General features: G+C 51.7%; 2 protein-coding genes across 5 annotated transcripts; one reads left to right on the top strand and one right to left on the bottom strand.

Annotated features, from left to right (window-relative positions):
• Window positions 1–16,015: 16,015 nt before the first annotated feature.
• ARRB1 (arrestin beta 1) lies at window positions 16,016–96,539 on the top strand. Of its 4 annotated transcripts, none has more exons than XM_004434004.3 (16): window positions 16,016–16,154; window positions 66,796–66,826; window positions 68,697–68,757; window positions 72,081–72,125; window positions 72,912–73,108; window positions 74,643–74,702; window positions 75,570–75,637; window positions 77,807–77,942; window positions 78,772–78,856; window positions 79,287–79,359; window positions 81,059–81,196; window positions 82,366–82,449; window positions 83,670–83,693; window positions 85,943–86,013; window positions 86,810–86,861; window positions 88,184–96,539. In XM_004434004.3, the coding sequence occupies exons 1-16, from the start codon at window positions 16,135–16,137 to the stop codon at window positions 88,293–88,295; spliced, it is 1,257 nt and encodes a 418-aa protein (XP_004434061.1). In that variant the 5' UTR covers window positions 16,016–16,134; the 3' UTR covers window positions 88,296–96,539. The 4 variants fall into 4 exon arrangements, with proteins under 4 accessions (XP_004434061.1, XP_087289585.1, XP_014645817.1 ...); XM_087433459.1 differs by having other exon boundaries at window positions 16,018–16,154; window positions 72,953–73,108; XM_014790331.2 differs by lacking the exon at window positions 16,016–16,154 and adding an exon at window positions 63,729–63,899.
• Window positions 96,540–106,206: 9,667 nt separating this feature from the next.
• Window positions 106,207–109,247, bottom strand: TPBGL (trophoblast glycoprotein like). Its single transcript, XM_087433458.1, has one exon. It carries the CDS (start codon window positions 108,905–108,907, stop codon window positions 107,738–107,740), a length of 1,170 nt encoding a protein of 389 aa, XP_087289584.1. The 5' UTR covers window positions 108,908–109,247; the 3' UTR covers window positions 106,207–107,737.
• Window positions 109,248–123,316: the final 14,069 nt, after the last annotated feature.

Below are 123,316 nucleotides of genomic sequence, written 5' to 3'. Positions count from 1 at the left end.
ATTCATTCTCACAAGTCTATTTTGCCCCTACACTTGTTTTTTTTTTTTAACTTTATTTATTTATTTTTCCCCCCAAAGCCCCAGTAGATAGTCGTATGTCATAGTTCCACATCCTTCTAGTTGCTGTATGTGGGACTCGGCCTCAGCATGGCCCGAGAAGCGGTGCATCGGCATGCGCCCGAGATCCGAACCCCGGCCGCCAGCAGTGGGGCGCGCGCACCTAACCACTAAGCCACGGGGCCGGCCCCCTACACTTGTCTTTTAGTTTGGCTGGTTCAGGAACATTTTCCCTCAGCACTTGCAGGCCATTATTTCCTAGCTTCTATCTTCAGAGAAGCCCAATGCTAATTTGATCTTTATTCCTTTATAGATGATCTGTTTATTTGTTTTCAGTTTCCAGAAGCTGTTAGGCTTTCTGAAACCTCATGAAGCCCTAGGTATGTATGTTTTTTTCTTTGATTCTGCTCAGCATTCAATGGGCACTTTTAATCTAAAGATTCATTTTTTCGTTGCTTTTGGGAAATTTTCTTCTATTATTTCTCTGATTATTTTCTTGCATCTATTGTCCCTTTTCTCTCTGAAATTCTCATGACACAGATCTCAGGCCTCTTGAATTGATCCTTTATGATTCAATTTTTTTCCCTCATTTAAATTAATTCTTTTTTCTCTCTGTATTCTTGGAGAATTCCATGACTTTTGCTTCTAGACATTTTTAAAGTAAATTTTCTTATTTTGGAATAATTTTAGATTTATAGAGAAGTTGCAAAGATAATGAAGGCAGTTCACATATACCCTTCACACAGTTTTCTCTCACATTAGCATCTTATATAACCACAGGACATCCGAATGAAGAAATGCACATTCATACATTACCATTATCGAAACTCCAGATTTTATTAGAATTTCAACAGTTTTTCCACTAACGTTTCTTTTCTGTTCCAGGACCCACTCCAGTATGCCACATTGTATTTAGTCATCATGTCTCCTGAGTCTACAGTGTGACAGTTTCTCATTCTTTCCTTGTGTTTTGTCTTTTTTTTTTTTTTTTTTTAATCACTGTCAGTTTTGAAGAGTACTAGTCAGGTATTTTGTAGAACATCCCTCAATTTTGATTTTTTTCTCCTGATTAGGGGGTGAGGTGATTTGGGGGAGAACACCACAAAGGTGAAGTGCCCCTCTCATCACATGACATCAGCTGGTGATGGTACCCTTGATCGCTTGAATAAGCAGTGTGTCAGATTTCTCCACTGCCAAGCTACTATTTTTTTCCCTTTCCATACTCTATTCTTTGGAAGTGAGTCACCAAATCCAGCTCACATTCACGGTGGGAGAGCCAATTAAGCTCCATCTGGAAGGGAGAGAAGCTACATATGTTATCTGGAATTCTCTGTAAGGAAGATTTGTTCCTTCTCCCTGTGTATTTATTTATTCAATCGTTTATTTATATCAGCATGGACTTAAGTATATTTATCTTATGCTTTGGGTTTATACTCCAATCCTACACTATTTATTTTGTTGCTCAAATTGTCCCAGCTTTGGCTACTGAGAGCTCTTTCAGGATGGCTCCTGTGTGCCTTTGACACACCCCATCTTGATTTATTTAAGCGCTTCCTTACTTTCTGGTGCTAGCTTCCAGACTTTTAAATGATATTTTTAATTTTCACAATCATAGTTTTTATTTCCCAGAACTCTTTCATGTTTTCTGATTGATCCTTATTCTTAGCATTCCTTTCTTGTTTTATGCACCCAATATAATCTCAAGTTAGAATTTATTTCTAATCACAATATTGTATGTGCTGTTGATTGGATTTAAATGATCAGAATGACTCTCTAGATAAAGCACCAAAGACGTAATTATAGTTACAGAACATACGTAAATATGATAACTCTTGGCAATGTAAAAGTAAGGGTATAGGTGTCTGAGTCGGCAGGCTGGGGTGGAGGAGAGGTGAACTAGAGCGCAGGTGCGGAGCTCTTCATTTTCCAGGGTAGAAACCACGAGATAGAGCTAAAGTGGATGGAACTGGAAATAAAGGTTTTAAGTGATTATTGAGCTTGAAGAAGTAATCAATAGAAGAATGAACTAACACTATAACTAACACAATGTGGAAGGAATTGGAAGATGATCAGTGGTGTAAGTGAGCAGATTTCTTCATTTTTTCATGAAGGGAGTCAATAAATACTAATTCAGTTGCTAAACCAAGCAATGGAAGTATATGCATGTTAATCAGATTTGTGGTGAAAGCCACCACACCTCAAAGCAGAAAAGGTTACTGGTTTCCTCTAGAGAGGGGATATAGGGCCAGGTGGGCTGGGCTGGAGCAAGACTGAGTGTTTCCTTAGTAATGTTCTGTATTGAGAATTTTGAAAAAACAAACAAGTATTACTTTTATAAAAATAATTTAAATGTATGCAAGTGCTGAAGGCAGAAACACATTGGTTGGAGCTTTGACAGAAGGTGCAGGGTGGGAGGGGACATGACGGGGCTAGATGAGGGCAGTGTGTGCAGGGTTGTGGCTGCAGAAAACAGCCCACCTTGGGTAGGTGTGGTCCCAGAGGCACGGCCCCTCTGCTCCTTCAGCATGGCCATTCATCCAACAATTTACCTCACATTTGCTGAGCTTCAGAGCTGTTTTGGGGCTGAGCATATGGATATCTGTCTCTCCTTATACCAGTACCATTCCGTCTTCACGACTGGAGCTTGATATTAAGTTTTGAAATCATGTCGTATGGGTCCTCTGACTTGTCCTCTTTTTTCCCCCAAGATTGATTTAGCTCTTTCCATATAAATTTTATATATATATTTTGTGTGTGTGTGTGTGTGTGTGTGAGAAAGATCAGCCCTGAGCTAACATCCGTGCTAATCCTCCTCTTTTTGCTGAGGAAGACCGGCTCTGAGCTAACATCTATGGCCAATCCTCCTCCTTTTTTTTTCCCAAAGCCCCAGTAGATAGTTGTATGTCATAGGTGCACATCCTTCTAGTTGCTGTATGTGGGATGCGGCCTCAGCATGGCAGGAGAAGCTGTGTGTTGGTGCGCGCCCGGGATCCGGACACAGGCCACCAGTAGCGAAGCGCGCACTTAACCGCTAAGCCACGGGGCTGGCCCTCCATATAAATTTTTCATATAAGTGTCTACTTAAAAAAAAACCTTATTGAGATTTTGATTGGACCTTATTGAGATTTTGATTGGGATTCTATTGAATTTATAGATCAATTTTGGGAAAATAGCCCAATATTGAGTCTTTCAAACCCTGAACTTGGTATATTTCTTCATTTATTTGGATCTCCTTTGATTTCTCTCAACAATGTGTTATGATTTTCAGTGTAAGGGTAAAGGTCTTGCATGTCTTTTGTTAAATTTATTCCTAAGTATTTTATGTTTTTCGATGCTGTTGTAAATAGAATTTTAAATTTAATTTTCAGTTCTGTCATGCTAGAATATAGATATACAATTGATTTTTTATATATTGACTTCATTTATTAGTTCTAGTAGTTGTTTGTACATCCCTTAGTATTTTCCATGTTAACAATCATGTCGTCTGCAAATACAGACAGCTCTACTTCTTTCCTTCCAATCTTTGTGCATTTTATTTCTTTTTATTCCTTAGTGCAATGACTAAGATCTCTGGTATCACGTTAAACAGATGTGGTGAGAACTGAGGTCCTTGCCTTGTTCCTGATCTTAAGGGGAAAGCATTCAGTATTTCAAGTTTAAGTATCACATTAGTTGTAGGCTTTTCATAGTTTCCCTTTATTAAGTTGAGGAGATATCCTTTTATTGCTAATTTGCTGAGTGAGAGTTTTTATCATGAGTGTTGAATTTTGCCAAATGCTTTTTTCTGCATCTATTGGGACGGTCATCTGGCTTTTCTCCTTTAATCTATTAAGGTAGTAAATTAGACTGATTTTAGATTGTTAAGCCAACCTTATAGCCTGAGATAAATCCCACAGGGTCATGACGTACTGTGTCTTTCATCTACAGCTGGATTCAATTTGCTTACGATTTTTTTGCATCTAGATTCGTGTGGAATACTATTTATCTACAGTTTTTTTTTTCTTTTAATATCTTTTTTAGGTGTTGGTATCAGGATTATTCTGGCCACATAAAACAAGTCGGGAAGTGTTCCTTCCTTTATGTTCTGAGCATTTTTGTGTAAGATTGGTATTACTTCTTCCTTAAATGTTTTTTATAATTCACCATTGAAATCTTTTAGACATGGAGTTTCTTTGTGACAAGGTTTTTGATAATGAAATTAGATTTGATTATGAATTCAGATTTTCTATTCTTTTCGTGTCCGTTTTGGTAATTTGTGTCTTTCAAGGAATTTACCCATTTCATCTAAGTTGTTGAATTTATTGGCATAAAGTTGTTCATAATTTCCCTCATCGTCCATATTATGTCTATAGAATCTGTGTGATAATTCTCATTTTCATTCTTGATTTTAGTAACTTGTATTTACTTTAAAAAAAAATCAGTGTTAAAGGGATTTAATAATCTTATTATTTTGTTTTTTACAGTACTAACTTTTGGCTTTGTTGACTTTCTCTATTTTTTTATTTCATTGACTTATCTTCCATATTATTTCCTTTCTTCCACTTGCTCTGGATTTAATCTGCTCTTTGTTTTCTTGATTCTGAAGGTAGAAATTTATTTATTTATTTATGTATTTTTTGTGAGGAAGATCAGCCCTGAGCTAACATCCGTGCTAATCCTCCTCTTTTTGCTGAGGAAGACCAGCTCTGAGCTAACATTTATTGCCAATCCTCCTCCTTTTTTTTCCCCAAAGCCCCAGTAGATAGTTGTATGTCATAGTTGCACATCCTTCTAGTTGCTGTATGTGGGACGCGGCCTCAGCATGGCCGGACAAGCGGTGCGTCGGTGAGCGCTCGTGATAGGAACCCGGGCCTCCAGTAGCGGAGCGCACCCGCTTAACTGCTAAGCCACGAGGCCGGCCCTGAAGGTAGAAATTTAGATGATTGATTCTAAACCTTTCTTCCTTTCTACTGTAAACATAGAAAATACACATTTCCCACAAACCACTGCTTTAACTGCATCCCACAAATGTTTATATGTTGCATTTTCTTTACCATTCATTACAAAATAATTTCGAATTTTCCTTATGATTTCTTCTCTGACTCATAGGCTATTTAGAAGTCTGTTTTTAAATTTCTAAATCTAAATGAAGCCCTAGATGTCTTAATTTTAGTGATTTCTTTTTTTGTGTGTGTGAGGAAGATCAGCCCTGAGCTAACATCTGTGCTAATCCTCCTCTTTTTTGCTAAGGAAGACCGGCTCTGAGCTAACATCTATTGCCAATTCTCCTCCTTTTTTTCCCCAAAGCCCCAGTAGATAGTTGTATGTCATAGCTGCACATCCTTCTAGTTGCTGTGTGTGGGACATGGCCTCAGCGTGGCCGGAGAAGCGGTGCGTCGATGTGCGCCTGGGATCCGAACCTGGGCCGCCAGTAGTGGAGCGTGTGCACTTAACCACTAAGCCACGGGGCCAGCCCAATTTTAATGATTTCTAATTTAATTCCCTTGTGTTCAGAGAATGTAGTCTATAAGATTTCAATCTTTTGACATTTATTTAGGTTTTTTTTTTAATGTATCAGTTCATCTTGGTGAGTATTCTATGTGCACTTGAAAGGAATGTGTATTCTGCAATTGTTGGTTGTATAATTCTACAAATGTCAATTAGGCTAAGATGGTTGACAGTACTGTTCAAATCTTATGCTTATCTAAATATTCTTATTTATGGAGAGAGGAATGTTAAAATCTCCAACATAATTGTGAGTTTGTCTATTTCTCTGTTTAGTTCTGTCAGTTTTTCCTTCATGTTTTTTGAAGTTCTTTTATTAAGTGCATACCCATTTATGGCTGTTATATCTTCCTGATCAATTGACCCTTTTATCATTATGGAATGTCCCTCTTTATCTCAAAGAATAATCTTATCTTGAAGTCTACTTTCTCTGACATTAATATAACTAAATTAGCTTTCTTATGCTCACAGTTTTCATGGTATGTCTTTTCTGATCCCTCTATTTTCTATACATTTGTGTCTTTAAAGTGTTTCTCTTGAAGGCAGCATTTAGCTGAATCTTACTTTTTTATTCTTTTAATTGGAATGTTTATTCCATTTATATTTAATGTAATTTTTTTATATGGTAGGATTTAGGTTTACCATTTTGCTTTTTGTTTTCTTCTTTTGTCCCATGTCTCTTTTGTTCCCGTTTCTCCTTTCCTGTCTTCTTTTGGGTAAATCAAATATTTTGAATACTCCATTTTAATTTTATTTACTTTTTTTTTCTCTGTGAGTATTTATTGACTGAACAAACACAACCACAGCCAGATCTAGACATAGGATGTGTCTACCACTCCAGAAGGATTTCTTGGGCCCCTTGCAGTAAATACTGCCTCCCAAAGAATAACCTTGCTTCTGCCCCATCCCTGTGGTTTCTGCCTGCTTTTGAACTGTGTGTACAAGAGTCATACTGTGCACTCCATGGGATGAGTCAGTTGGTCCTCCAAGAAGCAGATGCTGATACTGAGTTAGAACTGTAAAGGGTGTATTAAGGGTGACAACAGGAAAGATAAAAGTGGAGGGGCAGGATTGGGCAGGGAAAGCATCCAGAACGTAATAAACTGCCACAGCCTGTTTATCACAGCACAAGGTCCTCCCTTCAAAATGATGGCCCAGTTGGTGGAGGTGGAGGCAGTAGTTGAAGTCTCAGAGGCCTCCAGGGCTAATTTATTTACTTTTTAATTTTTAAGTGATTGCTCTAGGGATTATAGTACACATGCTTAATTTATTACAGTCTACTTAGAATACAGTATATGATCCTTGAAACAATATAATTTTATGTATCCTGTCCTCTATGTCCTATTGTTGTCCTATAGTTTACTTCTACATGCATTAAAAACCCTATAATAAAATGTTATTATTTTGGTGTTTAACAGCCGGTTAAAAGTAAAGAAAAAAATGCATTCTATTTTTCCATATATTTACCACTTCTGGTGCTCTTCATTCCTTTCTAAAGATCTAACTTTCCACCTGGTGTCATTTTCCTTCAGCCTGAAGAACTTCCCTTAGCTTTTCTTGTACTGCAGCTCTGCTGGTGATGAATATTCTCTACTTTCATTTATCTGAAGGTAGTATTTATCTTTATTTCATTTTCATTTTTTGAAGGATATTTTTGCCAGATATAGAATTCTGGGTTGACAGTTTATTTGTTTTTCCCTTTTAGCACTTTAAAGATGTTATTCCATTGTCTTCTGGCCTCTGTTGTTTCAGAGAAATCAACCCTCATTTGTATTGCTTCTCTGTATATAGTCTTGTTTGTGATGAGTCTTTTTTCTCTGGCTGCTTTCAAGATTTCCTCTTTATCTTGAGTTTTCAGCAGTTTGATTATGATGTACTTAGATGTTGCTTGTCTGTATTTATCCTACTTGGGTTTTTCTGGGCTCCTTGGATCCATAAGTTGATGTTTTTCATCAAATTTATGAAATTCCTAGTCATTATTTATTCAAAATTTTTTCTGCCCCATTCTCACTTCTTTTAAAAAATTATTATTCTTTAGGATTTTTTTTAGAGAAATTTTAGGTTCACAGCAAAATTGAAAGGAAGGTACAGAGATTTCCCATATACCCCCTACCCCCACACATGCATAGCCTCCCCCACTATCAACGTCCCCCACCAGAGTGACATATTTGTTACAACTAATGAACATACATTGACATATCATAATCACCCAAAGTCTATAGTTTACATTAGGGTTCACTCTGGGTGTTGTACATTCTAAGGATTTGCAATGACATGTATCCACCATTGAAGTATCATACAGAGTATTTTCACTGCCCTAAAAATCGTCTGTGCTCACCTATTCATCCCTCCCCTCTCCCTCAATGCCTAGCAACCACTGGTCTTTTTACTGTCTCCATAGTTTGCCTTTTCCAGAGTGCCATATAGCATGGAATCATATAGTATGTAGCCTTTTCATATTTGCTTCTTTCACTTAGTAATATGCATTTAAGTTTCCTCCATGTCTTGATAGCTCATTTGTTTTTAACACTGAATAATATTCCATTGTCTGGATGTACACCAGTTTATGTATCCATTCACCTACTGGAAGACATCTTGGTTGTTTCCAAGTTTTGGCAATTATGAATAAAGTTGCCATAAACATCTGTATGCAGGTTCTTGTGTGGACAGAAGTTTTCAACTCATTTGGGTAAATACCAAGAAGCACAATTGCTGGATCGTATGGTAAAAGTATGTTTAGTTTTGTAAGAAGCTGTCAAACTGACTTCCAAAGTGACTCTACCATTTTTCATTCTTATCAGCTATGAATGAGAGTTTCTGTTTCTCCACATCCTCACCAGCATTTGGTGTTGTCAGTGTTTCAGATTTTGTCCATTCTAATAGATGTGCAGTAGTATCTCATTGCTGTTTTAATTTGCATTTCCCTGATGACAAATGATGTGGAGCATCTTTTCGTATACTTATTTGCCATCTGTATATCTTCTTTGGTGAGGTGTCACTTCTTTTTCTGGGACTGAAACTACATGATTTTGTCCACAAGTCAGTGAGGCAATCCTTTCTTCTCTTTATTCTTCAAAATGGATGATTTAAACCTATCTTCAAGGTCACTCACTCTTTCTTCTGCTGCTGCCAATCATAAGTAAGCACAATCAGTGAATTTTTCATTTCAAATATTGTGTTTTGAGCTCTAAATTTTCCATTTGGTTCTTTAAATTTTTTTTCCATTTCTGTGCTGAAATTTACCCATCTGTTCACTCATTATGAACATATTTTCCTTTAAGCCCTTGAACATATTTATAATAGCAGGCTTAAAATACTTGTTTGATAATTCCAGCATCTGGGTTATCTTGGATTCTGTTTTTATTGACTGCTTTTTTTGCTTGACTATGTGTTACATTTTTCTGTTTTGTTTGTTTTTCACATGTCTAGTAATTTTTATTTTTATACTGGATGTTATAGATGACACACTGTGGAGACTCTAGACTCTGTCATCTTCCTATGGAGGGTATTGACTTTTGTTCTAAAAGGTGGTTAAATTACTGGCTGATCATCTTGAACTGTGGAAACTTGATTTTATGCTTTGTTAAGGCAGATCTATTTCACTTTTTATTAATTTTTTATCATTAATAGTTTAGAAAAGTTTCTTTCAGCTTAAAAATCTGTCACTGGTAATGTCACATGAAATTTTGAGGTTGTTGTCAAATTTGGTACAAAACAATGTTTCTTTCATATATAAACTGTAAGAAGATTTCAGCTTAAAAAATAATTTAAATTTTTTTTAAATTTTTTAAATTATTTTTTTGTATATGATGACTAATCTTAAATACTCTTTTATTCTTTAACTAGGTTGTCATTGAGCACCTCCCTGTAGTGTCCTGTCATGAGTTTTATATTATCTTCATCAATGTCAGTATTTTATGTCAAATCAGGAAAACATTAAAAAAAATTTCAATGTGTTAGTTTAATTATTCAAACTATTCATTAATTGAATTGCTCCTATTCATTAGGAGGAATTGAATAACTCCTATTCATTAACTGAATTGTTGAGAAATCTAAGAGAACATACATCCCTTCTATTTAAAATTTCTCTCTTCTGGGGCCGGCTCCGTGGCTTAGCGGTTAAGTGCGCACGCTCCGCTACCGGCGGTCCGGGTTCGGATCCCGGGCGCGCACCGTCGCACCGCTTCTCCGGCCATGCTGAGGCCGCATCTCACAGATAGCAAATAGAAGGATGTGCAACTATGACATACAACTATCTACTGGGGCTTTGGGGGGAAAAAAAAAGAAAGGAGGAGGATTGGCAATAGATGTTAGCTCAGAGCCGGTCTTCCTCAGCAAAAAGAGGAGGATTAGCATGGATGTCAGCTCAGGGCTGATCTTCCTCACAAAAAAAAAAATTTCTCTCTTCCTCTTAATTACCCTTTTGGGGATGATCTGAAAAAAATTGTTATAATTCACAATTTGATGTTTAAGTAATTTCTGTTGATTTTATCACTCAGTTTTTGAAGATATAACTTTATTGAGGCATCTTTTACATAGAGGCATATCATATAATTCATAATTTCAAGTGTACAATTCAATGATTCTTTTTAGCAAATTTACCAAGTTTTAGAACATTTCCTTCACCCCAATAAGATTCCTCATGACCATTAACTGTCAATCCCCATTTCCTCCCTTCTCACCTCTGTCCCAGGCAGCTATTAATCTACTTTCCATCTTTATATATTTGCCTTTTCTGGACATTTCATATAAATGGAATCATACAAAATATGATCTTTTGTGTCTGTTTTTTTCCACATAGCATAATGTTTTTGAAGATCATCCACGTCATAACATGTATCAGTATTTAGTTTCTTTTAATTGCTGAATAGTAGCCCTTTATATGGATATACCTCATTTTGTCTATCCAAACAATATAAAACCAGATTTAGATTGTTTCCAATTGTTGGCTATTGGGTCTATTTTATTTTACCTTTAATCTTGGGCCAAAATCCTTACTCTTGGGACACAGTCTTTATTGTTAAGGTATGGCGCTTCTGAGGTTTCAGTGGAAAACCCAAGGTGTTTGCTAAGTTGCTATAACTTGGGGAGACTCAAACCTATCTCCCCTGTGTTAAACATCTGAAATGGAAATGTCCATGTGGTGGGAAACATCTGAAATCTCTGCTCAGTTCCTTCGGCTTTCTAACTACTGCTTTCCCCTGGGAGTCAGCCCTGTGTATATACAGTTAGGAGTCAGCCAAGGACCCAAGGACAGTCTATGCAGATTTAGAATCTTAACCCCTCTATGGCTCCCTCCTTCCCAGGATCCCCACCTTCAATTTCTAGCCATTCTAGCAGCCCCCAAATTCCTTCCTCTAATACCTCAAGCAGCTTTCTGCTCCCTCCAGTTTTCTTCTTGAGTTCTTGAGTTCTAGCTTCCCTACACTGCCCAGACTGAGGAGTGCCCTCAGGGGAAAGCATATAAAAGTAGATTTCACCCAGTGTGGTTCCCATCTTTCAAGAGTGAAGTCCCCTCCAGTTTTGGACTCTTTTTGTTTGCTCTCCAGTGCCTTCAAATCCTTGTTTTTATATTTCATCCAAAGTTTATATTGTTATCTGCAGGAGGGTTAGTCTGATACAAAATACTTCACCATTACTAGAATCAGAACCACTGTATCTCTTTTCTAGAAAGCTAACAATACTAAGACAACCTGGCAAAGGCCTCTCTGTTAGCAAGGGCATCTGTCATCTTCCCGTCATCTCCTGGCTCTGAGCTGTTATTGTAACTCACTTAGCTGCATTTCACAGTTAAGTGGATATTTGTATTTTGTGGCTACACAACCTCTAAACTCCCTTCTTATGTCTGGGGAATCCTCCACCCTATGAATCTTGGAGTAAGTTAAAGCCTGCCTCCCAATATGGAAATCACAAATGCCAACAACACAGTTCCTCAGTGTCCTTGCAGCAAGGGCAAGATCATGTGACTAGGGCAAGGGCACATGACTAGGCTCAGCCAGTCAGATGCAGGGGGGCCTTTGACTCAAAGATGTTGGGTCAGTGAAGAATCCATTCTGGTGACAGAGGTGGCAGTGGCCATATCTAGTTTCTGGGGCCTCAACAGGGCTAGGTTTGGTGCTAGCAACAGTGGGGATGTGAGTTGTGATGTTTGCTATTCAGCAGTAGCAGCTACCTGAATATGCTGCCAATAAATTCTTTGTATGTTTAAGTCAGCCAGAATTGGTTTTGTTGATTACAAATGAGACCCTCGAATTGTCCACCTAGTGATAGTTAAATATGAATAATCCCACCATGACGAAATTTTATTAGGCAAACTGGAGATCTTGTTAGACAAACCTAAAACAGCCCCTGCCATAAAGGGGGGCTGACCTGTCTGTGAGCCTGCTTCCTCAGGATATGGCCTCCATCCTACTTTCCAGCCCTCCCCTGCCCTCTCTGTGCTTTGGCCACAGATCCATCTGAATTCTTCCAAAGTGTCGTGCCCTTTCCTTCTTCCCTGGCTTTGCAGCTGTTGAATGTCCTCTCCCTGGAATGCAATTATCATCTCTTGCCTTAACTGCGACACCGCCTCCTAACTGGCCTCCCCCTCTGCATCCCCTCTGGCCCATGTCCAGTCCATTCTTCAAACAACAGCCAGAGCCATCTTCTCAAAACGCATGTCTGAGCATGTCACTGCTCTGCTTAAAATCTTTTAAAGCTTCTTCATTGATCTTTGGATAAAGACCAAATTCCTTAACACGGCCCTCCAGGCCCAGCATGGTCTGGCTCCTACCTACCTCTCCAGCTTTACTTGGAGACACTTAGGAAGTAGATGTCCTGGACTGGCTTGATTTGGATTGAGTGGGGCAAAGCAGGAGTCAAGGATGACACCCAGATTTCTGGTTGGGGCCGAGGTAGGGAAGCTGCTTAGTTTATTACCCTTTAACATCTCAAAGGCATGCATCAGTCAGCCTCACATCCTTTGTTGAACGGGGAGCTGAAGACTCATCCCCCCGCCACCCAGCCACCCGCGCACTCGCACTGCAGTCTGACATTCAGCTACCCCACCAGCTGGGCAGAGACTTCAGGTTTGAGCCACAGCTCTACATTTTATTTGCTGTGTCCTTGGCTTCGCCACTTTCCCTCTAGAGCCTTTGTTTTCTTATCTATAAAGCAAGAAAAATACTTCCTTTCTCTCTCTGTCTTTTTTGGTACGGAATTATTATTGTGAGTGGTAAATTTCAGGCATGGAACTGGCCCAAGTTGGGACATAGTTGAGGATGACCATCTCCTATGAGCCTCAGTAGTAGAATCTATTTGCCTTTTAGAAAAATCATTCTGATTTTCAGGTGGCGGATGTATTACAAATGAGTTGAGACAGGAAGGAAGGCGCCTCCAGTTCTCGCAACCATCAGTGCCCTTGGAGAAATGTGTGGGGAGGTGACCTGCGTGGAGGGTGGAACAAACAGACCTGCCCCAAACCTCAGAGTAATCCTGGATCCTCCAGTGTCCACAGTTGTGAGCACCGCGTTGGCTCTACCTCCAAATATACATGAACCCCTTTACTTCTCATTTCTGCTGCCACCACCCTAGTCCAAACCACCATCTGCTCTCTCTTGTCTACTGCAATAATGGGATGCCTGTCTCTGCTTTTGTCTCGCTCCAAGACATCTCCATCCAACAGCCAGCGTGACCTTTAAAAATGGAAAGCAGGTACTGTTACTCATCTCCTAAACCCTCCACTGGCTCCCCAAACTCCTCAGCCCCGACCACAAGCCCTGCACGATCTGCACCACTCCTTCCCTGTTCACCCAAACCCAGGCGCCCTGTCCTTGTTCTCGGCTTCAGAAAGGCCCTGCTTCTGTACTTGCTGCTCCTTCACAGGGTCAGCTCCTCCCCTGGCTCTCCCCGCACACCACGTATCACTGGGTCCTCACCTGCAGGTCTCAGCCAGAGGTCATCTCCTGGAAGAGCCTTTGTCTAAGTACTTGTGCCCCCCATCACTCTCTGCTTCATCACTGTTTTATTTCCCTCATAACAATTATTACTGCCTGAAATTAGATTGTTTATATTTATAGAGGTCTCCTCAGCATGACTACTTTTATATTTTTATTAATTTTAATTATACTGGGAATACATAACTACGTTGTCTGAAGAGCCTGACAAGTAAAGCAAAAATATTAACTCCTCTTCCCCCATCCTAGATCCCTCACTGGAATGACAGTTCTGTTTGTCCTATTGATCACTGATTTGTAAGTTCCTGGAACCATGCATGGCACATTCAACAAACAGTTATTGAATGAAGTGAATCAATGGCCAAGTTCTGCCTCTACTATGTATTAGCTTCCCTTTGGGGAGGACCCGAGGAAGGGAGGTCAGAGTCAAGGTCCAGAGGAGGCTACAGATTTGGGCAAACTACTTACCTTCTCTTACTATCAGTTTGCTCATTTATAAAAAAGGGAAAAGAGCATTTATCTCATAGAATTGTGAGCCTCAAGTAGTGCCAGGCACACCATACACCCCCTCATGAAGTTTATAGGCTAGTGGGGATGTACTTGAAATCCCGCATGTTGACTCCACAGCCTACCATCTGCTCAGTGTCCCTAGAATGTTAGAGCCGTGCTTTCCAAACTGGGCTGGGAAGAGCTGTGTGGGGCAGGGGTTACCTGAAACCATCTGATGCATCTTCCTAGACTGTTTGTGTTACTTGGAAGTAATTTACAACATTATGTTTTGTAGTAAACTAAACACAAGTATTTATTGAGCCAAATGAAGAATTTGCTGAATTTTTAAATCCAGGTGCTTTGGGCATCATCACAAGGAAAGCCGCTGGAGATCATGTGGTTGGGTTGAACCTGTGTTTTCTAGGTGGGGAAATTGATGCAGAGAGTGGTGGGACCTGGCCTCTCCATCCTAGTTAGGGTCCTCTCTGGTTCACACAGTGAGCCTCCTGTCATGGTGCAGGACTCTGGTGTGCTCCTCTCAAGACCCCTGACCTCAGCAGAAACAGCAGGTGGCTTCTTCTCCTTCCCCTGTGGGAGTGAGGGTGAAGCGGAGAGGCCAAGACCAGGAGGAAGGTTCTGGGCCCTAATCCACACTCTCCTAATTCCTAACATTGCTCAGAGCCTGGACCACCCTGCTTGCCCGTTGGCACCTCCCCTCCTCCACCACCCGCCCATCTGGACATAATTATGTAATTATACTGAGATATTGTTACCCAACTATATATAACCAGCATAGGTAACTGCTTCTGAGCATAATTACAGGAGATGTTTACAGACCCACAATCACATCAGAGTAAATGATAGCTTCCTTTCCTCCCATTAATATGCCAATATTAGGGACCTATCAGGGCCAATTAGCCAAATCCCAGCAGTGAGGGAGTAGGAAAGACCTCACGCTCTCCCACTATCTGCAAGACAGGAAGGGATCTCAGACAAAGCAGAGTTCCAGGATTTTGAGGACACCAAGAGGGCTGCGGAGGAATGGGCTAACATCTACTGGGTCCCTACTGTGTGTCAGGCACTCAGGGGAGGCCAGCAAACACCTAAGAACAATTCTGCAAGCTGGTGTTAGCATCCCACTTTACTCGTTCGGAGATTGGTTCTGAGAGGGCTGGGGTCCAGGGTCACTTACAGCAGGCGGTGGAGCTGGGCCTTGACACTTCCCCTTTTATGCTACCCGGCCAGGCCAAGACTCCCAGACCGCAGCAGGCCGGCTCTATGCCCCCTTCCTTATCTCTTCTCACTGCTTCCTCTTCCCGGCAGCAACCGCTGCCCCTGCTGGCCTCCGGTCCCCCTCCCACCCTCTCCAGTTCCCCAGCGTTGGCGCTGCCTTCTCATGCCCCCTCCGCCCCTTCTTCCTGTCCCTGTTGGGTTGTTGGGTGTTTTCTCTCCAGAAGGGCGAGCAGTTGGGGCGGGGGAGGGCGACGCACAGGGCGAAGGCCACGCCAGACACCCGGACGGACCCCCACCCCCACCCCACCCCACCCCACCAAGGGCGCCACCAGGAGCTCGGCCTTGGGCGGGCAGACCGTGAGCTTCCACCGTCCCTCACACACAATGGCTGCCTGCCCCCAGCGTGCGTGGGGGAGCAGGCTTGCACACACGCACAACTGCATAAAGACGTGCACACGGCTCATCCACACAAATACACTCCCACCGCACACAAGCCGTGCACACACACCCGCACCGGCACACTCGTGTGCACACACGCGCACGTATGTGTACCCCAGCGTGGCCCTCACGTACACCACACACACACACACACACACACAGCTGGGCACGCGCGCGTGGACCCCCAAATGCCGACCTCCGGGCCCTGACGAGCCCCTCCGCCCTGCCCTCGTGGCTCGCTGGGCGGCGCGCGCACAGACACGCGCGCACACTCCCCGCCCGGCTCCACGCCCCTGGCCCAGCCTGGGCGCTGTGCGGCGCGGCGGGCGGCGGGCGGCGGGCGGCGGGCGGGGACGGGGCGGGGGCGGCGGCGGCGGCCGGAGCTCGGAGGAGGCGGAGCAGGGAGCCGGGAGCCGGCTGGCCCGCGCTCCTCCTGCCGCCCGGGGATTTTCCAGCCCGGGAGCTGACGCCGCGCACCTCCGTGCGGCCGCCGCGGACCATGGGCGACAAAGGGACACGGTGAGTGCGAGCGGCGGCCCGGGCCGGTGCGCGTGGGGGCGACCTGGGCGAGGGCACGGGCGGGGGTTCGAGTCTGCGTCCTGGCTCTGCGTTCACGGTCCCCCCAGGACCGCCAACGCCTGGCTCCGCGGTGCTCAGCTCTCCCGCCCGAGGTCTCCAGGGCGGTCGCTGGCAGGGCCGTGGCGGGGGTACCGAGGGGAGAGGACCGGACCACATCTGGCTTGCGGCTCGTCGCCGCTGCCGCAGAGACCCACTCACACACAGTCGCTCGCTGACACCCAGCACTGGCCAGCAGAAGCAGAGACACACGGGGGCAGGTTGACAGACAATGATACACTTGCTCATGTGGACACATGGGCACACTCATTCATGGAAACGCTCATGCTGGCACATACACTGTTATACAGTGCCACACATTCATCACATACAGTGACACACTGTCGCACACTTACTGGCACACACTCATCAACACAGTCTTGCTGACAGTCTTTTTGGCATATATGTACACAGGTCACACTCCAACACACACCAGTTCTAACACACCTTCATGCCAGCACACACATGTTGGCCTATGCTGATACACACATACGCTGTCACTTGCACTCACTGTAACAAACACTGTTCCTGGCACACACACATTGTCACCCTTCTGTCGTGAACGCTTGTGCTGGTACATATCTCACCAACACAGTGTCCACAAGACCACAGCAACACGGAACCCCGCAAACACACATCAAACTAATGCTGGTGCAGCCTGGAACCCCATGGTCACAAGCCAACAGACCCTGGGGCTGTTGACACACTGAGTCCAGTCCCCACATGGCGAGAAGTGGAAACACACACACATCATGCAGGGTGGGGGGGTCCCCCCTGGAGCCTGGGAAAAATGCATCTCATCCACTCTGTTTCCTTTCCCTCTGACCTCAAGGCCTGGGGGGCCGGCCAGGATCTGTTTGGAGCTAGGGGTGGGGAGAGGGGCTCCTGTCTTCTTAGGAGTCTGCTCTGCCTCAGAGAGGGAGAGGCGATGCCTCTGAAATGGGAAACTGGGACAAAAGGGGGAGGCGGTTGGGGCCCAAGACAAGCCCTGGCCAGGCGCTCAGCTTGGTCTCCCTGCTTCTGCCCCTTCTCTCTGCCCACTTCCTAAGTTCTGATAGAAGCTTCTCCCTCATCTCCTCCCTGCACTCCTTCTGCAACCCCTCTTTTTCATTTTTTTCTTTCTTGACCCTCGTCTATCATTGCTTCCTCCTCTCTTCCCTCTCTCTCCATTTTTCCTCTCTCTCTCCTTGCTTCCAATGACTATTTATTGAACACCTGCTGTGTACTAGGCATAGTGTGAGGATCAAAAATGTGCAATACCCGTTCCCTCCCTGGAGGAGCTAACAGACTAGGGAGAAACAACCCAGTGGTCATCACGTTTCGGGACCACTGACAAAGCAATTTCACACCCACTGCCATCTGACACTCTCTCAACAGCAGGAGAAAGGTCCTCCAGAGATTATTTCCATATTCCAGAAGAAGAAATTGAGGCTCAGAGATAACTTGAGCTTCTGAGATTTACAAACTGCTTCCCAGCCATCCTCCTGACAGTTCTTCAAGGAGGTGAATTTTCCTCTTCTTGTTTTCCAGAAGAGGAACCAGAGCTCAGAGAGGTTATCTGACTTGCTGAAGGTCAAGAGGGGTCAGAGGCAGGGGAGAGGCTGGAGCCCACCTGGTCCGTTTCTCTGCGGCTCGCCCTCAGGCACTGCCAGCCCTGCTCTGTGTGTGCGGGGAGGCCCAGGCTGGTGGGGAAGGCTGCAGAAAATCGGGAGGCGTCTGCCTTCACCGCGATGGCTAGTCCCCATTGAGGCTGGCTGGCCAGCACCGTGACCCAGGTCTGTGTCTTCAGCAGGAGGATGTGTGAGTTTCTCCTCCAACACGTACAGCCGTGTCCCCCAAAGCCAAGATCCTCCTGACTAGTGGGGTTAGACTTTTCTCCCTGCAGAGAGTCAAGAGTCTGTTCCTCTCCTTCGTTCTCCTGTGCTGCTTCGCCATCAGGGTGACTCAGCTCCTCTTGGGCTTTGGTTTGCCTCTGTGTTTTGGGGAGGAGTGTCACTGCTCCCCTGCTGGAATAGGGTGTCAGCAGGATAGGGACACCACGAGCAGCCAGGCAGCTGTTGGGGACCCTATCGTTGGGGCCAGGGCCTTTTCTGTGACTCCCCCTGCTTTGCCTCTAACTCACTGGGGGAACTTCGGGACCTTGGGCATTGTCTTCACCTTTCTGGACCCTAGTTTTCCCACCTCTAAATTGGAGCTATCAATACTAATGAAAATTTGGGGCTGTCTTCGCGTTTACTGAACTCACTGGGCAAGGCAGGAGGTGCTGGCTGAAGCCTGGAGCCCAGGTCTGGCTAAACTCCACTCGATGGTGGCCCTGCTCTCCCTCTCGGTCTCTCCTGTAGCCCCAAAAGGCCTCCCTCTCCCTTCCAGACAGGTTTCCTGAATAATTTGGAAGAGAAGAACAAAATCAATATTGGGCCGTACCTTGCCTTGTTCCGTAAGCCGTGGGGTTTCACTTTATCTCTGACTTAGAAGAGGAAACCGCAGATATCCAGTACTCTGAGGATTGGGAGTCATCGCAAATGTCCCGGTGCCTGGATTTGTACCTGCCATATGAAAGTGACAGTGAGAATTACTCAGAAACTGCCACTGCCCTCTAGGAACTCCCAGAATCAAGGGGGAAAGAGGGGAGGAGATAGAGACCTGGATGGGCCTAGTTACATGGCGGGTAGATGATGAACTCTCCAACAAGGCGCTCTGGGAGCCATCACACATCCAGTCAACAAATGCAGCCTGAGTGCCAGGGGCTGGGGCTTCAGAGGGGAAGAGCTTTCCTGTGTCCCCAGAGGATTTGGAACAGAACAGGTGACTATAATGCAGGGTGACATGTGCTGTGGGAGGCTTAAGGAGGAGTCCCCAACCCAGTCCCAGTGGGGGGCATGGTGAGGGAAGCTTTCTGGGAAGGAGGTGGCATTGGAGCTACTGAGCTTCATCTAGAAGGATGAAGAGGCCAAGGGGATGGGATTGGGGTCGTCATTCCCAGCCGAGGGTACAGAATGTGCGAAGGTTGGAGGCATGAAGCAACACGTGCGGCCTGCGGGTTGGGCTGGGGCGGAGAGGTGAGACTAAGAGGGTAAACCCCGGACAGTCATCCACAGCCTGGCATGTCAAGCTAAGGAGAGGATTTTCTCCTGAAGTCGATGGTGATTCAGAGAGGAGTGCGAGGAAGGGAGAATGGGAGCAGGTTTTCATTTCAGAGGGATGGCTTTGGCAGTGGCAAGGAGGGTGGATGGGAGCAGCAGGCCTGGAAGCAGGGAGACCAATGAGGAGGCTGAGGAGGAGCCTGAGAGAAGGTGAGGTCTGAACTAAGGCTGTGGAGAGGATGGAACTGAGAAATAGGAATACGGAGGTAGAGTCCAGCAGTCTTACTGGTTGGGTGTCTGGAATGTGTCAGGAGATTTACATGCATGATCTCACTTGGTTTTCCCAATGATCCTATTAATGGAGAGATTGTTGTTCCCATTTTACAGATGAGAAGACAGAGTAGGAGAGATTAAGTAATTTGTCCATTGCCATTCAGCCTATGAGCTTCTGGACCCAGGCCTGTCTGCCCACAAAGCCCCTCTGCTGCTCCGTGCATTCCCCCAGAGGGAGGGGGCTTCTCTGGCTCATAGTTGGCCTCTTTGACCTCCCTGGTGGCCCCATCCTCAAACTGTGCATCCCTTCTGGTTCTTGCTGTTTCCATTAACTTAATTGGTAACAGGAAGGATCAGAGTTACATGACAGGAGGGACTTCCTGAGAGGCAGTGGGATGGAATGGACTTTCCTTTCCTACAGATGTTTATGAACTCTTCTTTTTTGACAGGGGAGGCGGGGGGTGTGATGGGGACACGTAATCACCAGCTCTCTGTGAACCTTGGCTGTCGTCTTTCTTGATGGTTAAGCTCTGTGTGACCCATCTTGGCTGGAACATGGGGAAGTCCTGTGGCTTTGGCCAGGGCCGCTTGTGGGGCTTCTGGGAGCAGAAGTGTTGAACCTGACCCACCGTCTCTGATCCTTGATTCGAGGACAGCCTCTGGGCTTCAGACTTCTCTGCAGCTCTCTTCTTCCAACCTCTTGCTTGAGGTTGAAGCCTCCTATTGACATGAGTTCAGGGGTTCTGAGTTGTGGGCTTGACACACCTCGGGGCTGCGGCAATGGAAGAACAATAGGCTGAGTGTCAGCATGCCCTGAGTGGCCTCCTGGCCTCTGTCAGGCCATCCTCCACTGCTACCAGAGTGACCATGCTGACCGTCTCGCTGAGGCCTGCAGTGGGGAGCAGCTTGGCAGGGAGCATACTAGAAATTAAGGAAGATGTAGTGAGACTTCTGCATAGATGGGTCGGGATCTCGGGGTAGGGATGGAGGTGATGAGTCTGCATCTCAGGCTAGGGATGGAGGTGATCGGTGTAGATCTCAGGGTCGGGATGGAGGTGATGGGTGTGGATCTCAGGGTAGGGATGAAGGTGATGGTTGTGGATCTCAGGGTAGGGATGGAGGTGATGGGTGTGGATCTCAGGGTAGGGATGGAGGTGGTGGGTGTGGATCTCAGGGTAGGGATGAAGGTGATGTTTGTGGATTTCAGGGTAGGGATGGAGGTGGTGGGTGTGGATCTCAGGGTAGGGATGAAGGTGATGTTTGTGGATCTCAGGGTAGGGATGAAGGTGATGTTTGTGGATTTCAGGGTAGGGATGGAGGTGATGGGTGTGGATCTCAGGGTAGGGATGAAGGTGATGTTTGTGGATTTCAGGGTAGGGATGGAGGTGATGGGTGTGGATCTCAGGGTAGGGATGAAGGTGATGTTTGTGGATCTCAGGGTAGGGATGAAGGTGATGGTTGTGGATCTCAGGGTAGGAATGGAGGTGGTGGGTGTGGATCTCAGGGTAGGGATGAAGGTGATGGTTGTGGATCTCAGGGTAGGGATGGAGGTGATGGGTGTGGATCTCAGGGTAGGGATGAAGGTGATGTTTGTGGATCTCAGGGTAGGGATGGAGGCGGTGGGTGTGGATCTCGGGGTAGGGATGAAGGTGATGTTTGTGGATCTCAGGGTAGGGATGGAGGCGGTGGGTGTGGATCTCAGGGGGGATGGAGGTGGTGGGTGTGGATCTTGGGTTAGGAATGGAGGTGGTGGGACTGGATCTCAGGGTAGAGATGGACGTGGGAGGCAGGATTTGAAAGTCTTCAGTTTAGAGATGGTAGTTGACTTGGGGAGTGTGGGTAACATGGTTCAGGGAGAAGGCATGGCATATGAAGAGAGGGTGGTTAGGGACAGCTGGGGCCTTGGAAAGCACCAGTTCCTGAGAGTAGAGACAGGAGGGAGGAAACAGGGGTGGCTGTGTCCTGGGAGCCAAAGAAGCAGGGAAGGACCAGAGGGTGAGCTTGGGGAAGATCCCTGGAATTTAGCCAGAAGGCAGTGGCTGGTAACCTGGTGAGAGGAGTTTTAGTGGATTGATGAGGGCAAAGCTGGGCTACAGCAGGCAGAGGAGAGAGGAGGAGGGCCTGCTTTTCTCCGTGCCTGGAGCTGGGGTGAGCCTCTGGAAGGCCCTGGGCTGGGGGTGGTGGGGACTGTGGGTTTGGGAACCTGGGGGGTCAGGCTCAGCTTGGGGGTGGAAGGGACATTGTGGAAATATGAGCTGGTTACAGGGGAGCCATGTCTGTGTTGGCTTCTGGAAGAGGGGCATCTGACTCAGTCTGGGTTTTGGGGAAGGCTCCTTGGAGGAGGTGCCCTCTGAGCTGGGTCCTGGGGCTTGAGGAAGGCTTAGGTGTTCTAGACAGAAGGAAGAGCCTGTGCCAAGGTGCAGATGGTGGGTGCAGGTACGGGAGAGTGAAGAGTTGAGGCTGTAGAGGAAGATGGCAGCCCTGGCGAGCAGGCCTTCGATGCTGGGGTGGGTGGGTTTCATGGCACCGTCTCGCTCATTTACTCATACCCCAGGTGGCTTTTTTCCCCAGTTGGTGAGCCCAATTGGTTTGGGGTTATTTCTGTTTCCTGTTTGCTGGTCCATTCTCCACCTCTGGGTCTGTTTATAGGAGTTGCCTGGCAGGGATTTGTCGACTGCGCTGAGCTGTCTCTTCCCTTCTTGCCTCTGCTCTCAGCCCAGGGGCTCCCTAAGTGCTGAAATTAGGTCTTTCCCATCAGGGAATTCTGAGGGTGGAAGCCATGTTTCCCACATTAGACTTCGTGCTGCAGTCTCCTCCATCAGATTGGGAAGTCCTGAGGGAGGGGGTTGGGCCATCCCTATCAGAAGGGCGTCCTGCGAGTGGAGCCTGTTTCTCCCCCAGCAGACAGGCTTCTGCAGGTGAGGGCCATGTCTCCTACATCAGACTGGAGGCTTCTGAGGAGAGAATGGCTCCCCCGTTCTCCTGTCTACCCCCTGAGGGTAGGGCATGTCTCTAGTGTGAGCCCCAGGACTAGAGTAGGTATCATCTCTGATGGCTCCTGGGCACCCTCACTCCCTCTTATGTGCAGGATGGATCCTGCCCCAGGGATGGCTTGAGTCCTAGTAGGGGGGTATAGAACAGGGGGGTGGGCAGGATGGAGTGGCAGCTTTTGAGAGGGGAACAAAGGACTCTGTTGTCCCAGCCCCCTCCCGCCCTCCCCAAGGGGCCCTGGCAGGGTCGTCTCTTCGGAGACGCGCCTCCTCCTTCCTGGGACTGGCCCCATCTTTAGTCCCACTTTAGAAGAACTGCTTGTTCCTTCCCAGGAGACCTCGTGCCAGACGAGGTCCCCAGGAGGCCAGGCCCCAGGGACTGGACCAGAGAGTTCCTTGAGTTCTGTGTGACTGGAGTCACCACAGCCACTGCGCAGCTTTCCCTCTGCCTAGGGCTGGGCTGGCCTGGGTGAGACCACAGCTGGCCCTGTGGGTCCTCCTGTACCTGGAGAGAGATCTGTCCATTGGTCTGAAGAGCCTGGAGCAAGGCTGGGTGCTGGCTGATGTCAGGCCAGCGGGAGGCAGGACTCCTCACTCAAGGTCTGAGCTGTTCAGTGGCTGTGCAGGGTGCAGCCTGTCTCTCCAGGGAAACTGAACGGGTGTGCGCCAGGATTAGGCAGGAGCTGCCTCCAACACTGGCCCCACAACTCATCCTCTTGGTCATTTTGCAGCTTCATCCCCTTCCCCAAGCCCATGCAGTCAATGGGCATGGATGCATTTTGGCAAAGGGCCAGGGGAGGGGGTAGGGAGTGGACTGCTGGGATGTGCCATCTCAGGAGGGTCCCAGAGGTATGCTGTACTTACTCATTGCTGTATGACCTTGGGCCTGACAGTCACCCTCTCTGGTCTTAGTGTCCCTATGGAAGTCAAATCAGCCAGCATGTGAAAAGCCTTTCTCCCTGAGTCATCTCTTTCCTATGTTCTGCTAGCAGGTTTGGGGATGACCTTTATTCTGGGGGGCCAGAAGTGGGGGATTGGGCAGCTCAGGCCTCTGCCACAGGCCAGTGGGACTGAGACTGCTGGGGAGCTGGGCCTGGTGGGTGTGGGTTGTGCCCGTGGGCTCAAGTGCTCGCCCCAGCAGCCCCCTGCCTCTCAAAGCACCTGTGGTCCCTGGCAGCTCCTGGACGGTTGCTTTCTCTCCGCCTGGGCTGTTCCCTCCGCATGGACATGCTCCTCTGGGTGCCCACACCCCCTCCGTGGTCTGATCAGCCTGGACTAGAGGCTGATTAGCATCGTGGGAGGGCTCTAGGAAGAACCAGATTTCCTAGTTTCAAATGCCAGCTCTGCCACTTGCCAGCTAGGTGACCTCCCCGCGATTCTTTAGCCCTTTCTCTGCTGCAGCTCCCTCATCTGTGAAATGGGGTAGTAACAGTGCCTGCACTGTAGGTTGTCGCGAGGATTAAATGAGTTAAGATAGATAAAGCTCAGAGACTGGCATAGGGCAGTGTTATGTGAGGTTAGCTCTTAGAGGACCTCTCACTGGGTCTGCCTCCCTCCCCAGGCTGTGAGCTCCCCCAGGGAGAGACCCTGTTTGATTCACTTTTGAGGCCCCAAAAGGTTCAGCACAAGCCTGTTTTATAGTTGGCCCTCAGTACACAGGTGGTGGCCTGACCCCACACAATGCCCTTCCTGTTCTTCAAGGACTGGATCACACGTGGCCTCCTCCTCTGGGAAGCCCTCACTGACCTCCAAATGCCTGGTGCCCTTTTTTGCCATCTTCTGTCTCTGCACTCGTCCCTCCCTCTCTGCATGGGTCCTGGTTATTTGCGCACTTGTGATATCTTGTGTGAGGCTGAGGGCACCTGGCCTGAGTCTGTTGTCCTTAGCACCTGTGCAGACCGGGCACGGCACTGAGCTCCATAAATATTTGTTCAGCGAAAGAGGCTGAATATAGGTGTTTCACTGGGAAAAGATATACTTGGAGAGTGGACAGTGTGGTTAGTGAGGACAATGGGACATCATTGCTGATTTTGAAGTATCTAAAGGTGGCCCAGAGCCACAGGCCTAAGATTTTTCTTTGTGACCCAAAGGGCGGAGGTCACTGGATGATCGGCTTTACCTTGCTGTAAACCAGAGCCACCTGGCAAGGGGCCGGGTGGCTCATTCTAGTGTCCATGCCTTTGCTTCTGCTCCTCCTCCGTCTAGAATGCCATCCTTGCTTCCCTCTGCTTGTCCAAATCCTGCTTCGTAAATAAGCGTCCCAGCCGTGGAGCCATCCCTTCCTGGCCCCTAGAAGGTGGCTTCCATTCACCACCCGCATCCTCAGACGTTTACTGAGCCTTTCCTGCATCTGGGCAGTGGCCTGGGAGAGTAGGGAGTCCCCCTTTGGGATGGACGTCTGCATCTGGCTACAGCATATCCAGTGTGGTTTGACCTGGCCTGAGGTGGGGACCATGGCTTCCAATGACCCACCGGTGATCAACGAGCTCTTTATGCAGCTGGAGAGCCCTCCCTCAGCCGGCTGGCGGAGCACAGAACTCCCCATCAGCTTCCCACTGGGCTAGTACTCAGAACCCATCTAATTACTGAGGACAGGGTTCTGGGTGCTGGATCCAGCAGGCTGCGGTCATAAGCAGCTAATTAAACCTCCCAAGAATTGCTCCTTGGCCCAGAGGAGTGGAGGGAAGGAGGTAGTGAGGCTCAGAAGAGATGTGAGAAGGAGAGGGATGCTCTGCAGGGAGGGTTCAGATACTGGGCCTGCTGAGCCGAGCTGGGAAAGGGAAGCAGGAAGCGGGGAGAGAGGGTCGGGGAGCAGGGAGAGAGACAGGCAGACAGACAGATGAGAGAGGGTGCTATCTGGGGACAGCACCCACATGAGATGAATCAAGGGCAGGGGCTCTGGTCTGGGAGACAGGGACCCCACCTGTTCACTGTCCCTGTGATAGCATGGATGAGTGTTTTCCTCTTTGGGCCTCAGTTTCTCCATGTGTCAAGCAGGAAGTAGCAGAGGCATTGGCCTGGAAGGTCTCTAGGACCCCTTCCTTCCCAGTTCTACAGCTGGAAGGGGAGAGGACGGACACAGCAGGCTGTGTTCTCTGCTGGATAGCGTGGCCTCACAGCCCTGTCTTCTGGCAGGGGTGGGTGTGTGCGGGTCTGATCCAGCCAAAGATTGAGTGGCTGGAAGTTAATCAGAATGGAAGGCTGTTGGTGGCAGCAGGCAAGCCCTTGGCCCCTCTCCTGCCTTATCCGTGCCCTGTCCTCATGACTGTCCTAAGGGCCGCTAACTAGTGTCCTCAGTGAGTGACCATTTAAGGCTGAGCAATGTCTTTTCCATCAGTCTAGGAATTTCCCAGGTGGCACTCCCAGGTAGGGCTCCCTGAAAGTAGAGCCACGAAGTTTGGAGTGTGGATTTCAGAGTCAGACAGACGAAGCTTTTCTGTCCAGCAGTGTTGCTCACCCTCTCCATGACCTTGGGTGAGGGTCTTAAACGCTCTGGGTGTCAATTTTCTCGTTTGTGACGTAGGTGGAATAGTGTCACTCCTGCATGAGGCTGCTGTGGGCAGAGAGGGTAAGGACTTGATGAAAAGTCACTGTTATTATTCAGGACCCAGAGTGGATCTCAGCTTTTCTGTCTCTGCCCGCCCCACTCCCGCGTACCCTCTCTCCTCCTGGCCTGTCCAGGGCTGTGCGCACAGCTGGGTCTGCGGGGGCGGGGGCTGCCCTGGGCCCCAGGAGAAGCTCAGATGATGGCAGGAAAGGGAAGTGAGATTGCCCAGGACAGGGAGGGGCAGCCTGGGCCCCTTCCCTTTTGGCCCCTCACCCATGGTGGATTCTTTAGGAGGAAGTGGGGAGAATTTGGGGGACAGGAAGCCGGGGGTGGGGTTGGGCTTTGTGGAGGGCCCCAGGCCTCTCTCCCTTAGCCCCGCCCACAGGTGCTGGTGCAGAGCCCAGAGCCTGGTTTTCTGCCAGGGAAGCCAGCAGGCCAGTGTTTCACACACTCAGACAGCAACAGCCCTTCCTGGTTCCCAACCCCTAGCGGGAGGTGCCTGCTTGGAGCTGGGGCACTCGGAGAGCAGCGCCCGCCACAGAGGTCTGCCAGGTCTGGAGGAGAGGCAGCAAAGGAGGGGAAGAGAGCCGCCTCCCCTCCCCAGTCCCTCCCCACAGTGTTGGGCTGTGACTTGCCAGGGACTCTGACTCCAAGGAAGCTGGTTACATAACTCAGTACAACTCCCTGCTTCTTTCTTGCATTCCTCCCCAGAGGGGCTGCGGAGGAGGAGACGCTACTTGGCTCAGGATTCCTGGGCCAAGAGGTCACTGTGACCATTCCCTGCGTGGCGCGGTGGTACGCGCTGCTCACAAACATCTCAGGAGGAGAGCTGTGTGTGCTGCCTTACTGCAGGCCGCTGGGGTCGGCTGTGTCCACTGCCCCTTCCCACACTCGTGGGGGCAGCGCTGCAAAGAGGAGAAGCCTCGTTAGAGGAAACAGGCAGTGTCCTGAGATAATTTGCCTGCAAATTGCCCTGAGAGGGGAGATGGCCTCTCTGCAGCCAGAGGAACAAATAGCCAGCATTTTTCAGCTTGTTCCACTCAATTTCACAAATATTTTTCCGGCACTTGCTGGGTGCCAGGCCCAGACCTCCATTCAAGGGATGTCCCCCGAAGCCGCCTGGCCCATCCCAGTGGCCTGTCTCTCAGCTAGTGGGAAGCTGCTTTCAGGAGCAGCTCTACTCCTGTCTCCCACCTGCGACCATGAGCTTTCCGGGGCCTGGCCCTGCTGGGTTCTGGGTGGCAGGAACGTCATGATGAGGCTAGGTGCTCTGGGCTAGGTGTTCCCAGGGTTGGCTTATACCCTTTCTGTTCGGCCACCCCTGCCCTCCCGAGGAGGTTCCCATGAACAAATACGTCTGTGAGTGTCTGCCACATCGCAGGCCCTGTGCCGGTCACCTGAGGATGAAGAGGAAACAGACAAGTCTCCTCCCTTGTGCTGCCTATATCTTTTGGGGGAGAGGAAATAAATCATCACACCATGCTCTAAGATGGGGTAATGGGGATTAATTTACACTGTGGGCAGAGCAAGCCCAGCGGTTAAGGGTCAGAGAAGACACTGGAGCAGGCTCTGGAGGGTGAGTCTGAGGTGAGCCGGGGGTGACGCTCATCTTGGCAGTCTCTGTGACAGGTGTTTTCAGCTGAGACTGTCTTCCTTCATCAGAGACTTGAGAACTCCCCATGTGCCAGGCATGGGATCACACATCTGCTGTCAGTAAGGGCTGTCCTGGGACTGCAGACTGCTCGAGGACAAAAAAATCTAGGGTGAAAAGTGAAAGTTCTGCCGCGTGGTGTCACAGTGAGTGTTTGGGCCCGGGGAAAAGGAAATGGGCAGGCATATGAGGAGACACGGGGCTCAGCAAACCCGCCAATGGAAACTAGGGTCTGCCCAGGGTCTCCTCGGGTGGAGTGCATGGGCAGCAAAGGCTTCCCTCAGTCCCAGGAGACCCTGTGGAGGTCTGACAACTGTTCCATTTTAAGGGACATGAAATAGTTGGGAGACAGAGAAATGCTTCTTTTTTTTTTTTTTTTTTTTTGTGAGGAAGATCATCCCTGAGCTAACATCCATGCTAATCCTCCACTTTTTGCTGAGGAAGACCGGCTCTGAGCTAACATCTATTGCCAATCCTCCTCCTTTTTTTTCCCCAAAGCCCCAGTAGATAGTTGTACGTCATAGTTGTACATCCTTCTAGTTGCCGTACGTGGGACGCGGCCTCAGCATGGCCGAAGAAGCAGTGTCTCGGTGTGCGCCCGGGATCCGAATCCGGGCCGCCAGTAGTGGAGCGCGCGCACTTAACCACTAAGCCACGGCCGGCCAGGAGAAATGCTTCTTATGAGAAATGCTCTAGGCTTCGGGGCTGGGGGGTTGGGTAGCTGGGGGCCACGTGGGCACGTGGGCTGTCCCTGCAGCTCTGAGGGCCGGTGGCGGTGGCGTGGAGGAGAGCGACAACCGGATGGGTCTCTCACCTCCCCTCTACCAGTAGCTTTGTGTCTATGGACAACTTTTTCAGCCCCTGGGCATAACATTTCCATCCTTTCTGTTATATCTGTGCTAATGAAAACAACCAGTGCGTTAGCAGGTCTCACCAAATGGGTGATTTTATTATGGGTCTGCATAGCCCCAGTGCAGTGGGAGAAACCTGGAAGCATTTTTAAACTCAGTATGGAGAACGTTTTTTTTTCGCAACAGATTTTTTTTTTAATATTCTAAAAATGACAAAGATGATCACTTGGCATAATCGAGTGGTTAATATGCACATATTCATTTCTCATATTATTTAGAGTGCTGACTTCAGCAGCAGCGACTCAGTATGCATACTTGAAACGATCCAGCCATCTCTGATGTTCACCATTTTGCAGTCAACTTTGCAAAAAGAAAAGAGTAGAGTTTTTCAGTTGGAAGAACTTTCAAACAAAGAACCATGACCCAGTCCCAGACTGAGCCCTGATCCAGGCCACAGCCCAGCCTGGCTGGTTGGAGTGTAGAGCTGCGGGGGGCGGGGGGGGGGGCAATGTGCAGCAAGCTCTGTGGAGAAAAGAAACCCTACCCCTCTGGCACCCAACCTCATGGTGGTGGATACCTGTCCCCATCACCGAAGTGCCTTTCTTCTCCTGCTTCCACTGCCACCAGCTTAGTCCAAGCCCCACTTCTGGCCTGGACTGGTGCCATAGTCTTTTGGCTGCTGTCCCTCTGCTCAGTCTAACCCCCCCAAACCCTCCTCTTATTCTGAAATTCACATCTGGCCCTGTCCTTCCGCAGCTTAAAACCGATCAGTGGCTCCCCATTTCCTAAAGGACTGTCCACATTCTTCACTGGAGGCCCTTTGTGGTCTGTGCCAAACTTTCTTCCCACACTTCTTTCCCAGCTCTCCCCACCACACAGCCAATACTCTGGCTACGATGACTTTTTTGGATATTCTTCCACAGTCTTTGTACTTCCACACTTCTGTGCCTTTCTTCAAGCTGATCACTTTGTCTGGAATGCCGTCCTGCTCTGACTGGTGAAAGCTCCCTTATATTTTAAGGTTGAAACTAACCTTAACGCAGTTCAGTTGAATACGTTGCACTGGGCCCCTGCTGCGTGCTTGGGCATGAAGCCTTCCCTTGCCTCCGTGCTCTCCGCCCAGGCAATCAGTGCCCTCCTTCGTCCTCCCTTAGCACCTTACAGGCTTCCGTGACAGCATGTTCTGTCGTGGTTGGCTGCTGATAAGTCAGTTTCCTGTGCTAGAGGGCAAACGTGTGTCTTATAGCTCTTGGACCTCCAGTTCCTGAAAGGGGCTGGCACAGCCGGGCAAGGTCCGGGTTTGCAGAAGTGCAAGCACCACACACACACACACACACACGCACACACAGAGACACACACAGCTCAGACAAGTAGGGGCCAGAACTGGGTGGGGGAATGAGTCAGGGAAGACTCCCTGGAGGAAGTGAACCCTGAGCAGCTGATCCAAAGGAGAAGCACTCTTTCCCTCTTCTCACTTCCTTCCTGGCCCTGGTGCTGAAAGAAAACAGCTGAAACTGATTTTGAAAAGGGAAATGTATGTATTTTAAATTAGGAGTTGGGCTGTTCTAGCCTGGAGATGATTAAGCACAGCCCTCCTTCCTGCCTTCCTCCCTCCCTTCCTTCCACACACATTTTCTGAACCTCTGGGACATGGCTACAAAAATGAATTAAATAAAACATGTCTTTATGTTTTTGTATCTTCTTAATGTTCATGCTGGAACCTGCTGTTTCCTTTATGTGTCTCATTGGATCTGAGTCTTGGCGTGTCACTTATAGCTCTGTGACTCTGGGCATTCCTGTCACCTTTCTGAGCCTTAGTTTTCTTATGTGCACCATGGAGGTGATAATACCCTCCTCGTAGGTTGCAGCTGATAATGTGTGTGAGGTGCTGAGCAGGTGCCTCGACAGTGGTTCCTCATTAAGTGGGAGCCACCCTCAGACTGGAAGCTTCCTGAGGGCAGTGACCATGTCCAGTGTGTCCTCAGTGCCCAGTGCAGGACCAGGCACACAGTATGTTAGGGTGATCAGTCATCCCAGTTTTCCTGGGACTATCTCAGTGTTGCACCTTGGGAAACCCCTCAGTCCTGAGCGAATGGGGACACTTGGTCACCGTAGGCTACAGTCTCTGTAAGGGTTTGTAGAATGAATACATGAATGAATGAATCATGAGGAAGGACAGAGGTGGTTCTCAGACAAGCAAGAGCAAGTGCTGGGCGGCTGGCTTGTGGGGTGAGAAGTGGTATTATGAAGGGTCTGGAAGGCCCAGCAAGTGCAGGTGGGAGGTGTGGGAGGACATAAGGCCCTGAGTCTGTAAGGCTATTGCTTTCAAGCAGATTTCAGACTTCCAGGGTCCATGCATTCTTCCTCTGATGCATCCAGAGAGAATGAAATTGATTTCCACTTTTCTGGAAGGGCCTATAATGAGCCCCCAGCTGCTTCTGTGCCTCAGAAGCTGGAGAGAGGACTATTGCTCCTCGACCCACTGTGTTCTGGCGTGTCTGCCCACTGCCTTCTGACCTGTCCACTCCAGACTGAGACAAGGCTGGGCGGAGGCCTGGGCTGGGAGGTGGGAGAGCAGGGCTGCAGCCCTATTCTCAGGCCTGTGCCCAGAGACTGAATGAGGCCTCAGTTTCCCTACCTGCTCCAAGGGGATACAGCCCTTCCGGCCAGGGCGTCTGTCACTTGTGGAAGGCCCCTTGGCGTGTGTAGCACATAGTGGGTGCACAATAAGTATCATTTGTTGTCCCCTTCTGTAAATGAGGACAATAAAACTTGCTCTGCATACCTCCCAGGGCTGTTGTGTGGGCCAAATGGGATGTGGGATGTGGGAACACTTGTAAACTGTGTCATACCCTTCAAATATTTGGAGGTGGGGTCCTCAGTAGGGCTGCTTCTGCGGGCCCAGGGTTCCAGGCGTAGGTGGGGGCTGACCCTGCAGGCCCAGACATGGCAGGATCCTCCTGGGGATTGCTCCAAGATCACAGAGAAATCCAGCGGTGCCGTCCGTGTGAGCACACACACTTCAGGCAGGTCTAGCGCTCCGATGAGCTCTGCTACTTCTGAAACTGTGGCCAGAGAGACGGACAGCCTTGGACCAACTGCAGGGGAGGGTTTGGGAGCAGCGTGACAAGAAGAAGGAATGTCGTCCGGAGCCCCGGAGCCTCGTCTGTCTGTTGGGCTGGAGGCAGGGCCTTTGTGAAGGCGAGTTGCGCTAGGGTCGCCTCTGGGCCCTTCCTCCAGCCCAGAGGCAGCTTCGCCATGAGGCTGGTCAGCTTCAGCGTCAGGCCCTTCACGCTTCAGGGCCCTTTCCAAGGCCTAGCAACGTGTCCACGTGCTCAGGGATTTTGTGAGACGTGCAAAAGGAAGATATTTTTGTGTTCTCTTTTTTTTTTAAATTTTTTTTTTTTTTGAAGAGGGCTTCCAAACTCTGTGAGCTTCAGGCCCGTTCAAGCCTGGGTCTGCCCTGCTCTGGCCGGGTGGTCCTTAATGCTGGGGTGTTAGTGCCGCATTGGCTGCGTGTCCTCAGGGAGGTCTCATCCCACCATGTGGACCTGGTCGCTAGTTAGAGCCCTCCCTGCTGACGCAGGACCTGAAAGCATCTAGGGGAGGTAGCTTTGGGCCAGGCCGACCGTAAATAAGAGACTGGAAAGGCCTCTCTGCTCTCAGTCTTACTCATCTGCAAAATGGACATAACACTTACCTGAAAAGGCTGTGGAAAGGTTTAAATTATGTACCACAGATGAAACTGCCTGGTATAGTCCCAGGCTTGTGGTGGGAGCTCAGTACATGTTGGTGGAAGCTGGATGGAGCCAGTTCTGCTGTCTGTCAGAGTCACCTGCGCTGTGCTGGGCCTGGTGCTGGGTGCTGGGGATGCTGGGGTGGGGTGTGGTGGTCAGATGAGCTAAGAGGGTGAAAGTCTTGATAAGCTGTGGAGTACAGCTCCCTGGGAAGGGCCTGTTGTCAACTGAGTGGACCTTTTGTGGGGGAGGGGCAGGTTGGAAGTCTGGACTGGCCTTTCTTGCTCCCGGGGTGTGGGGTGGAGTAAGGAGCGTGACCGGTTTTGTGTCAGAGAGAAGTTCCCCGAGCAGGCTGTGCTGACCTTTCCTGCTCAGAAAGGAAGCCAGGCCAGCGGGGTGTGCTGCTTCCCCCTGCAATATTGGGGAAGGGTAGCTTAGTAGTGGTTGCCTCCTGTCACTCCCAACTTCAGTGCCCGCTTCAGGGAGGGGAGAGAGGAGGAGACTGGGGGTGGTCTCAGGAGAGAACATGGGCTTTGGTGTCAGGCCAGGTTTCAAATCCCACCTCTACTGCTTGTTAAGTCTGTGACCTTGAGATAGTTACATAATCTCTCTGAACCTCAGTTTTCTCATCTTGAAAATGGGGATGATAATATCCTCCCCACCCCCAGGGTTGTGGTAAAGCTTAAACGAGATAATGTAGGGCTTAGCACAGTGCCTGGCACACAGTCAGTGCTCAATAAATGCTGATTGTCCCTCTTTCCTGCCCCATGACCCTTGTTAACGTGTCTTGCACTCTCCCCCTTCACCCCTTTGTCTGTGCCCCCCGTTGGACTGTGGGCTCCCTGGGGCCCACAGGGGCTGTGTTGTTTGTCCATCATTACGTCCTAGCCCTGGCACAGTACCTTCGAGACACCTTGATTTGGTGGGCAAGAAGCTACACTGGCCCAAAGAAAAGAGCCCTAAGTTTTAGCTAGAAACTCACCGCAAACCCACTGTGTGCTCCTGCCAGAGGGCCACTGTGTGCTCTCTGCCCTGCAGAGCTCAGGCAGCTACTTGTAACTTGTGACCCTCTGAACCAGCCGCTTTGTTTTCTTTTCTTCTGAGCACTCAGCACCCCTGTAATCAAATCTTTGTTTGGTCAGCATTCAAGATCTGCCTCTCCCCACTGGAATGCAAGGGCCACAGGAGCCGTGTCCCCAGGTCCCAGTGCCTGGCACGGGGGCACGTGTACATTTTTGTTGGATGCATGGCTGTTCTTTCTTTCCCTCCTCTGCAGTCAGGCCTCGCGCGCCTCCCAGCCTAGCTGCTCTCTAGGTAGTGCAGGTCACACTGCCTCTCTCAGCTTCAGTTTCCTCCTTAAAATGGAGGAAGTAGTCATCCCAGATACACCAAGTGCTCAGCTCCGCCTGGAAGAAGGTAAGCGCCCAGTACTGTCAGCTGCTGTTTTTCAAAGGATCTCCAAGGGTCCTTCCAGTTCTGATCTTCAGTGACCTCTCGCCTCTGGCTGGGAGGAGACTGGGGAGAACATTCCATTCCTCGCAGACCCTCTCTCCTGGCCTCACAATGGATTCGGAGCTCTGTGCAAACTGTTTATGTTTCCCGGCAGAGTTTATTACCCAGCCGGGCCTTCTGCAATTAATTACCAGCAGAGCAAATAACTTGTCCCTGGGAGGCTGGGCTTGGCATAAACATTTACGTCCAGCCAGGGGCCGGCCCAGGGGCTGGGCTCTTCTCTTCAGCCTGTGGAACAGAGAGGGATTAGCGGATTAGGGCTGGGAGGGATGGGATGGGGTGGGGTAGGGTGCCAAAGAGAAACAGTTTTCCTTCAACAACTTTTCCTGGACTCCTCCTTAGCCCTGGAGGTGCTGCCGCATGCTTTCTCTTTAACCTTCCTGATTACCCCAGAAGTAGAGTCCATGTGTGCAGATGACAAAATTGAGGCTCTGCTAAATTAAGCAATTTGCACAAGGCCACACTGCTTGCAGGGGTGGCAGGATTTAAAGGTTCACATGGCAGCTGTGTAGAAAATAGACTAGAAAAAGAGAGGCTAGAAGTTGGGAAATCAGTGAGGGGTTGTTCGTTCGGTCATTCACCACGTTTGTCGGGCCTCTGTCAAGTGTGAAGTGGGCCTGAGGTGGCAGTTGTGACTTAGTGACTGGGCTGTTGGCTCCCACACTGAATGCCAGAAACTCCCCCAGGATGGTCCTGAACAGGCTGACGTGGCAGAAGGTGGTTTCTCGGAGGGCCGGGAAGGGGATGGCCTCCATGGGTCTCTACTGGGCATAGCCACACCATCTTACACAGAGTCTGCTTGCATGGGAATATCTTCAACAGGAAGGGCCCTCTAAGGTCAACCTACTCCTCCCGACCGAAAGTCTGGAATTCTAGTTCCTCTAGCCCCTGCCTTTGGGCAGAGACATCTTAGAGAAGGTTTGGCTCAAGGTAACCCCGCAGGAAGGCATAGTGGGGATTCCTGGCCAAGGGCTTTTCTGATGCATTTATGTCTGAGAGGTGAAATGACTAATTGGCAGGGCAAACCCTCACTGGCTGTCCTGATCCCACTCCCCCTCCCCACTCCTGGGCTGTGAGTTCTGTGTTGTCTGAAGCCCCTTCCAGCTCATTCCTGCTCCATTCGACAGTCCTGCTGTGCAGATCTCTGGAGCCTCCTGCTGGGGGCCATCCTCCCCCTTTGTAGGGAGGAAAGCTGAGACCCAGGAGGAAGAGGGGCAGGGCACTCCTGCCTCTGTAGTCATTTTGGACATGGTGTGCTGCCTGGATGCTGGAGCCCCTGGGCTGGGCAGGAGCCCATCCCACCAAGTTCAGGCCATGGTGGAGACTGGGGCTCAGCCTGAGCCGTCCACTCCATGTCACCAGCACCCAGCCCAGAGCCTGGCACATGGTAACTGATGCCCAGGAAAGGTGTTACTTGCAGGGTGAGTGAATGGCTGGTGGATGTAGGGAAGGACACTCTAGTTTGGGAGGCAGGGGGCTTCAGTCCAAGTCACTGTCTCTACCGTGAATGAACCTCAATGTTGCCTTCTGGGAAACAAGACAGAACAATAGTCCTCACTCACAGGGTCATGGTGAGGATCAAAAGGCAGCAGTGACTATTCACAATAGTCAAAAAGTAGAAACAAATGGCTCAAATGTCCATCAATGAATGAATGGATAAACAAATTGTGGTCTATCCATACCATGGAATATTATTCAGTCATAAAAAGGAATGAGGTACTGATCCCTGCTACGACATGGATGAACCTGGAAAACGTTGCATTGTGTTAAGTGAAAGAAGCCAGTCACAAAGGTCACTTCTTATATAATCCCATTTATATGAAATGTCCAGAATAGATACATTCAAAGACACAGAAAGCTGACGTTGGTGGTTGCCAGGGGCTGGGGGGAGGGTAGGATGGGGAGAAGAAACTACTTATGAGTGAGGGATTTTACTGTGGAGCGATGGAAATGTTTTGGAACTAGGTAGAGGTGGTGGTTTTGCACAACATTGCAAGTGTACATAATGCCACTAATTGTTTACTTTAAAATGGTAAATTTTATTTTATGTGAATTTCACCTTAATAAATTATTTTAAAAAATTGCTAATCAAAAAAAAAAAAAAACAGGCAGCATCTGTTAGAGGAGATCCTGGAGATGGACGTGGGTGTTGGGGAGAGGCTACTGGAGAAAGATGGTGTGGGAGTGAGTGGCCGTGATGGAGTAAAGGTGTCGAGTGGGAGGCAGTTTGGCAGACTGGTTAAGACCAGGGCTTCTAGAACAAGCCGGCCTGGGTTCAAAGCTGTGTGGCCTTGGGCAGGTTATTAGCCCCTGTTTGTTTCCGTTTCCCTATCTATAAAACAGGAATAATAAAGTTTTTATTATGGGAATCTTCATCTTTTATTATGGAATTCTTAAATTGTTCGGAAGGATTCAGTGAGTTAATATCTGTGAAGTGTTTGGTGCTTGGCACAAAGTAAGAACTGCATAAGTGTCAGCTACCGTTGTTATCACTCGTTCACATTTTTATTTCTTTGTTCATTTGCTGAGCACCCCTGCGGAGCCAGGCCCTGGGCTGCATTTGGGGACACAGCTGTGTGCGTAACTCAGGCCTGCTCTCAGGAGCTCCCTCACGTCCTGGTGTAGGAGTCAGACCCCCGGCCCCCTCCTCCCCAGCCGCGCTGGCAGCTTCAGCTGTTAATGAAAAGTGTCCATCACCTCCTGCTTCTCCAGAGCCGCCTGAGCAGACGGCCCGTTGTCTCCCCAGGCCTCCTCCATGGGTTTTGAAACTGCCCTGGGCTTGGGGGCTGGTGCCTTGGGCTTATGGGGACCTTAGCAAGTCCCTGGGTCTTAGTTTCCCTACCTGTCACAGGAGAGGTCTGGCTGGCTGCGCTCTAGGGTTCTTCTCGGTGTTTTCTGACCTCCAGACCTCTGAGCTGCATAGTTCACTAGCCTGTGTTTGGCATGGGCCTCTTTATTCAATTTGTAAAAAGTGGACAGGCTTTTTTGGGCTGGCATTCTGGGCAGAAGGGTAGGGGTAAGGTGGGGTTGGGGGGTCTTGCCCGAGCTCCAGCCTTCAGAGGACTGGACTTCTGCCTCCCTTTGGGCATGGTCGGCCCCTGCCCGCCTCCCCCACCCCTCCGTGGTCATTCAGGCTCAGAGTCTGACCACAGCTCTCCTGGACTGCAACAGTTTGATTCTAGCTGCTCCCCTCCCGCTCTGTCAACCCCTTCATGTTGGCACCTCTCCCACTGCCATGCTCAGTCTGTTACCCCAGTGAGGTCACGTGCCCCACCCCCTCAGTGTGACAGCTAACACACTGTCACCTAGCCACTTTCATTCCCATTCCCTCTCAGCTCTTGTACCCCCTTCCATCCCGCACTGCCCTCTCTAACACCTGTACCCCCCACCTCACACTCCAGCTGCCTGCCCTCCTCCCCCCACCCAAAGCTCCATGTCTACTTGCTGGCTTCCCTCCCAGATGCTTGTCACAGAGGTTGTCCCAGGGCAGAGGGAGGTCAGAAAAGTCACTCCAGGAAGGAGCTTGCTCCCTCTCTTCTCCTTTTAAAAACAAAGCTTGAGTGAAGACACAGCAGTTCAGGCTTTTGAGAACTTCTTCCTGGTGGTGTGAGGAGGAACCAAAGTCGCAGCTGACCGGGGAGGGCCTGAGGAGGAAGGTAGAGCCAGAGTCAGGCTGGGCCGAGCTCTCTGGGTTCTCAGAAAGCCCTGATATATTTATATCCCCCCTTCTCTCTCCCAGACACAGGCACCACACTCTTACACACGGCCCCTGGTCCTCGAGGGCTCTGGACACTGTGATCAGGGAGGGTCTCATTGGGTAGAATATTCATTTACTCAGCCCTTCATTCATCCACAGGCTTTTGCTTGGTGCCAGGCCCTGTGCTGAACCCTGGGGACAAAGAATGGGGCCAGACCTTGTCCCTGCCTGAGGGCTGATGAGGGAGGCTGCTGTGCACTCAGAGGGATGCAGTGCACTTGATAAGTGCTATTCATTCATTCATTCACTCGTTGAACAAATGCTCCGTGAGCACCTGCCATGAGCCAGGCTCCGTTCTAGCATTGGGGCACCAGCTGTGCACAAAGCAGGCAAGAGTCCTTACTCTCACCAGGCTAAGACTCTGGTGTGTGTTATCCGAGAGACGAGAGTGACCAGAGTGCTGAGGGACATTTAAAAGAACTAACAGTTATCTTTCAATAATTATTTAAAAAAACACAAAAACCTTCACATTTGGACAAGGAGAAGGTAGCAATCATCCATAATCTCATCACTTAGAAGGAACATTAACAAATTTTTTTTTGGTGTTTGCCCTCCTTGCTGTGTATGTGTGTGCATGCACGTGCCTGTGTACTCAGACACGGTTGTGCTTAAACTGTCTGTGACACTTGGGTTACTGCTTTTTTTTCCTTCTGCATTTCCCATGCAGTTAACTCATATTTGTTAATGACACATAAGAGTTCCTCATGTGAATGCTCCACAGTTTATTGAACCATCCCCTTATTTGGCATTTACATTATTTCCAGTTTTATGGTATTGTAAATAATGCTGAGATGATTAGCTTTGACTCTGTGCGATCACTTCCTGAGGGCAGCATCCTGGAGTGGCAGAGGTCCCAGGCTCGGGGGCTGCCCCTCCTCCCTCCCCCTGCACATCTTTCTTGCTCCCAAGGTGCAGCTTCCTGCTTGTGGGGGAGAGGAGGTTCCCTCCAGGTAAATCTCAATTGCAGTTGTTCCATTTATCTTTTCCTGCATAACCCTTCACCCACTAACTTAGTAGCTCAAAATGACAACATTCATCTTTTTATCTCGTCCGGTTTCTGTGGGTCAGGACTGTGGGAAGAGCTCAGCTGGGCGGCTCTGGCTCAGGGTCTCTCCGCGGTTGCAGCTGGCACGGGGGCTAGAGCGGCTGGGTGCTTGTCCCAGGACCTGGTGATATTGTCCCTGGAATCTGGCCACGTCTCACTCTCTCTCTCATTGCTGCCTCTCTAATCCGGGCCACCTTCGTTTCCCACCTGGATGAATAACACCAGCTAAACACACAGCACTCGCTACAGGCCAGGTGTTGTTCCAGGTTCTTTACATACGTCAAGTGGCTCATTTAATCCTCACAGCAAGCCAAGGAGGCAGATGCTGTTGTGATCTCTCTTCCGGCGAATGAATGGCAGATCCTAGATTTGAACCCAGAGCAGTCTTGTTGTTGATCCTGCCAGCTAGCTGGTCTCCCTGTGTCTGCTCTACCCTCTCTGCCCTTCCATTCTCCACCAGCGGCCAAAGTGAGCCTATTAAAGTGTAACTACATCTCGTCCATTCCCTGCTGAAACCCTGCTGTCGTCTTATCTTGGTGACAGTAAAATCCTGACTTGTGACCAGGCCCCACTGCCCTGCCCTGCTGGCCTCGTCTACCCATCTCCCTCCGTGCCTGCAGTGAGTCTCGCTCCTTCCCCCGGAGCCTGCCCACTGCAGGATTTGCTTTGATTTGTGTCGATGCAACATCCCCGCCCCTGCTCCTTTCAGAGTTGTTACGGCTTCTTCTTCAGCTCCTAGCTCAGATGTCACCTCTCAGGGAAGCCTCCTGGACTTCTCAGGCTGGTCAGGCGCCCAGCCTGCACTCCCTGAGCACGGCACTTGACGGCACTTACCGTGAGAGTCACCGAGTACGGCTGGTTTGCTCATCGGATGTCTGTCTTGCAGACCGTTGTGTTACACACTTGCAGCGGACGCGGTTGGCATTGTGGTCTGTGCTGTGGCGCCCCCTAGAGTTGTGCAGTGCGGGGCCCTGCTGGCTTCCCTTCCAGAAGGGAAGCTTTGAGTTGACAGGGTCCACTGCACGAATCTGCCCTCGTCACCGTATGTCCCTGCTGGCCAACAGTCTGACATGCAAAAGGTGCTCAGTAAATATTTGTTGAATATTATTAATAATAAGAGTTAATATGTATTACTGGGTGCCGGGCACTACTCTCATTTAATCCTCGGAACAACCCTATGGGGTAGGCCCTATGGTCGTCTCCTCTTTTTAGATGAGGAAACACACTGAGGGAGGGGAAGTCACTTGACTGATGTCTCTAGCAAGTGGTGGTTTTGACCAAGGCAGACTGGTTCACTATGATAAAAAAGTGAATGAAAGAAAGAGCCCTAAATTCCAGCAGTTTAGAGCCAGTCAGATGAGGGAAAGCCCAGACACAAGTCATCGCAGTAAAGCCTCTCTAATAGCAGTGAGGATGGGTGTGGGGAGGGTGGTTTTCCTCCCTTTGGGGGAGAGGAAGGAGGGAAAAGGCCCCTGGACAGAAAGCAGATTTGCTTTGGGGCCACTCTCTCCCTTGGGGGCCGGGCCTGGCTGCCTGCTCTCGTGACCACACCTCTGTGTCCCAGGCTCGCTGGACCGCAATGGAGGCCTGAGGAAAGAGGGTGCAGGGCAGGGATGGGGTGGGAGTAGGGATGGGATTCTCTCTCATGTGCTGAAGTCATCCCAGAGGCCTGTCCTGCCAACCCTGTGCCTCCCATGAGAGGAAGGGGGGACAGGAGAACCCCACTGTACAGGTGAGGGAATAGAGAGACCCGGAGAAGTCGAGGGATTTGTCCGGGTCCCCGAGCCAGGACTAGAACCCAGGTCCCTGGAAGCTCCTCAGCCCCCAGCACTGAGTGTGTGTATGTGTGTGTGGTGGGGGTGGGGCAAGGATGATGTCTCCTTCTTCCTCAGTCCCGTGGCCTGCTGACTCCTTATCCAGGCAGCGTGTGCCACCAGAGGAAGAGGGCTCCACTGAGGCTTTGTGGACTGGCCCAAAGTGCCTGCTGGTCCCTGGCTGTCTAGAGTTCAGAGCCACCTCCATGCCTACGCTCCCTGCTTTGAATTCCTTGGGTTTCTCCCCGGACTGTGGGCTTTCTAAGGGCTGGGCCTTGACTGCCCCATCAGATCAGTTTTGCTGCACAGTATTTCCTTAGTTTGTGCTAATTCCTGTGCTGGCGCCCAGCCCAGCCCAGAGGTTGGGTCGGGGGGCTTTGGGAAAAGTTGGTACCCGAGTGGGTCTTTTTTTTTTTTTTTGGTGAGGAAGATTGGCCCTGAGCTAACATCTGTTGCCAATCTTCTTTTTGCTGGGGAAGACTGGCTCTGAGCTAACATCTGTGCCACTCTTCCTCTACTTTTTGTACATGGGATGCCGCCACAGCATGGCTTGATGAGCGGTGCGTCAGTCAGCGCCTGGGATTTGAACGTGCGAACCCCAGGCCGCCAAAGTGGAGCGTGTGAACTTAACCACTGTGCCACCGGGCCAGCCCCCCTGAGCGGGTCTTAAAGGAGCAGTAGGAGCAACCAGGTGGAGTCCACATTCCCTTCCTCCCTGAGCCTCGGCCCCTGTGGGTACAGCAGGGCAGGCCCTGGTGATTGATGGGGCCTCCCCACACCCCCCATCCCTGGCAGGGCTACTCAGCCCCTGAAGCTTCCAGAGGCTCCCAGCCACCCACTCCTCTGAGGCCCAGCTTCTTTCACAGTCTCCTTCCTCGCAGGTCTCCGTCTGCTGGGGATTCTGTTTTGGTTGGAAAGAGGAGGCGGAGGTGTTTGCGTGTCTGGCTCTTTCCTCCTTTCTCATTCCTCCTCCCTTCCTCCCTCTTGCCTCTCAAGATGTTTCCTCTGCCAGCCTGGCTCCACTCCAGCCTCTCCCTCCCCTCCTCGGCCAGCAGCAGCCATCCTCTCTCGCCTGGGGCTTCTGTGGGCTGTGGCTTTCCAGAGTGCGCCCTTAAACCCTTCTGCCCCAGAGGAGGGGTCCCCAGGGCACTCCTTCAGGGTGGGGGCACACTGCCGCCTCCTTCCTCTGCTGTTTAAAACCCACATCTCCTGGGAGGGGAGGCTGCCGGCCCACCCCAGGGCTGCCTCCTGCTCTGGGTGGGACTTTGGGCTCTTCCTTTTCCCTCTCTGGGCCTCAGTTTCCCGGGGAGCCTATGGCCAATGCGGCCCTCGGTACCAAGGCGCATAGCATGCCTCGTGTTCATTGGGTAGTACTTTTGTGCTGCTTTGCCCAAGATCTTTACTCCTGGTGTGGGGGCACTGGGGAGCTGCTCCCCACAACTTGGCAGTGGCCTGGAATGTAGACTTTGCACTACTTTCCCCTCCCCACTGCTTTTTCAAACCCCCAGCTGAGGTCCCATCACTCCCTGGGGACACTCACCGGCCCCCTGTCTGTCTGCCCCTCCTGGCAGAGGTTCACAGGCTGAAGCAGACCCATACCCTGGTCTGACAGAGCTCAATCTGGGCCTTGCATCCTCAGCACCTTGCACTGTGCCTGCAGCAGGGCAGATGCTCAGTGATATCTGTAGAATGAGTTGTTGGAGGAGCAGCTGGGGAAGCAGAGTGGCATGATGGAGTGGTGAGGATGGGCAAGGTGCTGAGGGAGCACTTTCCAGAGGAGGTAGAGCTGACCTGGGGTTTTGAAGGATGGGTAAGAGTTGGATAGATAGGTAGGATGGGAAGGTCATTCCAGGCAGAAGGAACAGCCTGTGCAAACTCTAAAACAGATGGTGTGTAATCTGGGGCTTAGGGTATGTGTGAGTAAGTGGTCAGAGGGGAGGCTGGAGAGAAGGGCCTGGATGTAGGAGGAACCTCCGATCTGGGAGTGGACACCCTGGCCTGCTGGAATTAGCCCCCTCCGCTGGGTCCCAGGTCTTTGTGCCATAGGCCTGAGCTTGGAGGGCAGGCAGGACGTGGAGGGGGAGGGCCCTGGGGGCTTGCCAGGGCTTGGGACCGTGTGAATCCAACCCACAGCTCCTGACTCTGCTCCCCTGCACCGAGCAGGTCGTGGGATTAGAACCCATCAGGGCCAGCTGGTTGAAGCAGGCTTTGTTGACAACACGTAAAATAGAACGAGGTTCATTTGTGGTCTCCATAATTTCCTGGCTGTGACCCTGGGCAAATTATTGACTTCTCTATGCTGCAGTTTCCTCTACAATGAAGATAATAGAAGCTACCTCTCAAGATTGTTACAAAAATTAGACAAGGTAACTTGTGTAAAATTTTCCTTTTTCCTCCCCGCTTCTCCCCTTCCTCACCTACACTCCTCTCTTTAGCAGGGCTGGCCCTTTGGACTAAGGCCTGAGTATGATTTGAAGGACGCTGTACATACTTAGCCCTGATAGCTCTCTCCTTCCACAAGGCCCCAGCTTCCGGAATGCCCTGTTAAATATGCATTTCTGAGGGCAGTGGTTCTCCCTGTCTCAGTGCCACAGCATCAGCATCGCCTTTAGAAATGCGACAGTAGAAACGCAAATTCTCAGGCCCACCTCACGCCTACTGAGTGGGAACTCTGGGGGTGGGGCCCAGCAAGCTGGGTTTTAAGCAGCCTCTCAGCTGATTCTGACCCATGCTCAAGCGTGAGAACCACCGCCTTAAGGGATGATGCCCAAGGGCTCTCATGGAGTCAGAACACAGGGGTGCCTAGGGGTCCAGCTTCAGTGTTGTGCGACCTGTGCAGTTACACAAGGCCCAGAGCTCAGAAGGGACTCTCTTTTGGTTTAATGCTCTTCTGTCTCCGTCTTGAAATCTGAACAAGGGGCCCTGTGTTTTCATTGTGCACTGGGCCCATAATTATGCAGCCGGTCCTGGGTGCTGGTCCCGGCCGTGTTCCAGGTTAGCTGGGTATCCTTGGGGAAGTCACTTTCTCTCTCTGAATCTCACTCTCCTTATCTGTCCGGGGGGGTGATGATCCCCACCTCCCAGAGTAATCGTGAGGGTTAAATGTGATGCTAGGTCCTGCAGTTGGCACGGTGCCTGGCCCAGGCAGTGCAGCGTGGCTTCCTGAGTGCCAGTGCTGGGCGCACCTCTGGGGATACCGTGGCAGCAAACAGACACTGTCCTTGGCTTAATGGGGTTTATGGTCTGGAGCAGGGAGACGGATGACGAAAGTACACACTGAGAAGTGCTCTGAGTGCCTAATGGGGGGATCTGACCTGGTTGGGGGTCACCGAAGGCTTTCTAAGTCCCAAGTGAGCAAAAATCTGAGATGAAGTGGATGTGAACTTGGCGTGGAGGTGGACAGCATTGTCCAGATGGAGGCAACAGCATTACGATGTGTTATTTTCGTAGTTATTAATAACAGATTTCTGGAGAAGGCTGAGTCGAGGAGAGAGGGCCTGGAGGGAGGAGAGGGCCACAGGGGCCGCAAGCGGGTCAGGAGGCGGCCCCGGGGCCTCATCGCCTGGTCTGGGTTCCTTCCCTTCAAAAAGGCCCTAAACCGCAAAGCTTTAGAATGGGAACAGGCCCTTGCACAGAGGCCTCCTAGAGCCGTGTAGGAATGTGGCTTTGCTAGCTGGTGCTACAGACAAGTTATTTCCCCTCCGGAAACCTCAGCTTCCTCTTCAGCAAAATGGGCTCCTGATCCCCTCTCGGTGGGTGGGGGTGAGGTTGAGGTGAGAGGATTGCACTGGGGCCCCAGCACAGCGCCCCCTGCAGGATGTGCTTGGTATGTAGTTGATTCCCTCCATCAGGGTGGAAGTGGGGAGCCCAGGTTTTGATCAGGAGCCCCTCTAGCCCAGGCTTGCTCAACTTGGTGGAGTCCTTTCTTTCACTCTAAGGAGAATGAGCCTGATAATCCCTTTCCTAGACATAATCAGCTGAGATTAAGGACTAACCAGCTTTGGGGGCCTAGAAGCAGTGGCTTTGGAGACACTGAGTACTCACCTCTCCGGATGTCCTCCCCTTTGGGGTCCATTCTAGGGGTTAAATTAAACCCACCAGCTATTTCACAGAGAGGAGGTGAGCCCCTGAATCTGGTGTTCTGAGTCCAGGCCCAGCTCTCTCAATGGTGAGGGCAGCTTTCATTTATCTCGGGCTTCAGGGCACCAAGTACTCCCATGCATTCATCAAGAAAGGCGCTGTTACTATTCCCATTTTAGAGGTAAGGATCAGAGAGATTTGCTCCTTGCCCAAGGTCACCCAGCTAGCGAGTGGCAGACTCCAAGGCCTTAACCATTACCCCAGACTGACCCCCACAGTGACACACTGTGGGACTGGGGCAAGTCCTGCCCTTCTCCAGGCCTCAGTGTCACCATGTGTACCCTGAGGGGTAGGACCCAATGTTCTTGGAGGCCTCTTCAGCTCCAGTGTCCTGGGGTCTGCATTTCTGGAGGGCCTGTCCCCCCAGGGAGTTCTGCCACCACACCCTGTCCCATATCCAGGCTGCTGTTGCCTTTACTATGTAGGAAAGGACCGGCTTACTCGGGCCCTCTCAGCTCCAACCTCCCAGGCCTCCAGCCACCCCTGGCCCTGCTCCCTCTCCGTTACCCACAAGGAGGAGCAGGAGTGGCCAGGACCTGTGGTTTCTCCACTGTGAGTGCGTGTGGCCCTAGGCTGGTGGGGCTGAGCCCTGTGGGAGATCCCAAAGTGGGGAAGAGTTTGGTGGCTCCGGGGGACTGACCAATGTTGGCTGGAGGGTACGGGGGACAGGAGAGTGTGGTGGGAGAGGAGGGTGGAGAGGTGGTCAGGGGCCAGATTGCAAAGGGCTTGTGGGAGCAGTTAAGGGGTTTGAGACAGAGGAGGGAGGCATCTGGAATGACTGAGAAGATGCCGGCGACAGCACAGTGTCAGGCACACTCGTGCAGTGGCCATTAGTCGTGGTTGTGGTGCTTTTCGTTGTGTCCATCATGAACACCCAGATTCCACTTCCCACTAGCCGTGAGAACTTGGGCCAGTCACTATCTCCCAGGACCTCATTTTCCTCACCAGTAATGCAAGAAGAAGGATAAGGAGCCTTCCTCCAGGGGATTTTATCAGAATCAAAGAGAGATAATGGGGGATTTCATCTAATCTTGGTTAATCCTGCAAACACTCGGCCCCCCCGGAGCCCAGCTGCCTGCTTCACAGTTTGGGGCAGAGTAGGACTCAGTTGCTGGCTCCCGAAGGCTCCAGCCGTGACACAACCCTTTGCAGGCAGAGCTTTACCTTCCCCAGATCCCTTCTCTGTCCTCAACCTCATCCTTGCAGCTGGAGACCCCTGCCTCCTCCTCAGACTCTCCCCAGCCTTAAAGCCCTGGCCGAGGGGCTCCCAGCCTTAAGAGCCCATGGAGATTCCCAGTAAGCCAGTGTACTGTGGAGGGGAGTGCGCAGGACCTGAGGAAGTCATGTTCCTTCTCTGAGCCTCAATTTCCTCATCTGTAAAATGGGAATACCTACTTTATTAGCCTCCTATTGCTCCTGTAACAAATTACCACAAATGTAGTGGCCTAAAACACACATTTATTCACTGACAGTTCTGGAGGTCAGAAGTCCTAAAATAGGTTGGCAGGGCTGCGTTCCTTCTGGAGGCTCTAGGGGAGAATTCATTGCTTTTCCTTTTCTGCTTCTAGAAGCTGCCTGCATCCCTTGGCTCCTGGCCCCATCTTCCATTTTAAAGCCAGCAGTGTAGCGTCTTCCAATTTTTCTCTCAATGCTTCTGTGATCATCACATTGTGTTTTCTCTCTCTGACCCTCCTGCTTTCCTTTTATAGGGACCTTTGTGATTACACTGGGTCCACTCAGATAATGCAGGGTAATCTCCCCATCTCCAAATCCTTAACTAAATCACCTCTGCAAAGTCCCTTTAACATGTAAAGTAACATATTCACAATTCCAGGGATTAGGATGTGGGCATTTTAGGGGGCGGTTATTCAGCCTACCACACATACCTTGCAGGGTAGTTGTGAGGGTTAAATGAGATAAGAAATGTGAAAGTCTCGACCAGTGCCTGGGACCTGGCAGTCAGTCCCCCGATGCACTTTCTTTCCCTCCTCTCTGTTGGCCTCTGTCTCCCCATCGGTAAAAAGAGGCCCTCTTCAGCTCCAGCAGGAGGATCCCACCTTATGTAGAGCGTGTAGTATGGGCAGGCAGACTCTGCCCTTAGCCCAGCCTGGGATTCATAGGAAGCAGCAGAATTGAGCCCTGCCTCCAGGACACCCCCAGGACGCCCCCAGCGGCCCTCAGAAAAGCCCCCCTTCTCCTTCTCCTTCTACCTCTCTGGGGCAAGCCTCCTCTCTGTTCCTGGCCTGCCGTGCATTTCCCATCATTCCCAGGGATGGCTGATGGGAAAGGCTGAGCTCATTGCTCCCTGGGGAGGGCGAGGGGTGGAGGGAGGAGAGGGAGAGGCTGGCAGCAGCTGCTGCGAGAGAGGAGAGAGCTAAGGAGAGAGGAGAGGCCAGGAGAGGAGATTTACTGTGGGAGGTCGAAGTTATCAATGCCTAGGACAAGTGGCGGGGCGGAGGAGGGCAGGGCCTCCAAACTGGCCCTTAGAGAATGGTCAGCTCTTCCTCTGCCTCCTCGGCCTGGCCCTGGCCACGCTGCTCTGTCGCTCTGCCAGCGCCCCTTCTGAGAGGCCCTGGGTCTGGAGGAGTGTGTATGTATGTTGGGGATGGGAGGAGGGTGTCACAGACCAGCAGGGGCCAGAAATGAGGGATTGCTGCCTGACAGCAGTACCCCCACCCTTCATGAGAAGAGGGCCATCTCAGCCAGCGGCCACCCCCACCCCTTTCCTCTGCCCAGAAATTAGTCACCATTTGCTCTTGGGCTCATCATCTGCCTTCACTGGATCTCACTTTTCTTATTTGCATGTACGTGTGTGTTTGGGTTGGGGGGAGAGGCAGGAAATAACATCATTATGGAGTTTGAGAGAATCAAATGAGATAGTGATTTTGAAATGGCCACTCTGCTGTATAAGGATGTGTAATGCCATGCATACACGTCACTTTGATGTTCTCTCTTCAGCATCTTGAAAACCTGGCAAAATCTTAACCATCCTTCAAGTCCCAGCTCAGATGTTACCTGCTCTCTGTAACTTCCTCAGCAGCCCCCTGTCTGTCCAGGGAGGAATCAAGCCACTCCCTCCCCAGAGTTACTGTCATCGTCTTTATGACCCTCTCTCGTGGTGTCTTCTGCAGGATAGTTGTTGGGTTGTGCATCTGTCTCCCCCACCATATGTGGGCAGTGTGTTCACCACAGACCCCTCTGCTTCTCAAGGCTGCTGTAGTTGTGATAGAGCAGAGGCAGTATGGCGAAGACATTGGGGGCTGGCCTCCCAGGGGCTGGCCTGGGCAAGGTCCCCGGGTGGCAGTCCAGCCCTAAGCATTGAGCAGGCCCGCAGGATTGACTCAGTCAGACTCACAGAAACCCAACTAAAAGCAGGTGGTCATCCAGGGACAAGGGCCCTTTACTTTCCGTGGTGTGAGTGCTCGTGCCCCCTGCCCAGGACCTCCTGCGATAATCAGGACACCAAGGGGGCCATGCTGGTCGTGAGGTTTCCTGGTGAGGTTGCAACCTGAGCTAAGGGAGGGGAAGCGTGTTTCAGGAGAGGCTGTCAGGCCTTAGGGAGCGTGTTCCATAGGCTGATCCACCATACTCTACGTGCCCCCAGGAGGCTCATGTCCCAGCACCCAGGGCCCACTAGATGCACAGAGAGTGCCAAATAAACGTGGGGAGAGGCGGCAGGGTGGTCAAAAGCTCCTCCACCTCCTGGCTACGTGTTCTTGCATGTGATTATTTAAATCTTTTTCCCCCACTGGACTTTAAGCCCCACGGAGGCAGGCCCTGGATAGCCTTGTTCATCTTGGCACTTCCGGTGCCTCTCAGTGCCCTAATCCTACCATGAATCGGACTTGGATTATGTGCCAGGCTCGGCAGACGTCTTTTCCACGTCCGTCACCGTTTGCGTGGCCTCCCTGGGGTTTGGAGAAAGACGGCCTGAGCCTCTAGGTTTGGGGCAGGTGGAACTGGTCCTGAAGTTGTCACTCCGGGTAGGTTGGTGGCTAAGAAAGGGGCCAGCACTGTTCCTCCTGGGGGGCTTTTTATACTCGTCCCCCCCCACCCCCGGGACAAAGGAAGGGAACTGGTGTGAGGAGCAGGTGGAGGGTTTGGGGTGGGTGTAGGGGGTGTTTATCACCAAGTCCCAGGGTGTGGTTTGGGGAGAGGTTTGGAGACGCCCCAGAATGCTTCTCCCTGCTCACCGAGGACAGCTGTGCTTGGCTGGCTTCGCTGTGGCACTCCTCTGCGGGCCTGTGTGTTCTTGGAAGGAATGGAAATGCATTTCTTAAAAATGCTCGATAATTCAGCCTTGTCCTAATAACAGGCCTTTGTCTCTGCTCAGCACTCTGGCCTCCCAGGAACTCCTCATACCCATTATGTTGTCTCAGCTGCCCAGGCCCCTAGGAGGTAACGTGACCCCCACTGAGAGCTGGTGAGCCAGCTGAAGCCACGATGGACAGGGACCTGCCCCAGGCCGCCCAGCGAGTCTGTGATTGCGGTGGTGGGTAGTATCTTCACCCCTACAGAGCTCTAACTAGGCGCCTTGTTTAACACTCTAGACAGCAACCAGCCTGTCTAATCCCAAGCCCTTAACTCCCTTCTGACACACCTACTCTGTGCCAAGCACAGTCCCTGCCCTGGAGCAGCGCCCATCCTGGGGGGCAACACCGCCAAACACCTGGGGGGCAGACACCCAGGAGGTGGGTGAGAGAGGCTCTCAGCCTGGAGGCGCAGTGAAGCCCCCTCAAGGGAATAATGCCTTTTTTTTTTGAGTTGTCCTCAAGGTTAAACATGATAAATATGTAAAGTACCTAGCACATGACAAATAAATAAATCTTAAAATAATTTTTACTGTAGTTTTATTTGTTTTCTAAATTTTAATAAAACTACTCAGTTAAAAGTTTCAAAAGAAGGATGACTATGATTTTGAGATGACCGATAAGCACGTGTTTTATGTTAGTAAGACTACTTCTTTCTAGAACCTCTTACATCCTAACTGTACCGCAGGCTGTCCAGTAATGAATGTATTCGGTTTGGAACATGCTTAGGATAAACTGTATCTTTCAAAAGTATCTAATTCTTTTCAAATTTAGAGGCATGGTGGGCCTGCCCTGTGGCTTGGCGGTTAAGTGCGCGCGCTCCGCTACTGGCGGCCCGGGTTCGGATCCCAGGCGTGCACCGACGTACCGCTTCTTCAGCCATGCTGAGGCCATGTCCCACACACAGCAACTAGAAGGATGTGCAACTATGGCATACAACTATCTACTGGGGCTTTGGGGGAAAAAAAAAAATTTAGAGGCATAGTTATCATATTTTTACTTCTTTTTTTTTTTTTTTTTTTTTTTTTTTTTTTAGTGAGAAAGATCAGCCCTGAGCTAACATCCATGCCAATCCTCCTCTTTTTTGGCTGAGGAAGACTGGCCCTGGGCTAAGATGCGTGCCCATCTTCCTCCACTTTATATGGGATGCCGCCACGGCATGGCCTGACAAGGGGTGCGTTGGTGCGCGCCTGGGATCCGAACCTGGGCCGCCAGCAGCAGAGCGCGTGCACTTAACTGCTACGCCACGGGGCCGGCCCCATCTTTTTCCTTCTTAATTTATCAAACAGATGGTTTGAGCTGTTTACATTTCTTATTTTCCGCTCTGTGACTTTGTGCAAGTTACTTAACCTCTCTATGTCTGTTTCCTCATATGCAGAGTGGGGATGATAAGAGTATCTACCATATTGGGTTCTTGTGAGGATTAAATGAGTTCATATAGTGTTTAGAATAGTGCCTGGCTTGATTTACACACTTAATAACCATCAGTTGTACTAATAATTATTATTATCATAGTAAGAAAATACACCCAGATTAAGTTACCAGATCCAGTCAGGTTGCTTTTCAGTGAGCACACATTCAGGTAACATTTACTGAGTGCTGACCCTGGGCTTGTCTGGGCCTTGGTCTTGGGGCTCAGCTGCTCCCTCGCTCTGCCCAGTGGCCTGGGCTCCTGGCTTGGTTTCCGCTTCTTGTTCCTAGCCCCCAGGGCCCTGGGTGAGGCTGAGCTCGTAAAACGCATCAGCAGAGCACTTTGTGGATCGATGCTAACTAATAGCAGCTCCCTGGAGCTGGCACATGGAGGGACTATGATTGTGGAGGCGCCTTGGACCAGGCTTAGGGACGGCACCCCGGGAAGGCCAGTGGTGTCCTCAAGGAGGGACCTGCAAAGGGCCCCACTGTTTCTCCTCCCTGACGCCTGCTGCCACTTTAGCCAGCAGTGGGTGCTGACAGTTTGGAGATGCGGCTGGGGGGGTGTTAGTGGCTACAGGGGAAGAGGTTTGCCTGTTGGTGGCAGAACCAGGAGCAGAGACCCATTCAGCCCACACAACTGGTCATATCAGGCCAGAGCTGAGTGCCAGCCAGTCCTGGGCATCCTCTTGTCAGGGCTCTCCCAGTTGCCCCTTTGGGCATCTCTTCAAGTCGATGTTCCTGGCCGGGACAGATGGCCGCTGGCCTCTGTCCAGACATATGGCTATCTTAAGTATGGCAAGGCAGCTTCAGTTCAGCTGAGGGCATGAATGGAAAGTTGGCATGGGACCCTGTGCAAGGGAGTATTGGGCAAGACTCCCCCCAGTTCTGCCCCAGAGGGAAGCCCTTCTCTGGATCTTAGACTGAGCTGAAGTCTGCTCTGGGGCCTGCTGAGGGGGCAGCAGATGGGGATGTGCCCTCTGGGAGCTCCTAGTCTGATGGAGGAGGCATGGTCCTGTCCTCCAGAAGAGACTCCTGTCTGAGGAGGGGAAGGTGGCTCCTGTTCCCCGGGACTCCCTATCTAATGGAGGGGACATAGCCCTCTTGTCCTCTGGCAGCTCCTTGTCCAAGGAAGGAGGCATGACCTTTGTCCTACAGGAGCCTCCTATGATGGAGGAGTCATGGCCACTTTTCCTCAGGGAAATCCTTATCTGGTAGAACAGATCTGACCTCTGCCCTCAGGAAGGCCCCCTTTCTGATGGAGGAGGCTCATCTTGTCCTCTCACTCAAGAAGCCCCATTTAATGGCCTCCACCTTGCCCCCCTCCTCCCTGCCTCCTGCTGCCTGCCTGATTCAGGGGGATCCCAGGTCTACAGGCAATAGCCACAGAAACCTGGGCAGAGTAAGGGGCTTGGCTGCCATGGGGCAGGGAGAAAGGGAAGAAGGGGCCTGTAGAGGGACCCCATAGCAAGTAAAGGTGACATGGAAGGCTTCCCAGTGGAGGTGCCTTTATGGGACAGTCTGATGGACAGGAGGTGCCTGGCTGTGATGAGTATCCACTGGCGATAAGGGTGAAGGCTCCCCTAGGCTGGGAAGGGACATTTGAGGGGTCACTGCAGGGAGCCGCTGTCTCTATGCAGGTGTCAGGGAGGAAATGTTTCTCCTCTACCCTTCTAAGTTCTTCTGTCTGGTCTAAGAATCGAATTGACGTGAGACAGATTAAGAGGAGAAAATCAAATTTAATTTTGTACGTACAGGAACCCCAAAGATATGAGGTTTCCCCAACAATCAGGCAATTGAGGCTTATATGCCATCCTGGGCTAAGGAGAAGGGGGCAAGGGTCTGGGATTCAAAGGGAAGGAAGGCAATTCACAGGGAGAAAGAAAAGATTCAATGCTTAGTAAACAATGGGAATGTCCAGAAACAATGGGACACAGAGACTTTGATCAAACGGGCCTTGTTAATTTTCCCCAGTCTACCACACCTAGCTCATATGCTTCGTAGATATCTCTGGTGATAGCTCTTCTTCCTGGAACAGACCCTTTATCTAACTTCCTTTAGGCAGTCAAGGGGGAAGTAAAAAAAAAAACTTCCTCGTGCCAAAGAGACACATTTTGGGGTGGCAAATTTTGCTCCTCTACACAGGCCACACTGCTGGGATGGAAAGGGCCCCGGGGAGACCATCACCCTCCGCCTGTCTGTGCACAGGTCGAGTGCTGCCAGCCCAGGCACATCCGCCCTCCAAGGCCTGAGCAGCCCAGAGGAGGAGAGGAAACAGGACACGTATCAGGAACGCCTTTTCCTTTTCTTTGTAGCTAACCTCTCACTTGGGGCTGGGAAGTGCCGAGCCTGCAGGGCCTGCCCTGGCCTGGCTGCTGCTGCCTGCAGCCCCCAGCTCTGGGTCTCACACGGCCTCCCTCCACCCCACGCAGCCCCCTGCCTCAGCTGCTGCTTCTGGGCTGATCCCTTAACTTCGCCGAAACTCAGGGCTCTCATCTGTAAGATGGGGTAAGACTTCCTATCTGCCTCATAAGGAAGTTTGTTTTTTCCTCTCTTTATAGGATTTACAGAATTTATTCCTTACCCATGGGATGTACATTGAGCACTTCCTGTGTGCCGACCTCTGGGTGGACAGGGGCAGAGAGCATAGGCAAGGGACAGGTGTGGGCAGAGAGGAAGTCTCTTTGAGACTTGTCTGAGGAGTCTGGGGACATCTGAGTAGAGATATCAGAAGGCTGGTGGGTGTGGGGTCAGAGAGAGTCTGGCTGGAGATGGAGGTTTGGACTTAGCAGCATCTGGTGGCAGCCAAGTGGCTGGGTGGGTGGAGTCACCCAGGGAACTGCTTGTCACGGACTCTGGGAAGGGTGGAGGCCAGACCTTGGAGGCCACGGCCTGCCAGGCTCAGCTCTGGAGCCTACAGAGAGCTGGGCACAGAGCAGGGATGGGGGACCACTTGGCCAGGGCCACAGTGGCCAAGAGGCACTGAGATGGGGTCACTGGATGGTGCTCCTGGGGGTGTTGAGACCTTCACCTTAGCAGGCCAGGTGTGGGGGTATGTGGGGATGGGTGGGCCACAGAGGATGATGGGGAAGGAAAGGTAAAGGTGCTCAGACATTAAGAATGTGGTCGGCCAGACTGGCATTCTTTATTGTTCTCATTATTGAAGTTGGTCCTCTGCTGGCTAGAGGGCTGCTTACATGTGTATTTATGTGGTGTGTGTATGGTGTATGTGGGGGGTTGTATGTGAGATGTGGGGGGTGTGTTGGAGGTGTGCCCATGGGGTATGCTTATATTTATATGTGTGGTCTGTATAAGTGTGTGTGGTATACATGTGTGAGGTGTGAAACATGGTGTGTGTGTGGTCTAGGTATATGTGGCAAGTGTGCACAATGTGTGTGTGGTGTGGTGTGTTTCTATAAGTGTGGTGTCTGTAGGTATGTGTGTAGGGTGTGTGGCGTATGCGTGGTGTGTGCTATGTGTATATGTGGTGTCTGTGTGTATATGTATAGTGGGTACAGTGTGTCGAGTCTGTGGCCACATTCAGATTCTCGTTCCACACTGCATACAGTAGGCTGGTGCTGAGCCATCTGCCTGGGCTGGAAACTTAGACGCATCCACCGGGCTTGTGAATTTCCCTTCTCTACTTAGGGTTACACCCAACGGAGCACTGGTAACAAGTGGCCGCCCAGAAAAGAAAGGGGTGGGGTTGTAGCATTTGCTAATTTCTGTGGTGTAAATTCTCTGGCCAAGGATTTCACACTGCTAACGTGATGTCATTGAAGATGGAGTTGGGAAGAGGTGCACAGTAGGACACCGTCGTATCGCATTCCCACCATATAGATCTAGTAGACATAAATAACCTCAAGGGCATTATGGTGAAATTTAGTAAAATAGTAAGTGATGGGTTTTGGATATGTATTCCCTTTGTTCTTAATATAATTTATTTAAATGTAAGTTTAGATCAGGATTTCTCACCCTCAGTACTGTGAACATTTGGGCCTGGGAATCTTTGTTGGGGGCGGGGAGGGGCTGACCTGTGCATTGTGCAGGCGGCGTCGCTGACCTCTACCCACTAGATGCCAGCAGCACCCCTCCCTCAAGTTGTGACCACCCCAAATGTCTCCAGACATTGCCAAATGTCCCCTGGGGGGCAAACTCATCTCAGTAGAGAGCCATCGACAATGGCTGTGTTTAACAACTAGCTCATAAAATTCCTACAAACGTGACAGTTGGCTTTCGTGAGCCTGTACAAGCCAGCTCCAGCAAGCACATCATGGGTGCCGTATCTGGCTAAATATAAGCCATGGGGTTTTCTCCCCAAAATTCTTTCTCAGGAAAGAGCCACCACCTTAGCCCATAGCTTTCATTCTGGACACAGCCCCTGACCACAGAAGGCTCTCAGCCCCTGATTGGCCCCCTGAGTGGTTGACACAGAGTTGGAGATGCGCCACCATACTGATCTGTTCTGATGTTTCATGAAATGTGAGGTTAGGGAAAAAGGAATGTTTCTGAATTAATATCTCATTTTAATGTAATATGTTATTTCGTTTCCCTAAAAGTTTGTGTGTGCCAATTGGCAAAAAAAAAAAAACCCAACCAATAAAACTTTAAATACAGTCTTCCTGCTGGACAGTCACAGGCTGCCGTGTGTCTGGGACCACCCTGTATGTAACAGGCTCCTGCTGAGGCCGCACACGCCCTGTCTCATCCTGGTGGCGAGGCTGCCCACCTCTGATTTGCCAGCACTGGGCCCGGGTCCTATTTTTCCCCAGTTTTAAGCACAGAGTTTGGCTCTCATTTATAAATTTATTCATTCATTCAAACTATTTATTAAGCACCAATTATGTACCAAGGAAAATGAATGACTGAAGGAAGAGGTGGTTCCTGCTCTCTGGTTTGTCGTGTTTCAGTTCCGTGGCCGTCCACAGAGGAGCAGAGAGGTACGGCCCCGTGTGGGTGCTGAAGGGACATGGGGACAGGATGGAGGAAGTGAGGGAGAGGTGAGTGTGTGTGGAGTGGCTGTTGTGTGCCTGGAGCTGAGCTGGGCACATTGTACTCATCTCATTCTGCCCTCCCGCTGTGCTTGGGAGGGAGGGTTTGTTTATTTGTGGAGCATCTGTGTCCCTGCTCCAGAGTGTAGGTGTCCTGGGGACAGGTACAGGGGCCTGTTTCTCCTGGAGGTAAGAACAGTGCCAGGTGCAGACATTGGAAAAATAAAAGGAAGAAAAGAAAAAAGGGAAGTAGGAAAGATGGATGGAAAGAGAGAAGAAGGAAAGTAGGGAGGGAGGAGGAGCCAGCCAAGTCCCATGGGGGATCAGAGAGTAGGGGCACTTTAAGCCGACACAGTCAGGGAGGGCTTCTTGGAAGAGGTGACGTTGGGAAGGATGGAAGGACTGCAGTTGGGAGAATTGATGGAAAGGCTAGTACAGTGAGAGGGAATAGCAGGGCATGTCCCTGGAGATTTCTGGAATGTGACGGTCTAAAACTGGGAAGAGAATATCATAACTTGTTATTTTCCATCCAAGACTGGGAAGGAGAGAGACAACTAAAAACACTTCCTTGTTGGGGCCGGCCCCGTGGCCTAGTGGTTAAGTTTGTCACGCTCTGCTTCGGAAGCCTGGGTTTGGATCCCAGGCACAGACCTACACCACTCGTCAGTGGCCATGCTGTGGCGGCATCCCACATACAAAATAGAGGAGGATTGGCACAGATGTTGGCTCAGGGCGGATCTTCCTCAGCAAAAACATAAAAAAACTTCCCTGTCCCCAGCCGGGGTAACATAACCATCTCCTCTCACCCTCAAAGCCTTCTCACCTGAGGGACATTTGGGCAAGAACCCTCCCCGGGCACTGGAAGGGAGGGCAGAGTATTGGCCAGGGGAATGAGGATAATAAAAATAATAATTATAGTACCAACAATGTCAGCTCCCCTTTGTCATTCCCTACTAGGTACCAAGGCTTTGTATATACCTTTAGCTACGGGGTAGATATCGCCCCCATTTTCCAGACAAGAGAAAGTATGCCTCAGAAAGAATATGAAACTCGCCCGAGGTCACACACACTCCGGCAGGGTCAGCTTGTTTCAGTGTGTGCGCTGTTTCCTCTGCCAGCACCCTTCCTTTCCTGCCTCTTGACTCTCGAGAAGGCTGGAGAGCATTCAGGTGCAGTCTGTGGGCTCTTTGGGCTCCAGCTGCCAGCCTGTTGGGTGAAATTTTTATTAGCCTTTGATTTTCAGATCTCCAGTTTCATGAAGCGTGACCAGAAAATGGGCCATGCACCTTTAAGAAACTCTCCCCTCTGTCCATGGCCACCTGGTGTCTCCCCTTCTTCCTCCCTCTGCACCGCCCCCTGAAAATCTTCACCAATATGGACGGTGGCCAGAAAAGTGAACACGTGAACTCGTGGCAGGAGGCTGGAGGAATTGCTGTCTGCCTAGAAGCCAGACCCTCCATCCACCACTCCCTGGCCCCTTGGGCCTATCAGATACCACCCTGTGCCCAGCGAGCCTTGCGGAGGCCCAAGGGAGCCATGTGGCATTTTGAGCAGGGATGTGACGGGGCGCCAGAAGCCTGGGGCTCTCCTCCCCGTCTGACTCCGGGCACACCAGCGAGTCTCTCTGGGCCTGAGTTTCCCAGTCCCGGGCAAGATTCTTCTCTCCCCTGGGCTTTGGTGTCTTCATCTGGGAAGTAAAGCAGGTTGCACTGTGATCCCTCAGGCTCCCCAGATCTGTGAAATGGGGGTGATGTTTCCTGTCTTCCTACCTCCTTCCCCCCCGGGATGTCCTGAGAGGCAGGTGCGCTCATGGTGGGTAAACAGGCAGGCAGTGTTCTGACACAGGCAGGGCCGTGCAGTTCTGGCAGAGCAGACAAACCTGTACACAAATAACTCTGCTACCAGGGAGTGTGACAAGGGCCCTAGAAACCTCTTTGCCGCCACCGCCACCTGCTTCTCACGCCTTCCTGCTCCCTGATGGCTGTTCTCACACCTAGGAAAGTGGGTCAGAATGTAGGGCGGCTGTTCCGAGAGTGAATGCCCCCTTGCCTGGTCCCCACCCTGCCCAGCTGAGCCATGACTGCTGTCAGGGCAGGGGTAGGGGAGAGTTCTGGGGCTAGGGGCATCTCTGTGTCCAAAATAGAGTCCTGGCCAGCCATTGTCCCTCCCTCCAAGTGCCCATGGCTCTCATTGCCTCCTGGATCTGGTCCGAGTTCCTCAGCCTGGCCTTTTAAGACCCTGCAGACCTAGTCCAGGGCTGGCATGTGGCGGTGCTCCGTGACTATCTGGACCATGAATGGACCCTTCTCTGGCCCCTCCTCCTCCCTGGTGCTCCTCCTAGGCACTCGGGACACACTTCAGCCCCACCAGGCTGCCCACTATCTCCCAAGCGCCCACTGGATTCAGTGGCCCTCTCCAGGCCTCCACCTGCCATGCTGTCACCTCTTCTGTGCCTCTGTGTGTTCTTCAAGATTTCCCTCATTGCCACCTCCTCCCTTGAAGCCTTCCCTGACTCTCCAGGCAGAACCACACAATCCCGCCTATAAGGTAGTATTGTGAGCAGTTAAAAGTGTGATCTCTGGAGCCACACTGCCTGGGCTCCAGAGTCTAGCTCTGCCCTTACTAGCTGTGTGACCTTGGGCAAATTACTTAGACTCTCTGTGCCTCAGTATCCTCATCTGTGACAAGGAGATGATAGTAGAACCTCCTTTATGTTGTTGGAGGAGCAAATGAGTTAATATTTATGACACACTTAGAGCAGTAACTGGCACCTGGTTTCTCTCCTGGATGAGTTTTCTGATGTTGACTGAGATTAATATCTGAAGAACTTCCCACGTTCGCTGTTTTCATAGCATTTTTCTCTAATGTGAATTTTCTGATGCTCGCAAAGGAAGGAATTGCTACCACTGCTCTCTCAGTTCACTGGTAGTGAATCTGCGTTCATGGATAGTCTCCAGGATGAGTTTTCTGGTGTGGAGTAAGACGCGTTTTCTCTAAATGATTTCCCATGGGTGGCCCATTCATGGAGTTTCTCTTCTGTATGGGTTTTCTGATGCTGGCTTTGTGACTTTGGATAAGTTATTTAGGGTCTCTGAGTCTTTGGTTCCTCCTTTGAAAAATGGGAATATTTAGATGGAAAAATATAATATCTTAACAGGTGTGAAGTTCTTAGCACCTGGCTCATAGGGAGAACTTAATGCACGGTGGTCATCATGCTTGGTGGGTTTCTGTAACTCAGCTATGCCATGGTCGTTTGTCAGCAGGGACCAGGAATTGTTCATCTTAGTGCCCCTAGAGCCTGGCAGTGGTAGGGCTGTGTGACTGTTTAATGGGTAAGTGAATGATAAATAGGAGAGTCATTGGTCAAAGCTGAGCTTTGGATGTATCTGTTGTATTCCTGGCTCATCCTGATGGCGGCTGGGACCCTCCCCCTATGAAGCATTTTCTAGCCCAATGCCCGTTGATCCTGACAGCCAAAGAGAAGTATATGGAAGAAATCCCTGGAGTCCACTCACCCAGGGAAAAGGATCATCATCACCATCTTTTTAAACTTCATCCATCCTCACTCTTGACTAATTCTCTCAGAGCATTCATTCAACCGCATTCCACCTGTGTTTATTTATTGAGCACCTACTGTGGCCCAGGCACCATGCTATGCCCCAGGGACCCAGAGTCAATAACACAAATAACATTTCCACTCTCATGTAAGTTATATGAGTGAAGCAGAGGGTGAGTAAACAGACGATTATGAAGTGTGATAAATGCTGTGACTAGGGACACACTGGGTGTGGGCATTGGGGGGCATCTAATCCAGATTTAGGGGGAATCAGGGAAGGCTCCCTGGAGGAAGAGATAGCTGAGCAGAAGACACAGCACCACAGGTCTAGTAGCTGACACGGCAGGCCTGGGGAGGGATCTGAGGAATCTGAGAGATGTGGGCTCTGGATTGTAAATGGCAGAACCAGAGACTCTAATATCAAAGGATTCAGAGTCGTAGGATCTATATTTTCTCTACTTCACTTACAATATTTTTTCCCAGACTCGCTTTTCACTGTATCTTGTTAGGGAAGCCCTGGCATCTTTAGAAAGTAATTTATGCTCATTGTACAACACGGAAAAATAAGAGCTATAAAGAAGTGAGTAGGTGGGTGGATGGAGTCTCTTTCAACCCCCGTTAACAGTTAGGCACAGTTCCTTTCCTTTCATTTATTTTTTTGCTTTGTTTTTAGTTTATTTTTAAAAATCGAGATATAATTTATATACCATAATATTCAGTTTTAGTGTAAAATTTAGTGGTTTTTAGTATATTCACACAGTTGTATAACCATCACCACTATCTAATTCCAGAACATTTTCATCACCCCATAAAGAAACTCCTACCCATTGGCAATCACTTCCTATTTCCCTCTCCCACCAGCCCCTAGCAACCACTAATCTACTTTCTGTCTCTCTGTAGTTGCCTATTCTGGATATTTCATGTAAATGGAATCAAACAATATATAGTCTTTTGTGTCTGGCTTCTTTCACTTAGCATAATGTTTTCAAGGTTCATCCATGTTGTAACATGAATCAGTACTTCGTCCCTTTTTACAGCTGAGTAATATTCCATGGTATGAATATGCCACATTTGAAAAAACACATTCATCAGTTGATAGACATTTGGGTTTTTTTTCACTTTTTATGACTGTTATGAGTAATGCTGCTATGAGCAGTTCTGTACAAGTTTTTGTGTGGACATCATTTTCAGTTCTCTTGGATATACGCCTAGGAATGGAATTGCTGGGTCATATGTTAACTCTATATTTAACTTTTGGAGGAACTATCAAACCGTTTTCCCAAGTGACTGCACTGCTTTACCTTCCCACTGGCAAGGTATGAGGGTTCCTGTTTCTCCACATCCTTGGCAACACTTGTTATTGTCTTTTTTGACCATAGCCATCCTAGTGAGTGTGAAGTATCTCCTTGTGGCTTTATTTTGCATTTCCCCAGTGACTAATGATGTTGAACATCTTTTCATGTGCTTATTGGTCACTTGTAGATCTTCTTTGGAGAAATGTCTATTCAAATCCATTGTCCATTTTTAATTGAGTTATTTGCCTATTTATTGTTGAATCATAATAGGGTCTTTATATATCCTGGGTACTAGGCCCTCTTCAAATATTTTCAAATATTTGAAAATATTTTTTCCATTCTGTGGGTTGTTTTTTCACTTTCTTGACAGTGACCTTTGAAGCTCCAAAGTTTTTAATTTTGATGAAGTCCAGTTTATCTACTTTTTTCTTTAGTTGCCTGTGTTTTCGGTGTCATAGCTAAGAAACCATTGCCTTATCCAAGATCATGTCAATGTATACTTATGTTTTCTTCTAAGAGTTTTATAGTTGTAGCTCTTACATTTAGATCTTTGATCGATTTTGAGTTAATTTTTGTATATGGTGTGAGGTAGGGGGTGCAACTTCATTCTTCTGCATGTGGATATCCAGTTGTCCAAGCATCATTTGTTGAAAAGACTGTTTTATCCCCATTGACTTCTCTTGGCTCCCTTCTCAAAAGTCAATTGACCGTAAATATATTCATTTATTTCTGGACTCTCAATTCTGTTCCATTGATCTATATGTCTGTCTTTATGCCAGTATCACATGGCAGTCTTGATTACTATAGCTTTGTAGTAAGTTTTGAATTTGGAAAGTCTGAGTCCTCCAACTTTGTTCTGTTTTTTTGAGATTGTTTTGGCTATTCTGGGTACTTTGTGTTTCCATGTGACTTTTGGGATCAGCCTGTCAATTTCTGCAAAAAATTCAGCTGGGATTTTGGTGAGAATTTCATTGAAGCCATAGATCAATTTGAGGAGTATTGCCATCTTAGTGCTAAGTCTTCTCATTCTTTCTTTTGGGTATTTATTGAGTATAAAGTTGAGTTCATGCCAAATATACTGTTTTGATTCCTGAATTATTCTGCTTAATATTCTGTCATGGGCATTTCCCTGTGTTACGAAAGATGCAAGCATAATTTCAATCCTATGTACTATTCCATTGTTTGGCTGTACTATACAGAATTATAAACTCTTGGTTGTTGGGGATCTGTCTTGGAAGGTACTTTGTTCTGGGTCCCTTATGGTGCAGACCACCTTCTACAGGCACAAATGAACATTGGGAGGACTGGCGGCTCCCAGAAGAGCAGCAGAATATTAATGTCAAAGTTGACCAACAGGTAGCCCATGCTGCAGGTGGGGAATGGGCTCACTAGAGAAGCCAACATTCTGGTTCATGGAGAGCTGACCTGCCAGCCCACCTGGCACCTGATGGAGTGGAATCAGAACACAGGATCCAACAGGCTGCACAGACACTGATAGAGCATGTTTATTTTAGGCATGTTTCTCTAGAACAGTGGATTTTTTTTTTAATATCTCACCTCTTTATTTTTTTATTTATTTTTTATTGATGTCATAATGGTTTATAACATTGTGAAATTTCAGTTGTACATTATTATTTGTCAGTCACCGTATATATGTGCCCCTTTACCCCTTATGCCCTCCCGCCAACCCCCTTACCCGGTGGTAACCATTAATCTGTTCTCTTTGTCCATGTATTTGTTTATCTTCCACACATGAGTGAAATCATATGATGGTTGTCTTTCTCTGTCTGGCTTATCTCACTTAACATAATACTCTTAAGTTCCATCTATGTTGTTGCACATGGGATGATTTTGTCTTTTTTTTATGGCTGAGTAGTATTCCAGTGTATATATACCACATCTTCTTTATCCGTTCATCAGTCGATGGGCACTTGTGTTGCTTCCAAGTCTTGGCTATGGTGAATAATGCTGCAATGAACACAGGGGTGCATAAGCCTCTTTGAATTGTTGATTTCAAGGTCTTTGTATAAATACCCAGTAGTGGAATAGCTAGGTCACATGGTATTTCAATTTTTAATTTTTTGAGAAATCTCCATACAGTTTTCCATAGTGGCTGTACCAGTTTGCATTCCTGCCAACAGTGCATGAGGGTTTCCTTTTCTAGAACAGTGGATTTTAAACATTTAAAAATTTGCAGCATGACATTTATTTTACATTGTAACTCATTTCACCTGAAACAAAATTTTCACTAAATAATACTTACTTTTTGTATCAGGCAGGAGAAGCTGGTCTGCTGCACTAACAAACAACCCCCAAATCTTAGTGGCTTGAGAGCTTTCTTTCTCTCTCATGCTACATGTCTATCACCTAGCAGGAGAGCCCTGGGATTCAGGTTGCTGGAGGCTTCCCCATCCCGATCTTTGCTGGTTTCGGTGGCAGAGGAAAGAGGGTGTGGTAGTTGGAAGAATGGCCCCCCAAAGATGTCTGCCTCCTAACCCTTGGAACCTTTGAATACATTATATTACATGGCAAAAGGGAATTACAGTTGCAGATGGAATTAAGGTTGCTAATCAGTTGATCTTAAAATAGGCAGCTGAATGTATCCTGAAGGGTCTTTAAAAGTGGAGAGGGAGGCAGAAGAGGAGGTCAGAGTGATGCAATGTGATAAGAACTCAACCTGCTGTTGCTGGCTTTGAAGATGGAGGAAGAGGCTATGAGACAAGGAATGTGAGTGGCCTCTAGAAGCTGGAGAGGGCAAGGAAACAGATTTGCCCCAGAGCCTCCAGAAAGGAGTATAGCCCAGCCAACATCTTGATTTTAACCTAGTGAGGTATATTTTGAACTTCTGAACTGCAGAATTGCAAGATAATAAGTTTATGTTGTTTTAAGCCACCAAGTTTGTGATCATTTGTTATAGCCTCCATAGAAAACTAATACAAAGGGCCTAGGGAATCATGCACCAGCCCTTAAATGCTTCTGCCTGGAAGTGACATGTGGCACTTCTATTCATATTTCGTTGGCCAGAGCGAGCCACATAGGTATGTCTAACTTCATAGGACTGGAGAAATTTGATCCACTCATATGTCCAGCCTTGGAGGAGAATAGAATATTGGTAAATATCGTAATATCTACCATACCCTTGCCATCTGCACCTCATGCTTATATCTTCTATTCTATTGCAAACAACAACAAGAACAAAGTGCTGGTGGCAATTCTTGAAGTTGACTTCATTATCAACTAATGGGTTATAACCCCTGGTTTGAAAAACACTGCTTTACAGACCCTCTTCTGCCCATGCCTCGTGGACCACATGACACCTCCGAGGCATAGCTGATTGGTCCAGGCATGGGGCACCTGACCAAAGCTGGCCAATCAAATTCCTCTCCTGGGATTTGGAATTGGGCCATTCGGCCAGTTAACAGTGGGGAGCTGAGTGAGAGGCAGAGTGGAAACAAGGTCGGAGTGAGAGCCACATGAAGCCAAGATGATGGAGGAGTGGAAAAGCACTGAGTAAGCAGAGGGAGTTGGTCCACAGAGACAATGGAGCAGCCGCATAGAGAGCCGTGCAGCCGGGAAGACATGCAGCCCCTGAGGGAGAGGTGGAGAGGGACAGCAACCACCTGAGAGGCTGATGGCTTCCCCGTTCCTGGCTCCAGCCCCCGTGCGTCCTGCCTGCGCATCCTTCCCGTGAGATTTTTGCCTCCTTGTCATATCCCCTCCTCCCTTTCTTGAGCTACCCTTGGTGGGCTTCTTCCATCTCTCTGGTGAGCCTTCATCAGCTAGAATGCCACCGGTATTTCCCTTATGGGGCCCAGCTTTGGCTCTGAGGATCAGGCTCGTGGGGCATAGATGGGACTCTGGGGTGAACCAACCGCACCGTCCCACAGTCTGGAAGCTTGGCTTTGACCACAGTCTTGCATGTTTGTGCTTGCTCCTCAAAGTGAACAGGCAGAGGCTATCTGTGTGGCACTGCACATGTAGGGGGCCGGGGAACCGGAAGCACCCCCCAGGTGCCTTTTGTCTGACAGCGCTGGGGTCAGGAAGCCAGTGGACTTGCTTCAGGGAGGGCTTGGCTGTGCGACAGAGTGGAAACCACATGGGCTCTGGAGACAGGCAGCCACAGTTTCCCTCTCTGAGCCTCAGTTTCCTCATCTGTGACATGGGATTGTTGAAGCATCAGCAACGTTCTGGGAAACACACTTAGAGACCTGACTAGGGCGGAACACGCTCTCAGCGGCCTGGGCAGCTGCTCTGGTTGTTTGAGGAAGCCATCAGCATCCTGGCTTCCTGAGGAGGTGGCCCTGGGGGCTGGTGGAGTTAGCGACAGGATGTTCCCCACGGCTGGCCATGCTTCCTGCCCCTTGTCACCCTCCTCTCCTTCTCACCCCTTAGCCGCCCTTTCATTTCTTCCTCCTCCCCTCCCCTCTCCTGTCCTCATTTCCCCTCTTTTCTGTTATCCTGATGTTGATAAAAACACCTGCTTTAGGACAGCAGCAGGATCGGATATAAAGACCCAGCCTCTGGAGGCAGACAGAAAAAATTGGGTCTGAATCCCGACTTAGCCTCTGTTTGCTGTGTTCCTGGGCAAATTACTACATCTCGCTGAACCTCAGGTTCATTATCTATAAAGTGGGGGTTATAATGCCCACTCCACAGTGCTGTTGGGAGAGTAATTAAATAGGCACTCAGCAAATGCTGGGTCCTTCTTACCTCCCGCCCTCCTTCCTTGATTATCACTCCTCCCAGCCTGGCCCTGGCCCCCTCCTGTGTCCCCCTCAAGGATCACTGGAATGGCTCTCCCTGACTCCCCTCAGGCATTTGTGTCCTCTCCTCTCCCTCAGACCCAGGCCTCCCAAGGGTAGACTGACGCTTCTGGAAGCAGCTGGGGTCCCTGTGGCCTGTGCCACTTTTCTGGTCTCCTCTGTAGGCCCAGCCCTAGCGGGGGAGCTGCTGATTCAAACTGTGTGATCTGTATTTTTTCTCACTTTCGCAATTATTACACCCCAGCCGACTGTGGCATCTTCACACTGCGAACACTGATAAATATTTATGAGGAGGAGAGAAGCCCAGAACTCCTAGGGGAGGTTGGGGAGGGCAGTGCCAGGCCCTTCTTTGCAAGCCAAGCTCAGACCCATCCGTGGTCCTTTGGGCCCCATAAATAAGGGGGTGGTGTGGGCGGGGGTGGGCTATGGAGGCAGCACAGAGCCACCACCCGCTCGCCTCCTTGGAGGAGCGGCTGTCACTGTGACACTGTGGCCTCACCTTGCCTTGCCCTGGACGCCTGCTGGACCTCCTGCTCCTGGGAAGGATTTGGGCTGCGTGGATTCCTCTCAGCTACGTGTGGGCCTGCTCCATCGCTCTGTCTGCTGCATCTCCCTCACCCTCTCTTGTTGTTTGTTTGTTTGTTTTTTCATCTGTTGTCACACCTCCAGGGCCTGCATCCCTGTCCTCTCCTCCCTTCCCTCCCTCCTCTAACACCTTCTCTTATCCTCAGGGTCTCTGTCGCTGTCTTTCGCTTTTCTTCTCTCCCTCCCAACATTACCCTGAGCAATTCTGGGGCTAGATGATGGGCGCTAGGTGAGGGGGTCTCAGGCTCCCACACCCAGCTGGGGGAGGCTGCACTGTGCTCTGGAAGGCAGGGAGCGCTTGGCGGGAGTGGGGACCATGCCTCTGCCTGACCCCATGTCCAGTGCTCTGCTGTGGCCACGGGCAATTCCTTCCCTTTCCTGGGCCTCAGTTTCTCAGTTGATTCCTTCACTCATTCATTCATTCACTCGCTCAACTAATATTTATTGAGTGCTTGCTCCCTACCATTCATTAACACGTCTTTGTTAAACACCCACTAGGTGTGCCCTTCTAGGGCTTGGGACACGTCAGTGAATGAAAAAGACAGGATCCCTGCCCTCAGAGCTGACACGTTAGCAGTGGATAGGCGTGAATGTGGTCAGCAAGCCCCTCATGTAGTAGGTTAGACAGTGGTGGGCACTGTGGGAAAAGGAAAAGTGGAGCGAGGGCAGGAGTGGGAGTGGGGAGTAGGCACAGGGCGAGGCCCCATCATGTAAGGGTGGGGGGGGCTGGCAAGCAGAGCTGTTGGGGAGGGACTGCTCAAGCAAAGGCCCTGAGGCAGGAACCGACCTGGTGTGTTGGAGGAACCCCAGCAAGCTGCCATGTGGCTGGAGGAGTGAGGGAGAACAGTGGGAGGTGATGCGGGAGGGAAAGGAGGCAGGGCAACCTCCAGACCTTACAGGCACTCCGGGCTTTTCCCTGCGCCAGCCAGGAGGAGTTTGGGTGGCGGAGTACGACTGACATCCTGACAGCCTCTCTCCACCTGCTGGGAAGAACAGACTGAGGGGCCGTGGCCGGAGCCCAGGAGACCTATAATGGCGACAGTGCGGCTTGGGTGGGGGCAGCGGTGAAGATGGTGATATCTGATTATGCCGGCACTGTTGCTGCTCTCAACGCTTGGTTGGTGCCTGAAAGTCACTCTGGGCCCCTTGTCCTCGGTCCTGCAGAGGGATGGCCCGCAGGAGCCTTCCCCTGGGCGAGATGTGCTAACCCTGGCCTTCCCTCTTTCTCTCTGCAGGGTGTTCAAGAAGGCGAGCCCCAATGGAAAGGTGAGTCTCCATCAACAGCCCCCCGGCTCCTCCCTGACCCCAGACTCGTCCTGTCTTGGGCATCTCTCCTGACCTTGCGGGACCCTGCACAGCCCCGTCTGCAGGGGAGCCCCAGCTCTCAACCACAGGGGAGGGGCCCTCAGGAAGCTTTCTGTCTGAGGGGGCAGTACGACTCCCTTGGACTTTAAGGTGTCCTCGCTCTGGTGTGAGGAGATGGGGCCTATCATAGAGAGACTTCAGTGTGAGGGCAATAATTAGAGTAAGTGCCAGGGGCCTCAGGGGGCCTGATTCCCTGGTGGGAGATGCCCCTGCAGCCTTTACTGGACCCTGGGGGCGCCTGTTATCGGGGCAGCTCCCAGGGCCTGTCCTGCCTGCCTTCTTCCCACAGGCCCCAGGCTCCATCCCGCTTCCTTTCAGTTTAGCAGATAGATATACCAACATCATCATTCCATGTCAGGTCGGGCCGAGCCCGTGGGGACTGGGGTAGGCTGTACCGAGATAGATAAGGCACAGCCTGTGCCACTCACAGCCGGAGGCAGGAGGCCGACACAGAAACTGATCATTTCAATGTAAAGGGGCAGGTGTGAGATAAAGGGATGCCCGGGGCTGCGGGACCCAGCCTGGGTGGTCAGGGGTGGCCTCCCCTAGGAGGGATGCATTTCCAGGCAAGGCGGGGTGAAAGCCTAGTTCTAGGCATGCACATAAATCGTAAGGAGTGTGGGGATCACAGCAGTTGCATCTGAGTGCCAACAGGGAGGCAGAGGGAGCCGGAGCTGAGCGGGGAGGCTGCAGGGCTGGGTCCTGGGGAGTCTCGGGGCTGGGCTTAGGTGCGTGGACTCCTGGCCTGGGCTGGCAGATAGCGCCACGTGTGCTGCCACGTCTCCCTTCTGTGCCCACTGCAGACGTCACCAGTCACAGTTCACGCTTTCCTGCTGAGCCAAGATCCATCCTAGATTCCTTCTCAGCCCACAGCCCCAGGCAGCCCCTACCAATTGATCAGAATTGGCATTTGGAATGAAACCCATTTGTCATCTTACCTCTGGGCACTGAGGAACCATTAAAGGTTTTTCAGACCAGAGTAGCATCATTAGATTTGCATTTTAGGATGACCAGTCTGGCTAAGGAGGGGAGAATGGCCCAGAGTGCATGAGGCTGCAGACAGCTGACCATGGGGGGTGGGGGGCTGCTGGTGTATAGTCCAGGCGAGAGTGGTTGTTGCGGGGGGGTGGATTGAGAAATATGATGGCGGGAGACTCATTGGGATTTAGGGATTGTGGAGGAGCAGGAAGCATCTTGGATGACTCTGGATTCTGGCTCAGGAGTTCTTCTCTGAATGCCGGCTCTTAAGTGGGGCACCGGCTCCCAGTTCCTCACTGCCTTGGAAAACAAGTCCTGCTCTGAGTGGGTCCCTGCCAGCTGCACAGGGACAAGGAGCAACGGAGAGACAGAGCTCAGTGTTCAGAGCACCCGCAACTCTCGGCCCCCCTGGCCCCCCTCTGGGTTTCTCAGAGATGTGCCCAGTGCTCCTGCTCAGCGGGCTTCTTTGCTGCTGCTACTCCACCCTCAGTGGTGCTCAATGTGAAGCTCTCTCCGGGCCTCAGTGTCTTCATCTGTAAAATGGGAACAATAACTTCTTCATAGGGGTTTGGGATGAACAGGTGCTTTCAAAACTGTGTAAGGTTTGTTATTCTTAGTATTAGGGCTGGAGCTCAGGTCCAAGTCCAGTTAGGATTTCGATCAGGGTTAAGGATGGGTCTAGGGGTTTCAGGGGCAGCTCCCAGGGTGTCCTCCAGGGCAGGGGCCTGCAGCTTTTCAGGGAGGTGTCCTCCAGGCCCACAGCTGCTAACGTCCCTGTGCCTCTCCTCCCCAGCTCACCGTCTATTTGGGAAAGCGGGACTTTGTGGACCACATCGACCTCGTGGACCCTGTGGGTGAGTCCCTGAGGCCAGGGAGGAAAGCGAGGGGGGAGACGGGGCTGGCCAGGACCCTTCCAGAGACGGGTGTGTTGAAACTCCCAGTAGCAGCCCTCAGGTCTCTGGAGGAGCCGGGTGCCAAGAAGGGGGTGTGAGTGGCTTCCTGCTTCAGTCAGCAAACGTTTACCGAGCAGCTGCTTTCCCCTTCGACAGAGGGCCACGTGAGAGGAAATTGTGTGGAGGGGTGAGGTGAGAAGCAGGGAAGGCGTCCTGATGAGAATGAGGAGGATAAGGACGACGACAGCAGCCACCGCTTACTGTGAGGCTGATGAAGTGCCAGGCACTGGGGATAGCTACTATTATTGTCTCTGCTTCACAGATGAGGAGAAGGAGGCCCAGAGAGGTTGACTGACTTGCTCTAGGTCACAAAGCTAGTAGGTCGAGGAGCCTGGATTCAAACCCGGGCAGCCTGGCTCCACCTTTGTTCTGCTGCCTCCAGATGGCAAAGGGTGGGAGATGGAATGAAAACCTTGGGGCTTGTGAAATGGAGGCTGTCCTCACCGAGATGGGGGTCTTGCCGGAGGCTGGGCTGCAGCTGAAGGCACATTCCAAGGTCTTAGTCTAGTTCAGGGTTTCTGAGCCTCAGCACTCTTGACACTTTGGGTTGATAGTTCTTTGCTGGTGGGGGCTGTCCTGTGCGTTATAGGATGTTTAACAGCACCCCTGGCCTCTGCCCAGTAGACACCAGGAGTGCCCCCATCCCAATATGACAATCAAACATGTTTTTAGATTGTGCCCCTTGGGGCGCACGATCACCCCTGGTTAGGATTCTGAGAACCATAGCTCTCATTAGAAGAGCCTCAATCCTCTGCCTCTTCTGTTGGAGGAGAGAGGCCCAGAGTTATCCCTATTTTACATGTGGGGACGGTGAGACCCAGAGAGGTTAAATGGTTTTTTAAAGAGGGACATGAACAGAGAAGGTGGCCGGTGGGGAGGATGGGCACTGGAAACTGCCTGAGGCCAAGTCCAGGTGAAGAAGCTGGAATGTGTTGCTTGGGGGAAGTCAGAGAGAATGTGGCCTCTGTCATCACATCCCTGGGGGCTGTCCTGGGTCCGGGAGGGCAGGAGTGACGTGCTGTTCCAGAACCTAAGCGGGGGCCGAGAGCACAGCGGCAGGCTTCAGCTCGCCGGGAGGAAGACCTTTGTGAAGTTGGGGCAGGAGACCTGGGGGGGTCCCTGAGTCCCCGTGCGGGTGGGATGTGAGCAGGGCCGGGAGGCTGCGGAGAGGTCAGCTCCCCGCCGGGCCGCTCCCTTCCTGCCCAGAGCAGGACGACCCCACTTTTCCTCCTGCCCTGCCTGGGGACTCTGTTCGCTGTGCTCCGAGCTCACTGTCCCTGCTGCCGTTTGCATCTCCCCCCTGAGCGGGCCCCTTGGAGGCAGTGAGGAAGCATCCCGGTGTTCGCCTGTGGCCTGCTTCACGGTGCAACTTCCAGTGGGCCGGCTGAGGCCACGGCTGTCCACCTGGCCTATTAGGGACAGCAGCAGGGGGGCACAGAGGCCGGGGGAGGGCAGGAGCGGGAGGAGCTGGCTCCCCAGCACACAGCGGCACCCTGAGAGCTGTGCAGCAGGGGTTCACTGAGCACCTGCTGCGTGCCCGGCCCTGGGGATCCCGGAGAGCGCTGGGCACTGCGCTGGGCACTGTCCGCACCTCACCGAATGACCCACGTGAGAAATACTTCTCCATCACGACACTGAGAGGATTATGTCTTCCGGATGCTTAACTATCCCCCGTGGTTCCCCTTCAAACTCAGGGGCAAGTCCAAGCCCCTCGGCCTCACAGATGACATTTAAGGTCAGGCCTGGCCCCCCTTCCTCCACTGGCTCTGGGGTCTGCTCTCGCAAGCCGCGGAGCCCTGCTCCTCCCACTGCCCGCCTAGCGCTGTCCCTTGGTCGTCTAATTGACCACCCTTACTTGCCCTTTAAGACCCGGCTCCAGCTTCCCTCCCCCAGGGAGCCCCGCCTGACACCCCTGGTTGGGGGGAGTACCCCCTCTGGGATGCCCTCTCCACCGAGTTTTCCACGGAGCCCTGGTGCCCAGGCGCAGAGGAAACGCCCACAGTAAAAGGAGGGACGATGCACGGCAGGCTCTGGGGACAGGTGGGCACTCCCCTGACCAGCTGTCCTTGGACCTGCCCAGGACTGGGATAGGACCAGGTGTCCTCTGGGAACTCACTTCCAGGTGTGGCCTCTGAAATTCCTTGAGGGGTCGGCTGTGGGGGGCAGTGTGGGGTGAGGGGGCAGTGGGTTAGACTGGGGATGTCAGCAAGGGGGTGACCCCTGAGTCAGTGTTTCTGGCCTCCTGGGGTTCTGGGTCGTTTGTGTCCGGCTGGACTCTGCACTCCCAAGGCCAGGCATTGGGACGTCCTCCATGGTGTCACATGTGCCAGGCACCATCTAACGCTACACGCGTTAACTCATTGAGTCCTCACAGGAGCCCTATGAGGGAGGAACTACAGGGTCACAACCCCTGATCTGCAAATCCCAAATCCAGCAGGCTCTGAAAGCCTAAAATTGTGCCTAAGTTTGATGCAGAATTCATTTAGTAGCAAAACCTGACCTGAACCAACAGGAGGCTCTTTATGCCTCATTTAGCCTCTTAGTGAGAATATTCACATTTCCCTGCCGAGGTATGAATGGGTTTGATCCTGCAGAGGGTGTCACAGAATATAAGGAAGATGTACCATATGGCCTTTCTACAATTTAAAACTTCTAAATTCCAGGGCCCGGTGGCGCAGCGGTTAAGTGCGCGCACTCTGCTGCGGCGGCCGGGGCTCGCGGGTTTGAATCCCGGGCGCGCACCGACGCACCGCTTGTCAAGCCGTGCTGTGACGGCGTCCCATATAAAGTGGAGGAAGATGGGCACAGAGGTTAGCCCAGGGCCAATCTTCCTCAGCAAAAAAGAGGAGGATTGACAACGGATGTTAGCTCAGGGCTGATCTTCCTCACCAAAAAAAAAAAAAAAAAAAAAAAAACCACAAAAAAACTTCTAAATTCCAAAGTATACCTGATCATAGGGGTTTTGGATCCATGTTATTATTCTTACTAACAGAGGAAAAAACAGAGAAGTTAAGGAACCTTCCCAAAGTCACCAGCTGGGTCTGTAAGGTCAGCCTGGGGGAGATGGTGGGGAAGGGCGGTAACATCCCCTGGGTGCTGGCCTTCTCCTTTCTCTCATGATGTGTTTGGACAGATGGTTGGGTTTGGGTTTGGCTTGGTGTTTGGGGCTCAGGAGTTTGAGAGGTCAAGTCGGGAAGGTCTGTTCACTCTCTGTCCTTCTCCAGATGGTGTGGTCCTGGTGGATCCTGAGTATCTCAAGGAGAGGAGAGGTGAGACTGGGGCCCCACCCGCAGCTAGTCAAGGGGCCTCCTCTTCCCTCACCAACCTCCAGCCCAGGGCCTCCCTGACTCCCAGGCAGGACATCGGCTAATCTTATTGCCTCTCCCTGCCCATTCCCACCAGTTCTTCCCTTGACAGTGCCAACGAACATCAGAGCAGGGGCCCTTGCCTCCTCCGGCCTGGGAGAACATTTTCAATGCCCTGAGTGAGCACTTTCACATCAGTATATCACGACTGTCCCAAGGCTGGGGATGCGAACAGGCAGGAGTTAGGGTCTCATTTTACAGAAGAGAAAGTTGGTTCCCAGGGAGGTGGAGGGATGGTCCAAGGTCAGCAGGAAGACAGGAGCGGGGGTTGGGCTGGGAGACCCCAGGCATTCCGGACACCACCCAGCGCTTGTTCCCCCTCCCTCTGCTCTCTCCAACCGTACTCCTTCCCCAGGCCCCACCCCTGTCCTGCCCGCCTACTCCAGCCCCACCAACCCTGTCAGAGCATCTCCTGTGCCCCTCCCTCTGCACGTCCCCTGGGCTGGGCTGGGGGTGGAGAAGGACTGAACTGACCCAGCAGTCAGCTGTCCCCTCCTCCCAGGGACCAGGTGTGGGTGGCTCCTCCAGGTACCCAAGCCCACCATCCCAAGGGCAGTGCCACCCTCCCCCCGGGAGCTTTGGGACAGACCTGTGGCCTCCAGTTGGGCCGACCCAGGGCTGCAGCTGGCGCTCTGGGGGGGCTCATCTGCTGCCCTCCCAGGCACCCCTCAGTGCCCCCTGCTCCCACAGTCTATGTGACACTGACCTGCGCCTTCCGCTATGGCCGTGAGGACCTGGATGTCCTGGGCCTGACCTTTCGCAAGGACCTGTTTGTGGCCAACGTGCAGTCCTTCCCGCCGTCCCCCGAGGACAAGAAGCCTCTGACGCGGCTGCAGGAGCGCCTCATCAAGAAGCTGGGCGAGCACGCCTACCCCTTCACCTTTGAGGTCAGGGACCACCAGCCCCGGGGGCCCCATTCCAGACGCGCCACCTCTAGGAGGCCCTCTGGGCGGGCACATGGGGGCAGCTGGGGCAGCAGCTCCCCGTCACCCCGTTTCCCAGGGCATGCTGGGACTGGGGGCACTGTCCCTTAGGCCGCCTGGTAAGTGTCTCTTCTCTGGCCACTGCCGGGGTGTTACCCTTACGTCTGGGCTACTCGACCCCTCCTGAGTCCAGGTCATTGGTGGGAGAAAGGGGGTGGGGGGGCTGCAGAGAAAGAAGGAAGCCTTCCTCCCCCTCGGGGTCACTGCAAGGCTGTCTCCTCCCTCAGACCATGTTCATGGCCCCGGCCCAGCCCACAAACTGGGGACAGCAAGGAGTGATGTCCCTGTGCTGCCACCTTTCCATCCCCAGACTCCAAGATTCTGGATTTAAAAATTTCCTGTCATGGGGCCGGCCCGGTGGCGTAGTGGTTACGTTTGCACACTCCGCTTTGGTGGCCCAGGGTTCGCAGGTTCAGATCCCAGGCGCGGATCTACACACCACTCATCAAGCCATGCTGTGGTGGCGTCTCACATATAAAGTAGGGGAAGATGGGCACAGATGTTAGCTTAGGGACAATCTTCCTCGGCAAAAAGAGGAGGATTGGTAACAGATGTTAGCTCGGGGCCAATCTTCCTCACACACACACACAAAGTTTCCTGTTTTCAGACTGTGGTTCAGTGAAATCCTCTTGCTTTTGGCGAGGGTTAGAGAAGGAGAGGAGCCGAGTCATCCTCTCCACTGTGGATGTGTTGGTTTCCTGTGGCTGCTGTAACAAACCACTACGAACCTGGGAGTAATGAAACCTGCCAATTAAAACACAAATTGATTATCTTAAACTTCTGGAGGTCAGACGTCAAAAATGGGTCTCACTGGACTAAAATGAAGGCCTTGGCAGGACTGCATTCCTTCTAGAAACTCTAGGAGATAATCTGTTTCCTTGCCTTTTCCACCTTCTAGAGACCACTCACAGGCCTTGGCACGTAGCCTACCCCCATCTTCAAAGCCAGCGTGGCCAGCGGAGTCTCTCTCCCCTCCCCTCACTCTGACACTGACTCTTCTACTTCCTGCTTCCCGTGATTACATCGGGCCCATCCAGCATAATCCCCCCACTCAAGATCCTTAATCACGCCTGTAAAGTCCCTTTTGCCCTGTAAGGTAACAGTTGGCAGGTGTTGGGGATTAGGACGTGGACATCTTTGGGAGGCTGTTATTCTGCCTACCACACTAGACAGCATGGAAGGACATTTTTCAACTGTGGTTCTGAGAACTGGGCCGGGCTAAATCTTTACATAAAGAAAACCCTCAAATCCTTGTCTTTACTGGAGGGGCCTCTGGCCCAGCGTGGGCCATGGCTTGGCATGGTCTGATGGAGGAGACGTGGCCTGTCCTCGGGGGCCCCTGGTCTGGTGAATGTGTGTGGAGGTGGCGGGTCGGGGGAGACACGGGGAGGTCAGTGGTGAACATGACAGTGGCTCATTCTGTCTGTCCTCCTAACAGATCCCTCCAAACCTCCCATGCTCTGTGACCCTGCAGCCAGGGCCTGAAGATACCGGGAAGGTAGGTCACTCCCAAGGGAGCATCTCTCTGGGTGCGGGACACTTGTGTCTCCAGGCCCCTGGCTTTCTCTCTGGGCGGTGCTGGAGCCCTCCCCGTGGAAGCCTCTTTGTGTCTAGGCCAGGCCTATCCTGCCTCAGATAAGCAGTCTCTTCAGACAGGGCAGCAGATCAGGTCTCCCCAGCCCCACATTCGGTTCTGTGCTCAGAGGCTCTCCTGTGTCACTCTCCCTGGCCTCAGTGTTGGCTGCACCAGGACCAAAGTGTTCTCTGGACCACCACTGGGCCTCACAACCTCATATGGCGGTGCAATCATTGCCATTTCACGGGTGGGGAAACTGAGGCTCAGAGGGAAGTGACACCACTGGTGTCACAGGCCCCAGATCTCTGAGCCCCAGTTTCCTCATCTGTGAAATGGGGACAATAGGACGTGCCTCCTGTTGTTGAGACAGTCGAGTGAGACGCTGAAGCCACACACCAGGGCAAGGTCTGCACCCAGGAGGTGCTCCCAGAACAGGGCTGCTGAGGCGCCTGCTGTTATTTCCGGGCAGCTGCCTTGATGAGGAGGGCCACCCACACAAGGCAGGAGTCTGGGGAGTGGAGCCCAGTTAGGGGGTTTGGGGACGTCCTGTGTTGGGGGAGCCGGGGAGCAGTGGTGTGAAGGTCAGATGGGGGAGGCAGCCACAGAGGGAGGCAGCATAGCCCTGGGGCTGAGCACAGGGCTTCCGGGTCAGACGCAGGGGTGCTGGGGCTGCGGGAGCTTGGTGTCTCCATCCAGCATCCTCGTTTGTAAAATGAGAGGGTGGGCTGGCCGTGCTCTCGGGCCCCTGCCCTCTCCAAGGGCCTGTGATCAGCGACCCCTTCCCTATAGGCCTGTGGCGTGGACTATGAAGTCAAAGCCTTCTGCGCAGAGAACCTGGAGGAGAAGATCCACAAGCGGTGAGAAGGGCGCAGCTTCAGCTCCCGGCCTGGGTGTGGGCTGCATGCTGGCAGAGGGAGGGACACGGGCTGTGCAAAGTCCGAAGAAGAGATAACTAACAATACCTGGAAGTGTGCGAGGAGGGGCAGCATATTCCAGCCTTGGGAGCTCTGAGAAGGGCACTCTGGAAGGCTGGCGGGTCATGGAGGGCTTCCTGGGGGAGGTGGCTCAATTGCCCTGACTCAGGCCTCAGCATTTTTTCTTTGCACCACCATACCTGCTTCCTTCATCTCCCTGCCTCTAGTCTTATCCCCTCCAGACTGCATGTCTTTTTATTTTGCTTTGGAAAAAAAATCGAAATTCATAATGTTTTAACCAGTGAGCAAGATGATTCCTGGCTAGCCTGGACCCCCATTTCCCAGTCCTCCTGGGAGGCAGGCCTCAGCAGGAGGTGGGTGGGGGAGGGTGTCGATGGAGGCTTCTAAGACAGGGAGGGAAGTGGGGAAAGTGAACCCACCCCGGGGAGAGGGAGAAGGAGGTCAGTGCGTGCCTCAGAGAGGGGAAGCATTCTCCTGAAGAGGCACAGCCCTGGGCAGACAGAAAACCCAGGCTGGCAGCCGGAATCAGCTGGTCCTGCCTTCTGGGGTGGGCTGCCCAGCTCCGCTCTCACCACGCCTGCTCCTCTTGGGGTCAGGTCCTGCCCTGCCTCCGAAGGGACGGTTCCTGCAGGAGGCTGGCTGAGGCCTTGCAAGCGCTGAGGGAGTGGGCTGTGTTTGCCACCTGGTGGCTACGTGATGTATTGCAGGCATCTCCATCTCCAGCCTGGGCACCTCGTGTATAGGGAGATGGGACCCTTCTCTCTCGCCTCTCTGTCCCCCTTTTCTTCTTAAGACCTGAGACCAGGGGAAAGGAAGGGGCTTGTGGGTTGTGGGAGAGGCCTGGCCAGAGCAGGGAAGAGGAGGCACTATTAACAGCCACCACCCTCACCCCACCAATGGGACATTTAAGTCCCCGCCAGAGTTACTACTAATAATGATATAGCAACTATCATTCATCAAGGGCTCATTAGGTGCCAGACACTGCTCTAAGTGATGGATATGTGTGAACTAATTTAAGCCTGACAGCAGCCGTAAGAGAGCTATTATGTAAAATGCTATTACCATTTTATAGATGAGGAAACTGAGGCACAGAGGTTCATTTATTCAAGGTCATATAGTTAGTGAGGGGAGGGCCAGGACTTTAACCCTGACTCTCCAGTTCCAGGGAATGGACGTGGCTTGTCTGAGAAATGAGGGCGCCAGCATGCCCAGCATGCGACAGAGACTGCTCACTGAGTCCCCCTCCCCTCACCACGGCCTCCTGTTCTTGTGTCCTCCTGAGCGAGCCCCTGTCACCTTCATTGAGCCCATCTCATCTCTGGGCCTCCATCCTCTCACTGAGTCTTTATCCTCTTCACTGGCCTGCAACCGCCTGACTGAATCTGCACCCCTCCACTGAACCCGTCCCCTCTCCGAGCCCCCATTTCTTCATGACGCCCCTGTCCCCCTCTGCATATCTTTATTTAACAGATATTTAACAGGCATTTAGTATATGGCAGGCAGATCAAGGTGCTGAGAATATAGCAATGAACCATTTAGATAGAAATTTCTGTTCTTAAGGAGCTTACTCTACTGGGTGACATAAGGGATGCAGGAAGTGTAGACATAGTCCCTTTCTTACCGTCCTGCTGGGCACCAACACAAAGACCCACGGGAAGCGCTGCCACGGAGTGGTTCAGCCTCTGATGTTGTGGGGGTTCAGAGCAGGAGAGGATCAGAGTGGGTGGATCCAGGCGGGTTTCCTGGAAGAGGAGGTATTTAGCTGGGCCTTGAAGAAGGAAGCAAATGAGGGCAGAAGTGGGAAGAGGGTGTAATAGGTGAGGGGCGCAGTGCAAGCGAAGCTTCAGATAAGACTAGATAGGCCATCAAGCATGACAGTGAGGAAGTGGGGGTGGCTGGGGACAGAATGGGGAGGATGGAGTGGTGCCAGATGGTGACAAGGCCCCTCTGGCAACCTCTGCAGTTTAGACTGGATTCTAAGGCCATGGGGAGCCATGGCAGTTTCTTGAGCAGGAGAGATGTGAGAATTGCATGGAAAGGGGATGGAGGCAAGTGACTCTGGTCATCTTCCGCTCTGCCCATCTCCATTAGGAATTCTGTGCGCCTGGTCATCAGGAAGGTTCAGTATGCCCCGGAGAGGCCTGGCCCCCAGCCCACAGCGGAGACCACCAGGCAGTTCCTCATGTCGGACAAGCCCTTGCACCTCGAGGCCTCCCTGGATAAGGAGGTAAGAGGCTCAGACTTGGTGGGGGGTGGAAGCTGCTCTACAGAGCTGGGACCTCTGACCCCAGCTCTCTATGGCCCCTGGGACCCCTCGGGTAGGAGCTTCTGCCCCCGGCCCAACGACCAACCGGCTTGGCAGAGGGGGTGCGAACCCCCTGCTCTAACCCTGCCAGACCTGAGCTCTAAGACAGCAAACCCTGCTGCAGGAAGGCACGGGGGCTTTCTGCCACCACCCCCATCTTCAGGCTGGCCCCTCCTCGAAGTGTGGGCACCTGTCTCCCTCTCCGGGGCAGCTGAAGGCAAGTGCTTGGAGCGAGACGCAAGTTGAGGCCCCTCAGTGAGGATTCAGAGCTGGGTCCCTCAGTGAGGGGGGCAGCCCTTCCCCACCTTCCTCCTGCTTCCAGACCCTCCTGTGTCTAAAGTTCCAGGCAGCCAGAGCCGGCAGGGACTTGATACCTCACCTAGTCTAACCCCTTCATTGTGCAGATGGGGAAACTAAGACTTAGATAACCTGTTCAAGGTCACACTGCCCTCATCCTTGCTATTGTGGTTATTGTTATTGTTATCACTATTTCTGGTGGCCAAGCTAGGACTAGAGCCCAGGAATATCACCTTCTAATTCAGTTATCTCTCAAGGTCCCACAAAGGAACTAAAGTCTAACATGCCCGGTGGTTGAGCATCGGTGGGAAGTGGCTGATGAACTTGGGGCCGGTGTCAGAGTGGCCGAGGTCTGGGGAGCCCAGGAGATGCGGGTGGAGCCTCTTCTCCCTCCCCCTTACCTGGATCTTTGAGACCCTCTGATCCAACCCTTGTCCCTTCTTATGCCCCCCAGATCTATTACCACGGAGAACCCATTAGTGTCAACGTCCATGTCACCAACAACACCAACAAGACAGTGAAGAAGATCAAGATCTCGGGTATCCCGGGCAGAGGGCCAGCCCAGGGGCGGGCAAGAGGCAGTCCTCCCAAGGGCTGGGGTAGCTGGAGGCTCTCCTCTGTCCACAGCCTTGTGAATAACTACTGCTCTAAGCTGAAGGGTAAGGCTTTTGAGGCTGGTAACACAGGCTGCTTATTGGCCAGGTAATAAGTTTACTGTTTAAGCTGCCTCTTCTCTTAGGTCCCCTGGGTTCTGGACAGAGCTGTCCTTGAGGGGAAGACTTTTGGTTATGAAAGGGAATGGGTGTGTTTGGGACTGCCCTTTGGGTGGAGGATGGGGACTGATTCCTGCAGAAGCCCCTGAAGACTCTGGCCATTGCCTAGGGCTGAACATCCCCAACTCAGGGGAACCTGGGATGCCTGGGAGCTGCACCCTGGCTCACATCACCTTGGTTCCCTCTTCCTCCCCAGTGCGCCAGTATGCGGACATCTGCCTTTTCAACACAGCCCAGTACAAGTGCCCCGTGGCCATGGAGGAGGCTGAGTAAGTGAGCACAAGCCCGGCCTTGGATGCGTGGGATTGGGTGGGGAAAAGAGAAGCCCTGGGTCAGGCCTGGATGGCTCTTCTCCACCTGGCAGTGGGCTGAGCCTCAGAATTCCTTGCCACTCAGAGTAGCTGATCCTCAACAGTGTTTTAGAAGCCATCTACTTGATTTAGCTACAAGGAAATGCATGCTATGGTCAGGGAAAAGACCCACTAAAACTAGAATGACAAAATAAGAGCTAATGAATCTAAGAGGACTAGGGTCACGGAGAGAAAAGAATAATTACACTGTATCAGAAGCCTAGATTGAAGGGAGATACTTTGCTCTGAGCTTCCTGGCAGTCCAAGGCAAAGAGGGAAAGACACCAGATAGGCAGCTTTTCTTGTCTGATAAAGGAATAATCCAGTTCATTGGGTAGAAGAGGTGTGTGTGGGAGGGTAGATAATAATTATATATAAAAAAAAGTCTGGGTTTGAGAAGAGCTACTATGGTTTAGCATGGAACTTTGTCCCAAACTTGTCAGCAGCTAAGGCAAGAGGAACAATCAAGTGAAACATCTCTTCTCACCTAGAGGAAGTAGATGCTCCCACTGGAAGACACACTTGTTTTTTCTCCCGGCCCTGCAAATAATTTTCGGGGGGCAATTGCACTTCATGTAATTTTTCATATATGTGTGTATTAATTTACATATAATAGCAATCGGTATTTTTGCAACTTAGCATTTTTTAAATGTTACCACGTGGTCTTTGAGATCGTTTTTAATGCCTAAAGGTAAACAGGCTATGACTGGATCAAACATTTCCCTATTGTTGGATGTCCACTCTTGGTTTAAAAAAAATCAAAGCCACGAGGCATAGATTCCTGTTGAGGGGTGGGGGGTACAATGAAGTGCCTCTAGAGCCAGGGTAAATATCATCCCCAAAGAGTGGAAAATCCAGAGTCCTCCAATGGCCCCGCATGTAACAGACATCAGCCTGGATGGGGGAGGTGTTCACACTCAGGGTCCTGCTTAGTCCTCACGAAGGCCTGGGTGCCTGCACCCAGCATGTGGAGGAGGAAGTGGAGCCAGAGAGGTGGCATTTGCTCGGTCTCACAGAGCCAGCAAGTGGCAGAGCTGGGGCTCGAACCTAGGCCGGCTGACTCCAAGTGTTGGCTGGGCTGCGTGCCGGCTCTCTCACTGTTGCTCAGGGGCCTGGAGAACAAGAGCAAGTAAAAACAGAGCAGTCAGAACACTGGACACTCGAAGGACAGATCTGAGCTCAAGCGAGTAGGGTTTTCATCGTGGAACCCAGGTGGTGGGCGTATGGGTGTTCACCGCACAATTCTTTCAACTTTTCTAGATGTTTAAAATTTTTTTGTAATAAAATATTAGAAAACTAAAGTCCATGCTCTCTCCACTAAAACATCCGCATCAAGCAGCAGTACATTGAATTTTTCAAAACTTGCAGCTACTTACAAACCATGAATGAAGTTGTTGGATCATCCCAGAGTCACTGGTGTTTGCGTGTGGAGCAGAGATGTGCCTCTGTTGGGTGGCAGTGTCTTTCTGCCGGAGCTGGGCCTGGCCCTGTGGCCCCTGCCGGGGAGGGAGGCTTGGAGCAGGGCCAGGCTCGATGTCCTGGCTGGGCTAGGGGTGAGGGCTGGGGTTGGCTCTGGGGGAGGGGGTTGCGTCTCCACACCTGTCTTCCTTCTTCCCAGCGACACAGTAGCGCCCAGCTCGACGTTCTGCAAGGTCTACACGCTGACCCCCTTCCTGGCCAACAACAGAGAGAAGCGGGGCCTTGCCCTGGACGGGAAGCTCAAGCATGAAGACACGAACCTGGCCTCCAGCACCCTGTGAGGACCTGCCCCTGGATGCCCCCCCTCCCCAAAGGGGCCACACCCACCATGGTCCCAGCAGGCCCAGCCCAGGCTCGGGCCACCCTCTCCCCAAGCATTGTCCAGGGCCCATCCTCAGGAGCTTGACCTGCCAAGGAAGCTGTCCCACTGCCCCAACCCTATCCAGGGGTGACCCAGAGAACGAGATGGACCCCTAGACCCAGCTCCCTTGGTCAGTGCTGGGCTCTGCTGGCTTGCCTAGGGGAGGGCAACCTGGAGGGACTTCCTGCAGGAGGCAGCAGCTCCTGACCTAGTGTCTTCAGTCAGATGGGGGTGTCCCTGGGGCAGAGCAAGGCTGGGAGGAAGGGAGTGTCTCCTGGAAGGATCCTAGCAGGAGAGGATGAATCAGGAGGGCCTGGGGAGTCTGGAGAGATGAGGGAAGTGAGCTGGGCTGGACCAGATCTGGGGGTGCCCCTCAAAGGCAGGGATTCCAGGGCCGTATGGTCACTCCTCCCTCTGGTCATCACTGACCCTCTGAGGCCACCCTGCTCTAGCAGAGCCCAGGGGGTGTGGGGAACCCATCTTACCCTACCCGCGAAGTCTGGCCCTTCAATGAGGCGTTGGCCTCCTCTGCAGCACCCCTGCCTCCACTCTCCACACGGGCCGTGTGCTCCAGCCCAAACGGTCTCTCACCAGCCCCCGCACAGGCTGCCTGCTCACTTCAGGGCGTCTGACCTCTTCTTCCACGCTGGCTCAAGTCCTCCCTGCCTTCAAAGCCCACTTGAGGCTCCACCTCCTCCAGGGTCCTCCCTGATACCCTCTCCTCTCCTCCGCCAACTCCTCGCTGAACTCCCAGCCCAGCCCCTTGTAACCCACGGGCTGCTGAGCAGGGAGAGAAGCAGAGTCCATCCACTGAGAGCAGGAAGGGGCCGCTGCTCCCTGCACCACTGGGACACAGGCCCTGGGGGAAAGGGGCCGATGGGATGGGGCGCACAGCCAGATATGGAATGCCACTCCCAGGGCCCGCTCCCTGAGGGCAGAGCTCACCTTTCTCACACGCTGGGCTCTGCTTGCACATGGTGGTTGAGTGGCCCAGGAGAGGGATGGATGGCTGCTGCCCCCCACTGCGCCCCACTCCCACCATGTCTCGTCCACCCATGAACCGGCTTCCCTATGTCGCCGTGCAGGTTGAGGGAAGGAGCCAACAGGGAGATCCTGGGCATCATTGTTTCCTACAAAGTGAAAGTGAAGCTGGTGGTGTCGCGGGGTGGGTAAGTACTCTAGCCCAGCCCAAGACCCTTGAGTACAGAGGGTCATGTCCCTGACGACCCGCAGCCGCACACCCCCACAGCCCCACAGCCCGCTGCTCCATTCTGCCTGGTTGCCAGATCTTCTAACGGCATCCACCTTGAGGGTGAGCTGGGCTTGAGGACTTCCTGTTCCTTCTCTTCCTCTGCCCCTTTTCCCCTCCCCCTCAGAGGCCTTCAGCCCCTCCCTTGCCCCCCATCTTTCTCTCCTCCTCCTCCTCTTCCCTATCCCGTGTCTGGGGGCCTGGGGGAGACGTGTCTGTGCTGTGGGCTCTCCAGGGGGTGCTGTGCCCCTCCTCATGTCTCGGGGCACAGCACCCACCCCAACTCATGCCCGGGCTGATCTGCTGGGGAAATGGCTACAGGGGCTCAGAGTGCCGGAGCTGGGTCGGGTATATTCCGACTCCCCCATTTTACAGATGGGGAAACAGGTCCAAACAGTTCCCCAAACATTTCCTGAAGTCTCCTTCCTTAATCTCAGGTCATGGGCTCGGTGCTGGGGTCCCGGCAGTGGACCAGACATAGGGCCTGCCTGGTGCAGAGTCTGCTGGAGGCTCAGAAAGAACTCTCACTTTTCCCCATATATTGGGTCTACATCTTGTTATAAACCTAGAATTGGGATTTCTAATTTGTCAGAGGATTTTTTTTTTTCTAATTCTTAAATTTCTATGAAAAGGTTGAAAAGCTAAATAGCATTAGACAGAGTCCCCTTTATTGTTAGAACAATGCCTCGTGCAGGTGGCAGTGTGTAGGCCTGAGCACATAGTATAGGATCCCAGGGCTGTGACTCCTGCAGGACCCACAGTCTGCCTTCAGGTCCTTCTCTGAGGGATCCTCGGTGAATCCGAAGTGCCTCCTTCTGCCATGAGAGAGTCCTGGCCTCCCCCGGCAGGCGGCACAGGGCCTAGTCTCCTTCACAGATGAGGATCCTGGGGCTCAGTACTGCTTGGCGGGGGGTTTGGCTGAGCAGGACCTGGATCTCAGTTCCCCCAGCAGGGGCAGGGCTAATGCTATGTCTGTGTGTCCCCCAGTGAGAGGTTACAGCCGTGCAGGGGGCGGTGGGAGTGTGTCTCAGGGTCTTCTCCACCCCAGCGGGCAGTAGAGGTGGTGAATGAACGTGCTTTCTGTTTTCTTCCTCTCTGAACTCTCCTGACCACTTCTCCCGCCTCCTCTGACCCACCCAGCCTGTTGGGAGATCTTGCGTCCAGGTAAAGTCCCTCCCTTTGACCTGATCAACCCATCTTCCTGGAGGGCCCGGAGACTATTGGTCTGACCATCCAGAACCACAGGGCGCCGGGTTGGAAGGATTCTTAGTGGTCACTTTCGATTGCCAGACTCAGGCATGTGCTCAGACTAGAACCCTCTCCAGAGGGACTGAGGAGATGTAGTTTCTCCTTTAAAAACCTCGCCCTGCTCTTCTATCCCACACAAGTGACAAGGACCTTTGTGGACAGCAAAGCCCGGCTTCATTGATCAGGGAGTGGCCCCCAGTTAGTCAGAATTACAGGATATTTTAGAGAAACGCAGGCTTCATGGCTTTCAAACTTCTACATTAATGAGAATTCACTGCGGGCCGAGTGTTGCTAAGGAGAGGTCCTGAGGAGATATGCTTTTGTAGACAAGATTCCTTGGACAAGAAGAAGCTTGTAGACAAGAAGCCAGCTGGATCCATGTACATTCCAAAAATGCATGTGCCCCAAATGCAGTGGTTTTGCCTGCTCCTGTCACAAGATGGCAGTATTGCTCATCCCAAGAAATCTTAGTCCGTTTGGAGAAGTGAAATCAATTCAGTTCAGTTCAGTTCAATATAATTCAGTAAAGATTTCCTGAACCCGGGCTTTTGCTCAGCCTTGTGCTGGGTGCCTAGGTCCCAGAGAGGAATCAGACACGCCCCCTGCCCTTGATGGCTGATGGCTTGGTAGAAGGTTAAGGTCCTGATTCTTCCATCCATGTCTTGTATGGCTTTAATGAAAGTTGGCGAACTCCATCTTCCACTAGCTTCCATTCTGATAGCTCACTCTTCCAAGTGAACCTGGAGAAGCAATCCTCTTTGGAAGCAAAAATAAAGCCAAATTGTTTCAACAGCCTTATGAAACCCCCACATTCCTATCGAGGGGAAGTAATGATTCTGGCAGGCACAGCTTCACAGTTTAACCCTGTCTTTTTCTTACATCATCTCCCAGAAGTGGTTCTAGAAGGTGGGTATTGTTGTCTCCATTTTCCAGATGGGCTCAGTGAGACTTGAAGATGTAAAGTATCCCCTAGGGAGTGGTGGGGCTGGTGGAACAGACCTTTCTGGTTGCACAGCTTGTGTCCTTGACTGCTCTGTTCCCTTGTCCCTTCCCCCCCAGCTGGGCCCTGGGCAGCAAGATCAATAAGATAAGGCTGTTTCTGGAGTCGCTCACAGTTGACAGGGCCTCCTAGGATGACACCACCCCAAGCTGAGAGGAGGAGCTTTCAGGGCTCCTTTTGTCAGAGTAGAGAGCCAAGGGTGGCTGGGAATCACCATCTCAGTGCTGAGCTGTTATGACACAGTGGTTAAGGGTGTGAATTATGGAGTCAGAATCCTGTCTTTCACTTCCCAATAATAGCTGTGTGGCCTTGGGCAAGATACTTCTTCTCCTTCTGCCTCAGTTCCCCAGTCTGTACATTGGGTGTAATAATAGGGTGTTGTGAAGATTAAGAGTTACTCTAGAATAGTCCTTGGCACAGAGTCGACATCATGTAAGCGTCTGCTCTTGTTATTATTCTGTCCGTCAGGGCCAAGGGGAGAGCAGGCCCAGGCAGAAGCACTGGCGGGTGGCAGCACCTCCCCCGTTCTTCCCTGCCATCCCCACCCTTGGTCCCCACATGGCCTCGAGGCTCCATGCACAATGTAGACGGTCCTGCGGACTAGGTCCCATCCAACTTGAATTTAATTAAACTGACCTCTGCCGTGTGTCTTCCAGATGGCAGGGGGCTAGGGCCACCTGAGCACTTTTACAGGAGCCTCCTGGAGATGTTGGGAAATGGGATGGAGTGAGGGTGAGGGGAGTTCCAACCAGGAAGTTGGGATGGGCAGTGTCAGAGAGGGCTGGGCTGGCTGCGGTGTTTTGAGGTTGCCAGGGTCCCGGGGCACCTCTGGCGCCACCAGTGACCAAGGTGCACACTGTCCTGGGCAATTTTTTTCCCATCCCTATGCCTCCTCCCAGCTCGTGGGAATCCAGGGATCCTTCTCAGGAAAGAGGAGGTTTCCTTTTCTTTTTGGAGCCAGGAGAAGAGGTCTCCTCCTTCAACTCCCAGAGATACTGAGGCTCAGAGAATGGCAGACCTGGGGCTTGAAGCCTGATTTCCTACCCCTCAGCCCAGAGCTACCTCCTCAGACCATGAAACCCTCCCAGTCCTCAGACTGACAGGGCATTGAGTCTCATAGCCTGAGATTCACTCGCGGCTCACTGGGTCTGGGTCTCTGTTTCAGTGATGTGGCCGTGGAACTGCCCTTCACCCTAATGCATCCCAAGCCCAAAGAGGAACCCCCACATCGGGAAGGTGAGCAGGATCTGTGGGTCACTGGGGAGGGGGTTTCCAGACAGCTGACCCAGCTGCCATGTTTCCCTGTCACACCACCTCCCTCTGGGTCAGCCTTTAGCACGGGGTCACCCCTCTCCCCCAGCTCCGCAGGATCTTTTGTGATTTGCATCCACCTCCCCTGGGAGACAGAGGGTCTGGCTCTGTTCTCCATGGGGCGGGGAGGCTGGGAGTGGACATGGGGGCACTGGCCATGCTTGGAGCCCCCTTGTCTTGCATCCAGGTGTGGGAGAAGGGGCTGCATGGATAAGACAGCCCCTGGACACACCATCCCCATCATTTTTCCAAGATTTTCCTTAAATCTATGTTTCATTTGGAAGAGGCAACATCATAGTATGTACCACAAAAAAAGAAAACGTTCACTCAATTAAACTATGTAATGCCATTGATTGTAAAACATACCCCAAGTTCAGAGATGAGAAAATGTGAAAAATGTCTTAGAGTTAGTGAAAGTCATGCAGGCAAGAAATGAATCGAAGTCATGTTGGCGACATGCCAGAAGGAGCAGGGCCCAGAGGTGTATCTGTCCTCCTGGGGCTGTGCTGGGTCTCCGGGGTCCTTCCTGGACTCTCCTCCCTGCCTTTAGGATGATTTGGGGTGTTTCCAGACCAGGGACCAGCCCTCTTTCCCCACTCCCCGTCTTCCTTTGCCCTCCCCATCTTAGCCTAGATGTCCCGGGGTGGGGACCTGTACCCACCTGCCCCTACACCTGCCCACTCTCCACTAACCCATGGGTGCCTGCCCGCCCTGTGTTTAGTTCCAGAGAACGAGGCGCCAGTAGATACCAATCTCATAGAACTTGACACAAAGTAAGCCAAACCCTGCCTGCAGACGTCTGGGGGGCGGGCCTCGGGCGGTGGGCGGGGCGACGGGTCATTTGCATATATGCCTATTAACCCTGAGGAGCAGCTGGTCTAACCCCGTCTGCTGAGAGCCGCCTCTGCTCGCCTCTTCAGCAACCCGCTTGCCTGCATGTGACTTGAAGGACCCTCCGTGCCTGTTCCTCTTCCTCCTGCCTTGGTGGGGTCTGTCTTCCTCCCTCGTCCTTGCACGTCCGTCCGTCAGTCCGTTCGTCCATCCACAGCGCCTGCTCGGCTCACACAGGGCTGGTTCGTGGCCCTGGGCTGGGGCTCTCCTGCCCCGCCTGCGCCCAGCGGTGGAATCAGGCTGTGGGGTGGGGAAGGTTCTGGTGATCTTGTTGCTTCCGACTCCTGAGGACTGATGTGGATCTCCCTGTGGTCAAAGGCCATCGTGTCACCAGACAGTGGCCAGAGGGGGAGGACCTGGGCCCACATCATGAACCACCTCCAGGGCCAAGCATCTTTCTCACTCCAGCTCCAAATCCACCCTTCCCTTGTCACCTGGGAGATATTTGGGATTGGGGTCTTAAGTCACCCCATGAGGACCCCCCCATGCGGCTGGCTGAATTCTGTGGGGCAGGGGACTCGGTGGGCCTGAGTGGATATGTTTTATGAAGGGAACTCACTTTTCTTAGAAGCAGTCTTTAGTCCTGAAACCCCACTCGGGCACCCTCTTCCCCACCCACCCTTCCTCTGTTCCTCTATTTAGATATGCAGTCCCCCCCTCCACCCCCCATCAAAGATCCCTCAGGGTGGAATGTGAGCTGCCACTTCCTCAGAGAAAAAGCCTTCAAGGTTTTCTCTTCCAGTAAGCCAAGCCCACTCCTTCCTGTGCAGAAACAGGAGTGCTTCCTGAGGGTCGTTCTTTGGGTGGGTGGGTGGGGTTACTTGGGCTTGCTCTTGGGGGATTCAGAATGTGCTGTGAAACTGCTGGTGGCCTGGCCTCTCACAGTGGGAATGTGTTCTTCCTCTGGCCCCAGCCCAGCCACACTGCCCCCTGTATGATTTGCCCCCTCCAACCCTTCAAGAACTGGGTCACTTTCTAGCCCTTAGGCATGGAAGTGAAACTTGTGCCTCCCTCTGGTATTTCCACAACTGGCTGGAGTCCAGATGTGACCAGTCTCACTGTCACTGGTGGGCATTTCAGATGTGCCAGCCTGGCAGGCCTTTCTGCCCAAGGCCAGCCCCAGAGGCCAGCCTTTGACCGCTCTGGACAAGCTTCCTTTCCCTGCCCTGCAAACACGGCCCGTTTTCCTTATTTCTCCCACCAGCGATGACGACATTGTGTTTGAGGACTTTGCCCGCCAGAGACTGAAGGGCATGAAGGACGACAAGGAGGAGGAGGAGGATGGTACCGGCTCTCCACAGCTCAACGATAGATAGACGGGGCTGGCCTCGCGCGGGCAGCCCCAGGTCCACTCTCACGCACTAGGATGCTTACTTATCTTCTTCCTGTGCCCGTCCCACTCCCCTTTGTTCTTCCCCTTTCTACCAGGGGCCCCAGCGGTCTTCCAGGTTACCGTGGGGAGCCTCTGGCCTCAGGCCCACATCACCATGCCAACAGGGCCACTTGCACCCCTTTCACCCCCTCACTGCAGTCACTTCTCCATCCCCCCTCTTTTCCTTCTGACCTCCAGAAAGGCCACCACGGCTCTGGCCTTGGAACCTGACTTGGGATGGGGAGGATGGGGCACGAGGGCTTGGGGGGGGGTGGGATGAGGGCTCAAGACACGTGAGAGGGTGTCCACAGTCCCAGGTGGTTAACACAGTTCTGGCAGCTAAATAAGACGACCACATTGAAGGCCACCCTCTTCTGGCTGGGAGGGGCAGACCTGTGGATAGATTCTCAATGCCTTTTTGCAGTTCGGACCCACCAAACACCTCCCTTTCCACCCCCGTCCCTGCCCCGTGTCCCTCTGTGTCTGACAGTGACACTGGTTTGTAGACCCCAGGAGTGGAGAAAAGCAACTGGACTGACTTTCTTACCAGCAGTTACCTAGTCTAAAGCAAGCAGTGGGAACGAGCCCAAGTCTGTTTCAGTATCTTCAGGACGTAACATCCTAGCTACCTTGTATCCTATGTGTGTGTCCTATTTATCAATATGCACAGAGAGAGAGAGAGAGAAGGGAGGGGTCTTCAGAACGCACGGACCCCCAGCAGAGTGAGCTGAAGCTCCTGAGGAGGTTTCCTGAGGGTGGCTCTGAGAGATGGGGGCAGGGGCGGGACGATGAGAATCTGTCCTGTTCCCTCTCTTTGTAGACTTGAGAGCAGTCAGCGATTCTGCAGGAAGCAAGGCTGGAGATCCAGAGGGGGCCAGGGCCATTGGTATCCTCCGGCATCTCCTTGCAGTTCTGGGCCCGCAGGCTGAGAGCGCCTGAGGCCACCGTGCGCACAGTCAAGGGGGTCCTTCTCAGAAGGTGGTAGGGTCCCTCGAGATGCCCTCACCCAAAAGGAAGGGGACTGCAGGGTAGCAAGGAACCCTTTGTTTCCTGGGGGAGGTGATGACCCTCCAGTAGTTCCCAGTGTCATGGGTATTCAGGACCCATTGGCTGGTATTGGTGTGATCGGGACCTGGGACGTTTCCAGGGCAACAGGGCGGGCAGATGATGAGGTAGAAAGTCTTACAAGGTATCTGTTCTTGTCTGGCCTTTTGATGCTCACTTACTGTGTGACCTTGGGCAAGTTCTTTTCCCTCTCTGGGTCTCAGTTCTTCGCCTAGAAAAGGGGTGAAAAACCAAGGGGTTTGACCAAATGATCACAAAGGGCCGTCCCATCTCTGGCCTCTAAGAATTTGTGAACATTAGAGCTTCTGGTCTGGTGAGCGAAGCCAGAGCTGCTGACTGTTCTGTCTGCCTCCAGAGGGGATTCACTGGACCCCGCAGGTGGCAGGGCCATGGAGAGCTCCTAGCCCACCACACATGCCCCCCTCCCCTTGCCACCCAGGCCTGGGAAGGGCCCTTCTTGGGCCCCTGGGGAGTTGCCTGTGGCCAGCGCTAGCAGGACTCTCGGCCCTAGGGCCCGAGTGTTACAGACGGACAGAGCTTGTATTTGCTGAGGCTTGGTCGGGGGTGTTGTGATAGGGCCTCCAGTACCTTGCAGGCCCCTGTGGATGCAGACTCCCTGACGTTTGCTTTCTACCCAAGCAAATATGGGGATCTCTCTTCAATGCCTGCTCCCTTCTATCTCTATCCCACACTCACCTGGAAAGAGTGACAACAAATGTTATACAAATTTGATCTCAACCCTTTTCAGCCCAGCCCCTCCAGGGGTGGACTGTGAAACCATTTCCCTTGGTGATATTACCCACTGCTCAGGCCTGGCACTGCACCCAGCCTTCTCTTCTGAATCTCATGAAGACTCAGCCCAGGTCAGAACCAAGTCAGCTCAGGGCAGCCACACTCCCCGGGCCAGTCGTGGAGTCATAGCTGCAGGTGCCCCAGGCATCCAGCCCGTATGAAAGCTTGCCAGGCAGTTTGCGCCTCCTTTGGGCAGCTATAGAGTTGATGAGATGCTGAAACAACACATGGCAAGTATATGTTCTCCAGTGTTGTCCTCTGGAACCTTTGGAGCTGGTACAAGACCCTTTAGGATTTGGGGTGATCACTCCCTTAGAAACCTCTTCCCCCATCCCTAACCTGTGCACACAAAAGATTTGTGGGATTGGTTTCTTGAGCCTCCTCCATCTCACTCACCCTTTTGGGTTTATCCCTGTGTTTCCCTGAAATTTCTCCAGTTGCAGGAAGCATCATAGCCCCCTCCAGCCTTTCACTCTTCGGACACAGGAGTACAGAGGGGCAGTGGTCAAGTTCATTTGAATTCAGCTTCTCTGCTCAGTGCCAAGCACTGGAGACACAGAGATGGGTCAGTGCCAGCCCCTGTCCTCAGGAAGCTCATGGTCAGGGGAAAGTATGGGGAGAGTAACGGAGCCATTGCATTCAGGCTCCATGGCTGCTGGTAGTCTGTATAGTACCTTGACATAAATTGGAAATGGTGCCCCTTCCGGGTGGATTCAGCCCACGTTAGAATGTGCAGCTTTGTGAGTGGCCCTCAGGCTGGAGGTTAGCCCCACCTGCCCCTGGGCCGGGCGTCCTCCTGCGCAGCCGTGCACTACAGCCCAGTGGTGGGACCCTTGGGCTGGAGTGTTTTCTTCAGCCTCTTCCTGAGAGCAAAGTGCAGATCATCTTTCCAAGCTTCTGGTCGGCTCCAGACCCCACTCCTCCTGCAGCGCGCAAACATGACTGAGTCCTTCTCTGCAGGGCGCCTCTCCATCCAGACTCAGCCCTGGAGTCTCATTCTGGAGTCAAGTGAGGCCTTGAAGTGAAACTGGGGGTGGGGGAGCCCTGCTGGGCCCCAGGCACCAGCCCACAGTGTGGGCTCTTTCTTGCACACATTTGGAGCCTGTGCTGACTACGCAGCTCCACCCAGGGACTTTCCAGTGGGCCGTGGGGGTGGCATGTAGGTAGCAGTCTGGGCAGGAAGGAAGAGTGTGGCCCTGGTGAAAACCCCCAGGCAGAGGGCCAGCTGGACTTCCTCAGCTTTCCAACCTACAGAAGAGTTCAGTCCCTGCGAGGATAGGGACTGGTTTATTTGGCTGGACTCCACGGGCCTCCTCAGTCTTAAAGCCCAGACATGTGAGAGTGGGATCCCTTGGGGTGTTGGTTCAGCTGGGGAGTTGCTGACAAGCTGCTTCCCACATGGTGCAGTGAAGAGCGTGCTGGCCTGGAACTGCACAGCGCCTCTCAGTCCTGGCTGTCACCAACCGGCGGAGTAGCCTTGAGCAAGTCACTCAACCTCTTGGGTTCGATTTCCCTAACTGTAAAATGGGACGGTAATCTCTTTCCCACCTGACTCAAGGAATTGTGAGGCCCAGATGAGAGGAAAGGCAGTGGAGATGAAGGTTAGCTCTGTAAGTTGCAAATGGCTGCACAGGCCATGGCGCTGCCACTGCAGGGGAGTCACCCAGGGTCACACAAGAAGTTGGCTGTGGCCAAGCCCTCCTCCCACCCGTCTTCATCCCCTGCCCCTTCTCATGTAGGCGGATGTCAGCCAGAATCAGATGCAGCCAGTTTGGCTTTGGTGGCCCAGCCTAGAGGGAAATCCAGATACATTCAGGAATGCTGTGCCCACAGAGAGTGGTCCCAGCAACCAGGACAGAGAGACAAGACGTGGATATTGCCAGTGATTGGGATGGGGGCATCTTGGACCCTCCCAGGCCTGGTGTCATCCACATCTCCCATCTCTCAGACCCCACAGAGGCCAGGAAGCCCTGGCTCTGATCTCAGGTTAGGAAGAGCCACCAGCCCCCAGGCCCCGGAAGGACTGGAGCACTCCTCCATTGAAGAACCCCAAAGGTGAGGTGGAAGAGAAATTGCCTACCCCTTCCCTTCCCAGTCGAAGGTCCCCTCCAGGATCTACTGGAGCCTCCAATGCTTCTGGGTGACACTGAGAGGGATTCGGGCCAGGGAGAACCCAGGCCTCCTCCCCTGAGAGCTGAGCCCCAGCTGACCTGTTGCCCAGTGGATTCGGCAGCCCGCAAAGGCAGTGTCTCTCCTGCCAAGCACTGGGGACTGGACGTTCTCCACCCATCCCAGAGGGCAGCAGTAGGCCCCAGTCTTGAACTCTTATAGGGTCTCATGGACATAGGCCTATAGCTGTTCTGATGTTTTTCTTTTTAAAGTCAACAAGGACCAAAACAAACTGCCCCCACCCTTGTTCATAAGCCTGCATTGGGCCTGGCATTTTGCCATCCAGGGCCAGGCAGCTGCATCACTTTGTCCTCCCTCCAGGATTGAAATGGCCTACCTGTGGGGCAGGATCCCCACCTCTGCCACTCCCCTGCAGGGTCACTGCACAGGGGCTTCAAAGAGAGGCCTATTGAAGGGGGAGCATCCTCCCCCATCACTGTCACCCCACTCCTCACCCCAAAAGGGAAGTCAAAGCACAGGTCCCCAGGACCCATGATTTGTAGACACTCTGACACAGTGGTTTTCAAACCAAGTGCTCTGGAACCCCTGGGGTTCCACAGAGCTTTGTCAGGAGCTGCTAAGGTGGGAAGGTGGGGGTGGAGGCAAAGGCTATGTCTCCAGTCCCACCCCCACTCCCACTTCCACCAGAACAACTCTGCTTTTATCTGTCTTGCCTGTTGAGCTTTCTCCTTCAAACTTTCTTTTGAAGAAAAACTTCAAACTACCATCCTGAGGTTTGATCTTAGACCAGCAAGCACAGGTTCTATTCTTGCTTTTCATGTTGGAATGGCTCCAGCATCCCAATACAAAGTATCTTTGTATTGGAACCTGGGTCACAGTCCCAGGCCCAAGCATTTGCTTATTCACCTGCGCGTACACACACGTGTACCCATTTGATGGCTTTGTGGCCTGCTCTCCCTGAAGCTCTGGCCTGGCTTTGATTTGGGCAGGGGCCTGGTGCTCAGTGAGGATGGGTCTTGACCCTGATACTGGCCCATGCAGTGTGGGGGACGTGAAGCAAGGAACCAGTCCCAGCCCCACCCCAGGACTCGTGTCTGTACCCCAATGTGACACCCCACATCCCTGGCCCAGGCCCACAGGAGAAGAGATGGAGCAGTGTGAGGGGAGAAAGAGAAACTAGAGTCAGGAGCTTCTATACATACAGCCACGTGGATGGAAGTCCGGGGTTTCATAAAAGAAACACTGTGGGAGGACCTTATGACAAAAGTGCCTCCTGTGAGGGCAGGATCTCTCCAGAGACCTTTTAGGCAGTGAGTTTCCCTCGAGTGATTCTAGTAGGATTCCACTCCCACATCTGTGGACAACCAAGTATGGGGGCAACAGGAGGATGCCTGAAGAGAGGCTGGTCCCCTACCTGCAGTTCCCCAAATTCTCTCCTTGCTGGCCTGCCCCTCTGCCGAGGCCCCTCACCGGGGATGACTAATGGAGTGGGCACTTTGGGAGACCTGGACTAGCCCTTGGTTCAGAATCTTGCCTGGGCCCCCCACCCAGGCATTCTAGGTGAAACGTGAGGCTCGGGGCACAGCAAGCCATGTGGCATGGGAGAAAGAGTGCCAACTCATGTTCTCCGTTCAGTCTGAGTGTGCCCTTGGGAACCTGACCTCAGTTTCTCCATATGTAATTTGGGGCCAGTGCCAGGCTCTGCCAACATCACAGGAATTACTGCAAAGGCGGGGGGGTTAGAGGAGGGGTGGGGAGCCTCACACACTTGGGGCACAGTCCTGGCCTGCACTGCAGATCATGAGTCCTCGGGGGAATGAGTGTAGGATGCGCTGTCTTCCTGGGGTGTCCGCTCAGTGTTAAGGTCTAGCCACACTATGAGGGGCCTGCCTCTTCCTGCCTAACGGGAGCCAGCGCTCAGCAGGGCACAGTGACTGTGTGGATACCAGGCGTGAGCAGTGATGGGTGGCTGGGACAGGTGTCCAGGTCTGTAGCCCTTGTGTTAAGTGATTATTTTGTGACACCCTCATGCCTGGGCCATCTGCCAGGTGTATCTGTTGTACCTGTGGCATTCCTTATTGTGTCAGATAAGTTATTACAGTTTATTCAACTCTAACAGGACAAATGAACAAAAGAACCATACATAGGAGACCATTAAAGGTCTTTTGTGACAGGCGCCTCTGCTTTTATTTCTGTCTCATAAGCCCATGGCAGGACATAGACCAGCAAATGCTATCCCTGCTGCCTGGGACTGGCGGACGGCTCCGTGGCTGGCTCAGGGGTTTTCTTCCCTTGTCTGTGGCTCTAACTCTAATCTGGTCCCTGCACCCCTTTCTGGAGACTGCCAAGTCTCCCCACTCTGCTATTTACCTTATGGCCTCAGGGAAGTTGCCAAACCTCTGATCCCTCTCAGACACCACTGGATCCCGTGACCCCTGGTCTGCTCCTGGGGTGAAGCCGTCCCGTGTTTCCTTTGGCACTACAGACCACTTCAGCTGGAGTCCTGCCTCAGCCCGGTTCTTATTCAGTTCTCATCTCCTGCTCTGCTGGGTCCCCTGAAGTCACTTCAGTTTTCTATGACTGACTGACTTGCTGTTCCAAAAGAACACACAGGAGGAGTGGGGATACAGGTGAGGAAGATGCGAAGTTCTCAATGATAATGTACTATGTTAAGACAAAAGGAAGATACCAATGAATGTAAGAGGACTTCCCTAGAAAATTGATTATATATGAAAAACATTTTTTTTTTTTTACATCCCTGTAAAGTAATGTGCAACTTAGATAAAAGCATTGCCCTCCTGGTTGGCCAGAAGGTGGTCTGTTGCCCCTGATGCTCTCTTCCAGCAGAGAAGGGTGGTGGGAAGACACTGACATTTGAATCAAGAGACTTGAGCTAGAGCTTTCGTTCTGCCCTCCCATGTGGACTGTATCCATTTGAGTCCAGATAAACAGAGCCTATGCCAGTATTTCAGAAGCAGGAATTCAACAGAAGAAACTGGTTATAAAAATGTTGCAAGAGTTGAAAGGGCAAATGGGATGTGAGGCAACCCAGAGATCAGGTACAAGAGGAAACCACTACCACTGGTAGGGTGGGAGGACAGGGAGAGGAGGTGGCGTTATGGAGGAGGAACCAGGGCAGCCCAGCAGGGACATTGAGGGAGAGGGTCTCTGAGGAATCCAGACCACAGAAGAAACACAGCTGTGCTGGGGACGCTGCCAGAGCAGAGAGAGTGGGAGAAATACTCTGGTTTCTCCTCTCCTCCCACCCTCCAAGTTCATGCCCGTGCCTCCTGTTGGCAGAATCTAATTAAAAGCTGATTTTCACGGAATCTTGGGAAATGTAGTTGGCAATGGTCAGTGCCCTGTGATACAGAGAAAGAGGTTAGGGGATTAGATCTGAGACCAAATAGGCAAATCACCAACTGTCCCTTAATCTTCTCATCCAAAAAATAGAAATAATCACATTGGCCTGGATACTACAATTTAGGAGTGCCCTGGCATCTAAACAGGGCTCTAAACATGGAGGAGGCATTTGTTGTTGCCTCTTAAGCTCTGGGCTTTTCTCCTGCTGTCACTGCCTTCATCGTGCTTTGGGACTTCATTTCTCTTAGCTTTTTTAAACTCCAGAAAACTAAAATAAACTGGACAGGAGTTTCAAATTCTGGCCAAGACAGAGTAAGTCCACTTCAGCCTATCTCTCCTACTGATTACATAAAAACTCTGGACAAAAATACAAAACATAACTACCTAATGACTCTGAAAATTAAACAAAAGCAGATGGTACAGGGGAGTCAAAATTTGGAGAAGTAATCTGCATGGGGTGAATTTCCCCTTTTTTCTCTCTTTTCTCTTGTGGATTTGTGCTGAGATTAGAACTATCACCAACAATCCAGAGTCTACATAATATAACATTCACAATGTCCAGGATACAATCTGAAATTATGCAACATACAAAGAAGTAGGGGGAAAAAAAAAAAAAAGACCAATTCTCAAGGGAAAATACAATCAACATATGCTGACTCTACGATGACTTAGATATTGGAATTATTAGAAAAGATTTTGAAGTAGCTCTTATAACTTGAAATGGATGGAAAAATAGTTGTTTTCAGCAGAGATATAGAAACTAGAAAATGAGCCAAATGGAAATTGTGGAACTGAAAAATACAATATCTGAAATAAAAAATTTACTGGTTAAGCTCAATAGCAGAATGGAGGTGACAGACAATTGAAGATAGATCAATAGAAATTATTCAATCTGAAAAGCAGAGGAAAAAAGATTGAAAAACTTAACAGAGCCTCAGGGACCTGTGGAATAATATCACAGGGTTTAAGATTCATGTCATTGGACTCCCAGAAGAGAGGAGAAAGAGACTGGTGCAGAAAAAAAGATTTGTATGAAAGGCATAAATTGACAGATTCAAGAAGCTGAGCAAACCCCAAACATGTTAAACTCAAAGAAAACCACACATAGACACATATAACCCAACTGCTGAAAACCAAAAATAAATTTTAAAGTCTTGAAAGCAGCTAGAGAAAATGACATATCTTTGTATATTCTTCCATGCAAAGAATGATGATTTCATGCTGCTTTCTCAACAGAAAATATGGAGGCCAGAAAAGAGTGGAACAACATCTTTAAAGTGCTAAAAGAAAAGAATTGTCAACCCAGAATTCTGTGTCCAGTGAAAATATACTTTAAGAATGGTACAAAGTAAAGAGATTCTCAGATAAAGGGAAATTAATAGAATTTGCCACCAGTAGACCTGCTCAAAAAAAAAAAAAAGCTAAAAGAAGTTATTTAGGTTGAAGGGAAATGATGCCAGAGATAAACCTACATCTTCGGGAATTAAGAGAAAGAGAAATGGTAATTATTTGGGTAAATATAAAAGGGTACGTTGGTCTTCTTAAGTTCTTTAAAATATGTGTGACTGTTGAAAGAAAAAATTATAAATTGTCTAGTAGGGTTATCAGTGTATATAGATGAAATACATATGACAACTATAATGTAAATATTGGGGTAGTGGGGGGGAGATAAATGAGCCTATTTGTAAGGATTCTGTATTACACTTGAAGTGATACAATATTAACCCTAAGTATACTGTGAAAGGTTATGTATGTATATTGTGATTCTTAGAGCAACAACTAAAATAGATCCAAAAATATAGAGAAATTAAAATAGCATACTAAAAAGTATTCAAATATTCCAAAAGAAGGCAGGAAAGTTAGAACAAAAGAGTAAAAAACAGAAGGGACAAACAAAAAAATAAAAGTGGTAGACCTAAATCCAACCATATCAGTAAATATATTAAATGTAAATGGCCTAAACCTAACAATTAAAAGACAGAGATTGTCAGACCAGATTAAAGAAACAAGATCCAACTATATGCTGTCTACAAGAAACCCACTTTAAATATAAAGACAAAGATGAATTAGAAGTAAAAGGACGGAAAGGTAACCATGCAAATGATAATGAAAAGAGAGCTGAAGTGGTTATATTAATATCAGACAAAGTAGACTTCAGAACAAGGAATGTTACCAGGGATAAAGAGGGACATAATATAAAAAATAAAAATGTTAGGGGCCGGCCTGGTGGCACAAGCAGTTAAGTGCATGTGCTCCGTTGCAGTGGCCTGGGGTTTGCCGGTTCGGATCCCAGGTGCGCACTGATGCACTGCTTGGTAAGCCATGCTGTGGCAGCGTCCCATATAAAGTAGAGGAAGATGGGCATGGATGTTAGCTCAGGGCCAGTCTTCCTAAGCAAAAAATGAGGAGGATTGGCAGATGTTAGCAGAGGGCTGATCTCCTCACCAAAAAAAAAAAAAAAGTTAACTTATCAAGAAGACATAAGAATCCTAAATGTATATATATCTAATAATGGTGTTTCCAAATACATGAAGCAAAACCTGATAGAACTAAAAGAAGAAACATACAAATCCACAACACTCCTCTCTCAGTGATCAACAGAGCAAGAAGACAGAACATTAGTAAGGATATAGAAGACCTGAACAACACTATCAATTAACTTGACCTAGTTAACATTAATAGAACATTTTACCTCAAAACAATAAAATATGCATTCTTTTCAAGTGCACATGGAACATTCACCAAGAAAGACCATTTTCTGGGCCTAAAAGAAAACCTCAATAAATTTAAAAGAATTTAAATTGTAAAAAATATGTTTTCTGACCATAACAGAATTAAACTAGAAATTAATAACAGAAAAGTACCTTGAAAATTCACAAATACTTGGAACTTAAGCAACACATTTCTAGATGGGGCAAAGACAAAATCACAAAGAAAATTAGAAAATATTGTGAATTAATGAAAATGAAAACACAAATAACTAAATTTATGGGATGCAACTAAATTATTTTGATAGATACAGAAATGGTGTTTTACAAAATTCAATATCCATTCATGTTAAAACAAAAAAAACTAACTCTCAGTAAACTTCCTTACTCTGATAAAGGGAATCTACAAAAAAACCTACAGCTAACACTGCATTTAATGGTGAAAGACTGAATGTTTTTCCTCTAAAACTGGGAATAAGGCAAGGATGACTGTTCTTACCACTCCTATTTAACATCCTACTGAAGATCCTAGTCAGTGCAATAAGGCAAGAAAAAGATATAAAAGGCCTACTGATTGTAAGGGAAGACATAAAACCATCTCTATTCACAGACAGTATAATTATTTACATAGAAAATCCCAAGAAATCTACAAGAAAGCTACTAGAGCTAATAAATGAGTTAATATAGGTTGCAGGATACATGCTAAACATACAAAAATCAATTTTATTTCTGTACAGTAACACCAAACAGTTGGAAATTGAAATTAAAAGGACAATGCCAAATAAAAAATACCATCTACAATAGCATCAACATGAAAATACTTGGTATAAATATAACAAAATATCTGAATACTCCCTATGCACATCTCTAAAGCACAAAATATTGATGAAAGAAATCAAAGAAGACCTAAACAAATCAAGATATGTACTATGTTCATGGATTGGAGGATTCAATATTGCTAAGATAGCAATTCTCTCCAAACCAACTATAGATTCAATGCAATCTAAGTCAAGATCTCTACAGGAGTTTTTGTGTGTAGATATAGACAAGCTGATTCTAAAATTTATATGGTAAGGTAAAGGAACTGGAATAGCCAAGCAATTTTTAAAAGGAAGAACAAAGTTGGAGCTCTCCACTACCTGATCTCAAGACTTACTATGAAGCTACAGTAATCAAGACAGTGTGGTAATGGTGAAAGAACAGACACCTACACGGATGGAATGGAACCCAGAATCCAGAAATAGACATGCACAGATACTGTCAACTGATTTTCCAAAAAGGCGCAAAGGCAATCCAATTGTTGTCTTTTCAATAAATAGTGCTGGTGAGGATGTGGCAGAACTGGAACCCTCGTACACTGCCCGTGGGAGTGCAAAGTGGTGCAGACACTTTTGAGAACAGTTTAGCAGTTTCTTATAAATTTAAGCATACTTACCATAAGACTTAGCAGTTCCATTTCCAAAAGAAATGAAAAGTTGCATTCCCACAAAAACCTGAACATGAACTTTAATCATGGCTGTATTCATAACTCTTAAAAACTGGAAACAACCCAAATGTTCTTGAATTAGTCTGAATGGATAAACTATTGTACCGCCATACAACGGAATACTACTCAGCAATAAAAATGAGCAAACCAGCAATACCTGCAATAGCATGGATGAATCTCAAATGCATTGTTAAGTGAAAGAAGCCAGACTTAAAAGGACAGATATGCATAATCCTATTTATATAACATTCTGGAAAAGGCAAAACTATGGGGATGGAAAACAGACCACTAGTTGCCAGTGGCTGGGGTTAAGGAAAGGTTGGCTACAAAGGGGCAGCGGGGGGGATTTTGGGGCGTGATGGCACTGTACACCAAAAAGAGTGGATCTTACTCTATGCAAATATGTATTTCAGTAAAAAAGAAAAAAAAACAAAAAACCTAAACAATTTATAGCTCACAAACAGCAAATAATATTTACTGGGCAGGTACCATTTGCTGGGGTTTATGCCGGGCCCTGAGGATACAGAGATAAATAAGACAATCCCTTCCTTTAAGGAGATTGTATATTCATAGGAGAATAAGGCATGACAACAAAGGTTTGGAATTGCAGTTGAGGGATGTTGGAGATGGGGGCTGACATGTACTCACAGCATGCCATGAGAGCACTAAGGAGGGGCCATCGCGTTCAGCCGGGGCGGTTGAGATGGGGAGTAAGGGAGGCTTTCTAGAGGAGGAGTTGCTTCAGCTGAGTTTTGAAGGATGAGAAGGAGTTAGGCAGGTAAGGAGAGAAGAAGGGATGGCACATAGGAAGCCTCAGGGGTGACAACTTGGTACCTTCAAAGAATTATAAGGACTCTGGTGTGGCTGGGCTGAAGGGAACCAGAAGAGCTGGCAGGAGATGGGACCAGACCATGCCATGGGGAGGGAGGTTACAGATAATCAGTCCAAAGAGCTTGGTTTTCATCCAGAAGACAGTGGGTCAGGTTTTAAGCAGGTCAGAGAGAGGGATCAGATTCATGCATTTCTAGTATCACTCCCGCTGCATTGTGGAGGATGCACCAGAGCGGGAGGCTGGAGGCAGGGATCCAGCTGAGAGGTATAGAGGCTGGGATCAGGAGGGGAAGCAGCAGGACAGATTGGAGAGGTATTCAGGGGTAGAATGGCCAGAACTGGACTCCATCTGATATTTGAATACTCCGTCTCAGCATCTTTGCACTCACTGTTTCTCCCTGGAGTGATCTTTCCCAGGCTCTTTACAGAGCTTATTCCTTCTCCTTCTTCAGAGTGAGCCACTTTCTCAGAGGGGTCTGCCTGATGACCCCATTCAAAGGACACCCTTCCCCATCGCTCTCACATCTCTCTACTTCCCTCATAAGAAGTATCTTGCTTGTTTATTTACTTGTCTACTGTCTAAGCACATGGGCTCTGGATTCTAAGCCTAATTTGGCCCCTTATTAGCAGTGTGACCTTGAGCAAATTCATCTTTATGTGCCTTAGTTTCTTCATTTGTAAAATAGGAATAACAATAATACTTACTTCATAGAATTGTCATCAGGATAAAATGGGTTAATATACGTAAACTGCCTAGAATAGCCCCCAGCTTCTTCCTAGCACAGTGCTTGGCACATACTAGGCACTTTTTATAAAATACTTGAATGGATTGTGACTAAATGAAAGAAGGAACTTTCCCATGTTCACCAGCAGATGGCACACGTAGGCAAAGAAAAGTTAAAACTGGTTCCGCTCTGACACAAATGGGCCAACAGATGTCGCTGCAGTTCCCTAGGTCAAGGAATCAAGACCTGTGACAGGCTGAGCTGGTGGCCAACGTTGCCCAGATAGGACGCTGGAGAAGTATTCCAAACGGAGGGCTAGAAAGCTCTAATTGTGTTAAAAAGTCAAAGTCGAGACGCTAAGGCTAAATTATGTTTTACATGATTACATATTCTAAAGCTGCGTTTTCTTTCTGTTTTGTCACTTTATTGGACAGTAACAAGGATCTGGCCATGCAGGCATCTTATGTGACTGCCACTTCAGTTCCGGGAGGTGGGGGGTGTGGGCATCAAAGGGAGTGGGCATCTGAGTGAGGCCTCTTCCCCTGGGCTTTGGACAAATCTCTGCACAAGGACTGGGGACCCAAAGGGAACTGGGCCGGCCCCTAGGGGGAGCTTCTGGTGTGGTGTGGACAATGGGCCAGAAAACCAATCAGGACAAGTAAAGGTCTGAGGGTACAGCGACAGAAGGAAGAGGGGAGTCAGGAAAGCAGAGGGACGTCACCTGAGCGGTCCTGATGCTCTCTGTGTGGGGACGGCGTCCCAGGCAGAGCGCATGTGTGAGCAAAGGTACAGGGCCTGGAATAGCGGGGCTCGGTTACTAGGATCTGAGTAGCTTGGTGTGGCTGGAGAATAGAGTTCAGGGAGTTGTTCAGTGTGGCTGGAGGACAGGGCCAAGGACGGGGGTGTATTCGTTATCCAGTGCTGGTAGATGAGCTAGTCTAGCACTTTTTCTCTTCCCCTCCAGGTCTTGTCAAAAGTCACTGGAGCCCAGCTCCCATCAGCCTGGTCCAGTCCTAGCTTATGCTTGTCCCAGTGTAATTATTAACAGTGGCCCCTTTCACTCCCCAAAGTTTCCTCATTTGGATGGTCACCTTAGTTAGGGGCCCCCCGTGCTTCCATATCACAGTGACCCCATCTCTACTGAGGATAGAGCAGGATCTGGTCCAGCTCAGCAGGTGCCCAGCAGAGAGCAGAGGCTCAGGAAGAATGAGTTTCATGCCTGGAAACCTCAGAGCTTGGGGTTCCAGAACAAACCCCTTTCACCTCGTAGGGAGGGGTAGAGATGCCCCTTCCATCAGGAAGGACCCCCCAGCAGGGTTTCTGCCTGCAGGAGGCTGCAGCGGGTTTCTGAGGCCTGTGGGAAGCTGCCCACGGAAGCTGAAGAGTCCTTGCCACCCCTTCCTTGTTCACCTTCCCATCTGCAGGCCACCAAGGCCGGGGTCTGGCTGCAGGAGGCAATGACCACAGGGGTGCAGACACAGAGTTAGGAGGTGGGACAGCCCTGCCAGATACTCAGACCCAGAGCAGGGCAGGGACAGCCCTGGGGGCATCCTGGCTCTGGATCTGCTCTGCTCCTGACACCGTGTGTGACCTGGATGGGCTCCTGCACTCCCTGGGCCTCAGTTTCCCCACCAGTACAATGAAGGGTTAGTTGGGGTGGTATGCACGGGACTGGCCAGCCCTGGGGTAAGCTGCCCTGAGGCAGCACTGAGGGAAGGGGTGCAGTGAGGGAGGGGTGAGGGGGTGGAGGAGGGGACTCTGAAGGCGGCCAAGCGCATTACCACGGGAATATTAACTGCCCCGTCACTTCTCCCAGTCCAGGGAAGGCCATGCCCATAAGTTAGGGCTGAGAGTCTGCCAGGCAGAGACTTAATGAAGAAGGAGATGGACCTCAGTGAGAGCAGGCAGTGCCTCTGGAGGTCACAAGTGCAGCCCCAGCCTGGACAGAAGGATCCTGGGGCCAGCCAGGGCAGGGGTGCCCAAGGTCCGGGTTGGACTGGCCCAGGATGGCAGGAACGGGCTCTGCCGTGCTCACTGCTGAAGCCCCAGCACCCAGCGCACAGTGGGGTCTCAACTGGCGTTTCTGACTAAGGACCAAACGACATGGCAAATTTTGCTGAGCCCAGACTGAAACCCAGTCTTCTAGACTCTAGCTCTGGGGGCGTGGGTGGGAAGGCAGCGTGGAAGTAAAGGCTTCTCAAGGAGATGGTGGCCATGGCTTCCCTCTGCTGTTGAGAGGAAATTTCAGTTTTTACAGGGTCACAGAACCCCAGGAAGTCTGACACGTTTCCCAAAGTGTGGCACTGGATTCGTGTCTGTCACATTTCTGACAGTTACACACCTTCTCTCTCCCTCTCCTGCTCTCTCCCGTGCCTGCTCTTTAAGGAGGCATCCTGGCCGAGTTTTGCCTTGGCCCTTGGCCTCTGCAGGCCTCTCCCCACCTCCGACTTCCAGCAGCATTCACAGCGTGTGATCACGGGGGAGGCTGGGCTTGGCACTGCTGAGGGTGGGTCTGGAGAGGGTGGGTGGCATCAGGGTGTCAGGGGAGGGCCCTCTATCTCACCTTTTCCTACAAGGTCTCTTCTGGGCTCCTACAATGTCCCCTTCCCTTATCCCCCTGCCCATTGGCCTCCCGTGGGCACAGCTCGGGTCTGATTCCTCTCTGTCTCCAGTGCCCAGCCTGAGGCACAAAAAGGGCCGGCAAAAGGATGAAACAAGTAAGAGGCTCGGTGTAGCTCTCCCGCCCACATATCACACCTCTCCACTTCCCTGACTCCTCCTCCGAGGGCGGAGGTCCCTCTAGTGCCTCCCAGTGGAGAATGCGGGGAATGCAGATCTGTCTTACCCACACACACCCTCCTACCTATCCCCAGCCATTAATGGTCTTCTCCAATTCTCAGGCTAACAAGATCCTCCCGCCTCCAGGCCTTTGCACAAGCCGATGCTTCTGCTCTTTCTCTGTTCTGCAAACTCCTAGTCATCCTTCATAACCCCGTTCAAATGTGACTTCCTCTAAGAAGTCGTCTCCCTAGGCTGGGTCAGGGGCCCTTACCCTGAGCTCTCATGGTTTCCTGGGACTTGTTTTCTCTAGACCTTGATTAAATATGTTTTTCTCCTGAGTCATTAGCTTCTCTAGGACTGGTAACCATGTGTTTAGTAGAGGCTGAATGAATGGCTGGATTTGCAGAGGAGTCAAGGCTGGGGGCCCTGGGGACCTGTTGATACTCCCAGTAAGGCCAAAGGCCACTGAGAGGCTGCAAAAGGGGTGGCAGCCCAGAGATGACATTTAACAGGAATCAGTGAATGGCAGTAAAGTTTAATATCAACTGGCATACATTAGGCACTGAATTCGTTGATTTTTGACAACTATTGATTCGATACTTAGCTTAGCAGCAGCTCTCATATAAAACCCTCAAAGATTTTTGCTGACAGTGAACCCACAGCTAATAGCATGTTTTATTTGCCAGGACTTATCGCAGTCTTAGGCTACATTACCAGAGGGCACGTCTTTGGAACTGGGGAGGTGACCTGTTAGAGACACAGTTCTCTCACCTGTGTTGGAGAGACCATCACTATTTCATCCTGGAGGATCGGCAGAGCACCCTTTGAAGGTCACTGACAGATGGGAATGCTTCAAGAGAATCTAACCCCTTCTCATGAGGAATGAGTAGCAGAAGGGGTAGGGAATTTGCTGGGAGAAGATAAGGAGACTCTTGCGCTGTCTCTGACTCTGTGAAGAGCTGTCCTGGGCTGGGGTGCGCTCCTGGCCCCAAGGCAAAGTTGGGACCGTCAGGAAGTCCCAGGCACATTCCTTTAGCCCTGAAAGGGATGCTCCCAGGAGGGGAGGGAGTGAGCTCCTTGTCGAGAGAGAGCGCTCCTTGTTGGGACAGCTTAGAGGCTTCCCACATTACCTCTAAGCTCCTTTTCAATCCTTAGAAGACAAATTCTAGAGTTATGTGGCCCTAAAATTCTAAAATGCCACAATTCTAGACTTCTGCCATGTGGTTCTAGGGCTCTGAGACACTGAGTGCAAAATAATCCAGCCTGGGGACCTCAAGCAGGAGCTAAGCCTCTTACCCTGGCCCTGCTGGCCCAGAACCCACCTGTCTCCTTGCGCCACCATCTCAAGGTGTCATTTATCCACACCCCCCGCCTCCAGGCAGCTTCTCCTCTCAGCCTCTCACATATTCAAGATGCAGTTCTTACCCCTGTGGCCAGGAGAGCGTGGCGGGATGCGGGACATAAGGGAGTGTCGAGTAATTCATCAGAGGGGATGATGCCAAAGCAGCAAAATAACGATCCCTCCTCTTTCCTGTCTGAATTAACTGCTCTGATCCTCTGTAGGAGGATCCCCTCCCTGATGGCCTCGCCTGATGCTACTGTCTGTCAGTCCAACTACGTCTCCCCCACAACCCCCACCCCCACTGCGCTGATGAGGAGAGGACGGGGAAGAGGATGTAGAGGAGGCACAGGATCCCATCCTGGCTGTAGATAACCCTATCTCAGAGGATCAAAAGCAGACTGGCTTGGAGAGCAATGCCTTCCCAATGGGAAGTCCCTCCATGTGTCTAGCCTCGATCCTGCTACGTGCAGTCAGAGCCCATTTCTACTCCCATAGTCTGGGGGAAGATACCAAGGGTCACGCCTCACCTCAGGGAGGTCCAAAGTGCCCTCCCAAGTGTCCCCTCCTGCCCCCCCTTCAATGCCCCAAGGTCAGCAGGAATGACACGGCATCACTTACACGATGAGAGTATCCGAGATTATTGCAGACTTTATAGAAAACTGCCCAAGGGAGATCCAGATGTCTTGGGTGGGGTTGGGAGGGCAGGCCTCAAGCCAGCACGTTGAAGGAGGGTGACTTCCTGTGTGCAGAGCAGCACAGGCCAGCCGTTCTGCCTGACCTAGGGGGTGGGAGTCAGGGAGAGGCAGCCCCCTCCCCACTCACCAATTGTGCTTTGGGATCATGCAGAAGGCAGGGCGCTGCGGCTTAGACCCTGAACAGGAGGGCTTGTGCCTGAGACAGGAGGCAAGACCCCCTTCCTCTTCCAGAAGGCATATGGGGAAAGGGGGTGCACAGCAGCAAGGAATCCCCAGAGGAGGAGTCACGTGGGTGGGAAAGGGCATGTGGGCAGCAGCTCCCAGCCCTTCAGAGCTCCCTCCCCAACCCATCTGAGGCCACAATGGACGGGCGACCCTGGTTCTGAGGCCCGGCCATCTACTGTGCACCCCTAGTACTCTCTCCTTCCCCATAGGGATCTGCTAGATGGTTGGGGTGCACCTACACCTGTCTTGCAAGGTTGGATAGCTCATCCTAGGAGGACAGGGGCATGGGCACATCCCATGAATGGAGTCCTCACCAGCCCTGACCCAGTGAGCAGCAGGGGCAGGTACTGAGTACAAGTGATGGGTGTGGGGGAATGGAGAGCCTAAGACTCTGGCAGGGGGATGAAACTCAGATCTGGGTGAAGAGCTGAGAGTCTGGGGACAAGCACTGAGTATGGGGGGGTCTGGCCAAGGGTCAGCTCCACACTAAGGCTATAATGGGGTGTGCCAGTCCCTGGGATGGGAGAGACAGATGGGAGCTGAGCCCCAAGCCTGGGCCAAGGAAAGGAGGGACCTGAGCCAGAGCTGGGGTGATAGGTGGTATGAAATACCTCCTCAGATTGGGGGAGGGTGCCCAGCCTTCAGAGCCAGTGTATGTGGGTCTCTACACAGCATGGAGGGCTCAGAGCTCCAGAATGAGAAAAAAGGCTCCAAGTCCATAAACACTTTCCGGTGGGGGTGCTCTGCTTCTGAGACCAGAATGGGACGTGAGGGCCCCTGAGCCCTGGGAAGCGAGCTGAGGGCTGCAAGCTGGAGATGGGGGTCAGCGAAGTTTGGGGTGGTATTTCTCGCTGAGAGGTCTGGGCTCGAAGCACAGGTGGTGGAGGTAGTCTCGGGGTATCGGGTTGAAGGGCAGGGTCTCTGGGTGAGGCTTGAAACGGGGAGGGGTCTTTCGGTGGTTCAAGAGGGATGTGTCCGAGTCCGGGATGGGCGGCTAGGGTTTCTAGAATCAGAAGGGGTTGTCTCTGGGCTTTTGAGGCTGAAGAGCTCTGAGGCTGGGGAGAGGGGGTACAGCTTGGGGCCGCCGGGGGCGGGAGTGCCGTAATCCAAAGGTCTCAGGCCCATCAGGGGCAGGTTTCAAAGCCCCAAGCTCGCGGGTGTCTCATACCCACGGCTTCAGCCAGGCAGCCCCAATAAGGTCATCAGCTGGCAGGGGCAGCTCCCAACCCCCGCCCGGCGAAGCTCAGAGGCCCGAGCCCGGGGAGGTGGCGCTGGAGCCGGCGGGGACGGCCGGGGCGGGCGCGCGGCGCGGGTCGGCGTCCTGCTCGTAGCGGTAGTGGTAGCCCTCCATCTGGTCCCGGCAGGCCTCGCGCAAGTTGCGCATCCAGCGCTGGATGCCGCGGCGGTTTAGGTAGAGCACCATTAGGAAGATGAGGCCGATGAGCGCCAGCACCAGCCCGAAGAAGACGTAGGAGGCTTCCAGCTCCGGGCCGGCGAGTTCCACTTCCTCCCCGCGACCCTCGGCGGCGCCGTCGGCGCAGCGCAGCCGCACCTCGTCCAGGTCCAGGAACGGCCGGTCGTGCAGGGCGCGCGGGGCGGCGCAGCGCAGGCGCCGCGCGTCGGGTACGCGCTCCGTGGCGTTGCGCAGCCAGGCCAGCAGGGGGCGCGCGGCACAGCTGCAGCGCAGGGGGTTGTCGGCGAGCAGCAGGCGCGGCGCGGGGAGGTCGCCATCGCGCTCGAGCGCGCGCAGCTCGTCGGGGCCCAGGCCGGCCAGCGCGTTGAGGCGCGCGTCCAGCTGCTCGAGGCGCGGCCGGCGCAGCGCGGCGGGCGGCAGGCGGCTCAGCGCGTTGCCCGCCAGGCCCAGCAGGCGCAGCTCGTCCAGCGGGGCGAGCGCGGCGTCCAGCGCGGACAGGAGCGCGGGGCCGCCCCGCGCCAGCGCGTGGTTGAGCTGCAGCGAGCGCAGCGCGGGCAGCCCGCGGAAGGCGCCGGCGCCCAGGGCGCGCAGCGGGTTGTGGCTCAGGTCGAGCGCCGCCAGGCTGGGCAGCCCGTCGAAGGCGCCGTCCTCCACCACCTCGATGTTGTTGTGCGTGAGGCGCAGCGCGGTCAGGAGCGGTAGGCGCACGCCGCCCGCCGCCACCTCCTCCCCGTCCGCGTCCCCGCCGGCGAAGGCGGCCGCGCGCAGCACCGTCAGGTTGGCGCCCACGATGGTGAGGTTGCGCGCGTCGGGCGGCACGTCCCGCGGCGGCTGCCGGAGCTCCGCGCCCGACGCGCAGCGCAACAGCAGCTTGGGGCCGCCGAAGCAGTAGCACTGGAAGGGACAGGGCGCGGCGGGCCGGCTCAGCGCCGCCGCCACGAGCAGCAGCCCCGGCAGCAGCGGCCCCCTTTGCTCCGGCTGTCCCGCGCGCAGGGCCATCGCGGCTGCCCCCGCATCCAGCGCCAAGGCCGCCGCGCTCACCAGTGAGTTCGGAGCGCCTGGGGGGCGGGGAGGGGGGCGGGTGGGGCGAGTCCTTGGCTCGGAGCGGCTGGCAGTCACTGTCGGTCCGTCCGCTGGCTCTGAAGTCCGAGGATCCTTCACTTTCCTGGCTGGGGCGAGAGGGGTCAGGAGCCCCCCGCCCCCGGTGCCCTCCTCGCCCTGCGCGCCGGCTTCCGACTTCCGCGGCCGTTCCGGGCTCGGAGCCGAGTGGGCAGGGTTTGCCTCCCCCCTCCCCGCCTCCCGGCCTCCTCCTCCGCCCCCAGCGGAGTCTCCGAGCCCTCCTCGCCGAGAGGCGGGGTGGGAGGCTCCCGAGAATCAGGGCTTTCGGCTGCTGCGCTTTCTCTTCTCCCCTCCCCGCTCCGGCGCTGCTGAGAAGTTGGGCTCTCCGAGGTTCTGACTTGCTGCCCTCTCGTCTCCCCCCATCCCCTACGTTTAAGCTGGTTCCTTCCTTCTCCCTCTCTGGCACGTGTGGGGCGGGGCCGGGCCCGGGACAGCAGGCAGGTGGGTCAGCACCAAGGAGCAAGAATTTGGGTAGAGGACTTGTGAGTTCCCCTACAAGCGCAGGCAGGGGTGAGAGGTGGGCTGAGAAAGGTACTCATTTTTCAGCCTCTTGCTAATTTCTGTGATCAAGGAGAGGGCTGTGCGAGGAGAGGCTGGAAAATCCCCAGCCTCGGCCCCCTCCTCCGCGACCCCAGTTACATTAGGCCTGGCTGGGTCACCACCCCCGCAAGTCCTGTGGAACCAGCGTTTTCTCGACCCCTTCTCATCCCCTCCTCCCCCTGGGGGGAGTCCACGACACCGCCGCCTCCTTTCTCTCCTCTCCTCTCTCTCCTCCCCACAACTCACGCAGAGGACTTCTTCCGTCTGCTTTCCTCCCCCAGGCTGGACCCCTCCCCGAGCGCCCTGGAAGGCCCTGGGACCCGGTGGGTGTGGTGATTCAGCTCTTTGCCATCTCCTCCCTGCCCCAGCACCCGGGCACCCCACTAGACTCTTCTATTGGGTCTCAGGACTTTGGGGTTGTTGGACACCAATCCACCACCCGTCTTCCCCTCCAGGGTTCCCCACCTGTAAATGTGAATGGGGGGAAGGGTTTGGGGTTCTAGAGTTTGGGAGAACAGGAGCAGATTTTGTAGCTTGGAGTGGGGGGTCTCAGAAGGACCAAGGCTGAGCTGTTTATAGGTTTGTTTTGTTCTGGATTTTTTTTTTTTTTTGCAGAACTGGGAAGCTCCAGACCTGATTTAAAGAGACAGGCTCCTGGGAAGGGAGCAGTCCTGGCCTTGGCATGAATTATTCAGGCTGGAAAGGCTGACACTTGATCCGCAGGCCATTCTGGTATCAGCAGAGCTGGTTGGGATAGAGGGTCCTCCACCCACGAATCAGTCAGTCTCTTTCTCCTGAATTAGGGGGGTTGTTGGGTTGACTCTTTGGCTGAGATTATATTTAACAGATCGACCAACAGATCAATACCACTTAAGGGGGAGAGCAGACCCAGTGATGGCCTGGGTCTTGGGCAAGGACCAATGTTAAAGACCAGGGCTGTTGATGCTCGGGGAGCGCCGGCCCTCCTCTCCAGCTTCCCCTTTTCTCCCCTTTCCCCATCATCACTCCCAGGTATTGGCAGATGAGAACAGTAACTTGCACATACAGGGTTGGACATGTCTGTACAGATGTACATGTGAGGCTGTACACACACATGTACTTGTACACGCAGAGGCAAGCTTGACTCATAAACAGACCTAGGTGTGTCCACCTGTGAGCACACACAGACTCATGCTCACTTTAGTGTCCATATACACACATAGGAAAGCTTGCACAAGCTTGTGCACAGTTCCAGGCAAGCTCGGATGTGCCTCATGCAAGTGTATGCAGGCTCATTCATATGTGTGCACACGTGAGCATAGATTTGAGTGCGTCCTGCTGCATCCTTGGCATGCGTCCATAGACTCATAAGCACATATATACTTGAACATTCACGCTTCTGGGCCCGTGCAGGTTCTGGGTGCATTCTCAGGGGGGCAAGCTTACAGACCCATGCATGCAAGTGCATACATCCAGAGATTGGCCGACATACTCTGAGCCACTCCTGTCCTCCACCATGCCCTGGGTCTGTGGAGCTAACAGGCCGTGGTATCTTTTCTCATATAGGCACGAGTGCTCAAATAGATGCCGCTGGGGCTGGGCCCAGGCCCTAAGCTGTTGCACTCCCCCAGCCCTGGCCTGTGTCAGCTCCAAACCCCAGCTCAGACATCTCCCCCAGTGGGGGGCACTGGCTCTTCTTCGCTGTTGTGTTTCCAGTACAGGGATTAACACAAGAGAGTGGGCAGTAAATGTTTGTAGGCGAATGAATGAATGAATGAATGGAAAGGTCTCTGATTCCGGAGTGATTCCAGCCTCTGAGGAATCACAGACCAATTGCTAAGGCCAGAGTCCCCTCTCCAGGCCCCCGGTGGCTGGTTCCTGATTGGCTGATGGCCCCCTCAGAAAGGGCTGCAGGACAGCTGGCGGCTGAGATTGGGGGAGTGCTAGACACCTCAATTGGGGAAAGGAGGCCCAGAGAGAGCCTAGAAGTGTCAGGTGCCAGAGAACAAGGCAATGACTGTGTTTTTAAAAATGGGGAAACTGAGGCAGAGGACCAGGGACTTGCCCCAAAGCCACTGGTTGTCAGGGCTTTGTCTGGAACCTTGGCCCCAGGGCCCTTGCCCAGGGCTTTGTCCAAGGTATGGCTGCGTCTGAGAGGAACCAGCGCAACAGGGCAATCCTGTCCCGACCCCGGAAGCTGAGGCCAGGAGCAGATGCCAGGGTGGGTCTGGTGTGACCTTGGACCTCTCTCCACCTCTGGGCTGTCAGCTCCTCCTTCTGGAAAGTGGGTGGGCTTCTGAATTCTTTTCCTTCCCAGTCCTCTCAGAGCTGTTGTGATCAAGTGAATGGAAAGTGCTTTGAAACAAGAAAAACCCTGTCACCTAGGGGTTGGGGGCCTGGTCCCCGTCTGCCACACTTTCGCCTTGTGGCTCTGGACGAGGCATTGTCCTTTCCTGGGACTGATTATCTCCCGTGTCATTGTGCCCTGTTCAGTCTTCCTCCCTCCCCCAGCACATCAAATTCATGGGAGGTGATGTAAGGAATGCATTTCCGCTTGCTGTCCCCGTGTCTGCCTCTACCAGCAGCCTCCCCGTCCTCCCTCTATGTGCAGGTGCTCCCTTTCTCTGTCCAGGTTCCCCTGGAAACAAGTCTGTGAGCCATTTGGAGGCCTCTGTTCTCTGGAGGAACAGCCCTCTCCATCTTGGGGTTGTCAGTGTTTGTCATGCAGTAGGTGTTCAATAAATGTATGTCCGATTGCATCTGAGGCTGTGTGTTTATTCTTTGATCATCCAGTGGAAGTATCTTTGTGCAGGCTGTTTGCCCTACCTGGGGTGCTCTCTTCCCTCAACTCTGTTTCTCCAGTCCAGTCCACTGTCCCTCAGGGCTTAGCCTGAGTTCTGCCCCCTCCAGGAAGCCCTCATGGCTTCCTTACCTCTCCTTTGAACTTCACTTAGTGATCAGAGGGCTAGAGCTCCCCTGGGCCCCCTGACTGTCAACAGCTGGGGCTCAGGACTGCTGTGATTTCCTGTGCTGTCAGTACACAGCTCAGAGCTCAGCAGGGAGAAGGCACCAGGGAATGTTTATTGAATGAAATAATGGCTTAAAAATCTCTGGCTCCATCCTCCCATCCCTGTGAGGCAGGCTAGGTGAGGACCCTCCATCTACACTTTATACCAGGAGACAACCGCCCAGAAAGGTTAAGTTCTTTCCCCGAGGTTGCACAGCTGACTGGGGCTGGAGTCTGACAGGAGCTCAGGTTTCCTGCTTATCTCCTTTGCCGCAGCCCTCCCCATCCTAGGCTGTCTCGCTGGGGAGTGTGACTGGGTCAGATCCCAGGGGAGCCTGGGGGAAAGAGCTCCTGCCCTCAGGATTTCCTTAGGACTCAGCAAGCTGGTCACCCTAGCGCCACCCAAGCAGAGTGATCATCTGCCCTGTGCTGGGTTGAGAATCCCCCATGTCAGCCACACTGGACCCCAATTCTTGAATTTATTATCCCACTAGGCTGCAGAGCCCCTCCCTGAGCCTTCCAAGGCGCTGTCCCTCCCCGAAACTCGGCTCCTTCACTGGCTCCTCTTCTCCCCCAAAGGCCCTGCCCTCTGTAAGCTCCGCTGAGACTTGGCAGGGAGCCGGAGAGGTTTGGTCACCCAGCAGGTAGCCCCTTCCCCGTCGCCTGCAGCTCCATTTTCACTAATGTCCATGGGCGAGTCTGCCTTTCCAGGTCTCCGTTTCCCTGTCTGCAAAGGTGTGTGTGAGATGGGTGATCTTGGGGGCTTTCGAGTCCTGTGCCCCTTGGCCTTTTAGGGATGGGGGTTATGGGAGGGAAGGTGAAACTGTGATTTGCCCATCTTGGTGCCCCCACCTTCTCAATGTGTGACCTTGAACTTGGCCCCACCCCAACTATAAAGTGGTGGTAGGATGGTTCGGGGGTCCTCCTAAGTCTGTTCTGTGGCAGCCTGTGATCCAGCGTCCCTTTATGCTGGTGCCCGCCCTCTCCCTCTGCTCCTGTTCCTCTGAGGGAAGTGGGGGAGCAGCAGGGCAGGGCTGACATGACGAAGCTCAGCCATTAGGTAGTGGGGAGGCCCCGGGTTCTCTCCTCTTGTGTGGCTTCTGCACTGCGGGGAGGGGAGTGCTCCACTGCCCGCTTTACTGTTCCCATTTCTCACTCCCCCCTTCCCCCACCACCTTGAAACACGGGAAAATCCATAGGCCCAGATTCATTTTCTCCATTGAGACAGCAGAGGCCACGCTCCCCTTCTGAGGGGCCGGTGACTGGCTTTTAAATAACTCTCCGATATTTAATACCCTCCTCCTCCACTCTGCGGCCTGAGCCTCTGGGGAAAGGCTGCAATACATGAGCTGGATGAGTCCTCTAAAAGTCTAAGTGTTCCTACCCCCACCTCAACCCACCCTCTCCCGCCCAGGCTCCCAGGCCGGCAGGAAAAGCCCATTCCTTCCTTACTACCTTTGCACCACGCTTGACCATTTCTATGTGGTGCCCCAGGCTGGGTTTGTTATGCCCAGTTTAGAATCGGAAACTGAGATTTGGAAAAAGGTAGTGACCCCATCTGGCTTTTGGTATTGGTCTACTGCTGGCTGGCTGTGTGACTGTGAGTAGATCCCTGTCCCTCTCTGGGCTTCTAGTTCCTCACCTGTGCTCCACGGTGGTTCAGCCAGTGGGTTGCCACTGGTCCCTCTAGCTGTAAAAATTTCATGAGTTTTGCTTTGGTCTAGATCTCCTCTCATGGAGTACTTTTTGCCTCCACACTCCTCCTCCTGGAGAAGCTAAAGGGCACAGCAGACTGAGGCTCAAGGCCAGGAAGGGTCTGGCCCCAGGATTCCAGTGTAAACTCTGTGGAGTTGGGCAGGAGTGGGGAGGGGGAGGAGCAGAGTTGGACTCTTTCCCTCTCCTCCCCTCCCCTCCTTCCTTCCTTTTGCAGGTAGAGGTCAGGACAGACCAAGGGTAGTAACCAATTTTAAATCTTGGTTTCCATAAAATTCAGAGTCTCAGCAGCTGTAGGTATGGTTTGAGGAGGGGGGAGCAAAGCCCTCTTCCTCAGCTGTGCCAGGATCCTGATGATGGAGGTTAGCGGGCCCCGTTCTCCCAGCTTCCCCGCTGTTCTGCGTCATTTGGAAGACAGGAATTGATATCTCAGTTGTTGTCTGAGAACGTGGGGAGGTTAAGAGCTGTGCTCGGGGTCACCCCGATTAATGATGGAACAGGGCCTAGAATCTAGGTATTCTGATTCCCAACTTGGTGCTCATGCCACTGCCATGCCCCAGGCAGGAAGCTGGGGGCTGAGGAAGGGGAATGGGAGAGGGCCGGTGGGTTCCTGCTTAGATCTGGGAGTGACCTTAGTTTGCTTGACTTCCTTAGCATCTTCTTGGGTCCTCATGATCCTCCTCAGCTGTGCCAAGCCTTCTACTTCTAGAATTATAGAGTCTTAGAATCAAAACATTGAATTCTAAGAAGCACAGACTCCGAGAGCCATAGAACCATGGTCTGTTTGATCAGAACATAAGACTCTTACGGTGTTGGTAATATGAATGGTGATGAATGAAGCACTTAGAGCCTGCAGTAGGTTGTTATATTAATGTTCCCCAATGACTCCTGCCCATCTGTATCCATACTTTTATGCTATCCCTTCCCACACTGACTTTGGTTTGGCAATGTGAATTCCTTTGGCTATTGAGACATCAGCAAATGTGATGCAAGCAGAGGATTACAAAGTGCTTGTGCATTGGGGCTCCCCTCTTCTTGCTCCCCTGAGATCTCAAGCAAGCCTCTTAGCAGGAGAGACCAGAAATGAGCCATGCCAGCTGAAGCCCTCTGGATCAAGCAGCTCCCAGTTGATCTTCCAGCTGATTCCAGCTCCTTGAGTGACCCCAGATAAGACCAGGAGAACTACCCGGCGGACCTAAGCCCAAACTGCTGACTCACAGAAGTGTGAACAAATAAAATGGTTGCTGTTTTAAGCCATTAAGTTGGGGGGAGGGGTTTGTTACGTAGCAGTAGATAACCGATTCAGAGCCTTACAATTAGAATTGGAGAATCTTAGTCATAGATTCCATATAGCCCTACAATCACAGTATCGTAGATTCCTGGGACCAGAAACTGGAATCTTTGATGTATCTGAGGAATGAAAGGGTCCTGAGAACTCACTTCTTAAACTCCCATCCAGTGCTGGACTCTCCTTTAATTCGCAGACCAGTTGACCCACTCACCCTTTCCCAACCTGGAGCCCTCCGTCCACCACAGTGTCCCTTATTCTTCAGTGTTCTCTCCATTCTGTCACACGGCCTTCTCGTTTCTCCCCTCAGTGGCTTCTCAACCCTTCCTTCTGCTTTAGGAAGCCTTCCCATGTTGATCAGCTTGCTGTGTCTGGGGAGCTGAAGGTGGACTTGGTGGGAATTTGTCTTGGTATTTATCCCCGTTCCTGGCACAGTCCTGGCACAGGGTAGGGGTTAGTGAACGTATCTTGAGGAAAAGTGCCACCACCTCCACCACCGAACGCCTCACTGCTTCCCGCCCTGCCTTCTCGCTGCTGTGTTCCGTGATCTGTCCATGGTGCTGAACGTCTTTACCCTTCTTGCCTCTGTCTGCCTCAGAATGGCTACTTCCCAAGAGAGGGAATCATTCTCATGTCCTAGAATTCAATCCCTCAATCAACCTCTCTCTCTCTCCCCCATCCCATCCCCCCTCACTGTCTCATGTACGGATCTTTGGCCTGGCTTGTTTAATGCAAACTAATATGTGGTGATTTATACTAATTAGGATTAGGTTCTGCTGTAAGCATCAGAATCCCCAAACAACAATCCCTTAAATGATACAGAAGTTCATTTTTTTCTCTCATAAAAGAAAGTCCATATGTAGCAGTCCAGAGTCTGAATGGTTTCTCCACAGTCAGGAGAAACCAACACTCCTTCCAGCCTCCCACTCTGCCTACCCTAGGGTGTAGTCCTCAGTCATGTGGTACCAAATGGCTGCTACAACACCAGCCATCACATCAGGTATCAGAAGGAGGCAAAGAATAAATAAGGATGCCCCTTCCCTTCATGGGCACTTCCCATAATTTCATTCAACACTTTCGCATGGCCATGTCTGACTAGCTTCAAAGGGCCTTGGAAATATTGTCTTTTAACTGGGAGGCAATGTGCCTAGCAAAGAGTTGTGGGCCTTATTACTGAGGAAGAAGGAGAAATAGCTATTGAAATGTAACTAGAAATCTCGGACATTAGTAATGAAGCGGTGGTGTTGATGGTGACAGTGACCGTGATATACTGGTTGTGGTCTTGATGGTGACAGCAGTAGTAATGGCAGTGGTGATGATGTCGGTAGAGGGGGTGATAATGGTAACGGTAGTGATGATAGTAGTGATGGTGATGAAGAAGAAGGTAATGGTGAGGTAATGAGAAAGCTCTGGTCCAGGAGCACTGACTCACTCAAGCATCAGCCTGGACCAAGATAATGCCAGAAGATGAATCCAGTGACTAAAAGGTGTCTGGAGCTTGGGGTCTGCTCCAAGCCATAGGGGAGTGATTCCTGGCACCCCTGCGAGTTTGCAGTTCATCAGCCACGAACCTCCCACCTTCTTAAGTCCAAGTCACCCCCAGCAGACCATGAATCAGACTCCCCCCACTTAGGCTGGAAATAACTCTGGAATGAAAACTTAAGGCCTTAGGGAGGTGAAGCAGGAAGGGCGATATTGGACTTCCATTTATTAGACAATAAACGCTGATGGAATTTGTTGTTACAGTCAAGGAAAGCTTTGCTGTGAAATACACAGGGAAACACATGACACATAGCCTCAGAAATAGAGACAAATGGTTACAAAGACAGACTTTCAGAGAGAGTTACAGAGATGCAGAAAGAAACAGGCCCGTAGTCCTGGAGACCCACAGGCACAGACACATTTAGTCTCATAAGGAGCTGCCAGGCCAACCCCTCTCCCCAAAGAGACACAGGCCATCCAGCCATCTTATTCTATAGGAAAATTTTCATGTTACCCCTGGGTCTTACACACTGAAGGTACCAAGGAGCCAGAAACAACAGTGATGAGGGGCCTTAGAGCTTGTAGCCAATCAGAGAAGGAGGCAGTCTAACCTTCGATACCCTCTCAGTGCGAGATAGCACCAGTGTGCCATGGCCTGCCCTAGGCCAGCCTCCGTTCTGCATTTCTGTGGCTGAAGGTGACCAGAGGGGTGGGACTTGGGTAGGAGGGGGGTGTCCTCCAAGATGTCTCCCCCAGGGGCCCAAGGACACACCTGGAAGCCATTAGCAGAGGAGCCATCAGGCATCAGGCTCTGGATCCAGGTGAGAAGGCGTGATGAGAACATGTGGCAGCCTCCCGCCCGCTGGAGCTGGAGCCTGGAGGACACCTTGGCCTGAGTGGGTCCAGCATCGCTCCCCAGCACCCGCTTAGAAGGCAGAGGTAACCGCAGCACAGGCGCTGCGCGCAGGATGGTTGGTGAGCCCACCTCCAGGTCACCTCCCAAACCTTTGACACAGATTTCCTGATCTTCATGGTGAGACTCCTCTTCCAGGAGGCCTTCCTGATGAGTCCCCTGCTCCTCCCTCCCCAACCCTTAGACTCTTTCTTTCTCCACTCCTGCTCAGAGCTCCTATATGCCATGGCCCTGACTGTATATCCTTTTCATTGATCTGTGCCTCTTTGTAAGTGGCAGCCCTGCCCGGCTCCAGCTGCTTTGGCCCTCCTCCTCTCTGCCAGCTGGAGCAGCTTTATTTCACCGTAGTTTCAGTCCTCTCTTGGTGACTGAAGACATTTGGGTCCCACCTTGGGTCTCAGCGTTGACCCTGGACTCATGACTGACTCATCTCCCACCGCCGGAGTGCTGGATCTCCCAGCGTGTGAGGGAGCCCCACCCAGAGAGCCCCGCTCTTTGCAGACAGAGCATCTGTTGCCGCCAGCCTAGGCCTCAAGAGCTCGAGGTTCCCTGCCACCCCAGAGCCTCTTTTCCCTTCCCAGCCTCATGTTGGCCATTTATGATTGATGCTGATTTCCTCTAGTGGGTCTGGCTCTAGGTCCCTGGATTTCCCCAACTGTGTCCCAGGATGGTAGAGAAAGCATTCAGCCTCAGGTGCGGTTGAGCTTCCCCCACCCCAATAAGGGTGTGATATCCCTGGGGACCTCTATGAGCTCATCACTCTCTGGAGGGCTGTGAGTGGGCAGGAAGACCTTGAAGGCTGGCCAGAACATTGATTATTGGCTGCCCCACGTATTCCTGGACTTAGGACAGGAACCTCAGGCCAGATGGATGGACAGCAGCCTGACCAGTCAAGAAGCTGTTCCCTGTCGGGGCAACCCCAAACTCTGTGCCTCAGCAGCCCCCTCGGCACACCCAGGACAAACAGCTGTCACCCCCTCCTTAGCGCAGGGCTGGGCTGTAGGGGGGAGGGCCTTGCCAGTGTGTCCCCAGCCCTGCCCTGGGAAAGGAAAAAGGAAGCCCGTTGGAAGTTCAGAAAAGGAAAGGCTAAAAAGAAGCCCACAATTGGCCCTAATTAGCCACTGGGAGAGAGAAAAGGAGGTCAGAGGACGGAGTCTACTTCTGAATGAAAGCACCTGGCAGGCAGAGCCCTGGCTGGTCCGCGCCCCCACACCCCCCAGCACGGGCCTGGCCCCACACAGGCCATCTGACCCCAGCTCTTAGGCCTCCCAGCTGGGGGAGGGCTCTACACCTGCCCACAGACCCGGATATGGCCCTCTCCTCTGAAAGAGGCAGCTGCCTGTAGGGAAAGAGAGAGAGAGGGAGAGGGAGGGAGGGAGGGAAGGCAGGCCGACTTGACTGAGCATCCCCTGTATGTATGTAGTGTGCTGAGTTGAGAGCTTTACATACACAATTGTGTTTAATTCTCATAGTGGCCCTGAAATGGAGGCACTTTGGCCCTAATTTTTAAATAAAGAAGTGGACACTCAGGTTAAGTAGTTGACCCAAGATCACGCAGCTTAAAAGGGGCCGCGTGGAGGGTCCAGCTCAGGCTGTGTGCTCCATAGCCTGTGCTCTTGGTGCTATAAGATGAACGCTTGGAGGCCAGAGCCCCTGCCTGCGTCATCTCTGTGCCCCAGCGCTCAGCCTAGGGAGGGGCAGGCACATGGCAAGTGCTGGGAAGAGCTGCTGGACTCAACAGGCAGGATAAGCTGAACCAGAGAAGGCCATACAAGGAGGAGACAGATGGAGGGATGGTGGAGATGCTACAGAGGCACATCACTCCTGTCCCCTGGGATGCCATGCACGGGACCCCTGGGAGGAGCTTTCCTGGGGCTGAGCACACTGCTGGACTGCACCCAGCTTTGTGCCAGCCCTGGGGGAGGCAGGGAGGAGGAAGTGCGGGAGCAGTGCATTTCTCTCTCCTCCTTGCCACTCCTCCTACCCCCCACTCGCCCCAGATGGTTAAGCTGAAACAGAAAACAAAATGAAGAACCTTGAGCTCTTGCTGGAGCCCAGCCACCCCTGCTTGGCCTGGGAAGATCACCAGCAGGCCAGCTGGGCCAGGGCCAGGCCGTGGTCCAGAGTAGGGTGGGGTCATCGGAGAGGACACACCAGGCCTCAGGGCAGGGCCACTGTGGGCATGGTGCCCCTCCACACAGGCTGGATCTTCTGGCAGGGGCTGAGTGGCCCTAAGAAAGGAGAGAGGCAGCAGAATGGGGAGGGGGAAGGGGATCCTCCTCTGGCCCTGCCTTCGTGTGTCCTGGTAGGAGAGCAGGAGAGACACATTTTGGGTCAGGCAGATGTCACAGAGCAGCTGGGTCAGTCTTCACAACCACCACCCTGAAAGGGAGTGATTCTCAGTCCTGATTTTAAAGTTGAGGAAATTGAGATACAGAGAGGGTAAGTAACTTGCCTAAGGTCACAGAATGGCTAGGAAGAGGGCTTGGATTCCACCCCTGGCCGGTTGGCTCCAGGCCTGCCCTTAATCATCATGATCTCCTGAGAGGAGCAGCACGAAGCTTGCCTGTCTGCACCCACCAGCAATTAGGGGCCCCTTGGTATTGTGAAAAATGTCGGTGGAGTGTGTCTGATTAGGCTCATCAGTGCCCAGCATGGGACACATGTGTTGTTAAGATGGATCACCATTATCTTTGGCTGAAGCATTGCGTGGGGGTTTCTAATTACAAATTATTCCTGCTGGATTTCATTATGCTCCCTCTTGTACTGGCTTTTTTGTGTTCTCAATAATCTCACAAAACTTTGAAAATCATAGTCAGCCAAGCTTATTTTCTAGGTCTTAAAATACACAGCTAAGCTTTTATTAAGACACAATGTTGTTATATTTTTAACGAGTGAATGTTTGACTCAATATTACAAGAAGACGGCAATTATTTGAATTTCACCCTTCTACATTTATACTGAGTCAGAAGAGCAGGACGGAAATTTACCTTCCTATAGAAAACCTTCATTCACTCAGAAAGCAGATTTCCTGAGGCAGAGGGAGGTTCTCACTTAGGTGTTTTGATTTGATTTCAGCCAACAGCCAATGATTGTAGGCAAGTAGTCTGTGTGAATGTGATCATTTCTAAGCGAAACTTTTTGCTGAAGACTGGAAAGTTCTTAAGTTTAACAGCGGTAACAAAGACAACAGAAAAAGAATGATTTCTATCATCAAAAAGATGAAGAAGGGGCCAGCCTGGTGGTGTAGTGGTTAAGTTTGCACGCTCCGCTTCAGCGGTCCGGGGTTCGCGGGTTCAGATCCTGGATGTAGACCTACACAGCACTCATCAACCCGTACGGAGGTGGCGTCCCACACACAAAATAGAGAAAGATTGGCACAGGTGTTAGCTCAGGGACAATCTTCCTCAACAAAAAAAAGAAAGAAAAAATGAAGAAAAGGAAAATGTATTGGTCACCAGGACGCAGCGTAGATTTGATTAAAGGAAGTGAGGCTGATCTCCCATCTTTCCTCTTTTGGGAAAACTGAGTAACGGATCAGGGGTCTGTGGGAGTCCTGAGAATCTTGATTTCAAAAAGGCATTTGGAACATCCCCCAAGGTATTTTTATGGCAAGATGAGGGGCAGATCGAATAGTGATACTCCAGGGGAATGCCTAGCTGCCTGCACAGCTGGTGGAGGAGAATTGGTTAGTGGATCAATGGCCACCTGGAGGGCAGATGAGAGCCCTGCCCAGGACTCCATCCTCCATGCTGATTTGCTCAGTCTGATGTATTTTTGAAGGACTTGGATGAGGCCAAATAAAACACATGTATCAAATGTGGGCAGGATAGGCTCTGTGTCAGATGGCAGCACTGGGTTTCAAAATGATCTGGACTGACTTAACTTATAGATGACAACCATAGGTTCAAGTTCATGGAGGTAAATGCTGAGTCCCTTTCAGGACTCAAAGGTTGGGGTTGGGGAAAGGCAAAGTAATTATTGAGCACATGCTATATGCCATACCCTTTGCATAAGATAGCTCACTTAATTATGAAAATCCTCAGAAAAGGATGTTGTTCTCATTTTATAGGGGGAGAAACTGAAGCCCTGAGAAGCTGAGCATTTGCTCGAGGTCACTGGTAGTAAGAGCTTGAGCCGAGATAAAAATGAGGCTGCTCAGGCTCTTAGGTCCACCTTTGCACAGAATGTGCAGGATGGAGACAGAGCTTAACAGCAGTTTATGCGAAAAGAAAATAAAAACACACATTCATGTGAGGTTAGTCCCAGATTCTAATGCCAAGCCTTTTCTGAGCCTCTCTTTTGGGACCACCCTTGGGCCAGGATCAGGGGGCAGAGACAAAAATGCACAGCCCCTGAGCACGCTGAGTTCCCGGTCTGGGAAGAGAAACCGACGCTGTAACAGGTGAGTTGACAGTGCTGAGCGCACGAATGCCACGGGAGCCCAGGGAAAACCAGGGCCTCCTGCTTCTGGAGTCCTGGCAAACTGCACAGAGAGGGCAGTGCCTGGCCCGAGGCCTAAGGATGGCTGGCTTGTCTGGGAGCCCAGGGAGCACGTGGGGTGTGGGTCCAGGGCGAGTGCACTGACCTGGGCACTTCATGTCTGCCCCTCAGCTCTGGGATCCACTATAAGGCCCAGGAAGGGTCTGGGCTTCTCAGAAAGGGGATGGGAGGTTTGCCAACCCTTCACTCCCAGCTCCCAGCCCAGAAATAGTTGAAGAGAGCAGGAGGGGAGTGGGAGTTCTGGAAGGCACCTGGGAGCTAGAGTCAAGGACGTGCCTCTGGGAACACTGGGAGGTTCTGGGACCTTGGGCTCCGAGCATGCAGGTTACTTTGTAACCGTGGGCTGTGTCCCACAGCTGTTCCTTCGAGTGAGGAGGGCCAGAGACTGGTGTTCAGGGGCAGTGAACGTGCGAACAGCTGTCCTGGGAGTCACTTGGAAGAGGAAAGGAAGGCAGCCCCAGTCTTTGTGCCCGTGGAGGGGACAGTGCAGAGAACATGTACAAAGGTCTCTGAGGTGGGGGACAGGGCTAGGTGGGCCAAGAGATGGAGGAGGGAGTTGCTGAGATACAACTGGCGAGGTCTGCAAAGGCCAGACCGTGCTGGGGCCTGCAGGCCTTGTTCAAGATTTTAACCTTTATCACAAAGGCAAGGAGAAGCCACTGAAGGCTTTTAAGCAGAGAGGTGACAATTTTATTTGCTTTTTGGAAAGATCACTGTCGCTGCATGATTGAAGGGCCCGAGTGCAAGAGACAAATGAGGAGAGCTTGGAGGAGTACAGGTGGCAGACGGCAGTGCTCAGGCTGGGTGGTGGTGGGGAGAAGTGGTGAGTTTGTCACTCGGGGCCTGGTGACAGACTGGATATAT

Source organism: Ceratotherium simum, chromosome 7 (genome assembly GCF_057802395.1).
Source record: "Ceratotherium simum simum isolate JZ-2026a chromosome 7, ASM5780239v1, whole genome shotgun sequence".
Lineage (NCBI taxonomy): Eukaryota > Metazoa > Chordata > Mammalia > Perissodactyla > Rhinocerotidae > Ceratotherium > Ceratotherium simum.
This window is presented reverse-complemented; position numbering and strand designations above follow the sequence as displayed.

Bases quoted from the DNA above. Each gene is read 5' to 3' on its own strand.
- TPBGL (XM_087433458.1), bottom strand. From the start codon at position 108,907: ATGGCCCTGCGCGCGGGACAGCCGGAGCAAAGGGGGCCGCTGCTGCCG.
- ARRB1 (XM_014790331.2), top strand. From the start codon at position 63,844: ATGGCTTCCCCGTTCCTGGCTCCAGCCCCCGTGCGTCCTGCCTGCGCA. The intron at 82,450-83,669 runs GTAAGTACTCTA...TGACCCACCCAG, and splicing joins CTGGTGGTGTCGCGGGGTGG to CCTGTTGGGAGATCTTGCGT. The intron at 86,014-86,809 runs GTGAGCAGGATC...CCCTGTGTTTAG, and splicing joins GGAACCCCCACATCGGGAAG to TTCCAGAGAACGAGGCGCCA.